The sequence below is a fragment of the Microtus oregoni genome, unplaced genomic scaffold (assembly GCF_018167655.1).
Source record: "Microtus oregoni isolate MIOR12 unplaced genomic scaffold, Mior012 000052F_ref0000163, whole genome shotgun sequence".
In the NCBI taxonomy this organism is placed as follows: Eukaryota; Metazoa; Chordata; class Mammalia; order Rodentia; family Cricetidae; genus Microtus; species Microtus oregoni.
The window spans coordinates 9,812,060-9,956,238 of record NW_024543828.1 but is presented as its reverse complement, the minus strand read 5'-3'; the positions used below and the strand labels follow the sequence as shown (position 1 = coordinate 9,956,238).

Genomic DNA, 144,179 nt, shown 5'->3' with positions numbered 1-144,179 from the left:
ATTCCCAGAAACCACCTGGTGGCTCACAACCATTTGTAATGGGTCTGGTGTCCTCTTCTGGCCTTCAGGCATGCACACAGACAGAATATTGTATACATAATAAATAAATAAATATTTTTAAAAAAGAGTTAGCTAGAAATACATTTAAGCTATTGGACAAACAGGATTGCAAGTGATATAGTTTTTGTGTGGTTATTTCAGGTCTGAGCAGCTGGGAACAAACAAGTGGCCTCCTACAACAGCCTGCTGCTGCTGCCCCTTGTTTTATCTAAACCATTACAGTTAGTCTTGCCCCAGGAGGGCTAGATCCACAAGAGGACATTGCAGGTCCTCCTACCTCATTCAGTTACATGATCCCCATGTAGTTTTGCTATCCATGGTTTAGGAATCTAGAGACAGCCAGGTATGGTGAAACACGTCTTTAAGTCCAGCATTCAGAAGGCAGAGATAGGTGGATCTCCATGAGTTTGAGGCCAGCCTGGTTTACAAACTAAGTTCCACGACAGCTAGGACTGCTACATAGAGAAACCCTGTTCTCAAAAAACCAAAACCAACCAACCAACCAAACAAACAAACAAACAAAAAGGATATGCGAATAGTGCCTTCCATGCAAACGTCTGGGTAGGAAGGGCAGTAAAACGGGAGAGCATGGTGGGAAAACACGTGTTCTGCATCTAGCCTAGTCTCCTAAAACGTGTCGACTATCAGCCTGTGATGTTGGGTTTTCTGTTTCAATTTTTTTTTTTTTTTGGTTTTTCGAGACAGGGTTTCTCCGTAGCTTTGGAGCCTGTCCTGGAACTAGCTCTGTAGACCAGGCTGGTCTCAAACTCACAGAGATCTGCCTGCCTCTGCCTCCCGAGTGCTGGGATTAAAGGCATGCGCCCCCATCGCCCGGCTCTGTTTCAATTTTTAATTTTTGTTTTGTTTTCTGCTTTCTAGGACAGGGTTTCTGTGTAGCTTTGGAGCCTGTCCTAGAACTAGCTCTTGTAGACCAGGCTAGCCTCAAACTCACAGAGATCCTCCTGCCTCTGCCTCCCGAGTGCTGGGATTAAAGGAAAGCATGCACCACCACCGCCCAGCTTATTTTTAATTTTTATTAAATTATGTAAATTATGTGTGCTTGTGTCTGTATGTGCATATGCACACAGTGCCTATAGAGATCAAAAGAGGAAGCCTGAGTCCTCGGCAATGGAGTTACGGTTGGTTGTGAGCCACCTCACCTGCATGCTGAAAACTGAACTCCAGTTCTCTCAAGAGCACTGAGTGCTCCTAACCCTGAGCTGTCTCTGTAGCCTTAATGTATCTTTTATTTATGTGTACCGGTATGAATTTATGTAGACCACATGCAGGTGCCTGTGGAGGTCAGGAAAGGGCATTGGATTCCAAGGAAGTGGAGTTCTAGGTGCTTGTGAGCACCACCTGACGGAGGTGCTGGGGGCAGGACCTCAGTGCTCGACAGGAGTGGCGAACACTAACCACTGAGCAGTACAGTCTCCAGCCCCTGGAGTCTTTGTTACCCTTCTCATCACATTTCCAGGGTGAAGTTGCAATTCTGTTTTCCCTTCTAGTCCTTTGGGAGAACAGATGCCTCTTGTAATCTAAGCTTCAGTTTCAAGGTTGATATATAAAGATTTGTGGTTCTTCTGATGCGTTCCCCCTCCTTTCTTCACTTTTGCTTTGTAGCTCAAATGGTTTTGTTGTTCAAGGTTGCTTGGAAGTTTTGTCCTGTTTGCTGGCTCCCATGGAACTAACTTCACGTTCTCTAGTGCCTACTCTCTGAGGGGGCCAAGGTAATGTGCAAAAAAGAATGCTGTTGTTGTTTTCGAGACAGGGCTTCTCTCTGTAGCCCTGGCTGTCCTGGAACTAGCTCTCCTTGAATTTAGAGATTTGCCTGCCTCTGCCTCCTGAGTGCTTCAATTAAAGACCTGTAGCACCACTACCTCAAAAAGAGACTTCTAAAAATCTGAATGAGAATGAAGTCTGCTCTAAGACCTGAAACAGATTGCTTTTAACGGTATGGTTTAGTCAAAACTGAACAGGTCATATTAGTTTGTTTCCTTCTGTCATAAATGAAGTTTGGATTCATCTCTATTTCAAGAAATTAACTTTTTTTTGCTATGTTGCTCTGTCTAGCTTTCATCATATTTTCTTATATGAAAAACAGGAAGAAGTTAAGAATATTTAATCCCAGCACTCAGGAGGCAGAGGCAGGCAGATCTCTGTGAGATCAAGGCCAGCCTGGTCTACAAGAGCTAGTTCCAGGACAGGCTCCAAAGCCACAGAGAAACCCTGTCTCGAAAAATAAAAAAAAAAAAAGGAAAAACTACAGAAGAATCATGGCAGGATTTGTGTCATGCTTGTGTGCAGTAAAATATACCAAACAGCAGCAATCCAACAAGGTAGGGGAGCTAGGTGTGGAAGAAGTGGATGGATCTCCGTGAGTTCAAGGCCAGAGCGAATTCCAAGACAGTCAGGACTACACAGTGACACCCTGTCTCAAAAAACAAAACAAAGGAGTAGAAGCTGCCGGAGTGCTGGAAGCTGAAGACCTTGTGAAATTACCTGGTGCGGGTGAGAAGGAGACACGGAACGCCAACAAACCCGCTTAGGAGTTTAGTAGAGGGGAGTGTGCACAGGCCTGGAGATGGAGGTGCAGAGAGAGCACGAAAGATGGGGTGTCCAGCTTTTAAAGGCTGCCCTGCACATGCACACAGGGGGTTGGCGTGACTACATCACACTGATGCAGATGGTGGATGACTCACGCATGTGTACAAGGGTTTGGCTGAGTCATATGTGCATATAACCATGCATGCGTGCATGTGGATCACGCAGGGCCTTTTGTGCCCGAGGGCCTGACCACACGTGCCTGCCTTTAGAACCCAGAAGTACAGTCTTATCTGTGGCTGAATAATTACATTCTACCCTTTTGTTTATAATAAAGATTTGGGAGATTTGGGGGTGGGTCTTAATGGATGGGAATGGGGCATTGTAAGGTCTCTCGTGACTGCTTCACGCTGACTTTCTGAGCATCAAGGAATTGAGATGCTTGACCATGTCCTGGGGTGGCTGATTGCGGTTGTATTTTCCGGGCTCTGAGGAACTGGCTGGCTGACAGCTTGGGCCTCGCAAGATGCTGGAAAGGCAGAAAATTATGTCTGAAAAAAACTTTAGATCCCAGTGATTAAGAGAGGAGAGTCCCAAGATGTAAGATAGAGGGGTGTTCTTTTTGTGGGGGTGGAGGAGGGAATTTCCCTGGGGTTCATGAGACCAAGAATGATAAGAGAAGAATTAAATGATACTTAATCTGAGTGAGTTTGGTCTGCTTAGGTAGGTCCAATTGACTCCCTGGAGCTTATGAAAAAATGTTTGAAAAGAAATAAATTTTAGACATATTGAAAGTTTATGATTACCATGATAGAATGGAAGATTGTGGGAGGGGTAAGAAGGAGGAAATTATTGAAAAGGATAATTATTAGACCCTTTAATGTTTTACCTGAAGTAAATCCTAAGGCACTGGTTTTTCTTTTGCATCATGGTATTACCTTAACCTCCAGGAAACACTGCTGCAGTCAGTGATAAACCTGTTACATTAAAGTCTGTCTTGTGAGTTTTTTGGAGTTTGGGGCTGCAAACTCATTATTGTTTCTTACCACCTGGGCTTTTGACAGTCCTTGTACCTCCGGCTCTATGTTTAATGATGGTTCCTGTTATAACAGCTGCGTGGTTAACTGGAAATTTAAGCATGACATTGGAGATGTGGAGAATTTGGTAAAGCAGATAGGAGAAAGAGGAAGAGGGAGAGTATTTGGAGTTTTGGCACAGGAGAGTTGAGTAAGGATGAGGCTTTTATTTTTCTGAAGCTGGAGAGAAAGTGGCTGATCTTGGTGTCCTCTGGAACTTAAGAAAACAGGGCCCTGTTTGAGTTATTGTATACAAGGATGTATCTTGAGCTGGAAGAGTAAAAGGTTTAAGATGGGACAGGTAAATCCAATGAAAATGTCCCTCGAGCTTGGCAGCTGTGGGAGTTACAAGAATTACTTTAAAGGGGCCCTGCCATTTAGGGGAAAAGGGGTGAGGGGCATTGGTCTGGAGGAGAGAATAGTACTTGATCCCCTATTTTAATCCGCTGTGGGCATGGATTGGCACATGGTTGTGGTAACGAGTAGTCAGTAAAATCGGGAGCGTAGATGGGATAACAGTGGAGTAAGCAGGTGATCAGGAAGGGGAGAGGTTTTAGGTGAGAGACTCAGGATTAAAACCAGCCTACCAGGACGGCCCTGTTTAGTTGCTGAGGAATCCCATCTAGACGGGTGAGTGTGTGCTATCCAGGGGCGGATTGTCCCGGAAGAGAGCACAAATCCCCCTCCCCCAGCTCCTTCTGCAGGGCTGTCTTTCTTTCGAACGACCCAGCCCCCCCCCAGCACCCCTCCCCAACCCTGCCCTGCTGTATGCTCGGACCAGTGCTCAAGAACAGTTTTAAGCTCCTACACTAAGGCTACCCACCTAGAGCGGTGAGTGCCTGCCTACCGGGCAGGCCTCAGGGTCCCCTGTAAGGGAGCCCGGGCACCTTCAGCTTGTGCGCCAGGCTCTCCTGTGCTCTTCTGCATACCGCCCCGCCCCCCCTTGCTCCGTTCATCCTTTTGTCCCTGGATCATTGGGCTACCGGAGGGCCCTGTTTAGTTGCTGAGGAATCCCATCTGGATGGGTGAGTGTGTCCCAGAAGAGAGCACAAACCCCCCTCCCCCGGCTCCTTCTGCAGGGCTGTCTTTCTTTTGCACGACCAGTGCTCAAGAACAGTTTTAAGCTCCTACACTAAGGCGACCCACCCAGAGCGGTGAGTGCCTGCATACGGGGCAGGCCTCAGGGTCCCCTGTAAGGGAGCCCGGGCACCTTCAGCTCGTGCATGCGCCAGGCTCTCCTGTGCTCTTCTGGATACTGCCACCCCCCCCCTTGCTCCATTCATCCTTTTGTCCCCAGATCATTGGGCTACAGGACAGCCCTGTTTAGTTGCTGAGGAATCCCATCTGGACGGGTGAGTGTGTGCTATCCAGGGGCGGACTGTCCCGGAAGAGAGCACAAACCCCCCCTCCCCCAGCTCCTTCTGCAGGGCTGTCTTTCTTACACACGACCCCCCCCCCCAAGTCTTCGTTTTCTGCAAGGTTCTGTGCTCAGGAACAGTTTTCTGCTCCTACACTAAGGCTACCCACCCAGAGCGGTGAGAGCCTACCTAAGTGGCAGGCCTCAAGGACCCCCAGTAAGGGAGCACATGCACCTTCAGCCTGTGCGGCAGGGTGTCCTGTGTTCTACTCGTCCCCACACTGCCCCCCAAGCTCCCCCTTTTGTCCTCGGGTCATTGGACTACCAGGCGTCCATGTTTTGGTGCTGAGGAGTTCACCAGGATGGGAACGGTTCCTGCTTCTTCACTGAAGAGTTACAACCAGAGAGTCAATCACAGCAAAGATTGGACCAAGACACCAGGCCTCTCCTGGCTCCATTTGAAGGAAGAGATGGGAAGGCGCCAATGCAAGAATTCCTCCAACAACCTGAAAGGCAACATGACACCACCAGAATCCAGGGATCCCGAAATAAGAAGAATTGTACACCCTACTCCAGAAGAATTAGAAGAAATCGACTCAAAGTGAACTATATGAAAATAATAGAGGACCTTAAACAGGAGGTGAAAAACTGCCATAAACAATTAGAGATTACAAACAAAAAGGTAGAGGAAATGAATAAATCGCTCAAAGACACGCAAGAAAACCAAGAGAAACAAGGAAAAGCAATCAAACAGGTTAGGGAAGCGGTTCAAGACTTGAAGAATGAAATGGAAGCAATGAAGAAAACACAAACCGAGGGAAGGATGGAGATGGAAAATCTGGGTAAACCAACAGGAACTACAGAGACAAGTACTAACAACAGATTACAAGAGATAGAAGAAAGAATGTCAGACACTGAAGATACCATAGAGAAAATAAACACACTGATCAAAGAAAACAGCAAAACCAACAAATTCTCATCACAAAACATTCAGGAAATCTGGGACACAATAAAAAGACCAAACCTAAGAATAATTGGGATAGAAGAAGGAGAAGAAGTACAGCTCAACGGTCCAGAAAAATATATTTAATAAAATTATAGAAGAAAACTTTCCCAGCTTAAAGAAAGATATTCCTTTGAAGGTTCAAGAAGCATACAGAACACTGAATAGACTGGACCAAAAAAAAAAAAACCATCTCCTCGCCATATAATAATCAAAACACAAAACATACAGAATAAAGAAAGAATATTAAGAGCTGCAAAGGAAAAGGGTCAAGTTACTTATAAGGGTAAACATATCAGACTTACACCTGACTTCTCTATGGAAACCATGAAAGCCAGAAGGTCCTGGATAGATGTACTTCAGAGACTAAGAGACCATGGATGCAAGCCCAGACTACTATACCCAGCCAAGCTTTCGTTCACTATAAATGGAGAAAACAAAATTTTCCAGGATAAAAACAAATTTAAACAATATGTAGCCACAAATCCAGCCTTACAGAAAGTAATAGAAGGAAAATCACAAACCAAGGGGCACTGATCTGAACAGAGAATTCTCAACAGAAGTTCAAATGGCCAAAAGACACTTAAGGTCATGCTCAGCCTCCTTAGCGATCAGGGAAATGCAAATCAAAACAACTTTGAGATATCATCTTACACCTGTCAGATTGGCTAAAATCAAAAACACCAACGATAGCCTCTGCTGGAGAGGTTGTGGAGGAAGGGGTTCCCTCATCCATTGCTGATGGGAATGCAAACTTGTGCAACCACTATGGAAAGCAGTGTTTCGGTTTCTCAGGAAATTCGGGATCAACCTACCCCTGGACCCAGCAATACCACTCTTGGGAATATACCCAAGTGATGCCCTATCATATGACAAGGGCATTTGTTCAACTATGTTCATAGCAGCATTATTTGTAATAGCCAGAACCTGGAAACAACCTAGATGTCCTTCAATGGAAGAATGGATGAAGAAAGTGTGGAATATATACACTTTAGCGTACTACTCAGCGGTAAAAAACAATGACTTCTCAAATTTTGCATGCAAATGGATGGAAATAGAAAATACTATCTTGAGTGAGGTAACCCAGACCCAAAAAGATGAACATGGGATGTACTCACTCATAATTGGTTTCTAGCCATAAATAAAGGTCAGTGAGTCTATAATTTGATACCTAAAGAAGCTAAATAAGAAGGTGAACCCAAAGAAAAACATATAGCTATCCTCCTGGGTAGGGGAAGTAGACAAGAGTGCCAGGCAAAAAATCGGGATCTTAAGGGTGGGTGGGAGGGGGGTAAGGGGAGATGGGGAGAGAAAACTGAGAAGGGTAGGATGGGGAGAACTTGGGACAACGGGATGATTGGGATAAAGGAAGGTTGGATAGGGGAGCAGGGAAGCACATATCTTAATTAAGGGAGCCATCTTAGGGTTGGGAAGAGACTTGGACCTAGAGGGGCTTCCAGGTGCCCAAGGCGAGGTCCCCAGTTAGTTCCTGGGGCAGCTGAAGATAGGGAACCTGAAATGATCCTATCCTATAGCCATACTAATGAATATTTTGCATATCACCATGGAACCTTCATCTGGCGATGGATGGAGATAGAGACAGAGACCCACACTGGAGCACTGGACTGAGCTCCTAAAGTCCCAATGAGGAACAGAAGAAGGGAGAAGATGAGCAAGGAAGTCAGGACCAAGAGGGGTGCACCCACCCACTGAGACAGTGAGGCTGATCTATTGGGAGCTCACCAAGGCCAGCTGGACTGTGACTGAAAAAGCAGGGGATAAATCCGGACTCTCTGAATATGGCGGACAATGAGGGCTGCTGAGAAGCCAAGGACAATGGCACTGGGTTTTGATCCTACTACATGTTCTGGCTTTGTGGGAGCCTAGCAAGTTTGGATGTTCACCTTCCTAGACCAGGACGGAGTGGGGAGGACTTTGGACTTTCCACAGGGCAGGGAACCCTGACTGCTCTTCAGACTTGAGAGGGAGGGGGAGAGGAGTGGGGGGAGGGGGAGAAGAGTGGGGGGAGGGGGGAGGAGTGAGAGGGGGGAGGAGTGGGAGGCTGGGAGGAGGCGGAATTTTTTTTTCTCAATAAAAAAAAAAGAAAAAATAAATAAAACCAGCTTCCCATACATGAGTTCAAAGGGTGAGATGAAAAGGGGCCCTTGGGGGAGAGCCCTAAGCCTAAGAAGGACCAGAGGCAAAAGTTTTACCCAGTCAAGATGAAGCTCCTATGACATCTTAACAAGAACATTTTTAAAGAGCATAATTCATTCTACCTTTCCTGAAGGCTGAGGGTGGTATGGGATGTGAAAATGGCAGGGGATGTTAAGAGCCTTGGACAAATTTTGAGAAATCTGGGAAGTGAATTTAGGGCCATTATCTGACAGAAGAGAGGTTGGGATTCCAAACCAGGGGATGATTTCTCGGAGAAGAACATCAGAGACTGTCTGGGCCCTCTTGTTAGTGGTGGGAAGCGCTTCAATCCACCCAGACATGGTGTCCACCAAGACCAGGAGATATTTAACTCTTCTGACCATGGACATATGAGTAAAATCCAGCTGCCAGTCAGTTCCTGGAAGGGAGCCCCTGGCCTGGTGGGTGGGGAAAGGGAAGCTACTGTATTTGCTCTTGGGATCTGACTTTTGGCAGATTTGACAAGAGGCAGTGATAGCTTTTAAGAACTCTAAGTCCTCAGGGGTGCATTGGAGGTGAGTCTTGACAAAATGAAACAGAGCTTTGCTATTAGGGTGAAAGAGCTGCTGTAGGTAGGACAGAATTTTCTGGGTGTCAGGGGGTGTTCGTGAGAATGTGGGTTGTACTGTATGAACCCCCTGAGGTGACTGAGGTAGGTTTGGGCTCTGGAATGCTGCTGTTCTAGCTGCTTGGTCAGCCCAATTATTTCCCTTGGAAATAATGGAGCTGTCGGTCTAATGAGACTGACAGTGAATAATTCCTATAGCTTTGGGGAGATGGGAGGCTTTTAACATGTCCATAATGTAACCTGAGTTAGTTATGGATCCTCCTTTTGTCATAAGAAGCCCATACTCTTTCCAGATAGCCACATGGGACAGGATATATATGAAAAGCATATTTGGAGTCCATGTAAACATTTAAGGATTGTCCCTTTGCCAACTGGAAGGCATGGGTTTGGGCTATTAATTCAACCTTCTGGTTAGTGGTAAGGGCAGGGAGTGCCTGTGCCTCCACCACCCCAGTATCCAATACTATGGCATAGCCTGCTCTATGGGTCCCATCATATAAAAAAAAGCTGCCATCTGTGTACCAGGTATAAGTGGCCTGGGACAGTTTGCCCTCCTGTATATGTGAGGAGTGGGGCAGTAGATCCTCTAAGATCTCTATGCAGGAGTGAGATGAGGAATCATTAACATTAGGTTAAGGTAGGAGATTTGAGATATTAAGGGGCGGGCAGCACTGAAAAGTGAGTGTGGCATCTTCTACCAGTGCCACCTGGAGGGAAGGAACTCGGGAAGGGGGTAGGGTTTGTAAGCCTTTGTAAGTTAAGAGATGGGACAGATTGTGGTGGGAGAAGACAGTGGTGGGTGCCCCAATGGTTAGTTTCTTTGACTCAAGAATAAGAAGCTCAGCAGCCACCAAGGAACATATGCAGGGTGCCCAGCCCCGAGTGGTGAGGTCCAGCTTCTTTGACAGGTATGCTACAGGTGCAAAAGAAGGTCCCAGTTGATGTCCTAGGACCCCAAGGGCATATCCCTCCTTTGTTACATAGAGGGAGAGAGGATGTATTAAATCTGGGAGATGAAGAGCTGGGGCCTGGATAAGGGCTTGCTGGAGTCTCTGGAAAGGTTTAGTAATGGGATGGAGAAGGGGCTCATGCAGAGAGCCAAGAGCTACCTCATATAAGGGGTGGGCGAGGAGGGAAAAAGAAGGAATCCAGGAATGCAAGAAGACAACTATTCCTAGGAATGATAAAAACTCTTCTTTTGTGGAAGGAACTGCAAGGGACTGAATTAGTTTCTTTTTGTCTAGGGTAATAGCCTTTTGAGTTGGGGTTATAGTTAATCTTAAATAAATGACCTGAGGAGTAGACAGTTGGGCCTTAGAAGGTGAGGCTCTATAGCCCCTTTTGGACAGGAAATTTAAAAGAGTGGAAGTATCAGTTTTGCTGATCTCCAATGATGGGCTGTAAAGTAAAATGTCATCTACATATCGTATGAATTTAGACTTAGGGAGAGACAGTGAGAGCAGGTCAGTGGAAGGGATGAGACCTAATGCGATTTGTTCTCTGAGTCTGAGTCTTAATTAGTGAGCCATCATTCAGCTGTACTGTGTCAGACTGAAGCAAAACAAACCATCTTTTCCACGATCAGATAAAGTTTGCTGGAACCAGCTAATCAGCGCAATAATGGCAAGGCAGAGTATACAAAAACAGAACTTTGCCCAGTGAGTTTTGGGCCTTGTGCTTTCAGAGCCTTCAGCGACCTTTGCTGCTTTGACACTAGGTGGTGCTATAGCTTTACAGCCATATAAAGTAGGATCCTGAAACGGTATGCAGTCATGAGGCAAAATGCAGCTGGCTGGCTGTTGGTATCTCAAAAACAAAACAATTCATTTTACTTGCAAACGTGAATCTACACACTCCATTTTGGGTGCTTTGTTGTGTGGCTCCAGTCTGGGGGCAAATAGAAGTCAATTATAAATCGGTCTTGTTTGGTTTGGGGTTTTTTGTTTGTTTGGTTGGGGGCGGGGTGAGACAGGACTCTTGTTCTTTGGCTGTCCTGGAACTCACAGAGATCTGCCTGCCTCTACCTCCCAAGTACTGGGTTTTAAGACATCCGCCTCTACCACCTGCCTGACCTGGAACTTATGATCCTCTGTCCCCATCAGCTGAGTGTGTGTGTGTGGGGGGGGGGGTTATAGAAATGATGAAGGATGGAAAGAGACCCACACTGAACACAGCGGGCAGCATTCCATAGCCCGAGATCCTGAACCTGATAAAAGGAAGGAATGCAGCAGAGAAAGCATTTATCCTTTCTTTCTTTCGAAATGTCAATGTGACCTGGGCCTCAGCCTCCACAGCTAGAGTGGCTCTTTTCAGTACACCAGCCCCACTGCAATGGAGTGTACCCTTCAACTGTGAGCCCAAAGAAATACATTGTTTCTCAGTTGCTTTTGCCAGGCATTTTGCCTCTGAGGGTCATTTGGCAGAACCTAACATGCTAAAGCTCTGGTCATATAACCTGGGATCGGCACTCTGGATTTCCCATTGACTACATATGCCCATTGAGTCAGTTCTTGACTTTCTGTTTATTTTGTTTGTTTGTTTTTTATTTTTGTCTGTATCTGAAAAATAATGTAGCCTGGACGATTTTCAGAGTCTTTTCCTACGTTCTTTGTAGGTCTTTGTTTGTGTGTTTGTTTGTTTTGAGACAGGTCTTCTCAGTGTAGGCTTGGCTGTCCTGGAACTCACTCTGTAGATCGATCACGCTGGCCTCAAACTCACATAGATCCACCTGTCTCTGCCTCCCAAGTGCTGGGATTAAAGGTGTGTGCCACCACCACCCGGGTGTTCCTATGTTCTTTATGTACTGTGAAAAAGGATACAGGCTTCTTGGCTAGGAGCCACCCTCATTTCCCATTTCCTTCTGTTGTTGTGTTGAGACAGGATCTCGCTATGTAGCCTTGGCTAGCCTGGAACTTGCTTTGCAGATCAGGCTAGCTCTGAAATCACAGAGATCCACCTGACTCTGCCTTACAAGTGCTGGGATTAAAGGCTTAGAACGTACATGTGAAAAGTCTCTCCAAATGTTTTTTCCTTCCATACTCGAGATGCAGTGCCTCAACCATTTCACCTACCTCTCTGATTAGTACTGAATCTCAGGAGAAAACTGGGTAGCAGCTCTTGGAAGTACAGGGAAGCCAGGCGATGGTGGTGCATGCCCTTAATCCCAGTAGTTGAAGGCAGAGGCAGGCAGATCTCTGTGAGTTCGAGGCCAGCCTGGTCTATAGAGCAAGTTCCAGGAAAGGCTCCAAAGCTATACAGAGAAACCCTCTCTCAGAAAAAAGAAAGAAAAATAAAAAGAAACAAAAACCTAGTACTGGAAAAAAAAAAGGAGGGGAAGAAATACAGTTCAAAAACCTTGGTATCAGCAAAATTGGGAAAGCAGAAAATTGGCTAACCGTGGAAAGGAACCCTGTATTTACTTTAAAGCCAGAGCTTTATCTTCTCCATGAATGTTTTTTAAAAGTTCTATTCCTGAGGAAAGGAACACTAGTTATCTTGTAGTTATAGTAATAATTAAGCTATTTAGAGCCTTTTAAAATGAACTTCTATCTTCATTAATGACTGGTTGGGAAATTGGTAGCTGAGGGGAGATGGCTCCTTATCAAAGACAGAACAGAAGCCTGAAACTGGCTTAGAGGCCAGGGTAGATTCAGCTAGGAAGGCCTAAAGAGCAGAGAAATTCTCGCTGTCTAGGTCAAGAAGGTACCATGTTACTTAGAAAAAGGTGTACCTAGTTACATTGGGTTAGGTGATATAACCCACACTGCACTTAACAGTTTGGATACAGTGTATCTGGGGGTCAGGAGATGGGATAAAGGAGACTAGAAGGTGACAGAAAAGGAAGGGAGAAGGAAAGAGAATACATTGTCAGGGGAGGACAGACATGGGACGTGGGAACTTGCTTTGTAGCTCAGGCTGGTCTAGAATTCACCAGATAGATCAAGCTGAACTCAGACTTGTGATCGTCCAGCCCCAGCCTCCTGAGTGCTGAGATTATAGGCATCTACCAGGTATATTTTGATGACAAACTAAAGCTAGCTACAGGACAACATCTTCACGTCTTCCCTATCTCTTGATTGTAAAGAGTGTGCGTTATCATTACAAGGATGAAGTGTGGAACAAGAAGCTCTTTCAGGGCCTGGAAAGATGGTCGACAGCGAAGAGCACTGGCTTCTCTTCCAGAGGACCCAGGGGCAACTCTCAGAACCCACTTGGAGGCTCACAACCCTCTGTCACTACAGTTCCAGGGGTTCCAACACCTTTTTCTGACCTCCACAGGAACTAGGCACCCAGGTAGTATTCATATTTATTTTTTCTATATGTGAATAATATTCAAATAATATACATGAGTGTAACACTAAATCTAATTGATATTAATAGTAAAATCCCAGATGCTGGGCAGTGGTGGCGCACACCTTTAATCGCAGCACTGGGAGACAGAGGCAGGTAAATCGCTGTGAGTTCGAGGCCAACCTGGTCTACAGAGCGAGTTCCAGGATAGGCTCCAAAGCTACAGAGAAACCCTGTCTCAAAAAACAAAGCAAAACAAAGAAAAGAAAAGAATCAGATATAGGGGTAAATGCTGAAGATTAGAGCGACCAGCCATTAGAAAGCTCTGTTGCCTCTACCCGTGCTAAGATTAAAGGGGTGATCCCGTCCTCAGACTGCATCTCCAGACTCTGTCTCCACCAAACCTCAGACTGCATCTGCTCTCCTGTCTCCTCCCTCCTTATATTCCTCTCTCCACCCAGCCATATCACTCCTGTCTCCACCTCCTTAGTGCTGGGATTAAAGGCATGGAATCCCAAGTGCCGGGATCACCTTTGTGTGAGCTCTTTTTCTCTTTTAGACAGATTCAATCTTGTGTGGCCCAAGGTGGCCTTGAACTCACAGAGCTGTGCCTGCCTCTGTCTCCCAAACCCTGGGATTAAAGGCATGAGCCACCACTGCCTGGCCTATATGGCTTAGCTCTGCATTCTGATCTTCAGGCAAGCTTCTTTTGTTAAAACACAAAATATCATTACATGTCTGAATATGTGTGTTTGCATGCGTATGCACGCAAAACACTCATAGACAGCAAAGAAAAAATTTGAAAAGAATCTTTTTTAAAAGAAAATCTTATCTCTGTGAATTCAAGGCCAGCCTGGTCTACAAGAACTAGTTTTTCCAGGACAGGCTCCAAAGCTACAGCAAACCCTGTATCAAAAAAATAAAGGAAAACAGATCAAAAAATCTTAGTGGAGGAGACAGCTTCTTCATATAAAGAACAGCTGTTTTACCCTAATCAACAATATTAACCTATGTAAAGTGCGTGTGTGTGAGTATATCTGTGTGACAGAGACTGATTTGTGTTTGTGCGTGTGCGGTACTCTCTAAGGGACAGAGGGTGATCGCATACTGAATTAATATACTGCTACATGTAGAACGAATGGAAGAAAATTAACAAGATACAGTCAGTGTTTATGATGGAATTGCAGGCAGTAGATTATTTTTATTTTTTACTGTATAATTCTCTATATGTTCCCAGATCGCTGTGCAGCCTATACAATTTCTATAATGTAAAAGAAAACATAATTTTAAGGTTTTGTTTTGTTTTTAGAGACAGGGTCTCTCTGTATAGCCTTGGATGTCCTGGAACTTGCTCTGTAGACCAGGCAGGCCTCTGCCTCCCCGAGTGCTAAGATTAAAGGCATGCCCCCCCCCACCGTCTGTCAATTTCAAGGCTTATTATGATAATAAAAAAGCGGTTGTGGTAAAGTTCCTCTGGATCCTTGAGACCCACCCTGCTGCCCTGGCCTCTGCTGATAGATGTCCAAGAGAAGGATGTAATTACAATGATATGTCAGGGAAGTACCTACTTCTTACTGGATTGCTACATACTCATGTATCCTAGCAACACAGCCTGCACAGCATTTGGAATGAAAGGACTCCTCCCCTTTTCCTTGAGGGCAGCTACAGAAGAAGCACGCCTAAACAGGCATTGAGATGAAGCATTTTCTATTAGTATTATTCGTACATACTCGGTTTCAGAAAGAATAAGGAACCCAGGGTCATCTTGTCCCACTAGCCTCAAAAGATGCAAGCTTCAAGGGAGAATGGAGACAGAGCTTCCATCATACTGAGCGGGAGGGCCTCAGCCCAGTTCCACTTCAAACCACTTTGCCGTTTCCATAGAGATCCATCCTCTTGCAGGGGAGAGGAAGGAGAGAAGCCTGGCTTTCCCTTAGGACAGGAACTCTCAAACTGATGCCAATCACACTATATACAGACTATGTATTCCCTACCCCTAAGCCCAAGGAAAATTTTCACAAAAAAAATATCTATTAATAGGGTCTGCTTCCTCATCACGTTACCAGTATAGAGCATGACTTGCTTGTGCGTGATTTAGTGCCTAGCTGCTCCCCCTTAGAATTTATCAGTAGCCGGGCAATGGTGCACACCTTTAATCCCAGCACTCTGTGAGGCAGAGGCAGGTGGATCTTTGTGAGATCGAGGCCAGCCTGGTCTACAAGAGCTAGTTCCAGGACAGCCAGGGCTACACAGAAAAGCCTTGTCTCAAAAAAAAAAAAGAACTTAGCAATAATTTCATTTTTGAGCTCACCTTTTAGAACTGGAGTCAAATGCAGCAACTTCTTTAAGCATGGAACAGAGGAGACAGAGCAGCTGGATCGCAGCAGCTGTTTAATTCCAACCTCATTTATATGCAGTGATTGTGATGCTCCAAGGGGACAGAATTCCAGTTGACCTACAACACTTGTGGGATCAGCATGGCTGAAAGTGAGTACCAGGTTGAGTCCTATCTACAGCTTAATGACATTCGACAGAGTGGAGTTGCAATGGTAACTCAATGAAAAGGTCACAGGTTCCTTTGGAACTAGAACATGTTCCCAAAGCAGTGAGCATGCAACAAGGTTCTGAGAGACATGAAAACTAAGAAAGCCTGTCCAGTTAGAGTAGTAGCCCCTTTGGTTACTAACATCTAAAAATAAGCAACTCGGCTGGGTGGTGGTGGTGCATGCCTTGAACCCCAGCACTTAGGAGGCAGAGGCAGGCAGAACTCTGTGAATTTCAGGACAGCCTGGCCCACAGAGCAAGTTCCAGGACAGCCAGAACTACACAGAGAAACCCTATCTTGAAAACGAAGAAGAGGAAGAAGAAGAAGAAGAAGAAGAAGAAGAAGAAGAAGAAGAAGAGGAAGAGGAGGAGGAAGAGGAAGAGGAGGAGGAAGAGGAGGAGGAGGAGGAAGAGGAAGAAGAGGAGGAGGAGGAGGAGGAGGAAGAAGAAGAAGAAGAAGAAGAAGAAGAAGAAGAAGAAGAATAAGAAGAATTAATAGTTCATAACTTTTCATCTGTGTGCGCCCGCCCCAGTCTTTCTGGAATATAAACCATTCCTTTTTCTAGTTACTTGATGATCAAATTGGCTCTCATGGAGCTACTGCGCTTATGTGAGAAAGGCCTCACTTTACTTCAGAGGAATGCAAAATATGACAGTGATGATCCTTACAACTTTCTTTCTTTCTTTTTTTCTTTTTCAAGATAGGGTTTCTCTGTAGCTTTGGAGCCTGTCCTGGTACTCGCTTCCAGTGTTCTTACTATAATGATAGAATTGCTGCACAGCTAATTTGATGTAGATTGATCTTCTGTCTATGTGTTACTTTCATTGGTTAATAAAGAAACTGCCTTGGCCTTTTGATAGACTAGCCCTTAGGTAGGTGGAGTAGACAGAACAGAATTCTGGGAGAAAGAAAGCAGAGTCAGGCAGACGCCATGATTCTCTGACCTGAGACTGATGTAGGTTAGGATCTTTCCCGGTAAGCCACCACCTCGTGGTGCTACACAGATTATTAGAAATGGGTTAATCAAGATGTGAGAATTAGCCAATAAGAGGCTGAAACTAATGGGCCAGGCAGTGTTTAAATGAATACAGTTTGTGTGTTGTTATTTCAGGTGTAAAGCTAGCCGTGTGGGAGCCAGGCGGGATGAAAAACAGGCCTGCTAGCTTCATCACTATACTAATTCTGTAGGTAGAGACTGCTCGCTTGTTTCCCAGCCACTCAGACCCAAATAATCACATGAAAGCTATATCAGTTACAACTCTGTTTAGCCAATGGATCAAGCATATTCCTAACTAACTCGTACATCTTAAATTATTTTCCTATCTGTGTATTGCCCCAAGGCTGTGGCCTACTGGTAAGGTTCCTAAGATTCTGGCATGTCCTTCTCCTTTGGCAGTTACATGGCGTCTCTCCACCCACTCTCTCTCTCTCTAATCTCTTCCAGCCTGGCTCTATTCTGCCCTGCTATATGCCAAAGCTATTAACCAATGGTAATGAAACATATTCATAGCATACAGAGGGGAATCCCAGCTGTGTAAGTCTGAGGGTCTAGATGTAAACTACATTCTCTTGCACTTGTAAACAAGCCTTTCAGAACATAAAGAAGAATGGTGGAAATCACCCAGTAGCTTTAAGTATTTTATTCAATGTGATAGGCAACAGCAGATGAAAAGTACCAGGGCAAACCCCAAATAAAGGCTCCGCAGAGAGAAACAGCCAAGAAAGGCAGTTGTTTTAGAGCCCCATACCCTTGAATGATTCCTTTAGCCTGCTTTTTGATCAGAGCACCTCCCAATTCCATTGTTCACTGGACCCTGTATGTTACGGTGGGTCATCCTCCTTAAACTGTGTATGATCTCCCTGATACTATTTTACTGTGCTCTCTGTTAATTAGATGTTGTTCGTGGAGCACCTCGATTTCATTAACCCTGATAGGTTATGACAGGTGACAGGCAAAGCCCAGCCCCACCCATTATAGTACACATTTAACATCCTCTGAAAGATTTTTCCCCCTCAAATAAACCAGAGACTTTGACAGGCCAGCATGAGAAGATTAATTGGAGCTGGTATGATTTTCCTTGAGAAAGTTTACCAGTGAGAGCAACAAAGTCCTTCCGAGGGCGGCCTGCCTAACGACTGCCACCCCCTCTGGACCCTCAAGGCCTTAGACAAACAGCTCTTTGATCTTGCTCCAGAAATCATTGTAATTCATCAAAGTAATACTTCAGTTAAATTTACCCCAAGGCTCTCCCAAGAACTTGGTGAAGAAGTCCTGTAAAATGAAGCCGAACTCAGTTATCCCAGAAGAATCCCAAGACAGGTTTATACAATAACGGTATTAGTTACGTTCCTCGTTGCTGTGGCAAAATATCAGAAAAGGGGAGGGTAAGGAAAGAAGGGTTTGTTTTGGCTCACAATTTGAGAGTACAGTCTGTTGTGGTAGGGAAATTATGGCAGCGGGAGTTTATGGGTAGCATATATCACAGTCAGGAGTGCGGGGAAAGGAAAGCTGATGGCCAACTTTCTTTCGCAAGTTTATCCAGTCCAGAACCCCAATGCTGGACTACTGGCGCTCCTAACGTTCAGTCAGATCATCCTGAAAATTCTCAAATAGACATATCCAGAGGTGTTTCCATGGTGATTCTAAATCCAGTCAAGTTTCCAAGATTAACCACCACGATGGGTGACATTCCATAGAGCAGTGATTCTCAACCTGTGGGTCACAAGCCCTTTGGATGGTGAATGATCCTTTCACAGGGGTCACATATCAGATAGCCCACATATCAGAAATTTACTTTACAGTTCATAGCAGTAGCAAAATTACAGTTATGAAGTAACAGCGGAAATAATTTTATGGTTGGGGTCACCATATCACTACAAACTGTGTATTAAAGGGTCGCAGGATTAGGAAAGTCGAAAACTGCTGCCACAGAGGAAGCATCGTGTTGAACACAATTAATACTGTGGTAGTTCAAGGCAGAAACTTGTGACTCAATTAGATTAGATATTAACCCTAGCTCTGCTCTTCTGTCGGGGCTGCAACTTAACCTTCCTGCATATAGATTGCCTTGGAGTGTTGCTCTGGGGATTGTTTGAAGAGAGTGAACAATGCTTTCTAAAAAGGAACTGATGGTGTTTTCATTTCCTTCAAAACTATTTAATATCTCAGATATCTTCTGTATGCAATTTTGTTTTTTACTATTTTGCTGTTCAGTGCAGCTGGAAGGACCTTTCTTATGTGCCTTGTTCAGGGATTTTTTTAAAGATTTATTTATTATGCATACAGTGCTCTGCCTGCGTGTATGGCTGCAGGCAAGGAGAGGGCACCAGATCTCATTAATAGACTGCTGTGAGCCACCATGCAGTTGCTGGGAATTGAACTCAGGACCTCTGGAAGAGCAGACAGTGCTATTAAACTCTGAGCCACCTCTCCAGTCTTTGTTCAGTGATTTTTAACTAAGAACACTTACTTGTTCCCTTGGCCATATCTCACAGATGGCTAATGCAGATGAGGCTAGCATATAGTAGGTCAGAGTGAAGCACCCTACAATACTCAGTACTCACACACGTTAAAGAATTCTGCAGTCCAAAGAAACTTAGACTAGCACCTACTCGGGAGTATCCTGCTGCTTTAATATTTCCAATATCGGAGTGCACTCACCCATGACTCCTGTCTTCCAGAATTTTCAGAGCTATCAAACCAGGGCAAATTTTTTTTAATATTTATTTATTATGTATACAATATTCTGTTTGTGTGTATGCCATTACAGATGGTTGTGAGCCACCATGTGGTTGCTGGGATTTGAACTCAGGACCTTTGGAAGAGCAGGCAATGCTCTTAACCTCTGAGCCATCTCTCCAGCCCCAAACCAGGGCAAGTTTTTATCCTCGTATCCCATAGAGTGCAAAGAAACCATAAAAGAATGAGATCAGACATTAGTAGAACAGCCAGCATATTGTTTGTTTTTTGAAACACACTTTCACCGTGTAGCCCTGACTATTCTGGAACTCGCTCTGTAGACGAGGCTGGCCTCAAACTCAGAGATCCGTCTGCCTCTGCCTCCCCAGTGCTGGATTAATAGGCATGCACCATCACATCAAGCAACATATTCTTTTTGAAAAAGACAAGGTCTTTACATAGTCGTGACTGTCCCGGAACTCACTTCGTAGACCAGGCTGGCCTTGAACACAAAGAGATCATTCTGCTTCTGCCTCCTTAGTGCTGGGATTAAAGGAACACACCATCATTCCCAGCCTCATTCAACATTCTTACGCCTTTTTTGATACAGGGCCTCACTCTACAGTCTTCGCTGGCATGGAACTCGATATACAGATCACACTGGCCTTGAGCTCACAGAGACCCTCCTGCCACAGCCTCCACAGTACTTGGACTAAAGGCATGCTCCACCATTCTCAACGGTATTCCTATGCATTAATTCAAGATCTCATTTAGTTTCTATAGCATTATGACCCACTTACCCCCTTCCCCATCTCCCAGATAAAGAAATTGAAGATCAGAGAGATAAGGCGAAAATGCAGTCACGGAGGTGATTTTCTTGCAACTTGAGAGATTTTGTTAGACAAAACATAACTGCTATGGTATGGTATAATTCAGTTTGACTGGCTGAGAATAATTTTAAAGTACTATATTTCTCTGGTTGTGAGTTACTTGCTTTAAGATCTTATTTTGGAATCAATTCAAAATAGATTTTAAGAAACCTTTAATGTCAAACCCGAAACCTATGTAGGAGAGCATACAGAAAACACTTCAGCTGCAGACAAAGGCTGGCATGTACTGCATAGGACCACAGTAGTACAGGAAACAATAGCAAGAATTGGCAAACAGGGGACTGGAGAGATGGCTCAGTGGTTAAGAACACTGCCTGCTCTTCCAAAGGTCCTGAGTTCAATTCCCAGCAACCACATGGTGGCTCACAACCATCTGTAATAAGATCTGGTGCCCTCTTCTGGGCTGCAGGAATACACACAGACAGAACATTGTATACGTAATAAATAAATAAATAAATAAATAAATAAATAAATATTCAAAAAAAGAATTGACAAACAGGATCAAACAGAAAATTTCATGCAGAGTAAAACAAAAGCAAAACAAAACAAAATTATCAGAGTGAACAAAAAACCCTAGTGAATTGTCTGAGTCTATGGGTGTGGATTCGGTCCACCTTGAATAAAGGTCAGAAAGTTCAGGCCTATTCCTGCTCCTTCAAGGTTATGACCGGAGGTTTGTCCCAGGGTGTGCCTATCAACAGGATGTTTTGACCTCAGGTGTAGTAACTTGATGCCTTGCCTCTTGGTAAAAAGGTCTTTGTCTTCCCCCTCCTCTTTGGATTGGGGTATAGAAAGCCTGTGAAAAATACACGTGGGGGATTCAGTATTCACTGGGTTGCCCTCCTGACTCTATTCTGTGTCTCTGTCTATTTCTTTTGCACTTCTGTTTTTCTGCCTAACATTTCTAATCCTCATGCCCCTACCCTGAAACATACAAACTCGTCAAGGCTGGACCCTGACATCAAAAGAAAAAAAAAGAGGAATTTTGCAAACTATATCACACAAGGTATTGATATCTAGAATATATCAAGAAGTCCAAAATTGCAATACCAAAGGAACACTTACTCCAATCAATAAACGGGGAAACAAATTGAACAAAGGATCTCAAAATAAATACACGAGGAAAGCATTCAATGTTTTTAGCAATCTGGAAAATGTAAAATAAAACTATATTGGGAGTCCATCTTAACCTAATCAGAATAGCTGACCAAGGCATAGGGCAATTGTTAATGAAATGTAGAGTCTTCCAAATAATAATTGTGGAAGTTCTTTAAAAGTCTAAAAGCAGAGTTAGCTGCAGAGTTACCCAGCTGCAGCACTCCTGGACCTGGACGAAATCAGCACACCTGAGCATCCATGTGTGCCTTCACACTAGTCACAGGAGTCATGGCATAGAGACAGCCTAAATGCTCATGAGCAAAGGAAAGAAGCGAGCAAATGTGCTGGACGTACACAAGGAAGTCTCATTTCAACACAAAGAAGCAGGAAATCGTGTTGTTTGTAGGAAAAGATGGAACTAGAGGTCATCAGGTTATGTAAAATGAGGTGGACCATGAAACACAAGCATCCTGTTTTCTCGCCTGCACTCAACCCAGAGTTTATAAAGAGGTGAAAATTGAAGAAAAGCTATTTTGGAAGAGAGAGTTGACAAAGGAAGGGGAAGGGGAGAGGGAAGCCTTGAGTGCCATTAACGAACATTACTGACATGCTCTGTGAAAACGTCTCAGTAAAATTCATTAGTTTGTACAATACCTAGCAGTAAAAAAGAGACAAGTATTGTACATAGAGAAAAACTTACTAAATCCCATTTTTGATACCTTGAAAGCTTTTTAAATTCATCTCTGTGTGTGTACATGCACCTGTGTGTGCATGTGTGTAAATGCAATGGTGTGTGGAGGGGAGAGGACATCTTGAAGAAGCTCGTTCTTTCCTTCCACCATGGAGTCCCAAGGACTGAACTTAGGTTGCACGGCTTGGCAGGAGACACAGTTACCTCCTGAGCCGCCTCACTCAGCCTAATCTTTATGCTTTTTTATACACTCATACATTCCCAGGAGTAAGGAGTGCATGAACCATTGAATATATTTGGGATATTAATCATTTGAATTAAACATTGAAATATTTATCCCTACAGAATAATGTACTAATTATCGGTGTGCTCTGTGGACCCCTGGTATTTCCTGATAGGCATATGGTGGGATACAAGGTCAAAACTAATATCATGGTAATAAAATATCCTTGCCTTTTTTACCATGTTGAAGTTTGCATTGGTGGCACCAAGGCAATAAGGAACATTACCAACCACCTACGGCCAAACACCCACATATAAAACCACTCCCCTATGTATTAGAAGCAAGAATCAAAAGAGAGGAGAAAATGCCTTCAGGGCTAGGATTGTTCCCTGGTACAGACAGAGATACACTTGCCCAGCCTAAATGTTGAGGCCTTGTTTCATTTCCCAGGACTATAACCTAAGAAAAAGCTGAAAAAGGGTTTGGTGGTCCTGAAGAAATAGCTTTTGGGGCCGAGTGGTGGTGGTGCATGTCTTTAATCCCAGCACTCGGGAGGTAAAGGCAGGCGGATCTTCGTGAGTTTGAAGTCAGCCTGGTGTACAAGAGCTAGTTCCAGGACTGTTAGGGCTGTTACAGAGAGAAACTCTGTGTGAAGAAAACAAACAAACAAAAAATATGGTTTTATTGGGTAAAGCGTTTGCTGTGCAAACATAAGGTCCTGAGTTCAGTACCCCGGCACTCATGTTAAGAAAAACTGAATAATATGCCAGGCAGTGGTGGCGCACGCCTTTAGTCCCAGCACTCGGGTGGCAGAGGCAGGCGGATCTCTGTGAGTTCAAGGCCAGCCTGGTCTGCAAAGTGACTTCCAGGATAGCCAAAGCTGTTACGCAGAGAAACCCTGCCTCAAGAAAACAAAACAAAAATACACAAAAAAAGAAAAAGAAAGAAAGAAGGAAGGAAAGAAATAAAGAAAGAAAGAAGAAAAGAAAACCATATAAGTGCATATCTCTGTGCCCAGCACTGAAAGGCAGAGAGTGGAAGCCTCTGGGCTTTGCTGGCCAGTTAGTCTAGCCCAAATAAGGAGATCCAGACTCGGGAAAGATCTTGTTCTAAAGACTGAGTTGGAGGACCAGGAAGATGGCTTAGTGGGCAAAGGTGTTTGCCCTGCCTGAGTTTAATCCCTGGATCCCAAGGTGGAAAATAAGAACTGATTCCTGAACATTATCTGATCTCTGCATTTACACACACGCTCACCCACTCACCATGCACACACACTCACAATCATAGCAACAAATAATAATAATAATAATAATAATAATAATAGTAAGGCTGGAGGGATGACTCAACAAGTAAGAGCACAGGCTATCATTCCAGAGGATGTGTAAGACTTTAAGACAATTCTGAATCTTCTCAGCCTCTGTGCCATAGTGCTTCACCCCCTCCTCTGGGAACCAAGGACCTAACAGCTACACATGCACGTATTCAGCTCCTGAACAATTACCCATAGACGTTTGTTTTGATTCGGTTGCCTGGGAAACGGGGTCAAAATGACCTCTTACCTCATCTGATCTGGAAACAGCTCTCCAGCCAATTATTGGTAATAGCCTTTTCGAATAAGCCAATCAGAATAGTCAAAGAACAACCCCCGTTGCTTCTGTGGCCCCTTTAAAAGTAGACTGTACCAGCTATTTGAGGTCTCTTGGCTTCCTGAATGCTGAGGGACCCTGTCATGACAGAATTAATAAAATCCTCATGCTTTTGCATCGGCTGTGGTGTGTGAGGTGGTCTCTGGGGGCGACTCCTCCTTGGTGTTTGGACGCTAGAATCCAACAGATGCAGGTTTGATTCTCAACACCTACATGAAAGCTAACAGCCTTCTGTATCTCCATTTCCAGGGGATTTGATGTCTTCTTCTGGCCCCTGAGAACACCAGGTACATACATGATGCATAGACATACATAGAGACCAAACACCCATACACATAAATAAATAAATCTCAAATAAAAATGCAGACTAGAGAGGTGGCTCAGTGGTTAGGAGAGTGACTGCTTTTGCAGAGGATATGAGTTCAATTCCCAGCATCCACATCAGGCAGTTCAAAATTATCTGTAACTGTAAAGAATTGAAGGCCTCTTGCCTGACACCAATATTCATATGCACACTCCCACACACATATACATACTAATGCACAACATTTAAAATAAAATAAATTGGGCTGGAGAGATAATTTAGCGGTTAAGCACTGACTGCTCTTCCAGAGGACCCAGGTTCAATTCCCAGCACCCACATGGCAGCTCACAGCTGTAATCCCAGTTCCAGGGGTCTGACAGCCATGGCAAAAACACAAATGCACATGAGATAAAAATAAATTAATTAAAAAAAATAAAAATAAAATAAGTTATCAGGCAGTGGTGGCACACATGTTTAGTCCCAGAACTCGGGAGGCAGCGGCAGGTGGATCTCAGTGAGTTCGGGGCCAGCCTGGTTTATAAAGTGAGTTCCAGGACAGGCTCTGCTGTCACACAGAGAAACACTGTCTTGAAAAACCATAAATAAATAATCTTTTAAGATGGATGCACAAAATAATAATAATAATAATAATAAAAATAGTGGTAATGATAAGGTGGAGAAGAGAAGAGAATTCACATCTGGATGTGAATTACAGGCTTCAACATGCCTGAGCAAGAGTTCCTGTGTGGGCAAGTACACTCCTATCCCCAGATGTATATAGTAAACACAAAACACATACACAATTATTTTCAACTTCAAAATGATTAAAGGACGCACAGAAATATGGGATGCAGGAAATCAATCTGAGTCACACACAGTGGACTCCTTTAATCCCAGCAGTTGGGAGGGAAAGGCAGGCAGTTCTCTGTAAGTTCAAGGCCAGCCTGGTCTGTAAAGTAAGTTCCGGATCAGCCAAATATACAGAGGGAGACCCTGTCCCAAAGAAAAAGAATTAATCTGAGAGGCAGTTTTCAATAAGGTTAAGAAGTGGGATGAAGCAAATGTAGGAATAGACCATGCTTGGAGACAGGGAGAGTCCAAAACTTTCCACTTGACAGGAATTCTCCCCAGAGGAATCTACACATCTGATATCTGATGCCATCTAATATCAGTACGTAGCTTTGGAGCCTGTCCTGGAACTAGCTCTTGCAGACCAGGCTGGTCTTGAACTCACGGAGATCCACCCGCCTCTGCCTCCCAAGCTCTGGGATTAAAAGGAGTCCACCCACACCGCCCAGCATCAAGCTTTTAATTTTTTCATTTTTATACTTTTTATTTATTATTGTAGTTGTTTTGTTTTGTTTCTCGAGACAGGGTTTCTCTGTAGCTGTAGCGTTGGAGTCTGTCCTGGAACTAGCTCTTGTTGACCAGGCTGGCCTTGAACTCATAGAGAACACCTGCCTCTGCTGGGTTTAAAGTGCTGGGATTAAAGGCATGCACCACCACCGCCCGGCCTTTTTATTTTTTGTTTGTTTTTATTTTTTTTGTTTTTTTTAAATTTTTATTTATTTATTTATTTATTTATTAAAGATTTCTGCCTCCTCCCCTCCACCGCCTCCCATATCCCTCCCCCTCCCCCAATCAAGTCCCCCTCCCTCATCAGCCCGAAGAGCAGTCCAGGTTCCCTGCCCTGTGGGGAGTCCAAGGTCTAGTAAGGTGAGCATCCAAACTGCCTAGGCTTCTACAAAGCCAGTACGTGCAGTAGGATCAAAACCCAGTGTCATTGATCTTGACTTCTCAGTAGTCCTCATTGTCCGCTATGTTCAGAGAGTCCGATTTTATCCCATGCTTTTTCAGACCCAGGCCAGCTGGCCTTGGTGAGTTCCCAATATACGAAAGAAGATTCTCATTGTGGGTCACTTATTCTGAGATAACAATCAGTCCACTTCCTGGTGTATCAGTTAGCTTTTCCGCATTGTGTCGAGGGAACAGAAACCAAGTTCTCTCTAAAGGAAATTGCAAGGGCCGGTTCCAGGCATCCGGATGAATGAGCACCCTTAACTACACAAAGGTGTTCATGCTCAGGAATGAAGAGGACATGATGGGACCCAAGACCTGCTTGGAAGGGCTCCTCCTCGACAGGACCCATTGGCTCTTGGAAGCCACATAGCCAAGCGCAGGACCATAATCGAGAATACAGTTACCCTCCAGCCTTCCAGAGCATCACAGCCCACTCACCCGAAAGAGTCCACTCAGGTATCACAAAGCTATTTTGAGTGTCTTGGATAGTAGTGGCAACAAGGTCCCAGAAAAATCCCAGGGAGGACAGGAAGAGGGCCGTCAGGAAACCAGTAGCCACTACAGGGCATGTGCACTAGGAGGCAGTACGAGCTCACCTGGAAACCTCCATTCTCAGCTCCCAGCAACGTCCCTGTGGCAGGCAAGCATGGTCAAGACTCCCAAGGAACTGTGATGCAAGGTGCACAGTCGAATGCCACCCAGCAGGCACCTGCAGACCCAGAGCAATACCTGTTTTTGGGTGGGGGTGATGTGAGGTCAGGGTGTGGAAGACACCGTTTTCCCTGAAAAAGCTGAAATTTCTGAGCACCGTGGTTGGCTTAGGGCATGCAAAGTCAGCAAGCACAGAGCTGAGAACTCGTCGGTGTCCAGTTAGGACCTAGAGCCCCCCTCAACTTAGTTAGACTGTTCCATTATTTATATGAAAATGCAAAACCCGAATTTGACAGTGAATCAGAGATGTAGGACGTTTGGTAAAGTCTGAAATATTTACTGCATATTGTCCAATGTGCTGGTGGGTGTCTTTCATCTCGGCACTCCAGTGTCTGAGGCAGAGGTACATGTGGGCTTTAAGGCCAACTTAGGCTAAACAGTGAGATCTTGTCTCTAAAAAAAAAAATTATTTCATGGGGGTTGGAGTAATAGTTCAGCAGTGAGGTATACTGCGTTATCAGAGGATCCAATTTCAGTTATCAATGCTCTCAGCTGCCTAACTCCAGTTCCAAGGGATCCTCTGTGGTCACCTTCACTCATATGCTCATATCCCGGAACACCCCACCACACACACACACATGAAAAAGAAAACTTAAAAATTATTTCTTAACAATTTATGATATATGACTCTGATCAGGACTGGTCAGCAGAGACTTATATGTGGACCGAGGCTCAGAATGGGCATTTATCAACCAAATATCTAAGGCCTAAACCAAACTGCTCCCCAATACTTTTACTCCTGCATTCCAAGTTCTATGAAGCCACAGGGGACACAGGGACCTGTGTGAGAGGGCCCTTGTATTAATCTGCGTTCTCTAGAGAACAGAGCTTGTAGAATGTATCTAGCATATATTTTCCAGAAAGCAGTCATGGTGAGATGCAGCAGAGAGTCCTGATAGAGGACTTAGCCATTGAGGACTTAACCGTTCCTCTTCTGAGGCGACACTATGTTATGGTAAAAATAAAATGCTGCAGGTTCCCCAAGGGGTGCAGCGGCAGAAAGACTGAAGGTCTCTAAAGGTGGGCAGGGAGCCATGTGGTGGGTGGGACAGCCAGTCCCACAAGGAGAGACATATGCCAGATACATTCTATCAGCTCTGTTCTCTAGAGAACGCAGATTAATACAAGGGCCCTCTCACACAGGTCCCCTTGTCCCCTGTGGCTTCATAGAACTTGGAATGCAGGAGTAAAAGTATTGGGGAGCAGTTTGGATTAGGCCTTAGATATTTGGTTGATAAATGCCCATTCTGAGCCTCGGGTGGGTGAGAGAGATATGAATAGGCACGCTATGCAGAGTGAGGTTGAATATTTATTTAGTGAGTTATGGAGAGGGAAGGGGAAAGGGGAGAAGGGAGAAAGAGCAGAGACAGGGAGAGAGAGAGAAACAGAGGAGGGGAGAAGAGGAGCCAAGGCAGCAGCTACCTCTTTGGGAGAGAGGTGAGTGATGGAAAAGGAAGGGGCTTAGGCTGCAGGCAGGAAGGAAGATCTGCCTGCCTCTGCTGGGGGGAGTTGTCTCTTAAAGGGACAGGACAAACCATTACACCCTATGTAACAGGTTCAGAGACATACAACTAAGGAGCTGTGACCAACAATTCCTTCACTTCAAATTTCCCTGAGTGGGAGATGTCTTGCTAGAACTTATTCTTACTGTTCATAGCTTAATCTTTTCTGACCACCACAGTTATCTTTTCTAGAAGCCCTATTTGGTCAAAACCAATATGTCTCTGAATAGAGAACATCTAAGTTGCAGCTTAATGTCTCCTGCTATTCCCAGAGAGAAGATGCCACCTCAGTATCTGTGGTAATAGAAGTATCTTGTTTTTATACCTGTATATTATGTACTCTTTAAATCAGGATAGCACTTATCTCCTCAAATATATCTTTTTTTATGGAGAAAATACTGAAAATTCTCTCTATTATTTTGCAACGGCCTACCAGGACTTCTTACTTCTGACCATAACAGGATCAGTATTTTATCAGTTTCCCCATCCTCTCTCCCCTGCCACAAATGATCTTGTTTTCTCTCTAAACTTTTTGGAGATCAACTCTTCTTTGGCATGTTTTGTGTGGTGCATGTACATGTTCATGTGGGTGTGTGCATAGCTGCATGCAGGTGAGCATGCAAGGGAACACACGTGCATGGGGAGACCAGAGGTCAATGTCACATGTCTTCATTGCTTGCTCCCCACTTTTTGGAGACAGGGTCTCTCATTGAACTTGGGGCTCATCCAGTTGGCTAAAATAGCTGCCCAACGAGCTCCACCACTCCCAGCTGTGGGGTTGCAGGCAGACATCACTGTGCCAAGCTTTCACAGTGCCACATGAGTCCTTTACATAAGGATCCAAACTAAGGAAGGCCTTCATGCTTGGTGGATACTTTGCCTACTGAGTCACCTCTCTAGTCCCTAAGATGAATGACACCATGCAATACTTGTCTTTCTTTCTTTCTTTCTTTCTTTCTTTCTTTCTTTTTTTTTTTTGAGAGACGGTTTCCTGAGTGCTGAGATTAAAGGTGCACGCCATCACTGCCCAGCCTCATTGATCTTTTGTATGCTTTTGTTTGGAGATATGCCTATTTTGATGTAGTGCCCATTTTTAATTAGGTTGTTGTTTTTCCCTATTTTTGAGGTTCCCGAGTTCCTAGTATAACATGGATATCACTTCCTTGTCAGAAGCATAGCTTCTCAATGTTTTCTCGCCGTCTGTGCTATTTCTTTGCTCATTTCTTTGACTGTTGAAAAGCTTTTTAGTTTGATTTTATCCCATCTGTCTATATTTACTTTCTTTTCCTGTACTTTTAGAGTCATGTAAATAAATGACTGCCTATTCCAAAGTTCCAAAGTGTTTCCCATATGTTTTCCATGAGTGGCATATCTTCCACTTAAATCCTGAATCCAGTTTCAGTTATCTTTGTGAATTACTATAGAGCTGTGAGTCCAGCTGCATTCTTCTTCTGGACATCTGTTTGCTCTGAACAGCACCACTTGGTGAGAAAGCGCCTGTTTTCCACTGTGTTCTGGGCATTTTTGTCATGGATTAGCTGGCTGTGGCTGCATGGAATGCTGTCTATGTGCTTCTATGCGAATTCTATGTTTTGATCACTATGGCTTAGTGGTATACATAGACTTTGGGTAGTGTGTGCTTACTACATTTCCCCCTTCTTTTTGCTCAAGACTGTTTTATCCACTAACTATTATATTCTTGAAAGTTCTTGGAGTCAAGCCCCAGGAATACTAAGGGACAAGTACAGTGCTTTAAAAAAAAATGTCCACTACTTCTTTGATAGCACCTCGCTTGAAGATACGTAGCTTACTTCTGTTGAGTACAAGTCAGTATTAACAATTTGATTGCATTGAATAGTATGTGGGAGGACTTCCGACATTAATTCCAAGATTAAATCTTAAAGAACATCACAACTTCCCTAGAATACTGTCTCTCAGCTTTCTCTGACTCCAAGGGAACCCACCACAGCAGGAGGGTGCTCAAACAGTCCTGTGGATTTATAAGACAGGGAACAAGTTTTCTTTAGTTCCATAGCCATGCTAGAGAGCCACCTGATACTCAAATCCTCTACTCTTAAGCCATAACTCGGTGAAGTTACAAAAAAAAAAGAAAAGAAAAGAAAAAGAAAAAACTCACTTGTTGAATTTTGGTATAGTATCAGAGAGGAATATCCACAGTTATCTACAAAAGTTAGTAAAATAATGTTTTTATTCCAACATAGATTTGTGTAGTCCTGGTCATCTTTCACACATTGCAACCAACCTTAAATTGACTGAGCACAAATGCACATGAGACTCCAATTGTCTTTATTATATCAGATAGTGAAGAAATTGAAAACACAGAATAATTTAATTTTTTAATGTTTTTCTATTCTGAAAATAGCAGGATTTAAAATAAAACTAATTTTACAGTTTTAAAAAATAAAACACTCACTATAAGATTAAAATTACAGATGGGCCACAGCCCTTTTCACCGATCTGTATTTTGGTTACACATATGAATCATCACTATTCTGAAAGGAAATATATTCTAAATAAGAATCTACTTGAGGGCTGGAGACATGGCTCAGAGGTTAAGATTGCACTTTCAGAAGTCCTGTGTTCACACCTCAGCAACCACATGGTGGTTTACAGCACCTGTAATGAGATCTGGTGCCCTTTTCTGTGGTACAGGCGTAAATGCAGGTAGAACACTGTGTGCATAATAGAGGAATCTTAAACCAACGAAAAACTCTACTTGATTTTATAGTCAGTTTTCTATGAGTAGACAGAACAACAGTTAGAAGATGAGGACTTATGGAAATATTCAACTAGAATTATCTGGATAAAAATAGAAGAGCATTCTATATAAAAAGTTTCATTTAAATATTTATTTTTATTTGATGTGTATCTGTTTTGTCTGTGTATGTGTACCACATGCATTCAGTACCCTCAGAGGCCAGAAGAGGGCGATGGGTACCCTAGAACTCAAGTTTAGATGGTTGTAAACCACCATATAAGTGCTGGGAACTAAAAGTGGTTCCTTTGCAAGAGCAGAAAATACTCTTAGACACTGAGCCAGCGTTCCATCCCCAAGAATAATTCTTAAAACATTTTATTCCCTGTGTATGGATCTTTTTTACCTGCATGTATGCCTGTGTATCTCATGTGTTCCAGGTGCCTGGGGAGGCCAGAAGAGGGTGTTGAATTCTCTGGACTTATAGATGGTTGTGAGCCACCACGTGGGTGCTAAAAATCAAACCTGGGTCCTCTGTAAGAGTAGCTATTGCTCTTAATTGCTGAACCATGTCTTCAGTCCCCCCAAATCAAAAAAAGCTAAAATGGAAATTAATGCATAGAGGATAGAGAAATAATAAATGTGTGGAAATTTGAAGATTAAAATGAATAAATAAAGAGAAATGAAAGGAAGCCACACCTCAGCATACTAATAATTACACTGAAAACTAACTAATGGGAAACTATTCAAATGCGCAGTAACAGAAGGCTGGCTAAACAAATTACAGCAGACACACACAATATGCATGATATTCAGCAACAGAAATGAACCAACTCCTGATGATACACAGCATTGCATGAATCTCAGCAACATTAAAAGTAACTTTTAAAAAAGCTAGCCACAAAGAATCCAAACAGCATGGTGCCACTGTCGACAGGGATATGGTTCGGTGGTAGACTTTTGACAATAATGTCCAAGGGCCTGTGTTTGATCCCCACACTGGCACTGTGTATGCACACAGGTGTGTCATACATGATTCCAATTAGATTCTACTTGTGTAAAGTTCACCGGTAGACAAACGGAGCTGCACAGTGCGTTTCAAAATGGAGATGAGAACGGTGGAGGAGAGAAGCGGGTTGCAGCAGGGAGACCTCCTAGGGTTATTTGATTGATGATGTGGATGCATTCATTTGTCGAAGATTATACAGCTATACATGTCGAACCTTTGCCTTGGGTGTAGGTCGGTGGTAGCAGAGAGCTATCCCCATATGTATAGTGTCCTGGATTCCACCCCACATAGCTTTGACCCCAGATACTTCATTTCCAAATGAGAAGTCTGAAGCAAGACTGTCACCATTTGTGGTGGGAAAAAAAGACGTCTTTCGTCAGCAAATCATCCAGGATCCATGCACTCTCAGCCTCCACCGTTCCATCTGACTGTTCCCACACAAAGTCCCCACCTGCCAGCCTGCCGTCCACAGTCCCTTCTCTGTAAATCCACTATGGCCATCCGACCACAGCATTCTCCTGCCTAAGCCTCTCCGTGCTTGCTTGGCACATTTAGAAAGAAAAGCATGTTCTTTCTTTTTGTCCTACAACGCTCTGCATGAACAGGTCCTGCCCTCCCCACTAGCCACCCTGTCCCTTTATCTTGTGATCTAGCCACCCTGGCCTTCTTTCAGCCCTGAAGCCCCAAGCGCTTCCTGATTCCAGACATTGATTGTACAGAAAGTTCTTCCCTGTTCTTCCTTCAGCTGACTAACTCTAACACTGTGTCAGAAAGGTCATCCAAGAGGCCCCCATCCGGTAGGTCCTCTTCTTTCTTCTTATAACACACTCACACCATGTTATATGCCTTTTTAAATGTATTGCTTTGGGAACTTCATGCATGAGCACTGTATTCACATCATTCCACCCCTCCATCTCTTCCCATGACCCCCCAACTCCCTCTCAAAGTTGTGACCTCGTGTTCTTTAATTACTGTTACATATGTGTGTATATATGTATCATATATATCATATACATACGTATCACATATACATATATGTATATGATATATACCATCCATACACGTATATGATACAGATGCATCACTTTTAATTGCCTGGCACTCTTCATCTAGGGGTGGGGCCTTGGGAACTGTACCCTGTCTGTGTTGGCAGATCAGCTGGTGTCTCGACAACTGGGATGGCTAATCTTGGCTGTCAGTTTGACAACATCTCTAAGTGAGACCCAAGTTGCTGAGCACCCCTGTGAAGGGATTTTCTTAATCAGATGATGTGAACTGGGAAGACCCACCCTAAATCTAGGCCCCACCCTCTGGTGTCAACCCAGGATACAGATATGAAGAAGGGAGCTTTGCTTTTGGCCTGCCTGCCCTCCCTTTCCACTGGCGGTTCCCTTGTTCTGTTGCTCCACCCAATCTTGAGCCCAGCTTTTTCAGGATTCCAATGTACAGGGAAGACCAGCACCTCTCCAGGAGTCCTCCAGCACCTCAGCCCCGCAGGGAGACTGTGGGCTGAACAACTAAGGGATTCTGGTCCCTTCCATCAGGAGAGAGCCATTGTGGAACTACCTAGACCACACCACACCACCGCATAAGTCAATCTAAAAAGCTCCTGTGTACACGCGCGTGTGTGTGTGTTTTCATTTTGACAGTCTATCCCATTAGAGAACCCTGACTAATAGCCATATTGTTGGATTTCATTGGTGCAGTTGGTGACTTGTTCAGAAGACATGATCTAGCAGGTGCTTTCTTAGTCTTCTGACCTTTTTTTTTTTGCAAATAAAATAGATCTTTTTTTAATTCTTTTTCATTTTACATACCAACCACAGTTCCCTTCCTCTCCTCCTTATGTTCACTCCCCCACCTTCTACCCACCCAACCCCTATTCACTCATCAGAGAGGGTTAGGCCTTCCATGGGGATCAACTAAGTCTGGTATTCCAAGTTGAGGCAGGACCAAGCACCCTGCCCCCCAGGATCTAGGCGGAACAAGGTACCTCTCCATAGGGCATGGGCTCCAAAAAGCCAGTTCATGTACTAGGGATAAATCCTGTGGACCTACAGACTGCCTAAGACACAGAACTGTCACCCACACTCTGAGGGCCTAGTTTGATCCTGTTCAGGTTCCCCCCACCTCCTGCTGTCAGTCTAGAGTCTATGAGTTCCCACTAGCTTGGGTCAGCTGTCTCTGTGGTCTTCCCATCATGGTCTTGACCCCCTTTGCTCATATAATCCCTCCTCCCTCTCTTTAAATGAATTCCAGGAGCTCAGTCCAGTGCTTGGCTTTAGATCTCTGCATCTGCTTCCATCAGTTTCTGAATGAAGATTCTATGATGACTAGTATGGTAGTCACTAATTTGATTACTGGGGAAGGCCAGTTCAGGCACCCTCTCCACTATTGCTAGGAGTCTTAGCTGGGATCACCCCTGTGGATTTCTGGGAGTTTCCCTAGCACCCGATTTCTCCCTAAACCCAAAATAGCTCCCTCTATCAAGATGTCTCTTTCCTGCTGGGGGTTGCTGGCGCACGCCTTTAATCCCAGCACTCAGAAGGCAAAAGGCAGGCATATCTTCATGAGTTCAAGGACAGTCTGGTCTCTAAGAGCTAGTTCCAGGACAGCCAGGGTTGTTACACAGAGAAACCTTGTCTTGAAAAACAAAACAAACAAACAAACAAAAAAGATGCTTGCTCTCTCTCCCTGTCCCTCCCCCAATTCAACCATTCCCATACCCTCATGTTCTCCTCCCCTACCTCTCCTTCACTCCCCCCTCCCTTCTCTCCCCCATGCTCCCAATTTACTCAGGAAATCTTATCTATTTCCCCTTCCCAGGGTCATCCATGCATGTCTCTCTTAGGGTTCTCCTTGTTACCTAGCTTCTCTGGGGTTGTGGATTGTAGCCTAGTTATTCTTTATTTACATCTAATATACATACTATGTTTGTCATTCTGGGTCTGGGTTACCTCACTCAGGATGTTTTTTTCTAGTTCCATCCATTTGCCTGCAAATTTCAAGATATCATTGTTTTTTCTTTCTGCTGAGTAATATTTCATTGTGTAAATGTGGCACATTTACTTTATCCATTTTTCAATTGAGGGGCATCTAGGTTGTTGCCAGGTTCTGGCTATTATGCATAATGCTGCTATGAACATAGTTGAACAAGTGTCCTTGTAGTATGATTGAGCATCCTTTGGGTATATGCCCAAGAGTGGTATTGCTAGGTCTTGAGGTAGGTTGATTCCCAATTTTCTGAGAAACCACCATACTGATTTTCCAGAGTGGCTGTCCAAGTTTGCACTCCTACCAGAAATGGAGGAGTGTTCCCCTTATTCCACATTCTCTCCAGCATAAGCTGTCATCAGTGTTTTTGATCTTAGCCATCCTGACAGGTATAAGATGGTATCTCAGAGTCATTTTGATTTGCATTTCCTTGATGGCTACAGGTATTGAGCAATTCCTTAAAAGTCTTTTGGACATTGAGTTTCTTCTGTCAAGAATTCTTTGTTTAGACCTGTGCTCCATTTTTAATTGAATTATTTGGCATTATGATGCCTAGTTTCTTGAGGTCTTTATATATTTTGGAGATCAGCCCTCTGTCAGCTGTGGGGTTGGTGAAGATCTTTTCCCATTCTGTAGGCTGCTGTTTTGTCTTGTTGACCATGTCCTTTGCCCTACAGAAGCTTCTCAGTTTCAGGAGGTTGTATCATTTATTAATTGTAGCTCTCATTGTCTGTGCTACTGGTGCTATATTTAGGAAGTGGTTCCTTGTGCCTATGTGTTCAAGGCTACATTCACCTTCTCTTCTATCAGGTTCAGTGTAATTGGATTTACACTGTGGTCTTTAATCTATTTGGACTTGAGTTTTGTGCATGGGGATAGATATGGATCTATTTGCATTCTTCTACATGTTCATAGCCAGTTATACCATCACCATATGTTGAAGATGCTTTCTTTTTTCCATTGTAAAATATTGACTTTTTTGTACTTTTTTGGGTGTGTGGGTTAATATCCAGGTATTTGATTCTGTTCCATTGTTCTTCCTGTCTGCTCTTATGCCAATACCAGGCTGTTTTCATTACTGTAGCTCTACAGTAGAGCTTGAAGTCAGGGATGGTGATGCCTCCAGAAGTTCCTTTATTGTACAGGATTGTTTTGGCTATCCTGGGTTTTTGGCTTTTCCATATGAAGTTGGAGGTCTGTGAAGAACTGTGAAGGGATTTTGATGGGGATTGCATTGAACATGTAGTTTGATTTTGGTAAGATTGACATTTTTACTATGTTAATTTTACCTAACCAAGAGCATGAGAGACCTTTCCATATTATGATGTCTTCTTCAAATTTTTTTCTTCAGCGACTTAAAGTTCTTGTCATACAGATCTTTCATTTGTTTGGTTAGAATTGCCCAAGATATTTTATATTACTTATGGCTATTGTAAAGGGTGATATTTCCCTCATTTCTTTTTCAGCCACTTTATCATCTGTATAAAGAAGGCTACTGATTAAGTTAATCTTGTATCCTGCCACGTTGCTGAAGGTGTTTATCAGCTGTAGGAGTTCCTGGGTAGAATTTTTGGGGTGGCTTATGTATACTATCATATCGTCTGCAAGTAGTGAAAGTTTCATGTCTTCCTTTCCAATTTGTATCCCCTTGATCTCTTTTTGTTGTCTTATTGTTCTAGATAAAACTTCAAGGATTATATTGAATAGATATGGAGAGAATGGTCAGCCTTGTGGCACACACCAGTAGGTTTTTTCTGGAGGTGGAGACAGGAGGATCACAAGGTGTTTTGATTCTTACAATCTTTCTTTCTTTGGTTTTGAAATCTGGTCTTCCTTTTTAGCCCTGGATGTCTTGGAGCTCACTATGTAGACCAGGCTGGCCTCAAATTCACAGAGATCCACTTGCTTCTGCCTCCTAAGTGCCTGGATTAAAGGTGTGTGCTACCACATCCTGCTTTTTTTAAGCTGTATATGCTCTTATTAAAATGCCTTTGTGTGCTTTGCCCATGTTTTAAACTGAATTTTTGCTTTAAATTTTTTGAAATTTAATATATATATATATACACTAGTCCTTTGTCCAATAAGAAACTTCCAAATATTTTCATCTAGTCTGTAGCTGTGTGTGTGTGTGTGTGTGTGTGTGTGTGTGTGTGTGTGTGTATACACGTGGTGCTTGGGTGCCTTTGCATGTGAGTGTGAGTAAATGCATGCACATATACTTGTGGTGGATAAAGGTCAACATCAGGCCTTCCTCAGTTGCTTTCTACATTAAACACTTATTTCAAAAGCACCAGTGTTCTGGAGCTTTTGTCCTTAAACCATCTTCTTCTGGTTTTGGTGTTATGCTACAATTGTACTTTTAAAAAATTGTGAAAGCCTTCCTTTTTCTTTTTGGAAAGATATATTGGCTAATTAGTGTGAGTTGTTTATTAAAACACTTGGCAAAATTCTCCAAAGGGACCATCTGGGCTAAGAGATGTCTTTTTAGGGAATTTGAAAATTACAAATGCAATTTCCTTCAGAGTTGCAGTGCTGGTTAAATTAGTTTACATTGACTGAGTTTGGCTAACTTGTGCTTTTCCCAGGAACTGATTGATCTTACTAAGTGCCCAAATACGTGTGTATGTGGAGTTGTTTGTAGTGTTTCTTTCTAGTCTTTAATGGCTACAGTCTGTTATGATACACCTTGCTTCATTCTTGGCATTAGCAACTCCTTCTCTAATGGCTCTCCAGCCTCGAGTTCGAATTCCAACAGTGCCACTTTTTAAAACGTACATTTTGATTTATTGATTTTGAAGAATATGTGTATGGATGCAGGTACAAGTGCCACGGCATGCACATGGAGGTCAAAGGACAGCTTGCAGGTGTCAGTTCTCTCCCTCCCACATATGCCCCAAGTACCTTTACCAGCTGAGCCATCTCTCTGGCTCTCAATTTGTTCTATTACTCTAGCTCTCATCCTTTCTCTTCTCTCTTCTTCTCTCTCATTTTGTTACCTTCATAAAGTTTAGTGTCATCGAGTTTTGGTTTTTGTCTGTCCAGTTATGATTTGGGCTTTTTTTCCCTTGTTTTTTTTTTCTGTGTAGCCCTAGCTGTCCTGGTACTCACTCTGTAGACCAGGTGGCCTCAAACTTACAGAGATCCCCCTGCCTCTGCCTCCAGAGTTCTGGGACTAAAGGTATGCACCACCACCGCTAACTGGGCTTTTCCTTTTATTGAGACAAGATCTGACACTGTAGCCAAGGCTGGCCTAGAATTCATGACGATCTTCTGCCTCAGCTTCCCCAATACTTAAATTGTAAATGTAAGCCACTAGACCCAGTTTTACTTCATTGATTTTAAGTATTGTGTGTGTATTTTTTTCAGTTTCATGACTTACTGATCATTATCGTTTATATTTCTTTCTTTGTTTCAGGATTTGTTTTTCTAGATCTTTTAAGATTGGGGTTCAGATTGTTGATTTGATACCTTATTTTTCTAGTGTAAGAATAATTTAGTAAGACATTTTCTCCTTAATTTATAAAACTGGATCTTACAAATTGTGATTTGCTAGACTTCATTTGAAGCCACTTCGGGATTAAAAAAAAAAATGTTTCCTTGAGGCTTTTCCTTTGATCTGCAGGTTACTTAGAAGCATGTTCTGTATTTTCCAAATGCTTAGCAATTTTCTTGTGTAGTTTCTCTTCTTCATTTCACTAGGGATTGCTACTTGGACTTTTGGTTAGGATCAACTGCAGATTTCATTATGGTTGATAGTAAAATGTAAATTCTTTCAATTCTTCTACAGATTTGACATTTGCTTTATGGTCCAGAGTCTTGTGTATCTTTGTGTGATGTTCCAAGGTGATATAGAAAGAATGTGCACCCTGCTGGTGTTGGACAGAATCTTCTATAGATTCTAAGATCCTTTGGGTTGATGAGGCTGTTGAGCTCCTCTCCACCTGCTAGTTTTCTGCTTGGCTGCTCTATCAGTTGTTGAGGGAGGCTTGTTGAAATTCCAGCCACAATGGTGGGTTTGTCTTTCTCCTTTCCACTGTGTTAGTGCTTGCTTTCCAGACACGTTTGCTCTGCAGTTCGGCATGTGTTCATTTAGGATGGAGCGGACTGATTCTTTTGCACATCCTCTGGCTCTGGTATTTTTCTTTTATTGCTCCTAACTTCCTATTGGTAATTTGAACATTTGGAGAGTTTAACTTTGGTTATCTGTAGAACATTGCAGCTTAGGTTTGTAGTTGCTTTAAGTATTCTACCATCCATACATAATGGATCCCTGCTGTCGTCATTGTACCAATTCAGGTGAACTGTTGCAGATCTAGCTTCCAGTGTCCCTTTGCATTCCCTGCTTTAGAATATAATTTTCTCTTTATGTGGTATTGACTCTAAACCAAGGGTTTTATGCTTGCTAGGCAACTGCACTACCAAAAAGCTATAATTTCAGCCCCTATAATTGCCTTAAATAGTTCCCTCCACATTTATTGATGACCAGCTCAAGGTAGCGCTAGAATTTTTGTTTCAACATGAAATATGATTTAGAACACTCAAGAGAGGACAAAACGTACATATCCTATTTTTATACATTCTATTCTTTCTTCTTGACAATGATACTTATTTTCGTATTTCCTGTCTATTTATAGAAGTTCCTGTGATCATTTTTTCCTGCCGGCTGCACAGGCTTTTAGTTTATCTTCAACTGAGAATGTCTTGATTTCACCTTGATTCCCAGAGAGAAATTTTGAATTGACAGTTATTCGTTTCAACCCTTAAAGCTGTTTCTTCCTGCTGAGAATAATGACATATACTTATAATCCCTGCACTTGGGAAGCTGGGACAGGAAGATTAAGTGTTTGAGCTCAAGACCATCCTGTACTACAGAGCAAGACCCTGTCGCCACACATCAAAAAGAAAAAAAAGTCACTTTTCCCCTTCAGGTTTCTGATGAGAAAATAGCCATTATGCAAATAATTTTCACCATCTATAGGGATGTCAGTTCTCCATGAATTCATGATTTTCTTTTTGTACTTAGTTCTCAGATATCTAAAAAAAATTGTTGTTTTTTATTTTTAAGTGTGTGTATCTATGTGGCATGCCTGTCAGAGTGCACATGTCAGAGGACAAATTTCCAGAGATGTCCTCTCCTACCATGTGTGCAATCAAAACAGAAACCCACCAGCTGATGAATGGAGAGTGAAAACGTGGTAGATATGCACATAGAAGTTATTCAGCTATCAAGGAAATGAAATCATGAAATTTGCAGGTAAATGGATGGAACTGGAAAATATTAAACTGAGTGCAGTCACCCAGGCTCTAAGAGACACAGACCGCATGTTCTCTCTTACATAATGATGCTGACTCCCTTGTGCATTTAGTATGGCTACATATGCTCTAGGAGGCCGGGCGGTGGTGGCGCACACCTTTAATCCCAGCACTTGGGAGGCAGAGCCAGGCGGATCTCTGTGAGTTTGAGGCCAGCCTGGTCTACAAGAGCTAGTTCCAGGACAGGCACCAAGAACTACAGAGAAGCCCTGTCTCGGAAAACAAAAACAAAAACAAAACAAAACAAAACAAACAAAAAAAACATATGCTCTAGGAAACTAGAATCGGGCCCTTAATGTTAGGGTTGGGGGTTCATTTAAGGAGGAAAAATTAGAATCAATTTAAAGTTAAAATAAAGGGGACAGTACTGGGGCAGAAGAGTTCAAATAGGTAGTGGGATATGGTGAGAGGGAAATAAGGACCCGGGAAGCTTAAAAACAATGAAATGTGCGTGAAGAAGCCACTTGGGAACCTATGATCTATTTTTCTGGGCTGGGTTTCAAGACAGGATTTCTCTGTGTAGCCTTGGCTGTACTGAAACTCACTCTGTAGACCAGTCTGGCCTCCAACTCAGAGATCTGCCTGCCTCTGCCTCTTGAGTGTTGGGATTAAAAGATTAAAAGTGTGTATCACCACTGCCTGGCTAGAACCTATGATCTTGCAATCCAAGTAAATAATACAATAAGAGGGAATAGTAAATACACACACTCACTCACACACACACACACACACACACACACACACACACACACGGAGTATATTGGGAGTTAAAGGTTTTAGCAGAGATGAGAACAATGGGTAGGTAAAGCAGAGATAGTGATGTGTAAACTAAACTAAGGACATATGAAGAAGCCTTACTAAACTTAACTAGTTTATAAGGTAATACAAATGTCTTTTTCTAAAGGAGTTTGAACAGAAATACCTACGTTAATGAACAATGCTGCTTCCAGAAGACATGGGTTCTTGTCATGAAAATCTCAGTTCTAGGTTTAGGTTACCTTCTTACAAATTGTTGATCAGAGAGGACACTGCTATTGCTTACCCACTTTAACTAGATAGTAAGACTCTATTGCTGAAGATGCCATATATTTTTGTTGCAGGACATGGAGAAATCAGTCTTGAACTAACTAGAAAACTCTCCTTTCTGGCTAATGCTGGAAGGTGCTTGAGGTATCTCAGTAAGAATAAGAAAAGACAGTTTTAGAGCTGGGCAGTGGTGGCACACGCCTTTAATCTCAACACTCAGGAGGCAGAGGCAGGAGAATCTCTGTGAGTTTGAGGCCAGCCTGGTCTACAAGAGCTAGTTCCAGGACAGGCTCCAAAGCAACAGAGAAACCCTGTCTCAAAAAATCAAAAAAAAAAGAAAGAAAGAAAAGACAGCTTTATTTTATTCTAAGATGGCTAGTTTGCATAGTGCTAGAAGGTGCTATTCAACCTACTGCAGAAAAAAAAACAAAGTTATTATCCAGGACTGAACCCTGTGTGCTACAATACTGACCTTCCAGACAATATGTACCCATTGGTGCAATAGTGGCAAGGGTGTTCATGGAGACAACCAAGAACTCTCTTTATTGTATTTGAAGCTTGCTCCACAGGAAGGAATTCATGCCTGGTACTGTAAACATGCTCAAAAACCATGGTTAAGGAAGGTTTATATCCACAGGTTCATCTTACTTCCAGTCTTGATTGGGGAAGCTTATTGCAATGGATAGTGGTTAACACAGTGACACATTGCTGTTCAAAACACTGAGAATAAGCAATTCTGAGTGCTTATTTGGGATATCTATATCAGCACACCTCACCCCACCCCACCCATGGCCACCAAGGCTCTGGAACATTATGGAAGAGGAGGCAGAAAGTATAAAAAATCCAGAGAATAAGGAGAAGTGCCATGGAATGTTGTCCTCTGAATGTGACATATTGTTGTACACATGAACTCACAGTTGCATGGGTTACATACGAAGACCTATGCAAGATTAAGCCAACTAAATATCCTATCATGGACTAGGAGGAGTTCCTGAAGCCCCACCTCTAGCTGAGGAGCTTTTGACCATTGGTAGGGAGAAGAGTCACTTGTCCTTAGGTGTGTGACCACTGGAAAGGTATCCATTCCCCAGTGAATGATCTCCCATTCAAGCACATAGAGATGCGCTAACCTTGCACTCAGAAGGTTACAAAGTAACCAAAATAAAAGAACAATATGAATTTGGGAGGAGATGTGATAAAGAGGTTATGGAAGAAGTTGGAGAGGGTGATAAAGGGTGGATATGATCAAAGTACATTGTATACATGTACGACATTTTCAAAGAATAAATTGAAATGAAATAAAATGGTAATGACAGCCTGCAAGATGGCTCAGCTAGTGATGGCGCCTGAATGAAGGTCTGCTGGTCTGAGTTTGGTCAGTGGATCCCACAAGGTGATGGAGAGAACTGCCCCCCACTTTTCTTTTCTTCTTCTTCTTCTTCTTCTTCTTCTTCTTCTTCTTCTTTTTTTTTTTGGTTTTTCAAGACAGGGTTTCTCTGTGGGACAGTCCTGACCATGCTGAATTACAATATTCTGACCAGAACGTTGTAAGAAGGTGCAAAAAGAGAACTGAGTCATATATTAGGGTTAAACAGGGCCAGAGAGAACCTTTTACTGACTTCTTACAAAAATTAACTAAGGCTGTGTTATTAGGAGTGACAGACCCTGAAGCTAGACATGTATTAATTGAATCCCTGGCTTTGAAAATGCCAACTTAGAATGTAAGAAGATCCTTGGCCCTTTAAAGGTTAGATCAGCCCCCATAGATGAATGCATTCAATGAATGTTGAAACATTTGACTGAAGCTTGGGTCGGAGAAGTGATTTCCAGTGGTATGAGAAGACACCACAATGCCAAGTGTTTTAATTGTAGTAGAACAGGAAATCTGAGAAGGGACTTTAGACAAGGAATTCCTAGGAATAATGTTTCTTCTAGGTATGGCAAGAAGAGGAAGACTCAGCCTTCTGGTATATGTAGGAGGTATGGCAAAAGCCAACATTGGAATAATGAATGTAGGTCAACAAGAGACAGACAAGGTAAACCCAATATCACCGGGAAACTCCTTGGGGGACCTCTTTCAGGCCCCGATGTCAAACAAGGCCCAGTCATTCCCAGTCACTGTGGAGAACATGTCTCATCAGAAAAATTAAACAATCCAGTGCCAACTGTAAAAAAAAACCATACTGTTCTGGATGATGGAATAGACCTGGAGGATGAGTCAAAAACTCCGGTAGGAAATAGGAAATGTATATTTTGGCAGATTTCTATAAATGATCAAAGACCAAAGCTAAAACATATAAATGACATTGTAATTGAGGGATTACTAGACACAGGTATGGACGTGACTATCATTACTCCAGAATCTTGGCATCCAGATTGGCCTCTTCAAAAGGCAGAGAGATCTCTATGAGTTCAAGGTGTGGTGGCACCCACCTTTAACCTCAACACTTGGTAAGCAGAGGCAGGTGGATTTCTGTGAGTTCAAGGATAATCTGTTCTATAGAGTGAGTTCCAGGACAACCAAAGATTCACAGAGAAACACTGTCTCAAAAAGCCAAAAATTAAAAATAAAAATAAAAGAAATGGAAGTTAAAATAAAGCCATGTAAAGATGAAAAATGCACAGAGAGTCTGGATACTGTATGTTATTGTGTTGTTTGTGAATTGTTTGAATGCTGAGGAAGGAGCAACAGTTGCTAAATGACATTTGATTATAAATGCTGCTGGATTAATCCATCATATATATTTTGAAAATGCCTTGACATCAAAATTTAAGTCGAAAGATGTTACTTTGGAGAAGAGGTTTTGCTTTTATTTCCACAGGAAATGAGGGACTGTGGATTTATTCTGCATTAAAAAAAACTCAGGTTTGATCAAGGAAGACCCCCTGAGAAATCTCCAATAGGAGGAATGACCCAGATGTCTGAGTTCTACATCCAGAACAGTTTAAAAACTGCTGACCAAGATGATCAAGCCTCACAGGATACTCCAGTCAGGACTTCATCATAATTCTAAATTTTCTTTAGGTACCCATAAGATTATCAGAGCCCCCAGTTAGCAGGAAGTAGCCTGGAAAACTATGCTCACATTCCCAAAAAAATGGATTATGGATACTGCCTTTGTTTAGAATGTTGGCTACAAGTTGTTATGGATAATGGTCAGTAGAAAAGCTAAACAAAGGAGATTCAATTCAGAGTTCTTGTTTGAAAAAGAGGGGGGGAAGTGCTGTGGGACATTGGTCTGTACCCCGTCACTTGTATTTTAAATAAACGTTGATTGGCCAGTATCTAGGCAAGGAGTATAAGCGGGGCAACCAGGCAGGAAATAGACGCAGGGCAATAAGAATTATGGGAAGAGGGAAGTTTCAGGCTGCAGTCGTGACCCAGACACAGAGGATGCAAGATGTGACTGCCCCACTGAGAAAGGTACCAAGCTATGTGGCTAACACAGACAAAAATTATAGTCTAATGTAAGTTATAAGAGTTACTAAGAAGCCTGAGATACTAGGCCAATCAGTTTATAACTAATGTAGACCTCTATGCGATTTCTTTGGGACTTAATGACTGCAGGAACCAGGCAGGACGAAACCTCAGTCAACAGTGCTGGAACTAGCTCTGTAGACCAGGCTAGCTTCAAACTCACAGAGATCCTTCTGCCTCTGCCTCTCAAGTGCTGGGATTAAAAACATGTGCCACCACTGCAGGGCAAGAACTTGTTCCCTTCGACCCCCACATATGTGGTTGTACTCTAATCTCCACACATGCAAGCTTGCGCATGCGCGCGCACACACACACACACACACACACACACACACACACACGTAAACAATAGTATTGAGATATATATTAGGTCTCAAACTTAAGTTGGCTGGAGGACTAACATAAATTTCTGGGTTCATTCTTAAGATGTTGTGATTGGGTAGGAATGGGAAGTGTTTGGAAAATCTGAATTTCTAACCATGTCTTAGCCAATGCTAATGGCTCACTATTACAATTTTAAGCCTTGAGATAGCTACCCAATTATTCTGAACTGACTGCCTGCTCTTTAGAATGACCAGCTGAGTCAGGCGGTGGAGGTGCTGCCTTTAATCCCAGCACTTGGAGAGGCAAAGACGGGTGGGTCTCTGAGTTCAAGGCCAGCCTGGTCTATAGAGTGAGTTCTAGGACAGCCAGGGCTGTTACATAGAGAAACCCTGTCTTGAAAAAAAAAACAAGCAAACAACAGTTGGTAAAGAATGAAACCAGTCACAAGAAGCTACATATTATGTAACTCTAATCAGAACTAGTACTTAGGGCTGATGAAGTTTGGGGAAATGGGGAGGTATAATAGCTAAAGAATTCCTTTGGGAGGAGTGAAATGTTCTGAAATTAGAGACTGTGATGGTTGGATAATATGTTATAAACATACTCTATACAACAGGATTGTAGCCTTTAAAATGGTTGACTTTCTGGGCTGGGGATTAACTCAGTTCTGCTATTTGCCTTGTGTGCCTAAGGCCCTGGATTCAATTCCTAGAACAGCAAAGCAATTTTAAAAAATTAAAAGGATGGATTTTTATGGTCTGTGCATTCTGTCAATAAAAACCCTCACCAGGTAATAGCCAACACAATCTAGTAACTGGCACTATAATTGTGTCTGCTGCGTTTTCTTGTAGCATTACCTGAAGTGACTATGATAGTCAAGAAATTTAGAAAACAGCCTCAGGTGATAAGGAACAACTAAAGTTTTCCTCGGTGTATTAAAAAATATGCCCCCCCCCCACTATGGAAGTTCCTCAATACATTAAAAATAGTACTGTCGTATGACTCAGCCGTCACTCCTGCGCATATAGTCAAAGGGCTCTGTTCTGTCACAGAAATGCTTGAGTACCCATGTTTATAACAACATGCGTTATTTGCAATGGCAAGGGAATAGGAATGGCCAAGTAACCCATCAACAGAAGAGAGGCTAATGAAAATGTGGCATATGTACACAATGAGATATTATTCAACCATAAAGAAAAAAATAAGCTTATGAAATTTGCGGGGAAATGAATGGATCTGAAAAGGGAGATGACCTAGACTCACAAAGACAAATTCCATATTCTCTCTCATAGGCAGACCTTAATTTTGTTTTATTTCTTGACTATTGCACACTCCTGAACAGCGCAATTTGATTATATTCACTCCATTACCCTCTGTTATGCCTCTTCTTTTCCCTATGAAACCCTTCTCACCTACCCTGACTCTTGGTGGTTACATTAGAAAGTGGCATCCTATCCTCCAGTAACCATTAACGGTTGCTAGCCCCTCACCACTGGATGGAGCTTCTTAGGCATCTTCTGTACTTTGATGGAAAAATGGGCAGACCCTAACCTTCAGAGTTTCTATCTACGTAAATAAGAGGTCGCAAGAGGGTATAGATTATTAAACTAGATGGAGGCCATGCAAGGGGAACAAGAAGTGATGAGGAGAGGGAGAAGGGCAAAAGGAACCTGAGACATGAAAGTGGAACTGTTATTGGGAGGGAGAAGGGTAGGGAGAAAGGGGGAAGGACACAGCTAAAATAAGTTTTGTTTGAAAAATACCATCATGAAACCTAATTCTCCGTACGCTAATAAAATAAAATAAAACAAACGCTATTTCCTGAAATGTTTGGGTGTCTTATTAGAACACATTTAATTTAATCAGAATCTTCATTTATTGTGTTTTTCAAGCAGCAATTAACTGTTCACATGTCTGATCTGCTTTAAACAGTAAGAAATGGTCTGCCTACTTGGTTTTTATGCTTTGTGTTGTGAGGATTTTATTTGTCTGTTTGTTTTGAGATAGGGTCTCACACTATAGCCCTCTCTGGCCTGGAACTTGCAATGCAAACCAGGGTAACCTGGAACTTTGTGGTGAGTAACCTGCTCTGTTTCCTCAGTGCTGGAATTAAAGGTCTGCAATCTCCATACTCAGCTAAGAGTTGTAAACTGCATTTGATGTTAGGTCTAGTTATGGATCCATAGTCCTTGTGGTTAGCGGATGGGAATTTATGTGCAATGCACATGTCTAAATGCTGTCTCATTGTTTGCCCCATTCTATTCCTTTTCCCTTAATACCCGTGGAGCACATTCCTGACATTTAAATCATTTTCTTGGCCTTATCCAATATCAACATCTGTTGACACTATGGAACGTGCATTTTCACACATTTTTTGATACAGATGCACAAAAATTGAACACCAAATGTCTCTTCTATCTCTTTCCACATAAAATGGTGAATATTTTTTATTTCAGTCCTACCTTATCCTAGCTAACAACTAAATGATACTTCTTTTTCATGTATAAAATATAATTTATAGCATGCCTTCTTTTGAAAAACTTAAGTTGTAATCCACCTTTCTCCCATTTTTTGCCTTTGGAATACAGATACAAACATTAAAAAACAAAACTATGAATGTACTAAGAGAAACTATTTAATGCATTTATGACACCAAATTAGGGAGAGCTTTTAACTTCTGACAAGAAATTCAGAAGCCATAATGAATATGAGAACCAAACTTAATGGGAGAAAAATTAAAAATTGTTGCTGGCATTATAAGCAAAGTTAAAACATGTATTAATAAATTGGATTAGATCGTTACAACATACAGGAACAATAGTGTTACTGTATAACAAGCTCATGGAAAATATTTTTAAAATTCAAACTTCAATGGGAAAATGAATAAAGGATATGGGTTACTTTACAGGAAATGAAATAGAAGTAGCCCATAAACTTATGCAAGCTGTTTGGCTACACTAATTAAATAAATACAAATTAAAATAACGATGTAGCAACTTGAACTTTGCATATTAGCTTTGAAAAAATTAAAAATAATTAATGGTACCTTGTTTGGGCTTAATTGTGGGAAGAGAGTTCAGACGCTGTCACTCCAATGAATTTGATACATCAAAAGGAGAATTTTGGAGCCAGGTGTGAATCTTGTAAGCTTCAAAACTTCCTGAGACTTATTACTTTATTTTCTGATCCTTCGTGAGCCTCCTTCCAAAAGGGAACGTTTCTATTTGTAGGATATAGCTATATAACGTTTCCAAGACTTTAGCCTAAATGAGTAAGTCAGTCAAGATATTGGAGGCTCCATTATTCAAGGGTGGGGAAGTTTTGTATTAACTTCTCTCAGGGAAAATGTAAACCAATGTCTATATACTCACCTCAGATAGAGAACAAACTAATAGCTCCATGTGGATCTATCTGGGTGAAACGCTGTTTACTGAATTTGCTACAGAGTGTGCATGATTTCCTAAACAGTCACATTGAGTCTCTCCCTACTATAGGTGACAATTTCCCCAATGGCCATGTAGATGGCGCCTTCCCTTCAGTTAACCTTGTACACTGTACACCCTAGCACCCCCTGAGACCTTAAGATCATGAGCAGCTTGGGCAGAATTATAGTCAACTGGGAGGGAGGTGTAGGAACACACGACTGGAATCTCCAATGGGTGTCTAATGACTCTCCTGTTCCTCTCTCAGGTCTGACTTAGTAGAATGTCAATAGGCCTGATCTCGAGGGTCGCTTGTGAGTAGAGCAGCTACTCTGATTAAGATGGCAGTGGCCCTTACAGTCCCTAGGATAATGTCCCAGAACAGGAGGCTGCATCAGCAATAGTGAGGGGTGTGGTTTCCAAATGCATGCTCTAGCTCTTAAAGACTCAGTTTGTTTTTTTTAAAAGGAAACTTTAAACAACTCAAATGGTTTAAGACCAGGCTGGCCTCAAACTCAGAGATTTGCCTGCCTCTGCCTCCTGAGTGCTGGGACTAAAGGCATGTGCCACCATTGCCCCACTAGGTTTATCTTTTTGTATGGGGACTAGAGTGAGTTGATACAGGGTCTCTCATGTAGCTCAGGCTGGCCTCACACTCACTATGTAGCTTAGACCGATCTTTCTGTATCTCCTGAATGCTGGGGTTCCAGGCACATATAATATATAGTATATATAATATATAATCACACACAGTTTAGTGCATAGTAGGCATGATCAGCTGAGCCAGGGTGCCTTTGCTTGCATGTTTCCTTAACTGAAAGTAGATTCTTCTCTCAGACAAACATCCCAACCACAGTTTTCTCTTCCTTTTGCTCCTCTCAGCCTTCCTGTATCTCTCCTTTCCCTCAGACCTACTTCCCGTTTCCCTTCAGAAAAGAGCAGGCCTCCAAGAGACAATAAGAAAACAAGATATAATGAGACAAGGCAAAAGCCCTCTTATTAAGGCTTGACAAAGCAACCCAATAGAAGGAAAACAGGCCAGAGAGAGTCAGAGACACACCTGTTCCTACTGTTAGGCGTCCCACAAGAAGACCAAGCTAACAGCCATAACGTACAGAGAAGACTGGTTCAGACCCATGCAGGCCCTGTGCCTGCTGCTTCAGTCTCTGTGAGCCCATGTGAGCCTTGCTTAGTTGATGTGGTAGGCCGTGTAGTCTTTGTGTCCTCCATCTCCTCTGACTCCTACAGTCTTTTCTCGCCCTCTTCCATGGGGTTCCCATATCTCTGAGGGGAGGGACCCAATGGAGACCTCCAGTTCACACTTTCTCCACATTATGTCTATGAGTCTCTGTACCTGCTCCCATCCACTGCTGGGGGAAGTCTCTCTGATGACAACTGGACAAGGCACTGATCTACGAGTGCAGCAGAATAGCATTAGGAATTATTTCCTTGACTACTTTGCCAGTCATGTTTGGTTTTACCCTAGCTCTGGGTCTCTGGGCTATCCAGTCTCCTGTACCCAGCCATCCAGGCCATATCCAGTATGGGCGCCCTCTCAAGGCATGGGCCTCAAGTTAAACCAAACATTGGCTGACCACTCCCACAAGTTCTCTGCCACCATCTCCCAGGTCGAGGGTTTTGTGTCTAGGACGCTATCCAGGTTTCTCTTTCCATAGCCTGCAGAGTATCTTCTTACATGAAAGAGACCAGAACATAGGGGTGAAGGCTCCATGCAGGTACCAGCTTGACCTCTGTACATTCAATGAGCTGTGAGGATGTTGTCCTTGTCATTTGGGCCCCACTGTTAGTTTTCAGAGAGCAACCCTATGTCCCAGCATCAGCCTGGGTTTAGTGATCTCCATGGGACCCCCTCAGCCAATAAAACAACCAAATGCAACCCAGTCTCTCCACTGGAAGCCGTGCGTGGCTACAAAATAGTGCTAGTTCAGATTCTGTATCCTCCATTCCTAGGAGTCCTCATTAGGGTCACCTTCATAGATTCCAGAAAGTTCCCACTGCACTAAGTTTCCACACTGCCCCCCCATGTCCCCCAATTTCAACTGTCTCTCCCTGCACTCTCTCCTCCAAGTCCCTCATCTGACCTCTCTTACTCCCATCCCCACCTGCCCACAGTCCAGCGACAAAATCTATACTATTTCCCCTCACCAGGGAGGGCCATGCATCTCCCTAGAGCCCTCTTACCTAACTTCCCCTAGTCTGTGGATTGTAGCTTGATTATTATTTGCTTAACCACTAATATCCACTTATGAGTGAGTACACACCATGTTTGTCTTTCTGGGTCTGGGTTACCTCACTCGGGATGATTTTTTTCTAGCTCCATCCATTTGCCTTCAGATTTCATGATGTCATTGTTTTTAACATCTGATTAGTACTCCATTGTGTAAATGTACCATATTTTCTTTAACCGTTCTTTGATTGAAGGACATCCAGGGTCAGGGCTTTTATACTCTGGCTTTTGCCTGATCCCTAGATTTAATCTCCCATCTAGTCTTTGACTCACCTCGATTTCAAGGTATGTTAAGTGCACAGACGTTTAGTAAACACACTAGCTTCTCTACAAGCAAAGCTCAAGTTAGGGATTTGGCTTTTAAAAATTTGCTACAGAAGAGCCTTCAGGAAGAATGGGGTAAAGGGAGAAGAATAGGGCAGGGGAGAGAGCTGAGCAAGAATGTAGGGCTCAGCTGAATGGCAAAAGCAGATTAATACCACAAAAGCAAAGGGGCCTTGCTAGGCTGTCATTGCCTTCAGGTTGGGTGGGAGGATGTGGCAGGCTGCTGATGTAATAATGCTTAATGATCTCCGTGCAAGGCAGTTACCAGTCCTCCGAGCAATTTTCCAGAGAAGGGGATTCAGGCCACCTTCCCAGCAGCTGTGGGAGGGCGGGTCCCCTGGTTAGGAAAGGAAAGGGCAATTTCATAGCCTAAGACCTTGACTCCTCCTACTATTTCTTTCTTCCTGGGAGATGTTTATCTCTTTGGTCTGTTCCAAATTCTCCTTTGTCTTAGGACAGGTTCAGGTACCACTTCTTTCAGAGGCTTTGCATGAAAATGGTCAACTAAGTCCTACCTTCATGTGCCTCGTTTGGTTGGAAGTGTCATCTCAGCCCCTAACATCCTTGTCAAAAAAAAAAAAAGTCTGGAGTGACACTTTCAACCAAACATCCCAGACTTTTTTTTTTTTTTTTTTTTTTAGGGGCTGAGATGACACTTCCAACCAAACGGGGCACATGAAGGTAGGACTTAGTTGACCTGTCTCGAAAAACCAAAAAAAAAAAAAAGTGTCACTCCAGCCCCTGACATCCATTTTGGAATGTTGGTTGGGAAGTTCCATTTCAAGCCCCCTCCCCTGGGATTTGCCACAGTCCAGACTCCACCTCCAAGAAAGCCTGCCAAATGGCGACCCCTCCGCAGAGAGGGTCAAGACCACTCCCACAGGCTATTTAAACTGTCCCCCAGAGTCCAAACATGTGGTCTCTCTCTGGTTCTCCTCCCCCCCTTCATGGTTTCCTGGTCTTCCTGGGGCGGAGGGGGGAGGGGGGCCTGAAGGTTTAATTTGGTCTGATTTGGATTATTGTGTGGGCAGAGAGGTTTGTTGGGCTGAAAAACTTATTACCCCTCAGTATGTATTTATGTACCCCTTCCAACATTTACCATTTGATCTGGAAAATGATCTGCCCAGCCTTCTCCCGTGGAGTAGGAGCTTCCCAAGACATGAATCATGTCTTGTTTGCCCCTTACCCTGAGCATGTAGCACATGCCAAGGAGAGCAGTCCTAAAGAAATATCTGATGAACCAAACACAAAGTAAGTAACTTCCTGGGTGGCCATGGAAAGACAAGCAACTCTATTGCCAAGTGCACTTCTGTCTCCAAGTGACAAGCGAGAAAACAGAAAGACTACATTTGAGACAAAGTAAGTGACTTGTGACAAACTGGCCAAGTCACAATTCTGTTCTTGTCCCATTTAAAGCACATACCATGCACTTTAACATAACAAGGAGTCAGAGCTGTTGATCTTTAGAGTAGCCACAAGGAAGAGAAAAGAATGATAAAAGAAGCAAAGTGAGCTGGGCGGTGGTGGTGCACGCCTTTAATCCCAGCACTTGTGAGGCAGAGCCAGGCGGATCTCTGTGAGTTTGAGGCCATCATGGTCTACAAGAGCTAGTTCCAGGACAGGCTCCAAAGCAACACAGAGAAACCCTGTCTCGAAAAGCAAAAAAAAAAAAAGAAAAGAAAAGAAAGAGAAAGAAAGGAAGGAAGAGGAGGAGGAGGAGGAGGGGGAGGAGGAGGAGGAGGAGGAGGAGGAGGAGGAGGAGGAGGAGGAGGAGGAAGAAGAGGAGAAAAGTGAGCCAGGTGGTGGGGCACACCTTTAATCCCAGCACTTGGGAGGCGGAGACAGGCCTGTGAGTTTGAGGCCAGCCTGGTCTACAGAGTGAGTTCCAGAACAGGCTCCAAAGCTATACAGAAACCCTGTCTCAAAAAAAACCCACAGTGATTAGTGGAAATACTTTGGTGTAAGAGTTGGTTAAGAACTTTTCACACCAGTGATTTTTTTTTCCCCCCAGAAGTTAAAGAGGAAAGCAACGCTGTGTCAACACCAGGAGCTCAAAAACAGCAATCAGAGGCAGGGCCTTTGGAAGGTGGTCACAGAATGAATGAATGAATTCATCTATGAATTCATAGCATACTTAGCCATAGGGGAAGGACTTGGTTATAACGCCCCCCCACAACACTTGTGCTTCCTGTCCACCACGTGACGAGGCTTTTCCTCGCTACATCCTCCACCATCATGTACTGCCTCCACAGGCTTAAACCCGAGTAGACCGAGGAGCCCCGGATGGACCAGGTGGGACAGAAACCTCAGTCAGCGCCCAGACTGACACCTGTGACCACTAACCAAATGAATGTTTCCTCCTTGTGAGTGCGTTTCTTCCACACATTTTGCCACAACAATGCAAATCTGTCCCAGCAGCTTTGTCTCTTATGAGGCGATGCGAACAAATGTGTATTCACCTCTGACAGCGTACCAGTGGCAGACCAAAGGTAGAACTCTATCCAGATCCGGCATAGTGAACCAGTGAAGCTATTAGGGCTCCTTAGAACAGTGTGGACACACACAAAGGCAGCTGCATCACCAGAGAAGCCCGCTCCAGTGTGAGTGACATTCTTCGAGCTCTCTGCATGACTTGCACGTAGCTCAACTGGTCAGAGATCAGCTGTTCAGAAACCAGAGGACAGAAGACGTTCCTCTGCCAGCAAGCATTGCTAGTTGTAAAACTTTGGGGCGGGGTGCTTTGTGAATCTCCAGAATCTGTGGTTCCCAAGCCTCATCAGCATCTTTTCAGTCTCCCAACTCTCCCTAGGAGGGAATGTTTCATGCCGAGTATATTGCTGCCCAGCACTCAACACTCCAAGGATGCAGCTTTCTCGGGTGGTTACCCATGCTGGGGTGGCCTATTGGTGTCTCGTGTTCCTTTAAGTAACTCCTCACTGAGACTTCTGTAAGGAACCTGATAAACTCGCTGGGTCACTAAGACTTGGGTGGGCTCATTTTTTTGGCCTGTTGCCAGAACCTTATCTGGGGTGAGTGGACTTTTGGTTCATATCTCTCCAGGAAATGTCATCCAGCAGAGGCTGACTAAAGCAGGGGGCGGGGGGAGGAGAGCGAGCGACAGAAAGGAGATGAAGTTGAAAAATATCTAAAAGGCAAACATCTGGCAGGATTTGATAGCCTTGTGCACCAGGGGCAAGAAAGAACCGAAAGAAAGTTCTGGGTTTCTGGAAGCAGGAAAGCCCAAGGCTGTCTGGGCCAGGCCTCCCCACCAGGACTTAGACTGCCAGGTGTATCCTGGTGCCATCACCCACAGAGTAGGATTCTTTTCCCTTCTGTGTTCCTGTCCCTACGGACCACAGGGGGCATGCTGCCACTGCCTCTGGGTATGAGCTAGAAAGAGAATGCCAGAGTAGGTAGGAAGAGGCAAGATGGAGATTTCAAGGGTTTTGCCCAGGGGCTCCTACACCGTACTTGTGACAGGAAGTTACCCAAGTGGCAGAACCCGCTGGGAAGCTTGTGTCGGGACTGCACTGGGCCAGCTTTCATCACCAGCTATTTTTATTTTTAGCCTATGCCACATCTTAGAGCAATCAGGTCTATAAATGTCCATACAGCTTGCCATGCCTGGGCCCCAGGCAGAAGGGAGTAGCTAAAAAGGGATTATGCTAGGCCTTGTCATGGGCTCTTAAATGCACTTGATCAGCAAATGCCTGGATCTTGCTTCAAATTTCCGGGCTTCCCGTCACCATCCCCAGCCAGCTTCCCATCGGGTTTCAGAAAAGAGGGTCCTAGGGGAAGGAGTAGATGGACAGGTATCTACAAGCAAGTGAAACCAAAGCCAGGTCCCAGTGGCCTACAGCTCCAGGGCCTGTTACTCTGACTTTCCTGGACTACTTCTCTTTGGAGCTTCTTGGGCTGCATTTTGACTCTTCCCGGCTATTTGTCCTATTGCTATTATTAAAGAGAAGGGACACTTGGGTTCTGAGAGAGACAGCTAGCTAATCAGCTTAGGGGCCTCAAGTCTCCTCACCTTTACCTAAGAGGAAGGACAGGCCTTATCCGACAGGACTATGGAACTGAGCTAAAATACACAGACACGGAGGGCAAGTGCCTTCACTTGCGTGTGCTTAAGAGATGGAGCACTTTCCACCAGTTTGATCCCGCCAGGCGCTTTATTCATTTTCTGAATCTTATCTTTACACTTTGCTATTCTAACTCGTTTCCCGGTTATTTCTACTTAATTGGCTAACAGAGAACTCAAACACACCTTGCCCACCTCACACAGACTAGCCCTCTCTACCTTACCCAGCTTTTCCTACAGTTTTTATCTCCAACTAATAAACGAGAGATCTCCTTGTTTTATACTATCTGGCCCCAAAGGCTTTGACCTGTTTTATCTGTCGATGAATGTCTATCTAAGTTGTAAAACAATTCAGGGAGGGGGCCCTGGAGAGATTGCTCGGTGGTTATGAACATTTGCTGCTCTTTCAGAGGACCTGCTTCCAATTTTCGGCACCCAAGTGGTGGCTCACAACTGTCTGTAACTCCAGTTCCTGGGGGATCCAATGCTCTCTTCTGGCCTCCTTGGGCACCAGGCACTCACATGATGCAAGCATACATGCAGGCAAAACACCCGCTCACATTAAATAAATAAACAAACAAATAAATAAACACCCCAATGCTGGGCACATAGATGTTGCTAAATGTTTGCTGAATAAATCCATTTATTGCCTTAGTCCCCACTTTAGCCCATTTGTTCCTATTGCCCAAGCCAAACTACTGTTTGTCCTTCATCCCAAGTTTTTTTTCACACCCACGTTCAATCCAGAGTTAAGACTTTATCATATTCTCCTGCTCCAGTGCACCCGGCACCCACTCGCTCCTCTCTAATCCTTAGTCATAAATCTATTGCACCTACATTACAGAAGTAATGCTTAAGTCTCCTGGATCCCGCTTCTGTTCCCATACAGCTCAGTCACCATACTGCAAATATAATGATATTACCAAACCGTAATCCGCGGATCACTCTTCAGTAGGCCCTTCACGCCTCTAGGACAGCAGTCAACTCCTAACCAGGCCAGCTAAGCCCTACCTCACCTAGGTCCTGCTTAGTTTTCCAAGTTCATTTCTACTTCCTTTCTCCCTGCTTCCTCAATCCAGGCTCCCCTACTCTGCAGCCACACAGAACTCTCGTGTTTTCTAGATGTCCATTTGAGTCTCTCGTACCATCTTACTCCTCTCCCCCTTTTCTACCTGGAATCCTATCCTTCCCTTCTCTGCCTCCAGTGGCCTTCCTTCATGGTCTATGTTCATGTCAGTGACAAAGTCAGATTCTTCAGGAAACCTCTGCTCCCCACTGCCACTTCTAGAGTATAGGCTCCTCCTCAGTGCTTCTAGAACATCTGTACTTCTTCTCATACAGCACTTGCTATAAAAGTGCATCTGTGCTTTTGCTTATTCCTCCACTAGAATGTAAGCTTTATAAAGACACGGACTATATCTATTCTTGCTTTTATTGAATCTGTACATAGTATAAACTTTTTATTATTTTTCCAGTACTGGCAACTGAACCCAGTGTCTACTGCATGGTAGTTCTCGATTACTGAACTATATTCCCAGCCCATTTTGTGTTTACATAATTTTGAAAAAGGCTCTCATTAAATTACACAGGCAAACTTAAAACTCTTTCTGTAGACCTACAAGGCCTTGTATGTGCGGTCATCTGCCTCAGACTCCCAAGTAGCTGGAATTACAGACCTGAACCATTAGATCCAGCTATAAAACCTTTTATAAATATTAATTCATAAATCTCATATGAGGTGCTATTATGATTAGCATTATATAGATGATGAAGCTGGAACAGACCAAAGCCACATATTCCAAAAAGTTGGAATAATAACTCAAAAATCCAAGCTCTTATAGCTACAGTTCTTCCATTGCCTTTCATATAGAAGGCCCATTCAAGAAATTTTAAGTAAAACAAAGAAATAATGACTACGTGAATAAAGATAACAGGAATAACACAGTTGTGTGGGGGGGGCAGTGGGAAGAAAAGATGTAGGACAGAATAAGGGAGACAGATTATGTTTATGTGTCAGCCATGGCAGAAAACCAAACAAACAACTTAGTCAATAGCACAGGATGACGGTAGAAGAAATGGAAGGTGATGGATCAGGAGATATCTCAATGGTATAGTACTGCCCCCGCATTTACTACTATGTCTACTCACTAGTTCAACCCCAAAGTACATTCACGAGCCAGGTGGGGAGGGGAGGGGAGCTCAGAAAGGCAACGGGAAAATAGTAATGTCACCAACGTAGGACAAACCACTGGACTTGTTCAGAAACAGGCCCCTGAGGACAGCTAAGCAGTTTCCCATGGAGTTCTAGAGAAAGGAAGCAGACACTATGGGCTTAAGGAATGTGAGGATATAGAGAAAGCATGTAGGGAGACTTTATTCCTCTCTGAGCCATGAAAAGCAGACTTTGGAGAGGTGAACTCAAATCTTCCCAAGATGTGATGACTAGGGCATGCTTAATGGCATGGAAAGTGAGAGGTGAAACAGGCTTATACTGGACCAAGCCAACACTTCTAGGGGGCAGCACACATACTGTGCCCAAGCTTGTAAAATGTAAGTGTGCCACAGGTCAGCTAGCTTTTCCGTAAAGGGAACAAGCAGTATTGAGTCAGGAATTCCTTCCTAGGACGCATCTGGTGGTACCAGACATGAGCCAGGAAGATCTAGAACGAGGACGTATGAGAGCCTATTAGCAACTAAAGAGCACACAATGAACGGAGATGTGAGGAAATAGGAAATGATTTTCAAGAGTGCACGAGTTCAAAGAGCACGAGAAGACTGAGAAGACTGGACGGGCAATACAGTTCTCAGAGACACAATGGAAAAGATCTGTTTAGTTTCCGGAAGGCCGGCAATTAAAACAAACCTGAAATTGGTAAAATAGTAAATATTTGACAGAGGAAGATAACCAGTGTGCTATTGACTCCTCAGAACGACTTTGTAAGAGACAGAAGGCCAGCTGCCAAGGTAACAATTGAAGGGTTTGGTCTGCAGACGCCTTACTGGGGCCCAAATGCACAAGGTTCTAGATCATAAGACACCCCCCTCAGGTGGAGGGTGGAGGGGAGAGGACAGTGATACAGGGCTGGATGGCCCTAGGAAAGGATATGGCAATAGTGCCCAAGCACTTGAGAAGACAAAGAAAGAATGAAAACTAAGAGGAATTTTATAATTTATTTTAAAACAAGCATTTATTGAGCAAGTACTTTGCACCAGGTGGCAGTCTTAGGCTTTGAGTGTTCTCAAAATGTTTATGCTCTGACAGGAGGGACAAGTCCATCCTAGGCACTTAAAGTGCAGCCTAGGAGTGGATGGCCTGTAGCAAGGAAAGATGCGGAAAGGACCTCTAGGGGCTTAGCACTGATGTGCCGCACAGAGGTCTGCACAGCAATAGGGTTCATACTGAGAAAGCCAATTGAGGTTTTGGCTTCTCAAATCTGAGTAAGTACATCAACCCACTAAGCTGCTACTGTTTGTGTGTTGCACTTCTGCATTTTAGAATGTGATGTGCATGGTTTTCAGAGTTTTAGGTTTGCATCACCGCAGTTAAAGTTGGGCTTATGCCAAAAAAGAATACATAACATGCCCTGTTTGAAGGGAAGCAAACACATTATAAGGAGTTTGCCTGTGAGGGAAGACTCTCTACCCTGCAGGACCTGCATGTCCTCAACTGCTGGGAAATTGTGTGACTGAAGCTGTTTGCGCTTTGCTAATGTTGGCAAGTCACTTTCGAAAGATCCCGCAGCATTCACATCCGAAGCCCTTTTTGTAAGACTAAATGTGTGATATTTTAAAGAGAGATCCTTTGTTGATTAGAAAAGTAAGGCATAAGCAAAGCTGGGAGAAATGCAGAAGAGATCTTTTAAGACTTATTTTTATTTTGAATTTCGTGTATGTGTGTGTTTCTGCATGTGGGTGTATGCATATGCGTACAGCCGCCAGATTCCCAGTAACTGGAGTTACAGGGGCTTATAGGCCTGGACTGAGTGCTAGAAACTGAACCCAGCTATTCTGCAAGAGCAATAGAAGCTCTTACCACTGAGTCATCTCTCCAGCCCTGAGGAGATTTTCTCAAAGTCATCTTTAAATGCCATATGTGCACTAGTACACATTATGCCTCAATAGTCCTATATAAAAATGAATAAATAATGTCACAGTAAAATGTAAACTCCTCATGAGTAGGACTGTAATTTATTCAATCAAAAGATGATAAATCAACCCAATACATTTATTCGGCTAGATGAGAGTGACTTATTAATTATTATTAATTATTATCATTATTTATAAATGACTTTAATGAAAATACTAAATCAGACAAAACTAGTTCCTAGGTCGTGTTCCGTCTTTGCCCAAAGTTGTGCAGAATTCTCAGATGAGCCCTAGGATCTGCACCCGTTCAGTATAAACTCTTTCCCTCGGACCCGTGCCTCGCTTCTAGTCAACAGAAATGATAATGAATGTCACTGTTATGATTATGTTACATTATATAAGGTTCTGTGTCAGCAGATTGGAGAGAGAGCTTTCTCTGCTGGCCCCGAAGAAGCAGCTGCGTTGTGAACAGGTGATGGAGAGGGCTGTGTGGCAGGGGACATTAGCAGCAGGCAGATCTGTGGGTGGCCCTCAGCCTATATGCGTACAGTCATAACGAGATGAATGCTGCCAACAGCCTTCCTGAGCTTTACCAAGCTGATTCTTTCCCAGTTGAGCTCCCAGATGAAATGTGGCCTGGCCAATACCCTGCCCACAGCTCTGAGACGGAGCAGGAAATCCAGCTAAATCAGACTATGAGATAACACTTTAAGTATGTGTTAAGCTGCTGAATTTGTGAAAATTTACTACACAGCAATACAAAAACTAGCACACAGGCATCCACTGGCCATAAACTTTTATGTGCACCCTAGCCCATGTAGACACTTTCTTCAGCAATACTTAATGATTTGTTTTTATTTTCAATTACATGCGCACATGTGCATGCCTGTGTGTGTATGTATGTCTGTATGTATGTGTGTGTGTGTGTGTGTGCGCGCGCACATGTGCATGCTCCCCATGAAGGCCAGAAAAAGATGTCGGATTCCCCAGACCTTGACTAGGTAGTTGTGAGTCACTCCACGTGTGTGCTGGGAACCAAACTGGGTCCTCTGCAAGAGCAGTAAGCATTCCTATCCAATGAACAATGTCCCCAGCCCCCTTTCCAATATTAATTAAAACAATGAAAATGGGGGCTATTCGTATCTTTCCACTCTTATTTCCCCAATAATTCTCTGTATTTCAACACATTGGCCTGAAATATGTCATGCATAGTATGGCCTCTGGTTCACTTTTGTCGACCCCATTCTGTCTAACCCAGAATCCCTCCTTTACACCTTGTTCTTTGTCCATGAAACCCGAACTTCTAGACCAAGGACAATTGTTTACACAGTGTTTTTACTTGCATTACTTTTTTTTGCAAGTGGATTATAAACTATCACGAAATCAGTTCTGAAATCCTCTTTCTCAGAAAACATGATATAAATATATGTATGTATATATATATATATATATATAGAGAGAGAGAGAGAGAGAGAGAGAACATATACATAGGATGGTTACAAGCAATATAGGAAACATTTGCAGATATGTGTGTGGCCTTCTCATTAAAATTGTACACTCAGCCGGGTGGTGGTGGCCCATGCCTTTAATCCCAGCACTAGGGAGGCAGAGGCAGGAGGGTCTCTGTGAGTTCAAGGCCAGCCTGGTCTATAGGAGCTAATTCCAGGACAGGCTCTAAAACTACAGCGAAACCCTGTCTCGAAAAACCAAAAAAAAAAAAAATTGTGCACTCATTGAATCCCAAGATTCCAACGTTTACAGCACATCGCTAGACATCCTTTGCATCATCATCACCATTATTATCATCATCGGTGCTGGGGAATCAAACCCGGGCCTCACATGTTCTACTGTGATTCAGCCCTACCCAAAAATAGTCATAGTAAAAATAATGTCACAGAAGTGGTTGAAGTATCACAGGCTGGCCAATGTTTCAAAGCCTGAGAAAGCCCGTCTTTACAAAAAGACAGCTTAGTGGAACCGTTCCAGCGGTAGTATCCTTTTTAAGTAGCTACATGCCGAATACAGCTGAGAAAGCGACACATAAACACTGATCAGGAATAGGACTAAGCTAAAGGAATTCGAGCAAGTCTGGCCAGGAACGAAGTTTGCTGCTACTGAAATGTTTTGGTCTTAGCCACTGGCAGGATTGATTGATTGTAGTTAGCACAACGTTTCTGTGCAGCCTGCCTAAACATCTGTTTCTGTACAATTGTTGCTCAATTCTCTCTTCCTTTCGAATCACCATCTTTGAAGCACAAAAGAAAATCCATCCAAACGACCAAACAAATTACCCTTAACGGCTTCCCAATCCTTTAAAGGAGAATCTGTGCTTAAAGAGGGTCATTTACTCCCCGCCCCTTACCTCCAGCAAGGGTTCAAACTTCAGCTCAGAGGCTTGACCCAAGTCCCTCCCCTTACCCTGTCATCTAATGAATATGCAAATTAAACATAATTGGCAGCCAATGGCGTGGGTCCTGGTCACATGGTACTGATGGTAGGTGAGCAGACAGAAGTTGTGTCAGTGCACAGAGAGGGCTCTCAGTCTGGGGCGAGCGCTCTAGTGAGCGTGGACGGATGCTTTGGCAGTAGTCCTGGCAGCGGCAGCGGCAGGCAGTGGTGGTGGCAGAAGAGGGGAAGAGGGACGGCCCCGAGACCTACACACACTCACACTTTCAAGTTCCCTTGGAGGGAGAGGAGTTGGGGCTGCAGAAAGAGGAGGCCAGGAGCGGTCCCATCTATCCCATTCCATCCCCCCCTTCCTCTTGCTCCCTGGCTCTGCGAGAGTTCAGGATTTGGGTAGCCATACGTGGCAGCGAGGGCAAAGGGACCGGGAGAGTGGGGACCAGAACCAAAGGTGTAGTGGAAGATGCCCATCCTGCTGTTCCTCATAGATACGTCCGCCTCCATGAACCAGCGCACTGACCTGGGCACCTCCTACTTGGACATTGCCAAAGGCGCTGTGGAGTTATTCTTGAAGGTAAAAGGAGGGGAGAGGAGAGATGGGGGTCGCTCCTGCGGGATGGGGGGGTTGGACTGAGGTGCTTCTGTAACGTTTGTATCGCTTCCCCTCGTTTCCTACGCGATCCCTCCGTCATCCCTCGCCCCGCAGCTGCGAGCCCGGGACCCAGCCAGCCGCGGAGATAGGTACATGCTGGTCACCTATGATGAGCCTCCGTACTGCATCAAGGTAAACAGGCCAGCGGGGGAGCGGCGGGCGGGAAGAGCGTGCGCGTCCGCCAGCCTGAGCTGCTGATCCCCTTTTGCCTCCGCCCGTGGCGATTCTGCGTCGCCCTGCGGGACAGGCTTGGGTGCCGGGCGCCAAAGGCCAGGGGGCACAGGGGCGGTCAGAGGCGGCCAGGGGGTCGCAGAGAGGGGCTCGAGAATGGGCAGCCCGTGCAGAGAAGGCACAGGAGGGCCGAGCTCCTAGAGCGACGGCCGCGGAAGATGGCGGACATTTTGCTTTTGTATGAGGCAGCCGGAGGCAGGGTGAGGGCGCTGCTGAGATGGAAAGGAGGGAGGGGAGGAGGCCAAGGAAGGAGGGCTCAAGGCCCTTGGTAAGGCTGTGGCCCCTTCGCCTGGGACTCCGCCCCAACGTGCTCCTAGCCCAGCGCGGGCTTTCCTGCTGCCCGGGCTCCTCCTCTGGACCCTCCTTCCATCCCTCGGCCCGCCCTGCCTGGGCTTCCTCTCCCTCCTCCCGCTCTCGTCCGCTTCTCCTCCACCCCATCTTCCCCTCCTCTTCCTGCCCAGCGCAGGGTGGCACTAGAGCGGGCCTCTGGGAGCTGCTCCTTTGCATTCGAGCCCGTGGACCCCGCCCCCGCCCCTTCTACCCCTCCCGCTCCCCGGCCCCTCCCGCTCCTCCTGCGCCCCCACCCGTTTGGAAATGGTAAGCCTATGCTGCTCCCAGCTCCCAGACCCTGCCTGCTCCTTTCTGCTCTCAGCTCAGTCAGGTTTAGTCCGGCTCTCAGTTACCTTAGCGACCGTTGCTGTTTCATTGGAAATTCCTGCAAAGAAACCACCAAATGTGTGTGTGTGGGGGGGGGGTGTCTGCGCAGAACCTTCTTAGGGAACTGGTTTAACAGGGGCCAGAGGTTCAGGGAGCTGGCCTACCTATTTGCATCCGAAATTAGGTTTGCTCTTAGCTGCATAGGGATTTGCCAAGGGCACGATTGGACTCAGAGCAGATGCACTAGTCAAATTCGATGATTTGATTCGCAGGGGCTGACCCTTAGCCTCCGTCGGGTAGTTTTTTGTGTTCCCATAATGAAGAGATAAAGAACGGGTTTGCCTGTAGTGGCTTGATAAGAGGGACTCAAACTGTTAAATCATCCTGCATGAGGATTGAGCTCGCATGTTGAAATTTTAGAAGGTTGTTACCATTATCCCTGATGTCTTTTGCCAGTGCGTGTGTCCTCTCTCTCCATCCCAAATCATCTCAGTAAATTAAGAGGATGTTCAGTCTGGATGTGTTGTAAGCCTTGGTCTAGTGGGTTGTTCTAATGAAAAATACCTCTCAAGGTGAGTAAGTTAGTCAAAGAATATTCTTTCAGACATAATGAAAGCCAAGAGACTTATTTGGTAAGTCTCAGCTTTGATTAAAAGTTTAATTTGTAGGCTCCTCCTAACCCTATTCTGGCTTTATTGCTTTGTTTTCAATTTTTGTTTAGCTACCCCCCCCCCCAAATCGAGCTACTAGACATCTTGCAAAATGCCATATGTCTTTAGAAAATGGCAGCTTTCCAGGCCAGTCTGGGCTAACATAATTGCAAGCATAGGGTTGGAGACCTAAGTTTCAGTGACGGAGGGAGCACTTACAAATAGGAAGCTTTGCAAACATTCTGTCGTCACCAGAGAAAAATAAAATCTGATCAGAGTCCGAATGTTTCCATCTTTTGACAACAGTAAGAGCCTATGCCATTTGTAGTGTGCCTATTTGAAGATATACTCAGTAATTTGAAGCAGTGGAGGGGCTAAGCTACAAAACTGTGGACCTATCTTTTTCTTTTTGTTTTATTTGTCAAGACAGGGTTTCTCTAGCTTTGGAGCCTGTCCTGGAACTAGCTCTTGTAGACCAGGCTGGTCTAGAACTCCCTATCTTTTTCTTTAAAGGTACAACTTACTGAGCATTTTGTGAGGCCTCATAACAGTTCCTAAAACAGTTTTGGAGTTATAGGAATGACATGACTGCCTGTCATGGTATTGCATGCCTTTAATCACAGCACTCAGAAGGCAGAGGAAGACAGATCTTTATGAGTTTGAGGCCAGTGTAGTCAGTGTAGTCCACACAGGAAGTTCTAGGTCAGCCATGGTTATATAGTGAGACACTTCGAGAGAGAGAGAGAGAGAGAGAGAGAGAGAGAGAGAGAGAGAAAAGAATTACATCACAGTTTACAGTCTTTCCTTCCCTTGAAAGGAATAGACTGTTTTGCTCCACTTTGACAGCCATTCTTGTATCTTGTTAAGTCTAGCAGTGGAATCCCGTGGTCCTACTAGTTTCTTCAGTGTGAGGGACACAACTCAGGCCCTTCTGAGTGCTAGGCAAGTGTTCTGCCCTGAGCTACATTCCCAGCCAGTGTGCTTAGTTATACTCTGCTTTCCCTACTTCTTTTATGTAGTGAATTATACTGAGTTGCCACATACTTTGTTTGTTTTTTGGTTTTTCGAGACAGGGTTTCTCTGTGACTTTGGAGCCTGTCCTGGAACTAGCTCTTGTAGACCAGGCTGGTCTCGAACTCACGGAGATCCACCTGCCTCTGCCTCCCGAGCGCTGGGATTAAAGGCGTACACCACCACCGCCTGGTTTACGATGTACTTTTCAATAGCTGTGTATCTTAGGCACTTGTTTATCAGTATTTGTATATGGAACAGAAGAAATTGTTCAATATTATTTTAGTGAAAATTTCTCTTTAGCTCTTTTTATCCTACCACTTTTCATTTTCATTTTTTGCCTTAAACAAGAAGCATTCTCTGTAGACCAGGCTGGCCTCAAACTCACAGAGATCCCCCCGCCTCTGGCTCCCTAGTGCTGGGATTAAAGGCATGAGCCACCATTGCCCAGCTCTCCTTTGATATCTTTTCCCTGTAGGTCAAATGTGAGAAGATACTTAGTATACTATGTTTAATTATTAATCACTTCATCTTAGTCTTTATGCCTTCCCGAGCCTTTTCAGGGTCTTCATTTTATCCGGGTGAAAGGAAAGGTTAAGAATCTAATAATATTCTTGTCCTTCACCAACATTACTATTGATAAATCATATCTGGGTAAGAGTTTTCTGAATTTCTCTTTTGGACACTACCTCCTGCCTAGCCCACCTCTCTCCTCTGCCTGTAAGAACTTAGCTCTTTTGCTTTTTAGGGTTGTAGCTGGCTTAGAAATTCATAAACCTCAGAGCTTCTGGTGATATTTTCTTTGCAAAGTTCAGTATAGATTTTCACTTGCTAGTGCCTGAGAACCCTGTAGGTCTGTTTTCTCTCACACCTGCTAACAAACAGGTCCTTCTCTGATTGTCAGCAGGCATTTTAGTTCCTCCTTGAAACTTCACTGTTTGCTAGGGGCCGGAGGCCCGTGCAGCAAAGTGATGGTTTGCTAGTGTTTTATTGGTAGCAAATTGTTCTGCAGAATAGATGGAGTGAGTCTTATTTTCACGGTCTCCGAGGCTGCAGAAACAGTGTAACAGTTTACTTCTCAGATCTGGATTATATCCAGCTTTGAATGCCTCCAAATGACTTTTATTCTGCTAGCAGGCCCTCTTCTGTTGCAGCTGTAATAGGCATGAATGGTGCATTTGCTTGGGAGATTTCTTTTTAACAGGCATGCAACTCTTCCCAGTATATCCACTTACAAGCTTTGAGACCAAATCTGTGGGAGAAATTATTGCAAGAGTAGTTTTTCACTAACGTGTGCTGTTGGGTATGTAATATATAGCATTTCACCAAAGACGTAGTAACTTTGCATTGCATACCTCTTGGCACATAGCTGTCGGCTCTTTTAATATTGCTCATACCTGTTCCTTTTGCAGCACTCTGTCTGTGGGTGGAATTAAGCTTGGTTTAGGGACCACATAGAATTGAAAATATCGTGTGTTAAATCTGTGTTAGTGTTGCTTTGTAGACATGTTTCATACATTGTGTTACAAGTATTAACACTATATATATATATATATATATATGTGCAGTATATTTTCAGTGTACATCGCTAGGATACCACTGTTTAGTATTTCGTAATTTCCAGTGTGTCCTTAGAAGAAGAATATAGTACAGGGCTGTAAAAATGTTGTGTGAGGGGTTTTGTGGCATAGTTCTTAATGGTCTTGGCTGAGATTCTGCTGTCTTGTATGTTTTGTTTTGTTATGAATCATAATTTCTGTTTATTCTGTGACCGAGAGAGGCGGGCTTGTCAGAGGCAAGCAAGCCATTAGCCTGAGCTCTCTCCTACTAAAAGTATTCAAAGTGGTTTCATATTGGAAGCTACTTTATTAAAATTATTTTTATTTATAGGAAATTATTTTTAACATAACCCAGAATCGCTTTTCCCGAAATAGTTGAAATACATGTATAAATAGTGGTCAGAAGTATGTTATAAATAAGAGGAGGTAATGTTTCAAAGAAGCCCTCTAAAGCAGTAATTAGAAAACATACCCCATTGAAAAACGTGAGCGACTGTCTTGGGTGTCGCTCTCTAATGCATTGGGTAGCTACTTTTGCGTATTGGTGTCTGCATGCCTTTGTCAATAGGAACTGGAAAGCAGAAGAATTCTGGCCTATAGACTAAGGAAGTAAACTAAAGTTTTTAAGAAATGATACCTGTAACAGACATTTCTTAGGATTTTAAGTAGGTGATTACAGGATCAACTCTTTTTTTTTTTTTGCGGGGGGAGTCAATATGGAGTTTCTTTGTATAACAGTCCTGGCTGTCCTGGAACTCGCTTTGGAGACCAGGCTGGCCTTAGAATTCAAGAGATCCATTTGCTTCTGACTCTCAAGTGCTGGGATTAAAGACGTGCAGCACCGTGGCCTGCCTAAAGGGGCATCTTTTAAGGGAGTCCTCTATTATGATGACTAAGACTCTGTAGAAATGTTTTTGGGGGTGAAATAGCAGCAACCTAACCTGTGAGAGCCATCTTAGGTAATAATGCAAGACACTTTTCAAACTCAAAATCCCCAAATGCTCAAAAGCAGCACACACTCACTTTGGTGATGAATTGTTGGCCCCATGATTTTGTTTGCCCCTCCCCTTTGGAATAACATCTTTCTCTATGTTGCCCTGGCTACCTGGAAACTCTTTATGCAAGACCAGGCTAGTTTGGAACTCACAGAGATTAGCCTGCCTTTGCCTCCCAGGTGCTGGGATGAACTGTATGTACCACCATGCCTAGCTTGATTTTGGCTTTCTGTCTCACTTTCCTTCCTCACTAGCCATGTGAAACATTTGACAGTAGTTATTGTGAAACAAGAAAAAGAGAGAAAAAGACTTAACTGTAGAAGACTACATCTCTGGCAAAGGTGTAATTTTTAAAACACAGCGTTCAGATTATGGATCAGCTGGAAGATTCTAGGAGAAAATGGTGACATTGTACTAATTCATCTGCATTGTATCCCAAGCCTTTCTTGTGTCCATTCATTGCCAGCACTTGTCACCTGGGTCACTGTGGTAGCTAGTCGTTCTTCCCCTTTATTGCTAAGTTTGTTGGTCTTTAAAGAAAATGAGCTAGTCATTCTCCTATGAGAAATCCGACAGACATTGGACATGGTGGCTCATGCTTGTAATCACAGCCTGACCTACGTATTGATACCTTTTCTCCAAACCCAAACCAAACCCAGCATGGTGGCATACTCCTGTGAATCCAGCATTTGGAAGGCTGAGGCAGAAGGATTTACATGAGCTCTCAGCTGTCTTGGATTGCATAGTGAATTCCAAGATAGCCTGGGCTACAAAGTGAGATACTGTTTCCAAAAACTTGAATAAAATAAGAGAAAAAAAGTGTTTTCAAATCCTTCAGGATTCTATATTAGATGTCAGAATAAAGCACATGAACCTTGAGCTAGATACTAGCAATGGCCTTGATCTGGACCTGTGTTGCTTTTCCAACAGTGTCTCTCCGTTTTCTTCTTTTCAAACCAACCCAGGCTCCAGTCACCAGGAGAAAGGAAGCTCTCGTCCCCAAGCTCACTTAGCTCTCACTTCCATGTCATTGCCCATGTCATTCTCTGTAACTTGGACATATTTCAACTTCATTTAGTTCTGTTTGATCCAGGGTATCGCTAGGTAGCCCAGACTGACTTTGAATTTTGAACAGTCCTCCTGCCTCAGCTTCCTGAGTGCTGAGATTACAGGCTTGAGGCACCTTATTGGGCTCTGTTTTTCTCTCTCTTCTGTCTGCCTCAGCCTCCTGAGTGCTAGAATTAAAGGCATGTCTGCTGCCTGCCACTCCCAGTCAATGTCCACCCTTCAATGTACATTCTCCAAAGTGATCTGGCTCCTCTTTCCCACTCCCTCTCCAGGCACTCTAGCAACTCCCCTTGTGATTCCCTAACTCTGCTCTCTTAATACTTTCTCCTTAGCTGCCTTCTGCATTTAGCACTGTATTACTATATGTGTGTATGTGTGTGTATGTGTGTGGTGTGTGTGTGTGTGTGTGTGTGTGTGGTACGTGGTGCTGTGTTGGTTTTGGAGGTAGAATCCAAGGCTTCATGCATGCTAGGCAAACGTTTTGCTGCCAAGATACATCCACATCTCCTAGCATGTTAACTGTGTTAGTGTTCATCTTGAGCTCCCTAATACGAGCATTTTAAAGGCGTGTATTCGAACACAGGGATATTTGTACCTCTAGTACTAGAGAGGCCCTAGGTCTTAGTAGGTACTCAAACAGGAAAGAATATTTCTGGCAATGTGTATACACAAAAGCCTCCTCCTCCCCTCACCCCCATCTTTGAGACTTCTCTCTAGATAGTAATCACCATTAACAATGCTAATTTCCCCTCACTGCCCACAGTCCCTCTTTCTTCAGGGAAATGCAACTTTTATCACTGCTGTGATACCATCAAAATGGTGCTTCCCAAGGATGGTCTGACAGTGCCTCCCCACTTCTGCAGTCTCTGCGTGCATTTAGAGTTATTGAACAACCTCTGTGCACCGGGCTTTGTTGTACAGACCTAGGGTAATACCAAGAAACAGCCAGCTCAAGGGGAGAGCGGGAGTCCTAGAGTGCTGGACTCAACCAAAGGGCTGGAGGTGAAGGAGTGAGGGTGTGTAATTCTCTGAGAACTCAGGTGGTCTCATCCGAATTCTGACTCGTGCAGACGGAAGGCATGCGAATTTTAAAAACTGACAAGCGACTGTTTGTATATTTCTCCTGAGAAGAAGGTGTCTGGGGGGGATTTGGAGAAAAGACGGGCAGCTGTGTTGTCTGCCTCTGTTTGCTTAGTATTTCACAGCACTTGTCGAAGCAGGGCCAGCGTGGAGAGGAAGTGGCAAGGTGCTGTCATGCAGGAGGTTTAGTTGAAGTTGCCTGCTTTTCAGTTAGTGCTGGCTACTGGAAAGTATTTGATCTCGGCACTGGGATCGGGGATGCAGGGGCCAGGTGCAGGTAAGAAGGCAAATATTTTCCTTTTCAGTTTGTCTTCGCTTCTGGAAGAGAATCCGAACTGCCGAGAACACAGGGTTCTTAGTTCCATAGTAGCCAAACAAGGCATCTGTTCTATGTCGTGGGGGAGAAATGTGCTTTCTAGGGAAGGGCCAGATTGAAGGGGCCTCTGTGGGGGTGGGGGTGGGATCGGAATAAAGAAAACATAACTCCTTTCATTTAGATCTTTAAACGGGAGTCTCCTGTTCCCTTAGAGATCTAGTCCAAGCCCACGGGTAGTTGTTGGAAGCCTGGTATACTTATCTCTTGACTACAGGGTTGCCTGTGATGGTTGACTTCCCAGAGCTTCCTCCCCAGGAAAGCCTTTTAACCCATAGAGGTCTCTCGGCCATAGAACTATTGTATTTATTCTTCTTTCTTTTGGTAAATGAGTTTGGGTTTCCAGCTTGATTTGTTAAAAACACATCCATTGCTCCACTCCCCCTTTCTTCCTCAGAGCTTTCTGTCAGGGCTTGGCTCTTCCAGTGCTGGGTGAGGATTTGGAAAAGGCTCCAATAGAGACAGCAAGGGGCTGAGATGGCAGAGGCGTCGGCATGTCTTTTTCAAATATGCCAGCTAGTCCTACTTTTTACAGTGGCTTATGTGTTTTTCTGTTGGCCTTGTTCTCATTGGCATAGGCCACCCTGGTGCATGTGTGGAGGTCAGAAGGTGTTGGGTCTCCCCTTCCACTGTGTGGAGGCAGGGGTAGGACTGTGGTCGGCAGGCTGGGAATAAGTATTGACCCATGTCAGTGGCCCAAGATTTTATATTTTTCTGTTGTTCAGCATAGCGTCCACAAGCCATGTGATTGCTGAGCCCTTCAAAAGGGATGGTTTATAAGTGTGCTGGACAATGCAAATATATTTTTCTTCTATTTTTTGTTAAATAAATTCCATAATAATCCAGTTATTTTTTTCTTTTTTGGTGTGTGTCTCAGTGTGTGTATGTATGTGTGTGTGTTCTTACCATGTTGCTTAGGCTGGCCTCGAACCCCTGGGATCAAGTGATTTTTCCTGCTGCTAACTACCTGTTTAGAGGCCTTTAGAGACTGATGTATAGGCACATATCACCATCCTTAGCTTTCACTTTTTTTAAAAAAAAAAAGTGGCTGCCTGGAAATATAAAGTGACGTACATGACTTACACTGCATTTCCGTGAGCAGGGCCGCTCTGTCCTTTTTCTGAATGTAGTTTCTGGTGTTCAGGCCCTGGAAATTGTTCTGAAGGGGAGGATCCTTTCTCTCAGAGTCCTGTTTAAAATGAACACCATCATAAAGGCCTCATTTATACATGAAAGGTTGTCTTACAGTTCAGAGTTGACGGCTCGATAACCCTCAGCCCTGGGGCAAAATATGAAAGCATCCTATTCTTGGCTGTACCAAAAGCTAGTTTGGTTGCTTAGGTTTTTGGATGCAGTTGCTGACCCAACTGGTTGGGTTAGAATTTTTTTCCTGGGCTAAGTATAATGTAGTACACATGTGAACGAATCTAACTGTGATAATTCAGGATTCCATTTGCAACATGTTTTCATTGGTGTCACTAAACGTTTCAGGCTTTCAGTGCTGTTAAAGTATTTATTAAGGTCTTTACTGTGCCCCTTATTAGAGTTCCCTAGCTACTTGGCTTCAGATTCCCCGGGAAAAGTATGATAAAGAATCCACTTTTCAGCTCAGCATAGTGCAAACCTAAAAAACCAAAGGGAGCTTGAATTGTTTTCTCACGGAGGTTTTAATGCTCCTTGCACAGCCCTGTCTTCTCATGGGAAGTCATCAGAGGTCTGAAAGGGGAGTGATTCCTAGTGGTGGGGTGGTCCACCTGGCAAGAAAGTACCTAGGAGTTTTGCCTCCTGGGGATTCGACTTCCTAATGGGGTTTCCAGGGCCATCTGATTGCATTGTTTCTATAAAGGCTCCAATTTGAAGGATAAATGTGTAATTATGAGCCCGCAAGTACAGATAAGCCTGCTAATAACATGCAAAAGATGTGGGAGGGGCTAGAGTGGGGCTCAGTGCTGCATTAATTGAGTGTGTGAGGCCCGGCACTAGAAGGAAGAGTTTAGAGCCAAGGTTTAGGTCCTCCTAAATCCTATCTTATGGTCAAATGTGTTGTTTAGACCGTATGGCATGCCATATAGTTTAGATATGAATTGACTTGTATCTGCTTCCTTGGAAAAGTGAGCACTCAAACTCTTGCTTTCTAATAATAGCAGCTGATGCCTACTGAGCAAGGCTTATATACAGGGCAGTTTGCCAGTGAATATAAGGTGTTTATTTAGTTTATCTCCCCTGTCAGCCTGTGTCAAAGGTATTATTATCAGCACTTAGTTGATAAGTCAGAGACGTTTATCTGGGGCCCAGAGAGGCTAGGCAACACAGCTGATAGCCGCGTGCCTCCAGTCCAGAGACTCTTCTAAGATGATAGAGCGTAGGAACCACCCAGCCAGGGGAAATGACTGCGGCAAATGTTATTTTTATTGGCTGGCTGGTTGGCTACTTCTAGGTGACTATTAGTGTACATATTCTGCCTTTGCTATCTCCCAGCTGGACCCCTCTTTAGCACAGATGTGGAGTCATTCGGATGCAGAGCGGATGGAGCTTGAGATAGGGTACATTATGTCTATTCTGGCAAGTGGGGAAGCTGAGGAGGCCTGGTAAGAACAGCAGCAGGTTGGCAAACTGGCTTACTCAGAGATGGCTAGAAATGACTGTTTCTTTGCTTTACCAGTAATGATAAACATTACTGTTGTGAGGGAAGAAAAGCATTTAGTGCCCTCCACAGAAGACGCTTGGTAGACGTCTTCTAATCTGTAACCTGTAGTTGAAGCAGGATTTTTGTTGTTGTTTTGCTTTTAAAATTTATTTAGTTATTATGGATACAGCTTCTGCCTGCATGTATGCCTGCACACTAGAAGAGGGCACCAGATCTCATTACAGATGGTTGTGAGCCACCATGTGGGTGCTGGGAATTGATCTCAGGACTTCTGGGAAAAGCAGCCAGTGCTCTTAGCCTCTGAACCATCTCTCTCCAACCCCAGACACTTGTCACTCTGCCTCCCCTGCTGGTCCTCCTTTCATCCAGATCTCCCATGCTCCTCAAAGCGTGCACCAGACACAGCTCTCTCTTACTTATTTAGATGACCTGCAATGGAGAGGAGGGTTTCAAAGAAGAACCAACGTGGCAGAATGACCACTGAGGTCTTGACTGGGAAAACACTACATGCAGACTTTTGTGGTAGTGTGCCACAGGCTCACAGAAAAAGCAGAGCTTTGTATAAATTCTCCTGATTCTACAATTCGTTACTACTTGCCATGTTTTAATTCAGCGGTTCTCAACCTGTGGGTCTCAGCCCCTTGGGCAGAGAGGGGGCGAGGGGGGCAGCAGTGAGTTCACTGGGCTCGTTTATCAGATATCCTGCATATCAGATATTTATATTGATTCATAATAGTAGCAAAATTACGGTTATGAAGTAGCAATGAAAATAATGTTAGGGTTGGAGGTCAGCACAGCATGAGGAACTGTATTAAAGGGTCACAGCATCGGGAACCACTGTTCTAATTACTCACATCCTGCCCCTTGGCTTGAATAACCAGGTAAACTTAGTACCCACAGCCAAACTCTGGGATGTGAATGCTCTTGAACAAAAGACTCAGCAGTTTTATTTGTGCAGCCAAGAAATACTACTGTTGAGAAAATATGGTTTATTAAAGCCTTAGGGTTTCTTTCCTTTAGAACTACTTGGGCAGGGCTGATGAGATTTTATTGGGCAAAACCACTGACGTCACAGGCCTGGCAACCTGAGTGTGAGCCTCAGAAGCCACTGAAGGTGGAGGGAAAGAACTGACTTCACAAAGTTGTCCTCTGACCTCTGCATTTGTACCGGGTCACATGGTCTCACACACATGCACAGTAATAAGAAATACAAATTAAAAAAGAATGCCTTGGGGGCTGGAGAGATGGCTCAGTGGTTAGAGCACTGCCTGCTCTTCCAAAGGTCCTGAGTTCAATTCCCAGCAACCACATGGTGGCTCACAGCCATCTGTAATGGGGTCTGTTGCCCTCTTCATACTCACAGACAGAATATTGTATACATAATAAATAAATAAACAAATAAATAAATAAATAAATAAATATTACAAAAAAAGAATGCCTTGGGCTTTTGCATTACTTCCCAAGGAGTTTACTAATGTTTCTTCCCCTTGCCCTTAGCTAAATTTAAAAGTAGCTGCCTCTTCTTTCCAGAAACTTGTCACTTCCTCTAGTCTGCTTCTCTGCTTTTCTATCTTAGCTCCTAAGTTTTTTCTTTGTGGAATGAATGCATCCTGCTCTTTCTTTCTTTCCTTCCTTCCTTCCTTCCTTTCTTTCTTTCTGTTTTTTTTTTTTTGTAGACCTGGCTGACTTTGAACTCACAGAGGTCCTCCCGCCTCTGCCTCCTGAGTGCTGGAATTAAAGGCACGCGCCACCACCGCCTGGCGAACATCCTGCACTTTTCATAGTTTCAGCCATTCTGTCTGTACGGATGCTTCCCACTTTCTGTTTTTCACCCAGGTCTCTCAGCTGACTCTGATATGTCTTCCGTCACGGGTAGAGCATCCACAGATCTAAACCTTCTGTACTCCCACTTTTTAATCACTTAGGATTGACAGCAAACCGTGATGCAGCTTTGATTCTTTCTTTCCATCTTTTTTCCTGTGACCTAGCTGGCATCCCTTTGAAATACCTCCTACACGCCTGTCTTAAACTAGGTTTTGCTGTCATTACTTCAGTCCAAGCGCTCAATGTTTGAATGCTTTGAACATTATACCAACCGTCGGATTGGTCCACCAGGGGCCTCCCATGGTCCTTCTCTCCACTCACACCGAATGTTAGCTTTCTTTTAGATTTCATTTCATCACATCACCCTCCCCAAGAACCTTCAAAGACTCTCCATGCCTACAGGGTCACGTCTAGCTTGCTTGGTTTTTTAGAACTCCCTGGTAACTGCTCCGTGTGTCTGTCTATAAATTTATACGTCACCATTTTGGGTCTAACACGCAGCCAGAACATCTCTTAGACCTGCTGAGTGTGATTTGCCCCTCTGCTCGCAACTCTTAGCTTCTCACTTAACAAAGGAGCTAGAGATTCACAGCCAGGCAACTGGAGGCCTGGGGTGGGGAAGGGAGAGGGAAGGAAGTGAACTGAAAGTATCCCATTAAGGGTGTGACTTGGGGGGGGGATGATGTGACAAAAGGTGCTTTTAAACTGCTCTTCTAATGATGGGGGAGAGAGGCTGCTGAGGGAATGGGGGAGGGAGTGGAGTATGACCTGTAATGGTTTGTTAGCCTGAACCAGACCAAGATGGTTTGCTTTATATTGGCCCCCGAAGTTGCCTAGAAGCACATTTGTTTAGTGAGAAGCCCCAGTCTCTGCATTTCTGTCTCCATGGAAGAGAGCCTGCATAACTAGGCAATAGACTGTGGGATTCTTGGGACAGTATCAAACATTTAATTCAGCCATGGCATTGGACTACCGGTAAGGAATCCCTTCTGCCTATTTCTCAAACAGGGATGCCAGTGATGCACAAAGCAGATCTTTCATTCCCATGAGAACTTTTCCACAGGTATATTAACGCTGTAAATTTCATTTTTTTTGAGATAGCCTCTCTCTATAGTCCTGACTGTCCTGGAACTTGCTACCCAGACAAGGCTGGCCTTGAACACAGAGATACTAACCTACCCCTCCCTTCCAGGTGCTAGACTTAAGTGTGCCACCATGCCCTGCGTAAACTGCATTTCAATGTGATGCTTTTACATTATATGTTAAAAGTAGATTCAGTACCTAGGTATCTTTATATAAAGCAAATTTCAAAACCTGGCCATAGTACATCCGGCCTGGAAAGCAACGTTTTCCACTGCCACGATTTCCTGCAGTTCGTGCCATTTTAGTCGTGTGAACATTGCTGGGCGGGAAGGCATGAGACCTAGGTTTTTAACTTGAGTCTGCTACTAATTACACCCATGATCCCTGGGCAAGTCACTTAACCTTTTATGGTGTCAGTTTTTTCATCTGTTAAATGAAAGGATCTGACTGGATTATTTCCATGGTTCCTTCCTGAGAAGGCCTGGAGAAAACTGTAGGACTGGATGGCAGGAAATGGAGTAATTGAGGAATTCCAGGTGATTTAGAAATTACTTGAAGTTTTGGAAAGTAGCTCCTTGGGGTGCTTAATGTGTTCCACTGCACACTTGTTTAAGTTGGCAAGTGGCACCCCAATTTATACTGTTTCTGTTTGCTGCTACAAAGTTTGGTTTTCACACGACTCCTATCAACGATTACTTCAGAATCCAGGTGGTGAAGGTCGATTGAACAGACTCGTTTTCTTTTTATGTGTGGATTTTCAACAATGAAGACATGTTGCTTTTATTTTGTGCAAATCAGTTTATAACTTTTTTGTTATATATTTAAAAACAAGTAGTCCATTGGGAAGAGATGATGTGTAATATTATAAAGTCATAAATGACCATTCTGTTCTGGGCAGCTGTTTTGTTATGTTTGCTCAGTCTCATTCCTGACCATGTGTGTTTTCCCCTAGGCCATTGTGCATTTTTATTATGTATATGTGTTCCATAAAAATGTCACTGTAGCTAGGCTGGATGTCACATAATTGGCTTTCTAGTAGTCAGAAGGCTAAGGCATATGGATTGTGAGTTTGAAACTAGCCTGAGCTATATAGTGAGACTCCTTGGAAAACAAGTCTAATATTGAAAGCAATATTGAAACAAAAGTACATGCAATTTGCACAGTAGTTTTTAAAAATGTTTACTGATTTGTTTCTTTGTGTGTGTGTGTGTGTGTGTGTGTTTGTGTATCTAAGTGCAACTGCCCACAGAGGTCAAAAGAGGGTGCTCGATCTCCTCAGCTGGAGTTGCAAGGGGTTGTGAGCTACCTGATGTGAGTTCTGGGAACCAAATTCACATCCTCTTCCCAAGACAGGGTTTCTCTGTGTAACAGCCCTGGCTGTCCTGGAACTCGCTTTGTAGATAAGGCTGGCCTCGAATTCACAGAGATCCTCTGCCTCCTGAGTGCTGGGATTAAAGGTGAGTGCCGCCGCCATCTGTTTTTTTTTTTTTTTTGTCTTGTCTGAAGCACGTGGATGGACATCAGTAGTCGTACCCATGAAATGATAGCATTCTGTGTTCTCAAGCAGAGAAGTCATTTAGTGAATTAGAATGAACTTTTCACATTTTAGCAAGTTCGAAGACACAGAGGCCGTCAAGAAGTAATTCAAACAAAAAGGAATCCAAGAGAATTGCACAGTCCGTCCTTAAACAAGTATGTTGTAAGAAAGAGCTATACTAATCAAAGAGTAACCAAATGCACTCTTTGAGCCTCCTAAAAGTATCAGTACCTTGAGTCAAATGCAAGAGCCAAAGACTGCTTCTCTGTGACTTTGAGGCTAGCTTCTTCTACATAGCAGGTTCCAGGCTAAAATCGAATAAGAAAAAAAAATGAAAATCTTCACAAAGAAAACCAAGTTAAATAGCTCAGTGTTGAAGGAAATAATGTGTCACAGAGGGTGGCAGAATGTCACGTGAAATGAGACTTTTAGGAGGAGGTAGGTTCACAAAGTGACAATTCCGTTCTCGTGATGATCTTGTGTCTTCCCAATATGGGCTTCCTAAGTTTAACACCTCCCTTCATGGGTAGCTTAGATGAAAACAATTCAAGTGGCTATTTTAGTGATTTCAGCTGCCATGGTGTTCAGTTATCGATACATCTCCTATATAGAGACTGGAGTCCAAAAACAGTTCTGGGTCTGTCTAGAAACTTCATGCGCTTCAGAAGCTGAGGCTGGAGGACTGCCATGAGTTTAAGACCAGCCCACTCTATATATTGAGTTCCAGAGCAGTTTGGGCTATAGAATGAGACCCTGCCTCATAAAAAAAAGCTAAAAGTGGAGCTGGAGAAATGACTCAGCAATTTAAGAGTACTTGTTGCTGTTACAGAGGACCAGAGTTCAGTTCCCAGCACTCACAGGGCAGCTCCCAACCATCTGTGTAACTCCAGTTCTAAGGGATCTGAAGCCCTCTTCTGGCCTCCCTGGACACCACATGTGCATATGGTACCCTACACACCAGCACGCAAAACATGAATAAGATGAAACAAATCATTTTCCTTTTGGGTTTATCGAGACAGCGTTTCTTTGTGTAGCTTCTGGAACTTGTTCTGTAGATCAGGCTGGCCTCGAATTAACAGAGATCTGCCTGCCTCTGCCTCCCGAATGAGCGCTGGGATTAATGGCACATGCTGCCATCACCAAGTGCAAATCAATATTTTTACAAAAAGGACTTTGAACGCCCCCGAAAACAAACCAAAACAAGCCCCCAAAGTGGGGGTGTGTGAGTGGAGAATTGAAGTGTTAGAATCTATTTTAATGATGAGGAGAAAATTCTTGACACTGAAAGTTGAAGTATTTGGCATAAAGCTAAGGGCAGGGACCAAGAGAGAATCCATTTGTCTTCTGGAGAGAGAAGGTTGCTTGGAGAAGCTGGGCAGATCATTTTTTACATCAATCCATCCTTCTCATCAGTTCACTGACACCGAAACTGTTCGTGATGACAAAGATGATATAATATCAAATTGAAGAAGAAAGTGAATTGGTTAAAAAATACTGTTGCAATTGATTTACTCCAATTGTCTGGGTTGCTGCAGAGCAGCTTTCCCTAAACTTATGGAGAGCAGATGGAAAAAAGGAAAACTGTTTATCTTTCAACAAGAGAATTGATGGCCCTGCTATATTTAGACTCTGTGGCTTTAACTTGGGACATCTGGGAAAATACTCAAATCCGTTAATCATCTAGTTTGTAACCATCTACAAAGACGCACAAAGTCTAGAATAGCTCTTTAGCATACCCTTGTGAAGAACAAATACTAGCAGGCTGATTTCATTTCCTTTCATGCAAAACAAAATGTGCGCCTAGGAGGGAAAGCACCGTGTATTGTCTCCCTGGTGTCAACAGCAGCTCTTGTTGTTCGGTCTCTATGAAGGGCTCCCCTCAGCTGGGGAGTCTTGGACCGGACCAGCAGGAGAATGTCAAGATAGGTTGAGGAACGAATGTGCCCCCACATGAGTCAGTGCCGTGGCCCAGCATTAAGCTGGGGGTCATTGGAAGCTGTGCTATTCTAGAGAGATCACTGCCTGCTGTGTGACAGAACTGTAACACGTAAGGGTTTTTTCTTCTCTCTGAAAAGTTTCACTGCGGGTACCTTTCAATAGCTAACCATACTAGAGAATCTCAATAATCTATTTTTATCTTTATAGCTGCTCAGTTTACGCACAGTCTGTAAGGGACACTTCCTACATGGACATTTAAGTGTAGCTGGCTTAACAATCTTTATACATTACTTTGGATGGGAATGTTAACAGTGTTGATTAAACTTATGAATTATGCAAAGTCAAGCAAGGTCACCGATATTTTGGAAAAGGCTTACAAATGACCTTTAGAAATGGAACAGACGCTTTGAGACAGGGCTCTAATGCCACTCCCTCATCCCTCCCCTTCAAGCACAGTTGATCTTCTAACTCCTTCACTTGGTTATACTTGCTGGCATGGTTTAACAGAGGGCAGAGTTCCTCTATTACAAACAACGCTACCTGAGAGAAATGGACTCTGAGAAGTGGGATGCAGTTCTGGATGGGGAGATTTGAGGGTGGGAGGTGAAGGCTGGTAAATGTTTCTTTTTCCTCCTCCATTCGAAGCCAGTAGAGAAGTAGACACAAGAACCAGTGAGAGTCCCTTGGTTGTTTGTTTTTGAGACAGGGTCTGGCTAGCCTCCAGCTAAGTGTCCTCTTGCCTCAGCCTTCCCAAGTGCGGGGATTACAGACATCAGCCATGACAGTCAGCTCTGAGTTCTAAGTAACACCTTTATTCCTGATTCAAATATTACATAATGATACCCCCTCCCCTGTTGTTCTGTTTAGGACTCCCTCATAAGTATATCATATCAGAGAACAAAGAAGGCAATTAAAAGAGGCTTTAGCATATCTGGGAAAGACAGTACTGGTTGCTGGGTGGTAAACCCAGCAGTTAGGTTAGAAGGCAGAGAAGATGTCGGTGAGAAACCTCTTAGGCTTTCCAACTCTAAGGAGATTCTCTCTGCTGTGTACTGGTGTAACTGGGAATAGGTGGCTAGTGACCAGTCAGGCAGAGCTGAGAACAGAACCGAGGTCACTGATATGCAGAAATTTTCTATTGATATAAAAAGATATTTTGAGTTGGCTATGCAAATTTAAATTAAATGTCTAAATTAGCATACTTTATAAGACAGCAGGTATTTTCCTTCTATTGGTCAGTTTTACTTAAATGATTATTATAAGACATAGAACTATAGGGTTAATAAATGTTTATAAGGATTGTTATGGGGCGTGATATTATTGGATATGAAAATCAGAAGGGATGTTAGTTTTTTTGTTTTGTTTTTTGTTTTTTATTTAAGACAGGGTCTCACTGTGTAGCCCTGGCTGGCCGGGAATTCTCTGTGTAGACCAGACTGACTTCAGACTCACTGCCTAGATGTCTCTTCCTCTCGAGTGCTGGGGTTAAAGGCGTGTATTATCATGCCTGGCTTAGCAGTGGTTTTATAGCCCTTTCATTTCTTGGATGAAGAAACAGTGCCCCAGACACTTATTCTGGACCATGCCAGGTTAGTCAATGACAGGCTAGACCAAGGTCATATACTTTTGAATTTACTGCCCCCACCTCAAGTGTTATGTACTTAGCCATTAGGGAAAATGAAATTTGAAAACTCTACTAACCCTGAACTTAGAAGTTCATCTAGCAGAGCCTGTCTATGGGGTCGCATATAGAATATGTGAAAGAGTATGTAGTGGCTTCTATGGAGGGAGATGCTCTAAGGTTAGGCTGTCTTGCTTCAAATCCTGGCTTAGCCTGGATGAACCTCAGTGTCTTCATCTAGAAAATGGACATAATGATACCACTCACTGGCCGGGCGGTGGTGGCGCACGCCTTTAATTCCAGCACTCGAAAGGCAGAGGCAGGTGGATCTCTGTGAGTTGGAGGCCAGCCTGGTCTACAAGAGCTAGTTCCAGGACAGGCTCCAAAGCTACAGAGAAACCCTGTCTCGAAAAAAAAATAATAATACCACTTGCCTTGTGTGTGCTTCTGAGGCTAAGCTAAGAATGATATGTATATATGTATCATATTCTACACTTTGCATTTGTGTGTTTCTAGAGAATAAATACTGGTAAATATTATCTGCCATTATCCACTGTAATTATCTCTGAGACAACTTTAAAACTTGATCTGTGAAGACTAGGAATTCTTAATTTTGGATTTCATCATCCCAGGTTACTTCTTTACCCGAAGCCTCCGTTCTCTAGGTCTCCCAGGATAGGAACGCTGTGGTCCTCTTCCTTCCCCTTTTAGGCCTGGCCTCCATTACTGAGTCATGGCTTGTGCATTTGGTATGGTTTTTCAATTTACTCTGCCTCTATCCTGTTCTGCTTCTGTCCCTGATTGTGCCAGGCCTGGATTGCTATATAGTTTCTTTTTCTGACTTCCATTTTCCTTTCCTTTGGTCTGTTTTGGTTGTTGCTACCAGACTGGTCTTTCAGAGGCATTGTTTTATCTGGTTTCTCCTGGCCCTGCAATCTGTAATGACTCCATTGTTTGTTCTCTCAAAGGCCAGTCCTTATGTCTGACCTCCAAGTCCCTGGCAGATCGTCGGTGACCAAAAGTAATAATACATTGCCTGCCGTATAAAATTTAAAATAGTCAAGTAGCAGCATTTAAAAAAAATCCCTTTGTGGTGGCATGTACATTTAGTTCTAACACTTGGGAGGCTAAGACAGAAAGAACAGGAGCTTACCTGGATTATATTAGACTATGTCCTATTAGCTTTGCTAGTACATTTGAAAATATTTTATTCTTCAATTACATAAACGTGTGTCTATATGTGGATATGTGCCTATGAGCCCATATGCCCTCAGAAGCCAGAGGGGGACGAGCCTGCGGAGCTGGAGTTACAGGTGGTTGTGCACATGGCTGTTGGAATCCAGCTTGTATCCTCTACAAAAGCAGTATGCGCTCCTAACCACTGAGTCATTTCTCCAACCCTTTATTAGTTTATTTTAACCGAATGTGTCTCAGAGGGTATCATTTTAATACAATCAGCATAAAATGAATACTGAGATTTTGCATTATTTGCTGGCGGAGGCGCTGTTCTCAAAACCGCGTGTGTAGAGCTGGGGAAGTAAGTCTGTGGTAGATTCCTTGCCTGGCATGGGAAGATCCCTGGGTTCTGACCGCGACACCACGCAAAGCTCCTATATGGATTCCGTTCTTATGCCACATCTTGATTTTGACTCTGCGCATTTCAAGTGCTCCATAGAGTAGCCACATGAGGCTCTACTTGTCATCATTGCTCCTTCCACAAAAAAGAACCAAATCTCACCTCTTCCTTGCTTGTTTGAACAAAATAGAATGATAATGTACCTATTTGGGTGGATTGTTCTGAGCCATTATGAAGCATGAATGTACTTTGTAAGCATAGTTCTGCAAGAATATGGAAGTGCTGGGCAGTGGTGGAGCACACCTTTAATCCCAGCACTCGGGAAACAGGCAGGTGGATCTCTGTGAGTTTGAGGCCAGCCTGGTCTGCAGAGTGAGTTTCAGGACAGCAAGCTCCAAAGCTATAGAGAAACCCAGTCTTGAAAAACCATATATATAATTTCACACAAGAGTAGAATGTCTTAGAAGTAGAGTCATTTGAAAGAAATGCCTGGTTGGGGATACAGCTTGGTGGTATACTGCTTGTCTAGCATGCATGATGCCATAGGTTCAGTTCCCAGTCCAGATAAAAGAAACATTAGGGGTTGTGGCTCAGTGGTAGAGTGTGGACTTAGTATTCAAGAGACCCGAGTTTGAATATCTGTACTTTGAAAAGAAAAAGACACATTAGCTGTCCTGGATTGAACTGTAAAAGCTATAACCTCGAGCAATGAATGGAGAATATTAACATGTACTTTCTCCTGCTGTTTCTTTATAATGGCTTTTTAGAAAGGAATTAGTTATATTGTTAGTGTTTTCTAAATTTTAAAATTCTTATCTTCTAGCCCTTCTTCTTTATGGAAAACAGATATAGGGCCATTTACTTTTTTTTTTCTTGAAGTAGGATCCAGGCAGCTATCAAGAAACCCCTTGCTTTCAACACATTGTAGCACTCAAGTATGAAATGACATTAAAATTTTTTCATATTGTTCAATTCAATATAAAGGCTAAAAATTGACCTAAAACAGATGTTAGATATTTAGACATTGAAACCATTTGTACAATGCTTTCAAGCTGTGCTATGGAAGGAAATGTTAAGGAGTAAGTATCCCGACAAATAGGTGTGTGAGTGGTAAAAGCAGGAGGCGTGCAATTTTTTAAGTGCCAGAGAGTTGGTCCCCTCTGTCAACTCCTTTCTTAACCCGCTGCTGGTGATCAAACCCAGTGCCTCGTGCAAGCTAGGCGAACAGTACCATGGCCCTACATCCCTGTTGGTTTGTCTCCCTATTTTGTTTCTTGTTTGACTGTTTTTGAGACAAGCCCTCAGTTTGTAGATTAAGCTGGCTTCAAGCTTTCAGCCCTGCCTCAGTCTCCTGAGTGCTGAATTACAACGGTGCACTAGTAAGCCCAGCTGCCCATTGAAATTGGTAATAGCTATTGGTTTATTTATGTATTTAGCCGTGTACCTGCGGGGCGGGATGTGAGCATGCCACAGAGTACGTGTAGAGGTCAAAGGGCAGCTTTTAGGAGGTGTTTCTCACCCCACCATGTGGGTCTTAAAGATTAGACTCAGGTCATCGGGCTTGGCAGAAGGTGCCTTTAGCAGCAGAGCCTTCCCCCTCCCATATTTTGTTTATTTATTCATTTGTGTGTGTGTGTGTGTGTGTGTGTGTGTGTGTGTGTGTGTGTCATGGCACGCATACGCAGGTAATAGGACAACGTCGGTCGTGGGACTTGAGCTCAAGCCGCGAGGCTTGATGGCAAACACTTTTCCTCTCAGAGCCATCTTGCTCCCTCCTTTTGAGCTAAGTCCAGCTTGGCCTTTGGTTTCATTTGTAGTCTGGCTGCACTGTCTCCTCCATATGAGTGCTGGGCTTCTAAAGCATGTCCTACCACATTGGACAATATTGGTGAGTTTTGAAATGATTTCCAAATTAGGACAGTCATTTCTCTTTAGTCACGCCTGTCCTCTGGCCTTTTCCGAGTTCAACACTCAATATAGGTAGAAAGGTAAATTTGTAGTGTTACTAAGACTACTGACTGAAATAAAGATTCCATTGTTCGTGTTTTCCCAAGCTGGAAACCCAAACCTAACGCATGACATCTTTGCTCTCATCCATCCCAGTAAATTCAGCACTGAATCCATCCAACTCCACCACCTCTTGAAGTCCTTCACTAGTCTGCGATCCCCTCTCCTCCTCGCCGCCCTAGCCCAGGCTGCCGCCCTGGCTCAGGCTTTCCTCACTTCTGCTCTTAGCTGCTGCAACAGCCTCCAAACCAGTTTTCCTGCCTCAAGTTCCAGTCTTCCCTCCACCCCTCAATTTAGTCTCCAGCTCCTAGCAGACCGATCTTGCTAAAATGCAGATCTGATCAAACCACTCCCCTAATTAAAAAGAACACTGAGTTCCTCTTCCCAGGGCTGCAGATGCAATCCAAAGTCCTGAGTGTGCTGTGCAAAGCATTTAATAATCAGAGCCCAAATTATCCCATTAGCCTTGACTTCAGCCGTATAGCCTCTCCAGAGCACTAATAATGTTATTAGTGCTTCTCCAGCAAGATCATCCTTTTAAGAACTGTTCTCTTCTTTTGATGGTCCTTTCGACTTCTCACATCAATGAGACATGTCATCTTCAGGCTTGTCCTAATGTCCTTTTTTCCCTTCACACTGTGCTCATTTGTTCTTTTAGCTTCTGTGTCTTATTGTGCTTTCAGAGACGATGAGACTAGAACAGTGTTTGCTGTAGTTGTATTGATAATGGGCATTATGACTTTAGCTAAATAGTAAATATAAATTACCGGGTTCATCCCTGTATTGCTTCCTCTTTGTGACTAACTGTGACTGCCCTGGTTAGTGTAACTTCAGGGTTCAGCTTATCATCCTTGTCCTCGGTATCCTCCAGACACAAGTGACTGACATTTGCTCTTCCATGTGGCCAGGCTGCGCCATCTGCATTCACCTTCGCTGACACACTCCTCTGTGACTTACTAAAAGCTGCCACCGCCGTCTTTTGACTTCTCTTCTTGGACTTCACTGTTGCTTTGTTTTATAGTCACTGCTGACCGGGCAGTACAATCCTTTCCTTCCTCCAATTCTGCCGACTAATTAATCACAGCAACAGTTGACTGTTGACCTTGAGGTTTTGGCTCTCTGCTGCTATTTATAGCTTTTGGGGGTGTCTAGAAGCCGTTACTTCATTGCAAAACCTTTTCTTTTCCTTCTTATTCTAGATTCGGGACTTTCTGAATCTTTAATTGTGCCAACGGGATTGTCTCCCAATAAATATGGCTGTTTTATTTATTTGCCGATCGATTGGTTTTTAACTATGTGTGTTTATGTGTGCTTGCTTGTCTGTACATGTGCCACACATGTGTGCAGGTGCCCCCAGAAACCAGAAGAGGATGTTGGTCTCTAGGAACTGGAGTTACAGTGAGCTGATAGCCCCCCAGTATATGTGCTGGGAACCAAACCTGAGTTTTCTGCAGGAGCAGCAGGTGCTCTTAATCACTGAGCCATCTCTCAAGCCACTCTATGTGTATAGTTCTGTACTGTCATTTAAAAGGGAAGCTTGCTCAAGAAGAGTATTAGTTATCACAATTCCGGTAGCTCAGACCCTCAATGACCTCCCCCTCCATCAAAGACAGTGCATTTACTAAATAATTGGTGCTTACTCTGCCCTTACCCCAGGCTTGAGATGAGGGGGTTGATGTGTGTCAGTAGGTTTGGCTGAGCCTCAATATAGATTACCTTCTTGAAACAAAGCCCTCCTGCTTGCTATCATGAATGAATGTATTGTTTGCTTGACTTCTTGCTTTTGATCATTAAAGTTAGTAGAACTATTGCAAAGTGACTGCTTACTTTGCTTCCACTTGAATAGTTGAGATATAGAATGGAATTAGTTTAAAGAGGGATTAATTTGTCAGAGGCTTGATACTGTGTTATTTAGTCCTTATTTGCGTTCTATCTTAATGGTTGCATAATTGAGGATTTCTTTGTCAATGTTTGCTTTTCAGGCTGGTTGGAAGGAAAATCACGCCACATTCATGAACGAACTGAAAAATCTTCAGGCTTCTGGACTGACCACTCTTGGTCAGGCTCTAAGATCCTCATTCGATTTGCTAAATCTCAATAGATTAATATCTGGAATAGACAATTATGGACAGGTAACAATTTTTGAGTGAGTACAGCTAATTTATTTTGATGACTTAGGGTACGAGTGCAAAATTTAGGCAAGACTTGTGCTATCTGTAGTGTCAACCAAAAAGAGGTTCATGCGCCTTTTAGATGTACATTTCATAAGAATCACAAAGCAAATGCAACTTTTTTGGTTCCTTTTTTTTCTTCATTTTTCTTTTGCCCTGGCTGTCCTGAAACTTGCTGGGTAGACCAGGTTGGTCTCGCACTCACAGAAAACCACCGCCTCTGCCTCCTGAGTGCTGGGCTTAAAGGTGTGCGCCACCACAGCCCAGCCCCGGTCAACTTTTTTTGGTTCTTAAACATCAACTCATCAATAGATTTTATAATAAATACAATTTCTTGTCATTTGATCATCAGAAATCTGAGACTATGCTCAGGTGCTGCAAAATGCTGGAAGGTGTCAGATGGAGACAGACTCTTCTGTCTCTACTTCTCCCTTCCTCCCTGCACACCCCAGACCTAATATAAGACTTTTAAAGCTCTAGATAAAAGAAGAGGTCAGCGAAGCACTTGCTGCTGCCACCTTTGTTCTTTTCTATCCTAAACGCTCTGCTCAGTATATCCCCAGACATGAAGTCCAGGCTGCAGAGCCTATACCACAGGTGTCCCCTAATCTGTGCCAAGATTTGAACTCAGGTGAATGGGTTGACGGGTATGGGTGAGGCTTTTATTTCTTATTTATCAAGGAAAACGTTGTAATGTTTGAGGGATCATTGGCCAGGCAACTGTCTTAGTACAGTTGTATGGCATTACCCGGCTCTAACGCTTTCTAAATGTGTTTTAGGGGAGAAATCCGTTTTTCTTGGAGCCGTCTATTTTAATTACCATCACAGATGGAAACAAGCTAACAAGTACTTCTAGCGTTCAAGAAGAGGTGAGATATAATTTTTTTTAATTTTATCTAAATAGCACAGAACATAGAGCTATTTCTGTGGGAGGCATGTATTTCCAGTTAAGAATAAAGTTTGCCCAAATCTATCTTGGTACTCCTTGAGAGATGGCTTAATTCTATAGCATTCCATGAAAGCAAAGTGAACCCTTTAACTCTTAACTCTTTCTTCTTCTTTTTTTTTTTTGTACGGGTTGTTATGATGAACCTTTCCAAATTTTGCCTTATCAGCTTCATCTTCCTTTGAATTCTCCTCTGCCTGGAAGTGAACTAACCAAAGAACCTTTTCGTTGGGATCAAAGGTTATTTGCCCTGGTGTTGCGCTTGCCTGGAGTGGCTTCCACCGAACCAGAGCAACTAGGGAGTGTACCAACTGATGAATCGGCCATCACACAGATGTGTGAAGTCACAGGAGGTAACGGCTGTTGTTTCAGGTTTCCAAAGGAAGAATTTGGGGTAGGAGAGTATAGCCCTTATTAAATGCCATAGCTAGTCTTGGGTTGTTTGCCTTTACAGTCTGTGAACCCTGCTGCTTAGGGTCATTGTTCATACCACATTCCTGCTAATGTAGTTACGATTGTTCTAAATCCTATTTTAGGCTTTCAAATACTTGTATTATGGACCACTGTTTGATTTGATGAAACTTGTGCTCTTTATTTTTCTCTCTGGCATAGGTCGCTCCTACTGTGTAAGAACACAAAGAATGTTGAATCAGTGTTTAGAATCACTAGTTCAAAAAGTGCAGAGTGGTGTAGTTATTAATTTTGAAAAAACAGGGCCAGATCCGCTTCCTGTTGGAGAAGGTACAGTAATCATTTTTCAGCAACTATACTTTTTTACCATAATATATTGTGTGGAAGAATAAAGATATTAAACACGTGGCAGTGGAATCTTCAGTACCCTTGTGCATCCCAGTCCTTATGAGCATACATCTAAACAACCAATGTTTGATCTTCACCCATGCATGTGTTAGGTGGGCAAATTCTCGCAACGTCCACCTCATGGCAAACATTGTCCTAAGAAAATTAGTACTTTTTCTAGCCCTAGTTTTTAGTTAAAACTGATTCATTTGTCAATCTCCTCCCAGAATATTTGGATATCTAGTATGGTATGTCACTTGAGTAGTGATCTGATTTGGCTCTTGTGATCACTAAATATGTTAAAGTATCTTCATGAAATCTCTGTTAAGCCAGGTTGTGATGGCACACACCTTTAATCCCATCTATGGGAGGCAGAGGCAGGCGGATCTTTGTGAGTTCGAAGCCAATCTGGTCTAGAGTGAGCTCCAGGACAGGCTCTGAAGCTACACAGAGAAAAACAAACTGTCTTGAAAAAAACAAAACAAAACAAAAAAAGAAACGTAGAAATCTTTGTTAATTACCATTCCACAGCAAAAGAGTGTGAATGTGTATTCAGGAACTTACAGTATTCTGTAAGGTTGTATATTGGTATTTTCTTGACCATTCTTTAATTGCAGAATGTTTTGTTTTCTCTTCAAATGAGATCTTACAGAAAATATGGCATCTAAAAGTGCAGAATCATTGGCTAATTTTGCATAAGGAAGTTAAACCATAGTGAAGCTCCAGATGGTTTGTCAAATGGATGTTTCTGAATGGGTTTCAGAAGGATCAGGGGGTTACTAAATGACATTATGGTGATACCGTCCAGGACTTCCTTAAAGCGCTCTTCTTTGTTATTGCTTCTCCATTGTCTTAGCATGGGTGTGTGCACACACACAGTACACCATACCACACCACACACATAGCACGCCATACCATACGACACACACACAGCACACCATGTTATAACACACATATATACAAACACACACACACACACCATACTGTACCACATCACACACATATACACAAACACATACACCACATCACACACACAAGCTCACAGCACACCATACACACACACACACCACACTGTACCACAACACAGACAAACACACATATACACACCAGACTGTACCACACCACACATACACACAAACACACAGATAGCACACCATACCACACCACACGCATGCACACAAACATACGCAGCACACCATATCACCTTGCACAGATACATACAAACATACACTCCACACACAAACACACATATACACACCACACTGTAACACACCACACACAAACACACAGATAGCACACCATACCACACCACACGCATGCACACAAACATATGCAGCACACCATATCACCTTGCACAGCTACATACAAACATAGACTCCCCACAAAAACACACATATACACACTACACTGTAACACCACACACACAAACACTATACCACACACACACACACACACAAACACTATACCACATACACACACACAAACACATATCCACACAGAGCACACCATACCACACCACACATACACACACAGACCAAGAGACTGAGAGAGAGACCTAGAGACCAAAAAACTAAGATTTCATTATTACCATGCATGGTGTTTTGTTGCCCTGATTGCCTTTGGTAAGACCAAAGGGATTCACTATCCATGGCAAAAAGGGATACAGTTTTCTTTACTTGTTTTACTCTTTAGGCTTTGTATCCCTTTGAAAAACTGTTGGAAAAATCTAGATTCCTTTCCCTGGAGAAAAGGGCTTAAGTCACACACATAATGTTTTATGCCTAATTTCAGGAGTTTCCTGGATTCTTAAGATAAGACTATCTTAATAGCCAGGCAGTGGTGGCACACGCCTTTAATCCCAGCAGTCGGGAGGTAGAGTGGATCTCTGAGTTTGGGGCCAGCCTGGTCTACAGAGCTAGTTTCAGGACAGGCTACAAAGCAACACAGAGAAAACCCTGTCTTGAAAATACCAAAAAAAAAAAAAGGACTATCTGCCAAAGGAGACTGGGGCCTCACAGCGTATATTGAACCAACCATACAGGGAAGGGTGTGCTGTAGCGCTGGCAACCGACTGCCCACCCATCATTTTCTGTTTACTGCCTTAACATGAACAGGAACGGAAATACTAGCTGCATTTGCTGTCACATAAGTAGCTCAGATTTTCTTTCTGTTGCCAGTTTTTCCTTTGTCCAAAGTTCTGTAGACTCAAAGAATCCGATAAAAGGAAGTAATACTTACTCAGAAAGATGGACATCCCTAGCCTTGTGTGCCCAACTTCAGAGGGATTCTCAAATGTATTTCTATGTTTTTGCTAGAGCCTGGTGAATCCCTGAAAAATCTCCTGATCTGAAGTAATTACTTTTTTAAAATAGTGCAAAAATAAGTAAATCAGATCTTCTGGTATTTAAGAAAATTGGCACCCAAGTAACTAAAATGTCCTCCTAATTGTAATTTAGACTAGCAAATCATGGCATAAGGGTTTTTTTTTTCCAAAAAAGCAAGCAAATTTAAATAATTAAATAATTAAAATGCATTAACGGTGTATTCCTCTGCATTATATGTGGTCAGATTACATAGAATTTTGATGGTGCATGGAAAAAATGGGGTGAATTTTTTCATAACAACCTTGATCCGTTTGTTTTATATTCCCCACTTCCATGTACACACAGATTATACCACCAACATAGTCTCGAGTTTCGAGGACATTTAGAAAGCGTATGTTTTGTTTTGGGGGTCATTGAGTGTAGAGCAAAAATGGAATTCATGATCTATTTTGCGGGATCCCAAAGATGTGAAGACTACCCCAGAGAACAAATGATTTCAGTTGCCTAACTTGGTAAATAAGTTCTTGAAAAATGACCGTTGTATTGTGATGTGCTTAGTTTTTGTGCCCAGGTCTCAAAAAAATATAAAACTAGTTTTGCACTTGTTTTCCACACGACTTCATATTTTCATAGCACATTAAGAATAGTGAGAGGCATGGAGTTCAAGGGCAAATTAGATTAACATTCTCTCTCTCTCTCTCTCTCTCTCTCTGTCTCTGCCTTTTCCTTCTTTCATTTTTCCTAAGCCATATTTTTTATTTCAGTTTGTCCTTTGCCTGAAACTGAAAGTTGTGCACAAGAAGATGAGAAACTGTAAAAACAGTCATGCCTTCTGTCCCGTGTTTCTCTTGCAGACGGACTGATGGATCTGTGTAGGCCAAGCAACTTATTTGCTGCCCAGCCATGGCATAGCTGCCATAAACTCATCTATGTGCGACCTAATTCGAAAACTGGTGTTCCTGTTGGACACTGGCCAATTCCAGAATCTTTTTGGCCAGAACAGAATTTACCTTCACTAGTAAGTATTATAAACAAAAAGGGTAAGCACCGATCTGGCTTTTTAATTTTAGTACAATGAAGCTTTTGAAACAGCTCGAGGCTTTTACGCTGTGCCACAGACCAGTAGACTGCAGTCTTTTGGTTCCCATCTTTTATTGAACAGCTAGTTCTATGCCTTAAAGCAAAGGAGGAAGATCTCCTTTATTTTGTCATACTTTTTAGTCTTTTGTACTGCTACCTTTGCCATGTGGATATTAAAGCATTGCTTTTATTTATATTTTTGTACATTTACTTGGTGTGTGTGTAATCAAAGTTTGAAATATTTTTATTTATTTTTATAGTTTATATAAGAAGCTATTTTTGGATATGGCTATTTTGATGCATTTGAAAGCAAATTAGGAGAGCATGATTTTAATGTCTTCTTCCTCCTAAAAGATACATTTTTCCAAGTAACATTCACACTGTTTTTTTTGTTTGTTTGTTTGGTTGGTTTTTTTTTTTTTTGAGACAGGTTTCTCTGTGGTTCACACTATTTATTTATTTGTTATTTGCTTTGCTTGTTTTGTTTTTTCATGGCAATGTTGGGAGCTGAACCTAGGGCTTCACACATTCTAAGAGGCTATAGCCCTATACTGAATACGTCATCGTGTTTACTGTGGACAGTATGATGAAAAATAATGGAAGACTGGTTTGTGCAGTTAATGTTGCTTCAAAGCATGAAAATGTAAAAATGGGCAGTTGGCAGCTGCTCTCAATGATGAGAGCAAGAGAAAAATGTGAACAAACAGCTGTCTTCTGTCCTTGAATGGAAGTGCAGATAAAAATATGTGGGCTTCCATTTAGATGCACTTTCATTTCTTCCTCGCTGGTTCCTTTCGGTTACCTTAGAGTATTATTCATTTTTCAAAATTCGCTTGCAAAGTAACAGGCTTCCTTATGCTGTTTTCACACACGCTTCATTTTGGTTGAGGGTCCTGTGTTCCTCTTTAACAGCCCTTTGCCCTGTCCCCATGTTAGCCTTTTGCTCCCAGAGTTCCCCCTTCTATTTTAATAGCTCGTGTATTCTGTTGCCTTCGCCACCTTGCTTCTTTAAGGCCTCTTCTTTCCCCATCTGATGGGCTTCCTAGTTTCCTGGCCCTTACCTACCTAGCTCTCCTATCTAGACATGCATATTTAACCATTAAAAACTGGGATTCACTGTGAGAGAGAGCATATGTCTTTCTGAGCCTGCGTTACCTTGCTTAATAAAGTGTTTTCCAGTTGCACCCATTATCCTACAAATTGGACAGATTCATTTTTGAGGGGTGTTTTGAGACAGGGTTTCTATGTATAGCCCCAGCTGTCCTGGAGCACACTCTGTAGACCAGGCTGGGCTCAAATTCACAGAGAGCCACCTGCTTCTGCCTTCTAAGTTCTGGGATTAAAGGCGTATGCTAGCACACCTAGCGACAGTTTCATTTTTATGGCTGAAATTCCATTATGTATCATTTATCCATCTATTGATAGACAACTCTATTGATTCCATGTTATTAATCGAAGCACTTTGCTTTCATATGAATTCACATTTGTTTTTTTAACTTAAGAAGGGCTCTCACATTGTAGTCCAGGCTGACTTTGAACTCACAGCTGCTCTTACTCAGTTTCCCAAGTACCCTGGTGAGCCATTTACTTTTCAATGATTAGTAATTATGTAATGCTTAGAAAATTATCTATAAGCAAAGGTTTGTCTTCTTGTAACTGCATTTGGTAGAAGAGAATTGAATGTCATAGTTATTCTTAGTACCAGTTGAATTGACTATTTTTCAGGGATAGTGTTTAGGAAAACACTCTGCTCCATGTCCTCAAGGAAAGAAGGCCTGAGCAGTTCCTGTGTGGTCCCTGGCTAAGGATGGGGAATACAACCCTAGCATTGCTCCTCTAGTGCGCGACTTGCCTGATTCAGGTTAATTTGCATTTTAGGTTCTAACAATTTCCACAGTGACTTGTATTTTCTCCCAGGCTACTGGTTTGGGCTTTTAGATTTTCAGAAGTCATACAAGGCTTGAGGAACAGACAGCTTTTAATCGACTTGTATGGGTGAGGGAAACTATTCCTCTTCTCTCCCCCAGGGCTCTGAGGTGGTAAACCTGTCAGCCCATCGCCCTTTCAAACCCCTTTAGTGGCAGATTTGTTTCATTGTTGCTAGCAAGGGAATTTCATCCAGGTGTTTGTCTATTTTTTTTAAAGATATTCAGATCTAAGAAATCAGAGACAGTTCACAAGACTGACTAAAACTGAAAGAAGGGAAAGCTAAAATCATAGAAATTTCCAGTAACTTATACACAGTTTGTGTTACCATACCCCTGCATGTAGTTCACTCAAGAGCCGTTTTTGTCAACTCTCAAGCATTTATAAGTTTATAAATGATAAAGCCAAATGCATTCGTTTCCCCTTTGCATAAAGGAAGGCAAGCCACTTTCATCATGCTTGTACTGGCCTCCCACCTTTCTGAGCCCTTGCCCCCCCTTTCTCTACTTAGACAAACCTGGTGATAAATTCACTTCTCCCTTAGTCTACTGTGGTGCCCCAAACACACAGACCTTTGAAGTTTCACCCAAAGCACCCTCAGTTTCAGCTATTCAAAACAAACCTGTGGGTATGAGCAGTGCTACAAAATCCCTTTGAGGCCCTGAAGTTGTGACCAGGGCATCTGAGTATTATCATTGTGTATGTTGTCCTTCCGTACCTTTGCTGTTTTTCCATTTGCTTCTTAGTAGCCTAAACTCATTAGAAAAGTCCAGAGGTTCTCCTTGTCCAGTGGTATCTCAATTATCTAACCTCCTGATATCGAAGACCGACACTCATGAATGCTTAAAGCTCACAAAATGGGTTTGAACGTGAGAGTCCATCATATGGACCATAAGGGTTACTTTAACACAATCAATGCAGTTATTACGTCACTGCAATTCTAGCTCTGCTTTAGCTCATCTTCCCTCTTCCAATCCCAAGTAGGAGTCAGAGGGGAAGAAAGTTGTAGAAACTCTTAAAATACTAATCTGTATCTTAGTGATGGTTTGCCAAAAATGTAACCGGGCTTTCAGAATGGTTACAATTGTGCATTTGCTTGATATCTGATCGTATTTCCTCCTTTTTTTTTAGCCTCCACGAACATCTCATCCTGTTGTGAGGTTTTCTTGTGTCGATTGTGAACCAATGGTTATAGATAAACTGCCCTTTGACAAATATGAACTTGAACCTTCTCCCTTAACTCAGTACATTCTGGAAAGAAAATCTCCTCATACTTGCTGGCAGGTAGCTATCCTTACCTACTATCCAAATGTCTATACTCATTCTGGAAATTGGTTATAAATTGTGTGTGTGTGGGGGGGGCGTCTAGAGAGATAACGCAGTAGTTAAGAATGCATACTGGCCAGGCGTGGTAGCCCAAGCCTTTAGTCTTAGCACTTGGAAGTCAGAGGCAGGCAGATCCCTGAGTTCAAGGCCAGCCTGGTTTACAGAGTAAATTCCAGGACAGCCAGGACTAATAAGGGTCTGGTGAGATGGCCCAGTGGTTAACAACACTTAATGCTCTTGCAGAGGATCCAGGTTCAGGACTCAGCACCCACGTGGCGTGGCGTGGCATGTGGTAGCTCACAGCCATCTCTAACTCCAGTTCCTGGGATCTGATGTTCTCTTCTTGCCTCCATGAGCACCAGGCATGCATGTGGTATACATACATACATACATACATACATACATACATGCAAAATACACATACACATAAAAATAAATAAAATCTTTAAAAAATAAGAACTGTAAAATCTTTACAAAAATTATTTTAAAATGTTTTAAATTTGGTAATAATTACATTGTATTTTTTAAAGGCTATCAAACAACATAGCCAAGAGAATAATTTTAGAAAGGTATGAACCATTAACATACTGTACATTGCCATTTATGGAAGTAGAATCTGACGAACCCATGCATTCAAGGAGCTGGGGTTGGGTAGACCCATTCTTATCTGTTCCCCAGGTTACGAATCATTAAGCTATGGGGTGTGATTCGATTAAGGTATGAGCAAGACTCTCTGGCTCTTATTTTGAACTTGAGAAATGAGAAGTCCTGTATATTTGGGGCCAAGAACCAGAAACTCGACATTCCTTTATGCATGAGTATAATGCAGTGAGACAGTAGTGTGGTTAGTAGAAGCCTCACTGATGGGTTGGTCAACTGGGATTTTCTGAGATGAGCAAGTGCAGGGTACCATACGCTCGCTCTTCTAAGTGCTGTGTTGCAGTCAGAAGGATCTGCTCATGGTTTCGTAGATTTGTCCATGGGTTTGACTTGTAAAATTCTAGACTTTTGAAATCGTGGCTTTTTTATTTAGATACAAAAAAGCTCCACATTACAAGGATGTTCATTCTATGACTGAGCTACAGGACCAGTCAGTTATTTTTAGGTTCTCTTGACACAGGGAACACTTTCAGAAACTTACCTGTTTTGTTCTAAAATGTGAGACCACTGATGCACTGTATCTATAAGCTACTTTAATTCTCTTAAGATACTAAGGCTAGTTCAAAAGAAAAGGAACAAGTTTGAGTCAAGGATGTGAAGGGGTAAGAAACAAAATTTCAAAACTACAGGGTGGTGGTGGCATGTGCCTTTAATCCCAGCACTCGAGAGACTGAGGCAGGCAAGTTTCATGGACAGCCGGGATTGTTACACAGAGAAAATCTGGTTCAAAAAGAAAAAGAAATTTAAAAAGTTTCAGAACTACAATACTGAACAGAAGCCAAACAAAAAAGATTACCCATTGTATACTTGTACTTTTCTCTATTCAGACAGCTGAAATGAACTTCTCTGTCAGAAGGCAGAGTAGTGTTTCCTCCTGAGGGTTGCAGGGTAGTGGCCAGAAAGGGAAGGAAGGAGTTGCCAGTCTTGCTGGGTTTCTTGACGTAGGTCGTTTTTCTGGAATATTCACCAAGCCATGTACTTGCTTACCCCTAAAATTCTAGAAATGTAGACAATAGAAGACTAACTTCTTCTTTTCAATACTTTGGTTTGAATTTCTACAACAGAATTAAATAAAATTACAAATCACATCTTTTCTCTCAAATAAACTTTCATTCTATATAGCATACTCCTTCTAAATCTTCTTCAAAGAAACCCGAGAGGGGCTTGAGAGATTGTTCAGTGGTTAAGAGCACTGACTGCTCTTCCAGAGGACCTGGGTTCAATTCCCAGCACCAACATGGCAACTCACACTTGTCTGTGACTCCAGTTCCTGGGCTTCTGATACCCTCATATAGATAGATATACATGTAGGCAATGAACACAAAATAAAAAATAAATTATAAAAAAAAATTAAAAAAAGAAACCTGAGAAATCTGTCCTGACTCCTCCACAGCCTCTCAAATGTCATAGTCTTTGTCCTGATCTTGTAGTAATCTGATCTGATTGATCAGTGGGACTGAATAAGAACAAACCAGGAGCGAGGACGTTTCCTAAGACCTTAGTAGAGAAGGTATTCTCTAGAGCTGGGAGAAGGCTCGCTCAGGGGCTTGCCCACATCTGCTAGGACTGCAGTTCAATCCCCAGCACTCATTTAAATGCTCATCAAGAACATGTAGCTGTCATTCCAGCCTAGAGAGCTAGAGACAGGGCACTTGGAGTTCTCTGGCCAGCCTGGCCAGCTGAATTGTTGAGCTTCAGGTTCACCGAGAGATCGTGTCTCAGAACATAAGGCAGAGAGCAATTGAAGACAACGCACAGCGTAACTTCTAGGCCTCTACACACGTCCATACATGTGCACTTATAAATACATATGCACCTGCACTTACACACACACACATTTGGTTTTTTCTTTACTTTGCATGATGCATCATTTCTCCTTCTTAGGAAACAAAAGACACTCTATTTTATTATAGTTGTCTGTTTAAAGTTTGAATTGCAACAAAAATCTAGGAATCACATTTAGCACTAATGTTTTATAGAGTCATCAATTACATAAGAGGGGTTTTTTTGTTTTGTTTTGTTTTTTGCTTTTTTGTTTTGTTTTTCATTCAGCGTTTCTCTGTAGCTTTGGAGCCTGTCCTGGAACTAGCTCTTGTAGACCAGGCTGGTCTCGAACTCACAGAGATCCACCGCCCAGCTGAGATTTTTTTTTCTTTTTCTTTCTCTTATTTTTGTTTTGTTTTTTTGTTTGTTTGGTTGTTTTTTTTGGGGGGGGGTTTGGTTAGTTCTTTGTTTTTTAAGACAGGATCTCACTATGTAGCCCAGGTTGTCCTGAAACTCACTCTGTTGACCAGACTATTCTCGAACTTGCAGAGATCTGCTTGCCTCTGCCTCCCAAGTGCTGGAATTAAAGATATGTGCCACAATACCTGGCACATTTTCATAATAACTAGCTTTAAGAAGAATTTCCTGAGCGGTAGGTTATATAGCCATTACAAAAAAACTAGCATGGCAAATTGCTGTCATTAAGGAATCCTACCAAAGGTCTTTGGGAAGCATAGACCCGGGCCTCTAAAAGCTTATACTGGGTGTCCTCATTTGAGTCAGGGTCTACACAGGGAACACAGAGAAAGCATGGTGACTGGAGGACTCTGGCACAGCTTATCAAGTGTATGGAAGCTTACAAATAGTACATACCAACTCAGGAGTACCAGTAAATAAATCAAAAAATGGTTATGTGAGTATAATCCATGTTCCAGTCTTTTAAGTTGATGTAGCCAAGAAAATGCATTTGGGATTGAAGCGAAGCATCTCCTTTCTGCCTCAGAAAGATTGCAATAGTTTCTGTCTTGTAATAGGTTATAATTACTTATTGAGTGAAAAATGACTAAATAAGGAAACAGCAAGATTTAATAAGCAGTACACATGAGGACTCTTTATGCAGTCTTTTAAATGGTCTTTCTTTTTGGAATGTATGCTTTAGGCATGGAACCATAGTCCCTTTGTTCTAGGTCTCCTGTAATCATGCCTCGTTCTTTCGGGAAGCTGGCATTCTTAATACTATTTCAGCATCATTTTTCATTACACTACCAAGCGAATTTCTGGGTATTGTTGATGTGTCCTGTGGCTATTGTATCACCTGCTTTAATTTGTAATATAATTGAATGGCTGTATTTTGAATATGCCCATTTAACATGTTATTTTTACATAACCCTATGCAAAAATACCTAGTCTATTTTCTGAATTGCTGGGCCACAGATGTTGCTGTGGAGTGTTGCCGTAAGTTTGGCTTTACAGAAAATAATGACTGTATAACTGTACATTGCTCCCTGTTCTTCTTAGGTGATTGTCACCAGCAGTGGAAAATACAATGAGCTTGGATATCCATTTGGTTATTTAAAAGCTAGTACGACTTTAACTTGTGTAAACCTCTTTGTGATGCCTTACAACTACCCAGTTTTACTTCCTCTTTTAGGTGAGTAAAATATGTGCTACTTAGTCACTTTTAAAATATGGCAAAAAAAATACCTGGTAGATAAGAAATTAACGAGCAGTTAAAATTCCATCGCAGAATAACCAATACTAGCATAATAAATGTGTGAAAACTAATTTGGAAAGCTAGAACTTCGTTTTCTTTGACTTTCTTCTTGTTTTGCTTATAACTGAAATAGATGAGATACCTGACCTTAACTGCTCCTCACGTTTGCAAACTCCATTAATCACCCTCTTTTCTCCAGTTTTGAGAATCTTGGCTTTTCTGTAGATGAGTTCGAATGCCCCCAGAAAACTAGATGGGGTGTGTGTGTGCATGCACGCGTGTGCACACTTAATGTAAGTGTGTGTGAAGGCCATAGGTCGATGTCAGATGGGTTTGTGAATCGCCTTCCACTTTGGTTTTTGAAACCCAGTGTCTTGGTCTATCTGGAACTTGCTGAATGACTATCTGGAACTGTAAACACAGCACTTTCCCAAATGTCTCTCTAGCTCTAAAACTAGGGCTTTTGTTGGAGAGGAATTGGATGGCTTTCGTTAGAAGCCAGGGCTTCTGTGAGGCTACTGACTGTACTACACTCCTTTCTCCACAGAATATTACATACTTTAAAAACAGAGTGAAGAAGAAAGAGAGGCACAAGAGTCAATTCAACTAAGCAGGTTTAGAAGTTATGGATTGATTTCATGACAAAATTCTAAAGGAACAACTTAAGTAGCCATTACTCGATGCTGTTAAAAATGTGTACTCTTTATTTGGAGAGCGGTATCTTTTTAGAGTAATATACTTCATTACACCCTCCTAGTTGTAAAGTTTTGAGGATCTTTTGGGGGGATGTGAGGGTTTCTAAGTTTCTGCTTAAAAGATGAAACCTTTAAAAAATTTGATCACAGTACTATTAATGTACGATGAATTTAAAAGGCAGTATTTAAGTTCCTATTTAAGAAATTTGAAAGTAGCAATCAGCATGATTGCTTTGTATATTTAAGTTATTTTCTTTCTTAGTCCAGCCTGAACATACGTTCTTTCTAAGAGTATAGGCTGTATGTTAGAGGACGGTAAGATTACAATAAAGGGGCAGGGGAGGTGGCCCAGCCTTTAAGAGCCCTTGCTGCTCTTCCAGAAGACACAGGTTCACCAATTTACAACTACCTTGACCTCCAGTTCCAAGGAATCTGACATCCTCTACTGGCCTCTGAGAGCACTGCATGAACGAGATGCACAGACATACATGTTGGCAAAACAGCCAGATGCCTAAAATAGAAATAAATAAGTCCTTCTTAAATTACTAATATATCTCTATTTTATGTATTAATCTATCCTTTTTTTCAAATATGTCCTCAATTTCCACGAATACATAGTAAAGACAATAGAGTAATCTTCATTTAGACTGTTGTTATTTTTCTATTTTTCAGTGTCCTTTTGATCCACTTTATTGCACTGGGATTGGCATACAAAAAGCTACACATATTTAATCTCCAGTATTTGTGAGTGTACAGCAATGAAACATCACTCCAATTTTTGCCCTAAACACGCCCTATTCATGTCTTTCAAAAAGCTTCCCTTTTGTTGTTATTTTTATAATGAAAGTATATGCCGTAAGATCTATTCCCCGAGTAAAATATTTATGTACAAACCACTCTTGCTAACTATTGGCACTGTGCTGGAGAATGTCATGCTAGGAAACCAAGGAGACTCAGAAAGACAAATAATACATGATAGTGTTTACATCTCTAGCTTCTTCTCTGTCTTATGGTACTGCTTATTGCCAGCGGGCCTCAAGCTCTCTATGCGGACAAGGATGGAAATAGTAGAGACTTTTAGATGTAAACAGATCAGATAAACAGAATAAGTAATACCTTTAGTTTTTATTTTCTTTTTAAGAATTTATTATTTGCAGCTGGAGGGGCGGTACTGGAGAGATGGCTCAGAGGTTAAGAGCGCTGACTGCTCTTCCAGAGGTCCTGAGTTCAATTCCTAGCAACTACATGATAGTTCACAACCATCTGTAATGAGATGAGATCTGGTGCCCTCTTCTGCTCTGCAGGCATATATGCAGACAGAACACTGCATCCTAAATAAATAAATAAACAAACAAATGAGAATTTCTTACTTTATGTATAGAGGTGTTTTGTCTGAATGTCTGGTGCCCTCTTCTGTCTTGCAGGCATACATGCAAACAGAACACTGCATACATAATAAATAAATAAATTAGAAAAAGAGAATTTATTTTCTGTATAAGAGGTGTTTTGCCTGCATGTTTGTCTATGTACCACATGCATGCGTAATATCTACAGAAGCCAAAAAGAGAACTTCAGATTCCCCTAGAACAGCAGGTATAGAAAGTTGTGTGCTCTTCTGAGCTGAGACTCAAACCCGGATCCTTTGGAAGAGGAGCGAGTTAGTGTTCTTTATCACTGAGCAATGGCAAATGCTTTGCCTCGAAGCTGATGTAGTCTATGTCTTGTCTCATTTTTTTTCCAGTGCTGGGGATCAAAAACAAGCCATTTCATAGACTAGACAGGTGGTATACCCCTGAGCTACAGCCCAGCTCTTGTAGACTTTTCAAACCTCCACAGAATTCCCAAAAGACTTAAGAACCAGCACAGGATAGCAGGGACTTTCTGTAGCTTTCTGTCAAGACAAGAGTTGTGTGTCAAAAGCCTGAGGGCTTCCATCAAGGACACCTTCTGATTTCTTTTGCTTTCTACTGCCAAAAAATAAAAAGAACAAAATACCTACTTTTTATGACTGTAAATTTATTAAAATTTGTTTCACAGGGAGTAAATAATTTATTAGGGTAATAAAAAGAAGAAAATATCCGGTTGCTTTTCTTAACCAAAGTACTTTTTAAAGAATAGACCTATTTGGAGAGAACATATGCATTTTTTCCCTCTGTAAGTAAAATATTTGCCTAATGGAGCTTAGAGGAACAATACAGGATGACCTGATACTATCTGCTGTCTTTACAGTACGGATGGATGGCAGGTAGATTTGATAGCTGGGGATACCAGTTTGAATTAGTAAGGTAGAAATCTTTTTCTCACACTTGGAAGGAAATAAAGAGGGTGTTTGTAAGTTTTCATGCCATATGTATAATATGTATTTTTAGAGTACTAAAATAATTATATTTATATTTTAAGAGATAGGCAATGTCTGCATATTTAAGGGAAATATCTAGAGTTATATTGGTGCCCATGGTGTTCAAGAGTCATATTAAGCCAGCTGTGGTGGTGCCCCATGATCTTTTTTTTTCAAACATTTTATTTTTTGCTTTATAAGTAATACCATTCAAAATTTCCACCTCCTCCATTTCCCTCCCACTCCCCCACTCACCCTCCCCCTTCCCCCTCCAGTCCTAAGAGAGGGCAGGGTACCCCACGATCTTTAAGTTTAAAAGAGTCTTCAATTGAACTATTGTAACTTGAAGACCATCTATCTATATGGAACTTTGGTAGCTACAACGACCAGGAAAGACAGCCAGATAAATTGCGATGAATGTTCATCTGGCCTGAATCAGCTCCTATTTCTACATGTTAGTTGCTTGATTTTAGATCTTGTAAGCTGGCTCTGGACTAACATGATCCCTTGGTTTTGTGTTACAGATGAATTGTTTAAAATTCACAAGCTTAAGCCAAATGTGAAGTGGCGACAGGCTTTTGACGGCTACTTAAAAACCCTGCCTCCGTACTACTTAATAGTATGTATTTGTGTGTGTACATATATATTAACTGGCCCTGATGATTCTTGTCGTAAGAAATAAGGAGTCCAAAGTTTTACCCCTGCAAGAAGATTAACTCTTCTTACTTTACGAATATTTGTGTTGCCACTGTCTTCTCGAGCCATATGAAAGAGTTTGGAGATGAAGTGGCCGCACAAAAAAGCATTCATTGTGCTTCTGTTTCCTTTAGTTTTAACTGCCATGGTCATTGTTATGAGCACATCTATGTTTCTCTTATTAAAAACTAACCTTATAAAACTGTAGTTCTGGAATGTAACAGCAAATATGTCTCAATTCATGTTACATCACCTTCCCTTTTGAGCTCTAGAAACTCAATGTGGCTTTTCAGTACATAAACAAAACTTGGAAGAAATTAAATTACATCCTGACACCACATGATGGGGGGGGCATTGGCGATAGAGAAGAAAGCATGACGTGGCCTCATTCTGGCTTTTATACTTTGAGAAAATGATCTGAACTCGTCATGTAATCCTAATGGAGACGATCGAGGCCGTTTCAGGGGTTGCTGTCCTAACTTAATGCCAAGTTTCTAGAGGTGAAAAGGCAGAGTCTTCGAGGGGACCATTGGTGTTGCTGGGAGGGGAAAGTGGGCTGTGTTGCTTTTTATCATGGCAAGTGTGGGCTCTGCAATCATATGCTATGGGAAGTGAGTCGATGTTGGGGGTTAAGACCGAAAGCAATGTACTTGTTTGAATTGGCTGCTAGTTGCTCTTCTTATCCATTTTCTTCTGATTTTTTTTCTGCTCCTTACTTCTCTGCTATTTTCATTGCCACTTTTTAATGTTCCATGTTTGGTTTTATGTGCAGCACCTTGACTTCTAAGAAATGAATCATGTCCCCTTGCCCCTTATAACTGAACTTTTGAGTATTTAAGATTTATTCTATTCTTACTGTTGTGTATTTTGTTTCCTTATAGCCATTAAAGAAAGCACTAAGGATGATGGGAGCTCCAAATCTGATATCAGATAATTTAGATTGTGGACTTAGTTACAGTGTTATCTCTTACCTTAAAAAACTCAGCCAACAGGTAGTATTGGTAAAAACGAACAAACCAAACTCCTTTGCCCTCAGAAGTGCATTTCCTTATTCTTTAGTGTAATTGTAACTTTTCAACTTAAATGTGTATATATCTCTACACTTTATGGATTAGTAATAATGTGATTCTCTATGGCTTCTAGCTTCACCATTAAATGCAGTTAAGGGTCTGTCAGTATCATTTGATGCTGTGCCATTTCTCCTTCTGCCTGCCAGTTTCATATGCTGGCTGATACTTTGTGGCCGAAGAGGGGCAGAGGCTTCATAGGGTTCTCTTGTGGGTCATATTTTGTCTGTTCTCCAACTAGTTTCTCCTCAATTCACTTGCCTAGAGCCTCCCCCTTTTGTGAGTCAGCACACCAAGGTCTGGTGTGGTTCAATATGCCTTGCCTGAAATCGCTTTCAGGCAGCATGTTAAGTTCTTAAACTCACATGCTAGCCCTTAAATAAACAACTGCCTGCTTTTCCCTGGAGAAGCGGCAGGGCGGACATGAGACCAGTGTTCTTCAACCTGGAGGGTGATAGGCCCCGAGGGGAGCAGAAGAGTGGAGTTCTTCCTCCTCTCTTGCCCTTGTCTATTCCTTTAGACCCCACCCCATTCACCATTATTCACCTTGTCCCTTGCCTGACCCTCTCTATTAGTACCTCATCTTCCACTCAGCCCTCCTTATCATATTTCTCACTTGTACCTAGACCATTCTTGTAGGATGGAGATAATTGGAAACTACCGAGTTAGAGCGCTGCTGCATACAGTTGTGTTCTGCGATAAATTAATGCAGCAGTGTAACGCTCTTATTCACACATACATTTTTTTTTAAGTAGGAAGTAGCATTTGCAGCAACTACAGCATTTCCAGCTGAGTCTGTTTGCAAGTTTGGCCTTTAGAAAACTGAATATTACACAAAGTATCTCAAATTTTTCTAAGGGACCTATAGGCCTACATAGTTGGGATGCTGACAGGCCTTGCTAGGAATGACCAAAACCTTAAAGCACCTTCTAAAGCTTACAGAAGCATACTAGTCCAGCGTGCTCATAAGTGCAAAAGAAAATAAAGACAAGCCCAGATTTTTGACCTAACAAGTCCCCCTAACCCGCATTCCTCTCTGCTAATAGATTTTTGTTGTTGTTGTTGTTGTAAAGACCTTGGTTATTTATCTTTCTATTGATCTATTGATTTTTTTTAATTTGATGTTTATGTTTGGCCTTTAAGGCTTTGTCAGGGTATGGCCACAAAGGAATAAAAGTGGACAGAGTTGAAATTAATCCAAGTGCTGGGACCTTCTGGGACAACTGTATTCTTTTATTGAATGAGCTTTCAAAGTCATTCAAGGAAACAGACCCTGTATCTACTATTGTCTCATATTTCATGACTTAAGAATTTGCTGAAGCATATATATTCCAAATAATGACTTAGGAAAATAAATATCTCTGGCCAATACATAAGAAATAAAAAATTATTAAGCTTATTGAACATTGATGGAATTTTGTCTTTTAGAAAAAGAAAAGATTATTGCTAATTTCTGTTTCTCTTATTGCTAATTTAATATCTATATCACTGGTGTTCCTTGAACCATCTCAGATGTATCTAAAACACAAAATATACCAAATGCTCTGCTTTAACTTATTCAAGGAAAATTAATTGATACAATGTCTATTAAGGGGATTTCCCAGTGTTTGTGAATGATAAACTTGCTGAGTAGACATTAAAAATATTTGCTTAGTAACATTTGTTAAATTAAGCTTTATTTTTATAAGATTTATTGGATAATATAATTTGTTTAAAAAACATTTTTAATGTTTTCAAATACAATGCCAGTCTATATGATCTGAATTTAAGCAATAAGTTACATGTATGAATATAGAGTTTTAAACCTTTGTGTCTGGATGCAAACCAAATGTGTTGAATTAGATTAGATTTTGCAGTAACAATATGTGCTTTTTCATGTCTATGAATGAAATTCTTGCCCATGGTTTCTATTTACTCCATGATTCGTTCATAGTTTTGACACTAGCAAAGACAATTTGCATGAAGTCATTTGTCTTTCCAGTCCCCTCTGTGTTTGCCGTGGTAGAACAGAGAAGCATAGGGAACTGTGATTCGCACATGAAAAGTGTTCAGGGTGGTTCTTAAAGTATTTTTCTTAAATAATAAAATGGTGATGATGTGGTAGATATTTAGATAACATGTTCTGTCCTTTCATTTTAGACCAAAATAGAGTCCGAGCGAATACTAGCATCAGTGGGGAAGAAACCCCCCCAGGAGATTGGTATCAAAGTGAAAAATTATTCTGCAAGTGGCCTGGCCTTGGCTCACAATAAAAACTTTAGAAAACTGTTGAAAGAAATCATAGGGGAAAATGCACCGAGACTGATGGAACTGACTACCAAAGAATTTGCTGGCTTCCAAATAGGGCTCTTCAACAAGGTAACTTGTGCCACTAAAAGGCATCCTTAATCTGACTTTGCCTGGTTTGTGTTGCTTTAGTTTGAAATAATGGCCTATTTCGGAGTTGTTATCATCATCATTAGTAGTAGTGGTTGTTTTGTTAGTTGTATTTTGCTTTATTGAGACAGGGTTTCTCTGTGTGTCCTGGGACTAGCTTTGTAGACCAGGCTGACCTTAAGCTCAGAGATCCGCCTGCCTCTGCCTCCGAGTTCTAGGATTAAAGGTGTGTGCTACCATGCACAACTTGGAATTAATGATTATTAGTGAAACTATCTTGAGATTATTCTGCCAGCAGATACCAAAATGAAATTAAACGTACTAGATATATTGGTTGGTAGGAATGGGAAGTAAGCAGCTATAAAAAGTAAACTAGAAAGGAAACTGCAATAGGCAGGCCGCCATGTAGATCTAGCACCTACGACAGACAGACTAGTAGCAAGTAGGTTCCGTGCAGCTTAGAGAATGCCTCAGCCAGACCGCAGGAAAACTCTGGCCCCGTGCATTCTCGCGGAGGAAGCATGCATGCATTCTTGCGGAGGAAGCGTGCATTCTCGCGGAGGAAGCGTGCATGCATTCTTGCGGAGGAAGCGTGCATTCTCGCGGAGGAAGCATGCATACATTCTTGCGGAGGAAGCGTGCATTCTCGCGGAGAAAGCGAGTGGGATCGGAGCTGGCCCTCCCTGCTGTACTTGTCAGGCCCTGGCCATCAGCACCCTGGCTCATGCTCAGGGATGCAGCAGACTCCAAAGGCACTGCAGCTGGGCCTGCAGCCAATGTCACTGGCTGTGCAGTCTGCAGTTGTCATCCTGCAGTGAGACTCTTGCAGCCTACCTCCCTGACTGCAGGGGGAATCAATCCAGGTGACAAGCAGCAGTCCTGCCAGACAGCTACAGACAGGCATATATAAACCTTGGGATTTGGAGTTTTAAATGATAGGCTTGAAAATTATTTCCCCAGTGATTTTAATGACTTCTGGATATGTTAGCATTCAGAACAAGAAACAGAAGGTTTTCTACTTGGAAAAATTAGCAATAATCGGCTGTATTAAATATCGTTCTCTTCAATAAGATTTTAAGAGGCTTAGGTATTACATTTTGTTATTTAAAAGCCTTAGGAGTAACTGAGATTGTTTCATTTAACATAGGATGTGAAACCTCAGACATATAGAAATGCTTATGATATTCCACGTAGAGGACTTTTAGACCAGTTGACCAGAATGAGATCCAATCTACTGAGAACACGGAAGTTCATTGTTGGACAAGATGAAGGTAACCTAACAGTGGAATGCTCTTAGGCTAATAGCAGACATGACTTGCATGACAGCGTTTATTGCAGAATTATTTTGTTAATGCTCATAGTATTCCCATTCACTCAAGCCCCCCCCCCCATCTCCCTGGTTCTCTTCCCCTCAGGTGTGTATTAATCAGCATGCCATACCGCCATCGCCATTGTTCTGCGTGCTCGCTCTTGCAAGTCTCAAACTCTCAGCTAGACACTGACTTTATGCCCAGCTGATAGGCACTGAAATGAAGAGCAAGAACTGTAGTAGCTTGCTCAGGCAGGGTTAGCCCATTGCAAAGTGGTGGAACCTAGGTCTGTCAGATTTCCAAACCTGTACACTCAGACATTGATCATGCCCAGCTGCCTCTGGAAAAAGTCAGCTGTGAATACCTACTTCCCTCAAAAGTCATGAACTCCAGATAAACAGGAATATTGTGATGGTTTGCAATTTTTCTTCATTTTATTTTGTTAATTTTGAATGGGTTTACTTATCCACAAAAAAAAATGAGTTAACCCCCTAGCCAAGTCTCTGATATTATACTTTGTGTGTGTGTGTGTGTGTGTGTGTGTGTGTGTGTGTGAACAGAGGCTTCCTAGGAAGACAACTTTTATATTTAATCAAATCCTCAGAGGGTAATATTTTCTTTGTGACAAGAGAATACCATGAGGAGCTGGGCATGGTTGCTCAGTACTCAAGAGCCTGAGGCAGGAGGAGTCTATGGATTTGAGTCCAGCCTGGGCTAAAGAATGCAAACCTGCTCCAGAATACAGAGAGAGGGGCTGTAGCAGTGGCCCACTGTTGAAGAGCCCTGGTTACTCTTACAAGAGACCCCGTTTCAGTTCCCAGCACCTACATGTTGGGTAGCTTTCAACTGTCCATGACTTCAGTTCCAGGGGATCTGGCACCTTCTTCTGGACTCTGCAGACACCAGGCCTGTGTGCAGTGCACATATGTACCTGAAAGCAAAACAGACACATAAAATGAACATGAATCTTTTTATAGAAAAAGAGAACACTAGAACACCATGGAGCCTCAGTGCTTCAGAGTGCAGAATGTCAACAGGGTTTTGAACTCAGATGATGGCATGCATGAGGCCAGCCCATTTTTATGCGGTGTTGGAAGGTAAAGGAGTTTCTAGTCCTTGTGAAGTGAGCCCGTAGGCAGTATAGTGACTGTAGACCACTGACTGGTATAAATGATGATGATGCTAGATCCTACAGGTGGTGGTAGATCCCGGGATACTGGATTGGAGATTTCAGACGATAATGCTAAACTACACATTGCTGAACCAGCTATGACAATGTCCTTTCAAAAGGACCATATACTTCAGCTCTAAGTATTCGTTTCTCTGCTGCTGATTTTGCAGATTCACTTCATAGTGTCCCAGTTGCACAAATGGACAACTATCAGGAGTATCTAAAGATGCTGGCTTCACCACTCCGAGAGATTGATCCGGATCAACCAAAAAGACTGCATACTTTCGGCAATCCATTTAAGCAAGATAAAAAGGTAGTATACCCATTTCTGTGTCTGTGATACTTTCACTGTAACGCTATCCTTGTTAGCCAGATGTATACAAATCCGAGCTAAAAATGCCATCAGGACCTATGTGTAGATGGATCTCGCTTGTTTCCCATAATGATACTGTTGACTGTTCTGGAACATAGTCAGTAGAAGAGGCAAATGAGGCATTGGTGGGAAGCCCCCTGACTTATGCTGAGGCAGACTCTTTGAAGGTGGCATCCCAGGCCTACATGGCTCTTTCCATGAGTTGTTCGACTGTACCCAGTTGTGTTAGTTGAATACAATAATAACTGTCATTTGTTGAGTACATAGTAGACCTTGGTGTTTTGAATGAAATATGTTCATTGATTTTTTTTAAGGGAATGATGATTGATGAAGCAGATGAGTTTGTGGTAGGGCCACAAAACAAAGTGAAGCGTCCTGGAGAGCCCAACAGTCCTATGTCATCTAAGAGAAGGCGGAGCATGCCCCTGCTGTTGAAGAAACCACAAACACCTCCTCTTGTCATCAACCATCTGGGTGGAAAGGGACTACTCTCAGCCTCATGGTTCCCATCTTGTCCAACCTTCCTCAAACCCACCCTTGTACATCCAGGTACAGAGTAGTGGTTGTTTTTACTTTGTCTGTCTTCCTGGGTTCCTTTTTTGTTGTTGATTAAGTAAACCATAATTAGAGCATCTGTGGTAGGCACAACAGGCCTTCCAGGACACAGAGACCCTGACTCAGTGGTCTTAGCCATATGAATGGAGGAAGAAGATGAATAATTGTAGTAATTAACAAGTGGTATTAATGTCATAATTGGTGATTAATACATGTTGGTACAAAAATGTGGAGTTCTAAGCATGCCTGCTGTAACCATTTGGATCAACTTCAAAAGACAGGAAGATAAACTAAGTGTCTAAGTAGGTTCACTATTAAGAGCTCTCTGTGATGTTGCCCCCTGTTCGTGACTGAACTGGTAATTCTGGGGTCTCTCTCCTTGACCCCACTGAAACAATTCTCAAGATCACTCGTGTTTTCCGTTCATTGCCTTTCCCTCTCGGTTGTTTTGGGCTCAGTTGCTCATGCCCTCCTCTATTTCTATTTGAACAACTCCTAATATTCACACCTCTAGACTACAGTTCAGTTTGTTCCTCTGCTCTCAAGCCTGTATTTAACCACAGTGTCTAACAGACAGTACTGTTTGATGTCGTACAAGTAAACGCCTGCTTTGCATCTCTCTAGAGGAGCTCTGCTGGCATCCTTCTGCATGGCAGTTAGTGAAGTTATCCCTCGCTCTACTGGAAAAGCTATGTCATTTTTAATGATTCGTAGGGTTGAAAAACCATATATTAGAATGTAGTGTTGCTCATACTGTTTTGTCAGTGCTGAGTGACTTAAAGTCACTGAGCCAGAGTCAGGAAGATCTGAGTATCACGTACTCTCATGCTGGCACCTGGACATACGACCATTAACAGGGTGAGGTAATCTGACATTCAATTCAATTCCTGCTTCTTACTATTTTTCTCCATTCCTTCACTCCATGCTTCCATGAAGTTTTACCAAGTTTTTCTTCTTAGATAGCCTCTCTGCATCTAATTCTTATTTAGTTCCTACCCATCTTCTCTCCCGATTTGAAATCCGAGTGAAGATGTCAACAGATAAATACAAGCATGCCACATCCATACAGAAAATGCATCCTTCGTATTTCTGAACCTTCAGGATACAGCCTGACTCTTCACCCTGGTCCACACAGCTCCACATAGCCTGACACCACCGTCCTCTCTTACCTCTAGTTCCAGAGCTTCACTCTGCTGCCCCTGGCTTACTCCTGCCCTCGCTACAACTTGGCATCCTTTCAGAAGATCCTGCCATCACCTGGCAGCCCTCTCTCGTGCCCTATTTCTGTCTTTCCTCAAATGAAAGCAGTTTTGAGGGTGCCGTGGCTCATTCTTAGTTCCTCTCCAATGGCCCCGTGACACTGTAGGTTCTGTAAAGGCAGGCAGGGTCAGTTCCTTTGTTTCTTGTTCACTGCAGATTCTCAGCTGCTGCCCTGGTGCCTGGCACAGTGGAAGATAAGCAAATGGCATAGAGGAATTGGCCTGAGAACGAACGGAAAAATAATTACTCTGCCGTCGAAAGGGAAACGGGCAGAATCATCTACAGATAGGCAGTTGCTTAGCAGATTGTAGTGTGGCTCCTGCACGGCTAGCTTTACCCGAAATAACAACATACAAATTGTATTCTTTTAAACACTGCTTGGCCCATTAGCTCTAGCCTCTTACTGGCTAACTCTCACATCTTGATTAACCCATATTTAATAATTTGTGTAGCACCACGAGATGGTGGCTTACCGGAAGATCTTAACCTGCGTCCATCTTGGAGAGGAGAGCTATGACGACTCCTTGATTCAGCTTTCTTTCTCCCAGCATTCTGTTCTGTCTACTCTGCCTACCTAATTTTCTGTCCTATTAAAGGCCAAGCAGTTTCTTTATTAATTAACCAATGAAAGCAACAGACAGATACAAGACCCACCTCCATCAGCAGATGAGGGCAGAGAATTTGTTCCGCCTTAGTAGGCATTTCCGTTTTCTCAGAATATTTGCTTTACCCAGGAAGCGCATGGTATGCACAATTCATAGGGGTTCAAACTCAGGGAAGGGTAGCAGTTTATATGTGACTTTGAATTCTCAGGTTGACATTAAGCCCTGAGCGCCGGGGACCTGTGAGTGCTTAGTTAGTGTCTTGATTTCTGTATGCATACATAGTGGGAAGAGTCTCAGAGCGCCGTCTGCTCTGTCCTCCTCATCATTTTCTTGAAGCTGAGGATCATGGAGGTGTACCTGTGGGACTGATATGATGTGCTCACTTCACAGCTCAACTTCTTAATTTGCTTTCCAGATGCCGCTGTCATTCATGATCTCCATGAAGAGAAGATGGAAAATGGGCAAAGCGCAGCCCATGGCTTCTTATTAAAATCTGCTCCGGCAGAGTTTATGAATGTGGCAGAAGATGGCCTTATATCCAACCAATTGGATTCACTGTCCGATGACTTTACTGGTCTCAGGAAAGACGGACTCATTCACAAACCTAGTAACAGTTTACTCCTAGGAGGAGACAAAAGCTGCGGTCTTTCTGTAGATGACAGAAAAATCGCCATGGCGTCTGCTTTGGAAACTGTGCCAAATTCAATGCAAATCACTCCTGCGATGGCACAAGGCATCAATGCCGACATCAAGCACCAGCTGATGAAGGAAGTTCGAAAGTTCGGACGGAGTAAGTGGCGATGGAATATCTCTAAGAAATGCAATGGGAGAATCCCTCTTGTATCATTCTCGAGAGATTTCTACTGTTGGTTTTGAGACAGGCTCTCATACAGCTCAGGCTGGCCTCGAACTCTCTACGTGGTCCAGACCGCTGATATTGCCTGATCTTCCTGTGTCTAACTCACTCTATAGTGCTCACACTACAGGGATATGCTGCCACAGTCAATTAAGGCGGCGCTAAGGATTGGACCCAGAGTCTCATCCTTGTTAGGCAGGCGGTCTACCAACTGAGCTCTACCCTAAGTTCCAGAGTAGAGTCTGGCCATACAATTTTTGGTCAGTCTTGGGCTTTCACATGACTTAAAGTGATTCTTCTGGCCTTAACTTATAGTGGTTTCATTTTGCTGCTTTAACAAGTTACCAGATGCCCATCGCTTTGGACAGTACAAGCTGATTACTTCACAGCTCTGCATTTCAGACTATTTTTCCCTGGACTAAAGTGAAGGCAAGCTGGCAGGCCAGTGCTGCTTCTCAGGGATAAAGGCAGAGTCTGTTTCCTTGCCTTTTCTGGCTTCTGCCGGCTGGCTGCATTTGCTGGGCCCGTGGTCCCTTCCTGCATCAACTCAGCAGCAGAATACTTTTTTCCTTTGGCTTCCACTTCTGTTCTTAATGTCTTTTCTCTCTGACCTTTAAGATTCCATTTGTTAGCCAGGTGGTGGTGGCATACACCTTTAATCCTAGCACTGGGAAGATAGAGGCAGATAGATCTCTGAGTTCGAGGCCGGAGAGAATTCCAGTACAGCCAGGACTACACAAAGAAACCCTATCTTTAAAAAAAAAGGAAGGAAAAAATTATAATCTTAGATTAATCTTTGAGATCTGTATACAATAGATTTTGATCATATTCATCCCCAACTCCTCTCTTCTAGATCCACCCCACCTCCCACTTTCTCAACTTCCTCTCCTCTATTTTTAGTAACTAGTTGAATCTACCATGCACTCCTGGGTGCAAGGTCGTCCACTACCATGGGCAATACTCTCAAACAAATTGATTCTCCCTCTTCCAGAAGCAATCAAATGTCTATACTATTCCATCTTAAAAGGATATTATGGCTACTTTAAACCCTGTGCGTAAACCGGGACAAACGCAATATCCATAATCTAATTCCATCAGCATATAAAGCATATATGGAAATAAATTCACAGGCTTCATGGGTTAGGGCAGTTTGGGGCAACCAGTGTTCAGTGTACCTCATTTGAGTACTGTTTATAAGAATTTCTCTCATGAATGTATGTAGACATTTTTATTTTAGTGTTTAACATACCAGCTGTGCTTATGACTTTCTACCTATGAGGAATGATTTCTGAGGACGCATGATTGAATTTTATTTCTCATTCATATTTTTATAATACTGAATTTTGTACTATCACCAGAGTATGAAAGGATTTTCATTTTGCTTGAAGAAGTGCAGGGACCTCTGGAGACGAAGAAACAGTTTGTTGAGTTCACCATCAAGGAAGCTGCAAGGTGGGTGTAAACGAAACTTCTAAAGGTTTTCTCATTGTTTTGGGTATTGTTTTTCTTTTCTTTTGTTTACTTTAGTTGTAGGATCCAAGGAAAGACAAAGAGGGGAATAGGCTCTGCCTTAATCTGTGAAAGAAAACACTTGTCCCCACTCAGAGTTAAAGCTGCTTCCTACCGTGTTCAGATGGAAAGACCAGAGTCCTGATTCATGGCTCCTAGCTTGTGTGTGTGTGTGTGTGTGTGTGTGTGTGTGTGTGTGTGTGTGTGTTAGAATGGCCCTCACATTTGCTAAGCCATACCTTTGCATGAGAGTGACTTACACTTCCTTTGGGTTGCACACTACACAGCACTCTGCACGCTGTCAAGTCTTCTATGATGGTCAATAATATTTCTTTTTATTTTCAGGTTTAAAAGAAGAGTCTTAATTCAGTACCTTGAGAAGGTACTAGAAAAAATAGATTCCCATCCCCTTCTTAACAATGTGAATCACATCAACAGCAGATCATCATGTTAATACCAAGACAAGTGAGGAAAAAGAAACGCCTTTTCTGTGCTGTAGGCTGGAATGGGACCTTCCTGAAGCCCTCTAGAATGTTTGAGTGAAGGGAATGAATGACCTAACTCAGGCTAAGAAAAGCGCTTGACTAGAGCTTTTAATGATTATCTGGAAGTAAAGCTGGGCTTCTGCCTTAAGAGTTATAATGGAAAGTATTTTTTTATTTCATTGTTTATTTTTCCAGTTAGGAAAAGCGATGTGAAATCACACAGCATTGCTGCTCCTGTTACAGCTAATAGAGTTCTCTCATTGGAGCGTTACCATTCCAGACGTTTTCTGAGTGGGCAGGGGCCACCCGCAAGGAGAGCACTGCCTAGTGTCCTCGTTGTGTCCAGTAGAACAAGTAGGTGTGTAGAATCAAAGTGGTCATCATGTGCTCAACAGAATTTTCCACAATTTCTAGCTGTGCCTTTTAAACCATGTAATATTCAGGATAGTTGGAATCAAAGAGTAAAAAGCTGCTATTTAGGTAACTTATTTGTCTCTGGGAAGGGGCAGGGAGAGTAACCAAGCAATCTACCTCCAGTGCTCTTCCATTGTGTCTAGAAAGATTGCAGAGTGCACCTGAGGCTTCACTGACCTCTGACACTTGTTCTTGCATGTGACAACAGAAAGTCTTCAGGTAGACTTGGACATTTTGTGCTTTGGAAGCACTAAAAGGAAAAATAATATGTATATTTTCTTTGATGTTTATATAAAAATTTATATGGAGCAGTATTGTTGTTTATTTGTAAAAATGTAAGTGATCAAAGAGATTTTCACTTTGCATATATGAAATAAAATCCTTTTATTGATTTTCAAAAGTTTATTGGTAATACATTTCTAGTATGTCTCTTGTCATGGCATTCCTTTTAGAAAAACAATTGTACATTATTGTAGTTAGAATTGTCTCTGGTACGCCAACCAGCTCCCAAATAAAGAGACTTATTAATTATGAATGCTCAGCTTTAGCTTAGGCTTATCCCACTCGCTCTTTTAACTTAGTTTAATCTGTTTCTATTAATCTACATTTTGCTTTGGGCCTTTTTACCGTTCTTTCATTATGTATGACTCGATTTTCTGCTTCCTCCAAGTCTAGCTGGTTGGTTCCTAGCCTTTTCCTGGTGTCTCTTTTTCTTTCTTCCTTTATGCCCTAAATTCCTCCTCCTACTTACTTTCCCTGCCCAGAAGTCCCACTTATACCTTCTCCCTCGCTATTGCCTAGTCAGCTTTTTATTAGATCAATCAGGTGTCTTAGGCAATTAAGGTAAAACAGCAACACATTTTTTTTACATAGTTAAACAAATGCAACATATCTTTGCATACTTAAACAAATATTCCACAACACACTATCAAACAAATTAACATGTTAACAAGAGGGCCCATAAGATGGCTTAGCAGTAAAGGCTCTTGCCACCAAGCTTGGTCACTCAAATTTGATCCCTGGGACTCACATGGTAAAATGAGAGAGCCAATTCCCAAAAGTTGTCCACTGACTTTTTTAATGCACATTTTGGTACAAGCACATGTGTGTATTTACATAAATGAACGAATATTTGTTTTAAATGTTAAAGGAGTTGATCTTGGAAGCGTAACTCACAGGATTGAATGGTGATATCAGAAGGGTCTGGGGAGGCCAGGCCCTCCCAATTGCAAGTATCTGGGGAGAGAAAACTGCCAAAATCAAATTCATTGGAACTCTGAAATAAAGCCAAAGGGTTTTTCTCTTTTTTCCTTTGAAAATTTCATAAAATATAGTTTGAACATACTCACCCCTGCCAAGCCCTCCCATTCCTACCCTCTCCACCCCACATCTCTTCCCACCCAACTTTGAGATTTAGTTTTTTAATTCTTTACCCATCAAGTCCAGTATGTGTGGCCCAGATGGTCATGGGCGTGCAGCCTGACCTGGTGTGTGGTCAACTTACCCAGGAGTCCCATCCTTAAAGAAAACTGACTCTTCCTCTGCCAGCAACTATCAGATGCCCAGTAGCTCCTCAGCTAGTGGTAGAATTTCGTGTCTACCTTTCCCCCTCCGTGCTGGGATTTTGTCTGGTTGGAGCTTGCACAGGTCTTTTGTATGCTATTGCAATTGCTGTTAACTCATTTGTGTATCTGCCCTTTATGTCTGGATGACAGTTTCCTTGGTGTTATTCTCTGGCTTTCATGGTCTTTCTTTCCCCAAAGATCCCTGAGCATTGTGGGGAGGGATATATATATATATATATATATATATAATTTATCATTTAGGACTGAGTACTCCAGTCTCTTATTTTTTGCATGTTGAGCAGTGGAGTAGCTCTGTTAAGTACCATCTGCTGCAATAAACTTCTCTGATGAGAGGTGAGAGGGTGCACTGATCTACGGTATAGCATGGCATTAGGAGGAAATTTTGTACTATGTCCATTGAGAAGAATAATAGTATTAGCTTCTTCCCTAGGACCTCTGACCTATCCAGTCATAGATCCTTGGCTACTTGCACAGTACTGGGCATGGGTTACTTCTCATGGAGTGGCCTTGGGTCCAGTCAGAAAGTGATTGACTACTCCCACAGTGTGCCACCATTACATAAGTGGGCACATCTTGTCACACCCATTGTTGTAGTTTGCAGGGTTCACATCTAAGTGAGATTTGAGGATTACTTTCTGGCAACGTGCATAGCATCTTCTAGCCCCATGGATGCTAGCTAATAGGGGTGAAGCTCCCAAGTAAGTACCAGGTTGATTTTTCCATGTTCTGTGACTTACTTTAAGAATGGAATCTCATTTTCAAGTTCTGGAGGATGGCCAAGTAGTAACACTAGTCTATAATGCTTGGAAGTCTATGTCACCCCATTGAGAAACAACAAAAATGGTATCTGCTGTTGAGTAGGTTCCTTCCAGATTGAAAAAATTCCATCATTCAGGAAAGCTCCTTAAAAGAAGGTAAACAAAGAAAATAGCTTCAAGCAGTCCCTGAAACTGACCAGACTGACTAGGCCTCTCCTCATCAGAGTAAATAAGAGTCACTCTCTGGAAAGACAAGCTACAAAGAAGACCCTTGGACCAGATCGGCTGCCTGGAAGAGACAGACCAGCGAAGCTACCTGATAGAGGTTTACATAGACTGAAGCACTTGCAATGGACACTTTTCAACCTGTTGAGATGCCTGCAGGCTGTGTGGTGTGCTCCAGGTTCCCAACTTTGTGAGCTGTCACCCATGCTGGGGTGGGCTTTGGCAATGCCACAGTCTTTGAGTCATTTCTGCTCCTGTAAGTAACCCCTCGTCATATTTCTGTAAGTAATCTCAATAAAACTCAAAGGTTCATCATGTTGGACTTTGGTGGTATTTGTACTTTGGCCTGGGGTGAGTAGAGATGTGTATAGACTTCCTAGGAAAAGTCTTGTCATACAGCAGCAACACATTATTTGCTAGCATGGGGTGTTTAGTTGGAGTATTGTTCTGGGTTTGTAATAACCAAAACGAAAGTGGAATAACGTAAAAAGCTATGGAAACATAGTAGGAGAGCTTGGTGGTGCTTCAGTGTACACTTGTGCAACCCTTTTCAAGATATAGCCATGATTTTTAAGATGGCATAGTAACTGGATTTAATATAGAGACACTTTAAGTTAGCTATCTTAGACAGCAAAGAGCTAAAGGAAACACGGATAAAAAAGCTGCATAAAAGCAGGAAGATTATGTGTAAATAAAGATAATGCCAGCACTTGGAAGGCAGAGGCAGGCGGATCTCTATGAGTTCAAGGCCAGCCTGGTCTACAAGAGCAAGTTCCAGGACAGGAACCAAAAGCTATGGAGAAACCCTGTCTCAAAAATTCAAAAAAAAAGATAATGAATAGGTAAACAAAAAGAGAAAAAGCAAATAGAGGGTATGGACCTGAAAAGTATAAAGCCTGACATGGAAAATTCCCTAAGAGAGTTCAACAGCAGACCTTAGAAGACAGAAGAAACTTGTTAGAAATCATCCAGTGTGAGGTGTATAAAGAAACTGGGGTTAAGAAAAATGAAAAGAGCAGAGGATATAACTGTCCAAAGACCTGGGTTCCTAGCCTCACTACTAAAACAAAACAAAACGAAAGCAGTAAGTAGAGTTTGACAGACTCATTGTAGCCTATGGGCCTCAATCAAGCATGACAATGTATGTTTTAGTTGCTTTTCTTTTCTGTGACAAAACCCTACGACCAAGGCAACTTATAGAAGAAAGCGTTTATTGGGACTTACCATTTCAGAGGGTGATCCCATAGCCATCATGGTAGGCGCATGGCAGCAGGCAGCCAGGCATGGCACTGGAGCAATGCTTGAGAGCTTACATCCTTATCTGCCCTAAGAGGCACAGAGAACTAATCCGGAATGGTGTGGTCTTTGCAAACCTCAAAGCCCACCCCTAGTAACACAGCCCCAACAAGGTCACACCTTCTAGTCCTTCCCAAACAATTCCTCCAGCTGGGGACCAATATTTACCTATATGAGCCTATGAAGCCATTCTAATTCAAACCACCATAGTGTACGTTAATAGGATTAATGGAATAAAAGATGAGAAAGCAGTGTGAAGAATATGTAAAGAAAATATTTAAAGATCCAGTAGTCCCAAACTGGAGTAAGGGGAGCGGGCCACATCCTGCCACCCGGCTAGCTTAGCCCCCGAAATAATCACATAGAAATTTTATTAATTAAATTACTGCCTGGCCCATTATATCTAGCCTCTTCTTGACCAACTCTCACATCTTGATCTAACCCATTTTCATTAATGTGTATCGCCACTTGACTGTGGCTTATGAGTCTAACCAGCGTCCGTCTCAGGCAAGAGAATCATGGTGTCTGCCACTCTGCCCTTTGTCCCAGCACTCTGTTCTGTTTACTCCACCTACCTAAATGCCGCCCTATCAAAAGGCCAAGGCAGTTTCTTTATTCAACCAATAAAAGTAACACATAGAAAGAATACCCTCCTACACCATTTCCCCTTTTTCTGTTTAAACAAAAAGGAAGGCTTTAACTTTAACATAGTAAAATTACATATAACAAAACAGTTATCAAGCAAGAATTACAGTTACAATATTTATATCTATTTTATCTTTTATCGTAACAAAGGAAAACTATAACTCTTCTTCAACTCTATCACAGACTCCAGAAGGATATAATATTACCTAAGTAAACAAGAAGTAAGCAACTTCTAAAACTCTAGAAATGACAGAGACATCTCGCTGCCTGGACAGTCACCCAAAGTTCTTCTGTACCATTGGGGAATCCATCTTCAGCCTATAGGCCCATAGTATCCAGCAGACATTTTCATGAAGCAGGAAATTTTACAGACAGTTCAGTCACTTTCTTTTGTGTCCTGCAGAATGTCTTGCAGATTCTTTCATGAAACAGGAATCCTGAAGGACCATCTCACCCTTAGGCCAATTCAGCAGTCCTCTCCCTGTGGGTTCTTTGTGTCCAGTTTATGTAACAGTGCAGGCAAGAGCAGTTTCTTGCCCAAATGGCTAACCAACTCCATAAGGAGCCTCTTCGATGCCCATCTTCCTCTTGAAGTAGATTGGTGCTGCCAGGAGCAGATGTGTCTCATTGTCATGAAAAACCCTAAGTTATTAAAACATTTTAAATGCCATTTTCTGTAGCCTTTGAAAGATATGAAGAATGCCGATCTAACTGAAATATATCTTCGTATATCTAGAAAATCTAACGTGACTACAAGCTTGACTATTATAGATGATTATCTATTAACCTATATTTTTAAATTATATGTTACATTTTTAAATGAACTGCACAATCACAAGACCTTAATCAAGATAAGAAGTATGCATGACCTTAAATTAGTATTAGTAACCCAAGATTTATATCAATGTAAATTATTCATATCTATATCATATCCCATTTAAATGTAAAAAAACATTTATAAACAATTTAATAATAAATGTTTATCTGTATATTCATCCAACCCAGGGAAGTGCAAAGCAGAGGAAGAGAGCCACTGACATAATCAAACCATTAAGAGATAGAAGATTCTGAAGACCGCCAGAGTATTTTGTTCCAGACAAGAGACCCACCCTAATTTAAAGTTTGCTTTCTTATCAGAAGCATGGAAAGACAAAAAGCAATAAAATAACACTGAAAACGCTAAAAGAGAAAGGAGTTGTGGATGTAGCTCTGGGAGAGTACTATCTAGTCTGCACAACTACCTGGGTCTTGTTCCCAGCACTGCACAGAAATGGGAGAGGGGGGTGGATTAGAGCAGTGGAAGGGAAGTGCTATCCATCAAGAATGTTATCTCTGGCCAAACAAACCTTCAACTAATGAAGTCTCAGGTAGACAAAAACATACGGGACTGCCTGCAGTACCACCATTCTCCAAGCTGAAAGGAATACACGTACACAACGCAGCAACTGGTAGACATAAAGAAATCCTCAGAAGGTAACTCCAGTGAAGGTCCCTGCACAAGTTCCCTTTAGCTTTTAGGTTAAGGCTTGGGAGGTGAGGATAATATAGAGGTAGTAAAGAGTCCAGAGTATCTCTTGGTGTGCCAAACACAATTGGAAAGAGCCATAATGCGCACAATAGTGCGCATGCAAAGTCACTGAATTGCACACTGAAAATGGGTGAAAATAGCAAATATATGTTATACATATTTAAGCATGATTTTGAAAATGTCAGCTACCAAAAGCCATTGAAGTGTGACTTAAAGTGGATGGAGAGCATAGTGAGAGTTATGTGTCAAGAAGTTGGTTGAATGTTGGGGGGTGGTTTTTGAAAGAACATTATGTAACCATATGCTGTGTGCAAGGGGCACATTTGAGATTCAAAGTCACAGGCAGACTGGAAATGAGAAGGTAAAAACAGTTACTTTGCTGCATATGATCATCAACAATGAGGTTGGTGACAATACAAGACAAAATAGGTATGAAGCTGGAAATGGTTACCTGAAACAAATAATGACCTGCTATATTAATAAACGGGACAATTCACCAAGATGGGAAAATTACAAACACAGGCAGTAAATGAGAAAAAGGAAATGAAACAAAAATTGAGAGAATGAAGAGATAAAGAACTCCACAATGATAGTTGGAGACCATTAGGAAGAACTATTCAGAAGACTATCAAAGAAACAGGACTTCTTGAACAGTGCTAAACCAAACCAAACCAAACCACAGTTATATTCGACGTACCTACAGAACACCACCCATTAAGTTTATTGCATTCTGTGCATCCATCAGGATGACAGCTAATTTTGCTCACCAGCTCCAAAACCACCCTTTTGTCCTGCACAGTGGAAAAGATTCTGGTTCCTTTAAAGATATTTGTTGTGGCAATTGCCACTGAAGTCTGTCTACAGAACACTCCTGGACACAAAAAAGCCCTGCTTCCTAGTTTTCTTGGCTGGTAGTAGCCAGTTTTTCTGATCTCCAGGCTTATGTGTAGCAAGTTTTAATCAGTACCCCACGGCTTCTCCACGGCCCAACCGGGGCAGAGCCCAAGTAGCCCTGCAGCAGTAGCTGGCCAGTTAACTTTCTTTCTGGTCTTCTGGGCCACTAATAAATCAGAGTCCTTTGACAAGACTAGTGCTGCTCATTTCATTCTGTTCCAGGCGCACCAGGGGAGCATTCTCCAGTGACCAGTGCGTAGAGTATGGGTTTCTACAAAGTTCCAGGTAACCACACTGCACACAACTGTACAATCCCTAGGCCTGCTCCACCGTATCAGGATTTCAATGCCAAGGTGCATGCACTGTTCCCTGGGTGAGTGTTGTTATTTAGCGTGGAACGCAACTCCAAGATGGGCATTCTCAGTCTATCATGGGGTCCTGTGCCATAGGATATTTACGATGGCTCTCTGAGGACACCTCTGAGAGCTAGAGAATGGCTTTCCTGCAAGCTCTCAACTCTTTTGTAGGCCTGGGTGGGCTTCCCTCTGGTGGGGTTCTCCTTCCTATCTCTGAAGGACTTCTGCCCAATCAGTAACCACTCTGCTCATGGCACGCTTCCGTCTCTGCGCATGAACACAGAATCCCGAGGAGGATAGAATTCTCTGATGCGGGAGGAGAGTCGGAGAGGCCCAACGGATCTTGTTCCTTTCAGCCTCTCTTCAGCTACCTTCTCAGTGATTCTTCTGCTACTTTTAAAAGTGGAAAGGATTTCATCTAGTGTAAGTCTCCGCTAGGAAGAAGGGTTCTTAACTATGAGAAGGGCCTAGTCTATTGAGAAGGGGTGGGGCTTTTTTCTGAATCAGCCATGTCGGGCTGGGTGTCATCAACCCAGGGGTGGGAGTTTTCCTTATGTCCTCAAAGTCAGCCAAGCTAGGACCTGGACTCGGCTACAGAGGGGGTGACAGTTTTGCTTGTGTCTTGGAATTGAGCCGTGTTGGGCCCTAGAGGTGTCGTTTTTTTTTTGGGGGGTCCTTAATGCCAGCTATATTGGACCCAACTCTACTCAGGGGTGGAAGTTTTCCTTGGATCTTTGAACTCAGCCAGGCTGGGACCCTGACTTAACTACCCAGGGCTAGTGATTTTTCTTGGGGACTCAAATTTGTAATATTAGGGGGGGATGTCTCAGCTACCCGTAGGTGTTGATATTGTTTAAATTCTTGACCTCAGTCATGCAAGAGACTCAGCTTCAGAACTGTGGCTATGCCCTAGGGGTTTAGGTGAACACTTTCCTGAACCTCGGTTGTGTGTAGAGAGAGAGACCAGGATGCTCAGCTTAAGCCATGGAGTGGGAGATTCCACCTGGATCCTTTTGGTCCAGAGGGAATGTTTCCCTAAGAGCTCTTCAGCTGTTGTCTTGGGCACCTGAATCCAGTAATTTGGGAAACTTCCAATGGTGCCACCTATTTCTTCCAGTGTGTTGAATTTTTTTGTCACTCTGTTTTCCAGTTTTGCCACTCAGGTGGCAGGGTGTAGATCACTCTTGGTGTTGGGACTTGCAATTCTCTGATGATGAGGGAGACTGAGAACCATTGTGTTTTTGACTTCCTGCACGAATTTTGTTGGGATGTTTGTCTTTAAAAATGTAGTTTGTGGTTCTGCATATATCCTGAAATCTGCTCATTTGCTGCTGCTGCTGCTGCTGTTATTGTTGTAGTTCTTTTGATTCAGGCTCTCATATCCCTCAGGCTGGCCTCAGATTTGCTTTAGAGCTGAGCTATCAACTCCACTCTTGCCCAAGCCTTTTTAGGGCTGAAGTTACAGATGTATATTACCACATCTGTACAGTTCCACTCCTTTTTCTAGACATATGTGCATTGATATATATGCACACATCCAAGGAGAGAATTTTAAATTTCTTCTTTGTCTCCTTTCTGCTTTTAAATTTCTGTTTTCAGTTGGGGTCTTGCTGTGTAGACCAAATTGGCCTCAAACTGCATTCTCCTGCCATAGGCTCTCCAGTGCTAGGATTGCAAGAATGTGTCAACATGCCCAGTAATAACACTGTGGAACTAATGTCTTCTAGTTGAATAGAAATTAAAATTCAATCTTTGTGGCCAGTGGTCTTCTTCTTCAAAAGAAAAGCTTTAGTTAGGATTACCTGTTGGTACAAGACTATACTCCGAGCTACCTGAGAGGTTGAGGCAGGAGGAATATTGCAAGCTGAAGGACTGTCTGGACTACCTAGCAATCTTGTGTCAGCCTGGGCAATAAATAAATAAATAAATAAATAATAAATGGATAGACTAAAGAAGGAATTGATGTTAATGAGTTTTAAAGACCAACTTCTACTCCATGTAAAGATAATTCTTTTCAATTTGCTGAAATATTCACTTTCTGTAAATGATGCTTCATACTTTCTATGTAATGCATTAGCATGTCTGTCAGTATATTACTAGGTGGTAAAGGTTTGGGACATGCTTTCATTGATACTTGGATATGTATTTACTAACTGTTCGTGTTTACTCTACAGAAATATAGGTGGCTTGTGATTCTTGTCCTTAGGTCTAGAAACTTGGCTAAATCACTTAGTAACTGCAATGGTTTTGTGTCTTTTTAAAAGGTCTGTCCAATTATAAATGTCCCTTGGGTAATGATATTTGCATTAATTCTTTTCTGACCTTTATGTTTTCATATTGCTCTGACTCTGCCATATTATTAGGATATTTAACATATTGTTGGATAGAGAGTATGCATCCTTGTATTGTGTGCACTTTGGGGGAGAAATTGCCTGAGATTTTAAAATGGAATTTGATGTTGTCACAGATTAGTTTTTTGTTTCTGTTGTGGACACACTTTATTAATTGTGACAATGGCTTGTGCTACAATAATGGGTGTTATCAAGATGGCATCCCTCATGCATCGTTGCACATTACTCTTGTTCTCCATACAGTCCTTTCCCCTCTCCCTCTTGCCCCCCTACTACTGCACTTCTTCCACCCAAATGAGCCTGCTGCTGCTTCCTGTTGTGTACACAAACTGCTAAGTCTAGACTGTCATATGAGAGAAAGCAGGCTATTTTGTCTTCTGTCGAAAGACTTCAATGGGTTACAGAAGTTGTTCTGTATTCTCGGTTGCTTTCAAGTCATGAAGAGTATTTGAAGGTTAAGGCATCTTTTAAATGAGCAGCTACTTCCCTAACCCTTTCCTGCGCTTGAAGTTGATTGAGGTTAAAGCAGCCTTGCCCCTGTGCACGGAACTGTACTGTGACATGCTGTGTGATTTCCACCCACGCTTGGATTTTGCTTGCTAATCGCTTCTTTAAGATGCTTGTCTCTATTTTCAGGAGAGATTATACCCCATAGTTTTGTTTCCTTCTAATGTATTTTGTGTTGATTGGCATTAGCTTTCTATTGACTTCACAAAATACTTTAAAATTGACTCATTTTTTTTCTGTTTGTGATAGAATTTGCCTATAATATTATACCCCCTTTGGATTTTTTACCTAAAATATTATACCCCCTTAAGAGGACTCCTTAACAAAAGCCTTGTGGATATGAAAGTTTTCAATTTTGCTTTAAGAAATTTTACCAAATAAAAGACATTTTGATTTTGTGTCCCAGAAGGGACAGATTTTATTAGGTAGTTTTTTTTTCTATATTGTATTGATTTTTATTTCACTTCAAACACCAGAAGTAAAATGTCTGCTATTTCACCCCTGCCTTCTCGTTTTCTGGTTATGTAGTCTTTTCATTCTTTTTTTTTTTATTGCGAAAAGAAGAAAAAAAAAACATAAACAAAAAACAAGTTTCCACCTCCTCCCAGCCTCCCATTTCCCTTCCCCTCCTCCCACCCTTCTCCCCCTCCTCCCACCCTTCTCCCCCTCCTCCCACCCTTCTCCCCCTCCCCCCACTCCTCTCCCCCTCCCTCTCCAGTCCACAGAGCAGTCCGGGTTCCCTGCCCTGTGTTAAGTCCTAGGTCCTCCCCCCTCCGTCCATATCTAGGAAGGTGAACATCCAAACTGGATAGGCTTCCACAAAGCCAGCACATTAAGTAGTATCAAAACCCCCTGCCATTGTCCTTGGTGTCTCATCAGCCCTCATTGTTCGCCATGTTCAGAGAGTCCGGTTTTATCCCATGCTTTTTCGGTCACAGTCCAGCTGGCCTTGGTGAGCTCCCCGTAGATCAGCTCCACTGTCTCAGTGGGTGGATGCACGCCTCGTGGTCCCGAATTCTTTGCTCATGTTCTCCCTCCTTCTGCTCCTCCTTGGGACCTTGGGAGCTCAGTCCAGTGCTCCTGTGTGGGTCTCTGTCTCTATCTCTATCCATCACCAGATGAAGATTCTATGATGATATGCAAGATATTCGTCAGTATTGCTCTAGGATAGGGTCATTTCAGGTTCCCAATCCTCAGCTGCCCAAGGAACTAACTGGGAACCTCATCTTGGGCACTAGGGAGCCCCTCTAGGGTCAAGTCGCTTGCCCACCCTAAAGTGGCTCCCTTAACTAAGAATTGTGGTTCCGTGCTCCCCTATCCACCTTTCCTTTATCCCAATTCTCCTGTTTCCCAGGTCCCCCCTCCTTCCCTTCTACCTTTTCTCTCCCCATCTCCCCTTACCCCCATCCCCCCCCAAGATCCCATTTTCTCCCCGGAAATTTGGTCTACTTCCCTTAGCCAAGAGGACAACTATATGTTTTTCCTTGGGTTCACCTTCTTCCTTAGCTTCTTTAGGTTCACCTATTGTAGACTCCGTGGTCCTTATTTATGGCTAGAAACCAATTATGAGTGAGTACAACCCATATTGATCTTTTTGGGTCTAGGTTACCTCACTCAGGATAGTGTTTTCTATTTCCATCCATTTGCATGCAAAATTCGAGAAGTCATTGTTTTTTACCGCAGCGTAGAACTCTAGCGTGTATATATTCCATACTTTCTTCATCCATTCTTCCATTGAAGGGCATCTAGGTTGTTTCCAGGTTCTGGCTATTACAAATAATACTGCTATGAACATAGTTGAACAAATGCTTTTGTCATTTGATAGAGCATCTCTTGGGTATATTCCCAAGAGTGGTATTGCTGGGTCCAGGGGTAAGTTGATCCCAAATTTCCTGAGAAACCGAAACACTGACTTCCACAGTGGTTGCACAAGATTGCATTCCCACCAGCAATGGATGAGGGTACCCGTTCTTCCACAGCCTCTCCAGCAAAGGGTATCCTTGGTGTTTTTGAGTTTAGCCATTCTGACAGGTGTAAGATGATATCTCAAAGTTGTTTTGATTTGCATTTCCCTGATTGCTAAGGAAGTTGAGCACGACCTTAAGTGTCTTTTGGCCATTTGAACTTCTTCTGTTGAGAATTCTCTGTTCAGTTCAGTGCCCCATTTTTTAATTGGGTTAATTAGCATTTTAAAGTCTAGTTTCTTGAGTTCTCTATATATTTTGGAGATCAGACCTTTGTCTGTTGCGGGGTTGGTGAAGATCTTCTCCCAGTCAGTAGGTTGCCTTTGTGTCTTAGTGACAGTGTCCTTTGCTTTACAGAAGCTTCTCAGTTTAAGTAGGTCCCATTTATTCAATGTTGCCCTTAATGTCTGTGCTTCTGGGGTTATACATAGGAAGCGATCTCCTGTGCCCATCTGTTGTAGGGTATTTCCCACTTTCTCTTCTATCCTTTTCAATGTGTTCGGACTGATATTGAGGTCTTTAATCCATTTGGACTTGAGTTTTGTGCACGGTGAGAGATATGGGTCTATTTTCATTCTTCTACGGGTTGACATCCAGTTGTGCCAGCACCATTTGTTGAAGATGCTTTCTTTCTTCCATTGTATACTTTTAGCTCCTTTATCGAAAATGAGGTGTTCATAGGTTTGTGGGATAAAATCCGGGTCTTCTATACGATTCCATTGGTCGACTTCTCTGTTTTTATGCCAGTACCACACTGTTTTCATTACTGTAGCTCACAATGATGTTTCACTCGGTGCCCAGATCGAAACTCTGCGCTGCTTGGTTAGCTCGCGAACAAAGGGCCCACCCCGCTCGCTGCGGGCAGGCTATGGGAACAAAGGAGCTACCGGCCACCCCTTTGTCCTCCCGGTTCAGATTCGGTCCCAGCGCCCTAGCAGGCTGGGGAGGGAGGCGCTATGCCCCAAAGGAGGGAGGGAGACAGGGGGTGTGGGGATCTGGATGTAAGCTGAGTGGGATAGGAAGAGAGAGGGCTAGTCTTTTCATTCTTTGGTCTGCTCATGCTTTGCTTCTGAGCCATGGTCTCATCAGTAGAGGAGACTGACCTTGAATTTTCCGTAGCAATCCTACTGTCTGGGTTCCGTCTGCTGCTCTAAGAAGCATGAACCCTGGGGCCAGTTTGGCTGCTCCCTCTTGGGTAACTGTTTCTTCTGCTTTGCCTTTTAATTTCCCACCACCACTCTCTGATAAAACATAAGACTTGTATCTATTAAGACTCACTCTATGGCAGAAAATGTAATCTGTTTGTAGAATGTTCCATGGGCTGTTGAAAATAATAATGTGTTTCCTAGCTATTAGATGACATATTCTGTACATGTCTGTAAAGCCGACTTGAGCCGTGGTGCAGCTAAACACTGAAGTTTCTTCATTGGTTTTCTTGTCTCACGGATCTTTGTATCGGGACCTACCTGCAGTAGGTAGTTTTGAGTCTATGAAATCAGGTGATCAACATTTGCTGCGTGTGTTTAGAGTTGTTACATGGTTCTTGATAGATTGTTCTCTTTCTTTTTTTTAAATTTTTTATGCTTCATTTAACTTTATTTTTATGTGCATTGGTGTGAAGTGTCAGATCCCCTGCAACTGGATCTTCAGACAGTTGTGAGCTGCCATGTGGGTGCTGGGAATTGAACCCGGGTCCTCTGGAAGAGCAGTCAGTGCTCTTAACCACTGAGCCATATCTCCAGCCCCAGATTGTTCTCTTTCTTAAGATGCAGTGATCTTCTTTATCTCTTTTGATAGCCTTCACCTTGAGGTCAGTGTTTCAGATATGAGTACAGCCGCCTTTGCTCTTGCATAGATTCTCTTTGCCTGGGAATGCGGTATTCCATACGTTCACGTTCACTATCTCTGTTTATCCTTGACAGTGAAGTTCCTTGAGACAGGAAATAGTTGGATCTTATTTTTAATCCCTTCATCCAATCTACATATTGTAGTTGGAGAGTTCAGATAATTTCTATTTATAAGGTATGTATTAAATTTCTCCCATATTCATCTCAAAGCTTTGTGGGTTTACTGAGATAAAAAATATTTGCCCCTTTCAAAATTCCCACTTAGCTTTCTATTCTGTTTTTCACTCCGCAGGCTTTTATATTGATGCATATCTTATCTTCTCTGTATAATATTCTATTAACTCTCTTCAGTGGTGATATCTTAGTGATGATGAATTGCTTTAGTTCATCTTTATTATGGAAGGGCTTTATTTCTCTTCTGATTTTAAGGATAGAAAATGAGAGAGTAATAATCTTGGTTGGAAGTTCTCTCTCTCTCTCTCTCTCTCTCTTTCTCTCTCTCTCTCTCTTTCTCTCTCTCTCTCTCTTTCAAGACAGGGTTTACAGCTCTGGCTGTCCTGAACCAGGTTGGACTTGAACTCACTGAGATCCTCCTGCCTCTGTCCCCACAAGTATTGGAATTAAAAGCAAGCGCTGCCACCACCACCATGCAGCTTTTTGTTTATTTTTTTGAGACAGGGTCCCTTTATATAGCCTTGGCTTCCTGGAACTCACTATGTAGACCAGGCTGGCCTCAAACTCACTCTACTTTCATCTTCTGCATAGGGGGGGTTAAAGGCATGAACCATGGAGCCCAGCTAGTTACTAACTTTCAAGCGTTGAAATATTGGCTAGAGAGATATGCCAGTAGGCAGAGATGCTTGCTTGCTTCCAAGCCTGATGACCTGAGTTTGATTCCTGAGACTCATGTGGTGGAAGAAAAGAACCAACAGGGCTATAAGTTTATCAGTATTTGATCTGGTTCTAGCGTTTTTTCACAGAGGTCTGCTTCTGATGGGTTTACCTTTGTACCTGACTTGGAGCTTCTGCCATACAGCTTTCAGTATTTTTTTTCTTTGTTTGGCTCCATCCTCATTAAAACCATAAACTGACATGGAGAGGTGGTTTTCTGGACATGTCTTGTAAGGGTTGCACATTCTTCCACATCTCTCCCAAGGTTTGGAAATTTTTCTGCTGGACTTTCGTGGAATAGAGTTTATGTGTTTAGACTATAACTTGGCTTATTTTTAAAGGTCAAAGTTCATAGGAATGATTGTCTTTTAAAAATATTTATTTTGTGTGTGGATGTTTTACCTGCATGTATGTATGTGCATCAGGTGTGGACCTGCACAAGCTCCGAAAAGGCATTGGCTCTCCCCCCGAACTGGAGCTATAGACATCTGTAACTACCATTTGCAGCTGACCATCAAGCCAGAGTCCGCTGAAAGAGCAGAAAGTGCTCTTGATAGCTGAACCATATCTCCAGCCAGGATTGATCTCTTGATCGTGTCCCAGTGTTCCCTGAACGCTGTGGTCATGATGACTCTGCTCTTTTAATTTGATTTTTGCTATTTGAGTGCAACAATTCTTCTATCTTGTATTTAATCCCTGGAATTCTTTGTTATGCTTGGTATAGATGCTCTCTGTGAAATGTTTGTTTGGTTTATTAACTGTTGCATTTCCATGGTACCTGTTTGGCTCCCCGACCACACCCCCAGAGGGATCTCTATCTCATTGCCAAAGTTTTCACCTGCTTCAGGAATTCACTTCTTTCCTTTATTCTTGCATTTCTTGTGACCCCTTTGAGCTCAGAGGCCATCTAACACTGAATTTCTGAAAATTTTCTGCATTGAAAATGGTTAAATATTTTCAGTTTTTTTTAATCAAGGAGTCATAAGCTTTTAGATGAACCACATAGCCTTGCTTTATTTTTTTCCCATTTTGGAGTTCCTGTGTTTTCCTGACTCTTCTCACTGTGGAATCAATCACACAAAGGAAACTTCTAAGCTACAGTGTTACCCCAGAACTTTTGCTTTAGTTTATTGTATTTTAGTTTAGTTTAGTTTGTATGTGTGTGAGTATTTTGCTTGTATATATGTTTGTACTCCATTTGTATGCCTGTTGCTGGCAGAAGCCAGATGAGGGCATCAGATCCTCTGGAACTGGAGGTCCAGACAGTTGGGAGCCACCATATGAATGCTGGGAATGAAACTCACATCCTCTGGAAGGGGAACCACATAACTCTCTCTCCAGCCCACAAGCTTTGCTTTTCTCTTTTCCTTGTTGTGTGGTTGGATTTTGTCACTGATGGAATAAAGCTGTTGATTATGTTTTCTATACAAAGATGATGGCTGAAAAAGACAAGGTTCTTGCTATATGCTCTGAAGAAGAAGAGGACCGTGCTGGGGAAGCCATGGATCTTCCATTAATCAAAATGCGGTGCCTTGTGACCCTAAAGCCAGTAGAGGAAAAATAGGGAGAACCCCAACTTAAGGACTCAGTCATTGCAAATGGAGAAGGTAATCGGGTCCCCTGTGGCTAGACAGATTCCAGTGTGTTTGCAAGTGGAAGGGGACATATGTGAAAAGATGAACACGATGTCGTGCCCTACACAAAACAGATCATCTAAAGCAGCTTCCTGCCCGTGGATGGGATAAACTCTAGCAGAGTGTGGAAGGGCTGTGTCTCGTGGCCTGCGTGCAGCACCTAGTCATGTGTCTTCTTTCCTGTCCTTACCTCTCCTTCACACTGTACTTTGGATGGTCTCCTGACTCGGCGTCTTTTACAGCAGAGACTCTTGTGCGCGGCATCAAGTGCTCTGAGAAGACATTACTGTTCATACGGAGCATGTTTTCACGTAGCTGTTCACATCTTCCTTTATGGCCATTTACCAGGGTTTCCATGGTCTACTTTGCATTTCTGTTCCTTACTGGTGACTCTTTGCCACTATTTTTCTCCCTTTTTTTTTTAATTTACGTGCTTGAGTGTGCAATGCTTTCTGAACCAGACCATTTGTATACTGCTTTGTAGTCTGCTCGGGCCAGATTGACCACCACAAAGGACCAAAAATGCCTTCTCTGCCCTTTCTCTTTCTCGGTGTTGTCTACTTCTTTTAATTTTTTTAAGTTTACGTGTGTCCTATGTTGTGGCAGTGTGTGTGGAGGCAAGAAGAGGAGATTAGATCTCCTGAAGCTGGAGTTACAGGCAGTTGTGAACTTCCCAACTGAGCTGAGGTCGTCTGGGAGAGTGGCAAGCAGTCTTAACTTTTGAACCATCTCTCCAGTCCCAATGATTAAGTTTGAGCGCAGTTGCTCCCTGATGTCCTCATGGCACTCCAAGTTCTGCTAGGGCAAGGGGGGATCTTGTTTGTCTATGTCATTGCTATCACCACATCCTGCCTGATGGCTGGCCCACAGGAGTTGAGCAAACATCAAGCTAGGAGGGGAAGATTCACATAGAAGAGAAGGAAGAGAAAAATCATTCACAGATTAGGATTTGGGGTGAAGGGGTGGCAATATCTTTTGTTGTTGTTGTTGTTGTTCTTGCTTGCTTGTTTTTAAAATTCTTTTCATTTTCTTTTTTGACTTTTCGTGGAAGAGTATCTCTGTGTAACAATCCAGGCTGTCCTGGAACTCATTCTGTAGACCAGGGTGGCTTCAAACTCAGAGATTCCCCTTCCTCTGCCTTCCAAGTGCTAGGATTAAAGGTGTGTGCTGCCGCCACCCAGCAATATCTCTTTTAGATTTATTTTTTATTTTGGTGTGTGTGTGTGTGTGTGTGTGTGTGTGTGTGTGTGTGTGTGTGTGAATGCAGGTGATCTCAGAAACCAGAGGACTCATATCCTCTGGAGCTTGAGTTACAGGTGATGGTGAGTGGCTCAGTGTGGGTGCTGGAACTGAACTTGTGACTTCTGCAAAGGAAATAAACACTCTTAACTGCTGAGCCATCTCTCTAGCCCCTAGAAATACCTTACATGTTCACACCACATGATATTTTCACCCTCTAAAGTACATCAAGGTGAGACTAAACCATGCACACCAGAGATCTGTACATTTTGTTTCTTCATTGTCCTGTCTAGCTACGTGTGTGTGTGTGTGTGTGTGTGTGTTTGTGTGTGTATGTGTGTGTGTGTTCAGGAATCCTGGGATCAGTCTGCTATGGGTGAGGTTTCTCTCTGGTATGCTTTCCTCCTCTGAAATAAGTTTAGACCCCAGGGAGCACAGGGATGCTTGTGTTGGGGGACAGAGCCCACCCACTTCACAGGTCAGCTTTTCCCTTTGCTTTCCAGGTGCTACTGTCAGCCTGAAGACCCAGGACAGTTTGATGGAAGGAGATTCAACAGCAATCAAAGGCTCCCAAAAGTGGGTTCCTTCTGACAAATCCACTTACCTTAGCCGTGCCAGGCTCCTTCCTGAAGGTGGCGATGCCACGTTTACAGGATTAATGGTTAGCAGTGAGATCCCTGCAGGCGCTCCCAGTGTGGCCGCCCTGCCTGGGGGTGAAGGTGTGCCCACTGGGAACCTGGTAAGCCGTGAGAAATTTAACGCTGAAATAAAACGTCAGCTAATGAAGGAAATTCGGCGATTTGGAAGGAGTAAGTACTGGGACCATGACTACACACAGAGAAGGGAAGTATCCCTGTTTCTGTTACATTTTTCCATCTCTCTGTCTCTCAAACAATAAACAAAGAAATCAAACAAAAAATAAGAACAAAACAATAAGACAGGGAATAACAAAACAAAAAGCAGTTGTACACACACAACCCACATCAAAACCAACCAAACAAACAAAATATGGAATCTGTTTTGTGTCAGGAGCCTTCCCTGGAATGTGGTTGATATACTCTGTGACACTCCACTGAAGACAACTGAGTTTCTTCTTATTAGAAGGAATTAGTTACACATAGCTTCTTTGCTAAGGGCAGAACTTTGTAATTACTTACCCCTCTCCAGACAGGAATGTCGTCTGCTTAGGGCCTGTGCAGGTCTTATGCATAAGTTCAAATGTGCAGCAGTCCTGGTGGGTCTGGAAAATTCTGTTTCCTTGGAGTCATCCACTGCCTCTGTCTCTTTCACTCTTTTTGTCTCCTCTTCTGCAGAGAGCACTGTGCCTTGTCGGGAGGGTTTGGACAAATATATCAACTTCAGAACTGAGGGTGCTAAAGTCTCTCACTCTCTGCCCACTGTCCAGTGGTGGGTCTCCGCATCGGTTCCCATCTACTGCCACGGGGGAGGGGCTTCTCTGAAGCTTCTCCAGTTGTATGATTAGAATAACCTGAAACTGCCCCATGAGAGAGAGCCTTGGCCACAACCGAGGTGTTCTACATAATTGAGTACAGTCACTCTTTACTTCGACTAAAATAGCTCAGTAGATCCATCTTGCATTTGCAATGTTGCTTGGTTAGTGCTCGTAACAACTGCATCTGTATCTGTGCACAGGCATTTAGAACACACACACACCACTGAACATCTGTGACCATGAAGCTTATTACTGAGGTACACACAGATCCACTAACACCCATTGTCTTCATTTCTGTGAAATACTGAAGTCTTCTTGTATTCTCCCCAGAATATGGAAGGCTTTTTGAGCTGCTTGAAGAAGTGCAGGGACCCCTGGAAGTCCAGATACAGTTTGTTGAGTTCGCCATCAAGGAAGCAGCAAGGTGGGTGCCCAGAGGGACCACACGTCTTCAAGCTGTTGACTCACTGCAGTGGTTGGCTGAGGGGTGGAGAACAGCGCCTACTGGGAGTTGCTCAGTCCCTGCCCCCCACTTTATAGTTCAGGCTCATGACATAGATATTTAGGTTGATGTCACGGGTGTTTGGCACATCCTTTCGGGCCTACTCAACCTTCCTTTGTCACAGTTGTCTTGATCTGGGCACTAATCCTCAGTAGACACCTTTCCTATTGGCTAGAGCACATGGTACCCGGGATGTACTGACTATACCCACAGATGGTGAGCCCCTGCTTTGGATCACACAGCACTTCCTACTGTGCAGGTTCTTTGGGTATCTCTTTTTACATGATATGTTGTTTATTTTCAGGTTTAAAAGGCTCCACTTAATTCAATTCCTTGAGAGGAAACGTGAAGAGATGTTGTTTCAGCTTTTTCTGCAACAATGATCCACCACTTGAGATGGAATCCAGTTACTACTGCGGTCTGCAAGATAGAACAAATAGTTTAGTATGTTCCAGAATAGAGTAGGAGGACGCTGAAGTCTCCTAACACGTGTTTGCTAAGATAACCATAGTTAAGAAAACTACACTTATTGAAAATAAGCTTTTGTCCTTTGTGTTTTGTTTAAAAGCATAACCTCTGGTTTGTTGACTTTTTTTTTCTCTTCCCTCTGCTGATTGATGTTTTTGTCTCATCGTGGAAATATCACGACAAGTCTCTAGTTTGCAGCAGGTCACCAGTGTCATTTCTGATATTTAGAACTATCTTTTTTCCCCAGCCATTTCATATTCCCATTGCCCAGAGATATCCACTCAATAGGTCATGGTGCTTGCCTTTATGGGCTGTCGCCAGCCCTCTTTACTGAACATCCGGGCCAGTGAGTGTCCTGTGTGAATCTGACTGCTGCAAATGTCCATCATCTCTAGTCACAAAGTCTAAGAGTACTAAGAAGGACTCCACACCTTGCACACAGGCCTCCCTAGCTCCCTGTATAGTAGCATCGGTCTCATATGAAAAAATATTCTCACTCTATGACTTACAATAACACATTTATGACTGTGATAAAGATAGATTAGGTCTTCCAAAAATGTTCAGATGAGCACTTCTATGAAGATTGTTTCTCCTCCTCCTGCTCCTCGTCCTCCTCCTCCTCCTCCTCTTCTTCTTCTTCTTCTTGAGTTAGCATTAGTATGTAACCTAGGCTGGCCTTAAAATTTTCACATCACTCAGGCTGGCTTCAATTTAATAATTCTCCTGTGTCAGTCCTCCAAAGTGATGATAGAATTATAGTCAAATCCTACCATGCACGAAATCCAGTGAATTTTTTTATTTCCTTGGTGAAAATATTTATTGAAGTAATGACCTATACAAAACCAAAACTAAGTAAAATTTACAACCGATTCATATTTAAGCCAGGTATGATGTCACATGTTTGTAATCTTGGAACTTGGGAGAATGAGGCAGGGGGATTTTCTTGAATTTAAGATCATTCTGTACATAAAGTAAGCAGCAGGCCATCCTGGTCTCCACAGAGAGAACCTGTCTGAAAAAAACAGCAGGTAAAAGGATTAACACTGACAGAAACACCACACTGTTTGCTGAGGACATGAACTAGATTATTGAAGAAACCATTAGATATCCTGGATGTTAGAAGGAAACTTCCATCCACCTTCCAGGTTCTTTCAACCTGGCCTCCCAAGGCAGAACTATAAATGACGTATCTGAAGGTAACTAACTCCATGGCACAGTGAGCTGCCAAGCTCAGGAGTATGGTAACAAGACCAGTGACAGCTGGCAACATGCTCATTGCTGGGCTTCCTTTCTTGTGAGTTACATGTCTAAAAGTGATATAATTAAGGATATCTTGATGGTCAATATCACCTTTCTAAGACCACAAGTGGTTTTCTCATAATACAGTGGATGGGAATTAAAATTCATATTGAGAACTGGAGAGCTGGACTAAAGCACTTGCTGCTCTTCCGCAAGGACCCGAGTTTGGGTCCCAACACCAAGGGCAGCTCACAGCCATCTGAAATTCCAGCTCCACAGAACCCTACTCCCTTCCCTTCTTCTGGCCTCCATGAGCACCGACACACCTCTCTCTCTCTCTCTCTCTCTCTCTCTCTCTCTCTCTCTCTCTCACTTCCTCTCCCCCCCCCATACACACACATTTTAAAAAATATAAATACTGTAAAAAAGAAAGTTCATATCAAGAGTAAGTGTCAATTTAAGTGTAAATAGCTACCTTTCCTTTGATGGAAGCAGGCCAAAATAATCAACCTGCTACTCAGAAGCTGATTAATCAGTCTGGGACACGGTGCCATATGTAAGGTTCACAGTTTGGCTCTACCACTGTCATACTGAACATTTGGCAGTGACTATGCCATCAATCCTAGTGAATAAAAGTCATTTTCTACGTGCCTATGCATAAATAACCTCCATCTCTCACCATGTGACCAAGATGCCGCATTGCATCTTAGAAAAGGATGGGGTGCTGGTCTTGGTCCTAGATGCTCAATGTTGCCTTAAGGTGAAAAGGCAAAGAAATGAGCCCCACAAGCTGTAAGAAATGAGACCTGTCTAATGACCCAAGTGAAGGTAAAAGCAGCTCGCCTCATGTCTCAGCCATTTCTTCAGAAATAGAATAAAAAGGATATACAGAGAGATGTGTAACAGGAGATTTAGTAGAGCGGTTGACTCACTTGATCATGGAAACTGAAAAGTCCCACAACAAGGTGGAGATCACGGTATCTAGCGAGAATCACAGAAGCTGATTCGATACCTCTTAGTCCAGTATCAAGAGCCACAGAGTCTGATCGGAAGAGTGGAAGAGAGAGCCTGGACTGCAGTGCTCAGAAAATGTGACTAATACTTCACCTTTCTCCTTTCCCCCTTTTTATTACAGTGTGTGTGTGTGTGTGTGTGTGTGTGTGAGAGAGAGAGAGAGAGAGGAGAGTCAGTCTTCCTTCACTATTCAGGTTCTGAAGATCAAATTCACTCGGGTCATCAGGTTTGATGGCATCTTTACCCACTGAACCATATCCCTTTTGTTAGTCAATCCATGTCTCTAACTAAATTGCGTGGTACTCAACCACCCTAAGGGTTAATCCTCTTCCCTGTATTCACAGACAGACAGGGCAGTCTGCCCCAGAAACACCCCCATAGAAAGACACACCTGGAGCATCTTGAATATTTAAATCCAATATCAACAACCCTTGGGACACATAGAGAAGTGGATATTTGTCACTTGGAGGCTGGTCTTGTCTACATATGTAGTCCCAGGCCAGCCAGGACCATATGGTGAGACCTTGTCTCACGACAAAACCCCAATGGAATGCCAAACCACCTGGATTTTCCTTACAGCAAGGAAGAGCTGAGTTTAGTGCTTTAGTTAATGCCTGGCTATTCTGAGTGTTCTTTAAGCCGGTCAAGTTGACACCCCAAATCAACTGAATATGCAGTTCATCAGCATCATGGTTACAGCTTGGCACTGACTTTATGAGATTTTAGGCAGAAGAAATAATTGCTGTGATATTTGACCTACAGAACCGCTCAGCAACACGTTCATGCTCTTGTAAGATGCTGAATGCTGAACTTTTGATCCTTTGTTTCGTAGCAATAGAAACCGAATAGAAGTTGTGTGGCCAGGCCTGATGGCTGAGACCTATAATTCCAACTACTTGGAAGGAGTGAGGCAAGAGGATTGAAAATTCATGGTCTTCCTGGGCAATTCAATGAGACTCTGTCTCAAAATAGAGAATAGAATGTTCATGCTGTGAGCAATCTCTAGTAGGCCAACTTCTTGTGGGCCCCTCCCACCTATTGTTAGCAGGTCTTACTGGGCTGTAATAATTGAGCCTCACAAGGATGATCTGAGCACACCTCAGAACACTTGACCATCACATTTTCACTTGCTTCTAAGATCCCGATTTTGTATAGGATCGATTTCTCGCATTCTTGTCTTGCAAGTGTGTTGCTAGTGTGCCTGGGTTACTTTCTCCATCTTTCTCATTTAGAATCATGATGTTGGCACAACAGATGGCATCCTGTGTGCTATAAGGCAAAGGTGATCAGGACTCTAAAGACTCATTTTTAAGACACAAGTCTGGAGAGTTGAGATGACCATAAAACAGCAAGTGATGGTGTACTGTTGCCCTTCTCAGGTGGAACCAAAGCATTCCTTGTGGCAAGTGTTACTGAGAGAAACAAGCGTTCATCCCATGGGTGCTCTGTGCTAGACACCAGGCTTGTGCTGATCATGAAAGCACCAAAACCACAAGCAGAAATGCAGGTATCACTGGGGCAGAAATCAGATTGGGTTTATGATAATCCCCTTACTTGTCTCTAGGATCAGTTGTTTCTGCACAGGACCAAAGTAAGGTAAAATGGATGATACGATAATTACCTTCATCCTTCAAGTCCTTGGTGGTGCCACAAATCAGAACAGATTTGGGTGAACCTGACTCATTCTTTTTTTTAAGAGGATAAAGGGTATGACTTACTGTATCACCAATAAGAACTCCTAGGGGCAAAGAAAATTTAATCAAGGGCCAAAGGGGAAGAAAAAGTGGATGAGTCAAAAGATAGAAGACTGTGAATTGGTCACCTACATTTTCAAGAGTGGGGAACTTTCTAGAGCTCAGCCAAGGGAAGTGGCAAAGCAATGAAAACTACAGGGTAGAACACATAGTCACCTTTATAATGGCGCTCTCACTTCGGTACAGTTCCCCAAGTGTGTTCCACGATGCTGCCAACTTTGCAGAGCAGTGCTTTGTGCTGCTCCTGACTTCCATGGGGTTAGGGAGCCTTGTTTTTTTTTATCCCCTTCAAAAATCCAAAGCTGATGTCGTGTGTGTGTGTGTTTGTGTGTGTGTGTGTAGCCTAACAGCTCAATGGTGAAGGTATAAAAACATTTGGGACTCCAGTTTACCACAAATTATATTTGATAGTATAAATAATGAATGGTGTTCAAAAATTTCCCACCAGACACTAGTAACATTTATACCCAAATCTGCATATACATATACAGTAAATGAAAATACATATACATATGAAAATTACAAAGTCACTGAAATATGCACAAGGATGCCATATCTATTCAAAGTTTGGGCTATAAATATCTCCCTTCTATTGTGCTACACCAGCAATTCTCAAACTTATTTTTCCCAGAATCCTCTTTACATTATCAAACTGGAATAAAGCCCTTGGAAGTTTTGATCTGTGCTGTACTTATTTTTTTTCCATATTAGAAATTAATAGAGCTGCAAACATATTTGATTCATTGAAAAAGAACAATGCATTGCAGAATAGCAATTTCATATGACTTATGAAAATAACATTTATACATGTATATATTATTTTAATTAATTTTTATATGTTTGGGTATTTTTGCCTGAATTTTGTCTGTGCACCATGTGTATGCAGTACCCTCAGAGGACAGAAGAGGGCATTGGATTTCTGGGATTGGAGTTACAGAAGGTTGTGACCCACCATGTGGATGTGGGAACAGAACCTGGGCCGCCTGCAAGAGTAGCCAGTACTCTTAACCACTGAACCATTGTTCCAGTCCCCCAAGCCATATTTTTAAAAACAAAATTACTAACAGGAATTTTAACTACACTGGGCAGGAGAGGGGATAATTTTAAAGAACGCTTTGTGGCCCTTTCTTCAACTATTCTACCGTTGAAACAATGAACTCCAAAGAAGTAAAGTTTTCCAGGAAGTTCACTCTAGTGGAATGAAAAGCCTTGACATCAGCCATGACTTTGCTTGCCAGTGGGAGTTCCCAGTTGTAAGACACAGTCATATATGTATGTTAGCCTCTAGTCTATCTTTTCTATAGAATTATAGCGTTACCAAAGAAGAGGCAGAGAGGAACTAGGAGACTTTCTGTCTCTGGTTTAGCTAAACAGTAAATAAATAAAATTTTTTCACCAGTTTGCTTCCGAATTTCTTTTAAGATTTGGCAGGTTTAAGAATCTAAGTACTGCTGTAACAACCTTGGTCAAGGCAGAGAGGAAGTAAACCTATGACTGGTTAACCTCAGGTACTGGAGAATTCCAAGCTGCAGGACAATAGTCCTGGTTCTCTGGTCCTCGGGTATCAATTGCCTATGAATACATGCTGATGATAAATGAAAGGGACTTTGGGGATGCTGATATGGTCTTGTTTGGGAAGAGCACTCTAGGTGTGCAGCTTTATAATTTGGACAGTTAAATTTCCGCAGTACAAGGTTTTCTTTGTGCTTTGGACCCCAATTTGTAAATGTATGTATAATATGCCTATATTATTTAAAGATGTGTTACATTTTTTATGCTGTGGGACATTTGGTTAATAATGCAAAGATTGTGCTGCATTCTCTTTTTTATTTGATTTTTAGACAGGGTTTCTCTGTAGCTGTCCTGGAACTCACTCTGTAGATCAGGCTGGCCTCGAACTCACAGAGATCTGCCTGCCTCTGCCTCCTGACCACCACCGCCGGGCTGTGTGTTGCATTCTTTTATGTTGCTTTTGTTTAATTCTGTGTAGCTGTGTTTCTTTGTCTGTCTAAAACTCTTTTTTTAATTAATTTATTTATTTAAGGATTTCTGCCTCCTCCCCACCACCGCCTCCCATTTTCCTCCCCCTCCCCCGATCAAGTCCCCCTCCCTCATCAGCTCGAAGAGCAATCAGAGTTCCCTGACCTGTGGGAAGCCCAAGGACCGCCCACCTCTATCCAGGTCTAGTAAGGTGAGCATCCAAACTGCCTAGGCTCCCCCAAAGCCAGTACGTGCAGTAGGATCAAAAACCCACTGCCATTGTTCTTGAGTTCTCAGTAGTCCTCGTTCCTAGAGAAGCTAAATAAGAAGGTGAATCCAAAGACAAACATATAGTCATCCTCCTGAATATTAACCTTCATCAGGCGATGAAAGGAGACAGAGACAGAGACCCACATTGGAGCACCGGACAGAAATCTCAAGGTCCAAATCAGGAGCAGAAGGAGAGGGAGCACGAGCAAGGAACTCAGGACCGCGAGGGGTACACCCACACACTGAGACAATGGGGATGTTCTATCGGGAACTCACCAAGGCCAGCTGGCCTGGGTCTGAAAAAGCCTGGGATAAAACCGGACTCTCTGAACATAGCGGACAATGAGGACTACTGTCTAAAACTTTGATTGGTCTAATAAAGAGCTGAACATCCAATAGCAAGACAGGAGAAAGGACAGGTGGTGCTGCCAGGCAAAGAGAATGAATAGGAGAAAAAGAGAAGATCAAGGGGAAAGGGAGAAGGAGAGGAGTATGCCAGGCCCAGACAGCCAGCCCCACAGCCAGTCACAAATTAGGAAGGAAATAAAAGATACACAGAAATAGAGAAATGTAAAAGCCCAGAGGCAAAAAGTAGACAGGGTAATTGAAGTTAGAAAAGCTGGCTAGAAACAAGCCAAGCTACGACTAGGCATTCATAAGGAAAAATAAATCTCCATGTATTTATTTGGAAGTTGGGTGACAGAACCTCCCAGAGAGCCAAGAGAGTAAAAAAGAAACAAACAACAACAGACGCCTGCTGTTTTCCAGCCTCCATTGATCCATTCGCTGAATGTCTAGCTACATGGCAAGAAAGTCCAGATTTTGTTTTTCTTTTTTCCTTTTACAACTGTTAGAACTTAAAAATTTGTTGAAAAGGTTTATTTATTTTTATTTTATATGTATGGATATTGTGTCTGCATATATGTGACCACATGCATGCAGTCAGTGCCTGAGAAGGCCAGAAGAGGATGTGGGATCCCCTAGAACTAGAATTACAGATGGTTGTGAGTCATCATGTAGATGCTAGGACTCCAGCCCCGGTCCTCTGCAAGACTAGTCAGTGCTCTTAACCACTCAGCCATCTCTCCAGCCCCCATGCTTTCATTTGTCAGTCACAATTCATTTGGTATAAACTATTTCGGTCACACTTGTTTTGAGAATTACATAGATTTTGTTCTACTATATGTCTATGAGATTTAAAATTATTTTTATTTTTTTAAGATTTAAAATAGTTTCTGACCATATGCTACTTGTATACAATGAATGGTGGTGACATTTATCCTCCCCTCCCATCCTCTTTCCATTCCTGCTGACTCCCTTCTTCCCTTTTACTCTCAAGTCTGTCGTTTTCCTGTCATCATGTCTATCATTCTCCTCTTTCACTCTTTTCTTTTAAACTGTTAGGCCCTGTGCAGGCAGCCACTGCTGCCTCGTGCGGTCATGATCGCAAGGGCCGTGCCATTTCCAGAAGACAGTACCCTACTGCGTTACTCCCCAGCCTTTGTTTCCTGCTGTCTTTCCACATGCCCCATTCCTCAGTGTCCCCTGGGCCATGGCGGGCATGACAGAGACGTCTCATTGGAGCCAAGTACTCAGTAGTCACTTATCTCTACTTTGACCAGTTATGGATCCCTATTTGACAGTTATCTGCTGCCAAGAGAGACTTCTCTAACCAAGACTGAGAGTTCCATTAGTCTATTGCAGTGATAGTTCATTTGTATTTTAATAACTATAGCTTGCCTGAAGATCAGAGAGTAAAACATCTGCCCTGGTCAGCCTTACAGACTAGGCAGTGGTAACACACAACTTTACTCCCAGTAGTCACACTAGTTTCCATAGAAACCAGGCAGTGCATGCCTTTATTTATTTAGTGCACGCCTTTAATCCCAGCCCTAGAGAGGAATATAAGATGGAGGAGACAGCTCTCAGACACCGTCTCATTCTGAGATTCCTGGAGGCAGTATTGCCATTTTGGCCTTAGGTTGAGGTAAGAGTCAGTGGTTGGCTGCTTTGCTTTTCTGACCTTCAGGTTGAACCCCAATATCTGTCTCTGGGTTTTTATTAACCATGCTACAGTCTATGGATATTGAACAATTTGATAACATGTCCATTTAACAAAACATCAGTAGTAAATTCCCTCATAGGGCCCGTGACCTCCCTAACCATAGGATTTTGGTCAGTTCAACGGTGCCAGGCATGTATTCCTGCCCACGCAGCAGGCCTCAGCTCCAATCAGGAAACAGTCGGTCACTCTCAGGATCTTTATGCCGTTATTGCGTCAGTATGCATATCTTGCCAGGGAATTTAACACTGAAGCTTGTAGAGCCTGCAGTTGGTGCGGTGATGACTTTTATCTCCCAAAATCCCAGACAGGTTTTACTTTAATATTTATTTCCATGTTTGGGAAGTGAAAGTCATTTTTTAAAAAAATGATTTGGAGGCTGTTGAGATGGATTGGGGGGAAAGGCACTTGCCATCAAGCTGGGTAACCTGAGTTCAATCCCTGAGTCCTACCTAGGAGAAAGAGAAAACCAAACATTGTCCTCTGATCTTCATGTGTGTGCATGGTTCCGGCACACACACACACACACACACACACACCCCATAAACACTAGATAAGCATAATAATGTGTTTAAGAAGCATTTATTTGGGAGACAGTGCAGGGGAGTGTCGCACAGTGCAGGTGTGGAAGCCAGGGGACACCTTGTAGGAGTCAGCTTTCCCCTCCCATCACGTGGGTTCTGTTGTAACTGGACGGTTCTTGTTCTGCCTGATCAGGCAGCTGCTTTTTAAAATAACCACTCAGAGGCTTAATAGTAATTACATACTGCTTGGCCTATTAGCTCAGGCTTATCATTAACTTGCTCTTGCAACTTAAATGAACCCATTTCTGTTAGTTTATATTTTACCACGAAGTTCGTGGCTTGTTACCTCAAGATACATCTTTTTTCTTTGACAGCTGCTAATGTCTTCCAGACTCCGCCTTCTTTCTCCCTCTCTCCTTCCGCTTGGATTTCCCAGCTATATTCTACACTGTCACATGCCAAAGCGGCTTCTTTATTAACCAATGATAATAAAACATATGCACAGCATACAGAAGGGTAACCCACATCGTTCTGTAGTTACGCTCAAGTTGCGTCAGGCTTGGCGACAATCATACTTATTTCCTCACTGAGCTATCTCTCTGGCCCCGGAGTAACTTTGTAGAAGCAGTTGATATGACATAAATTATCTGTGCTATC

At 42.8% G+C, this 144,179-nt stretch overlaps 1 protein-coding gene across 2 annotated transcripts; it reads left to right on the top strand.

The window, feature by feature from the left end:
* Positions 1-61,961: 61,961 nt before the first annotated feature.
* LOC121437516 (integrator complex subunit 6-like) lies at positions 61,962-114,928 on the top strand. Of its 2 annotated transcripts, XM_041637383.1 has the most exons (18): positions 61,962-62,181; positions 62,314-62,391; positions 86,099-86,248; positions 87,067-87,156; positions 87,403-87,586; positions 87,846-87,974; positions 91,210-91,373; positions 94,493-94,645; positions 98,630-98,762; positions 102,383-102,477; positions 103,436-103,546; positions 105,761-105,979; positions 107,145-107,268; positions 108,649-108,791; positions 109,166-109,400; positions 111,687-112,061; positions 113,486-113,579; positions 113,982-114,928. In XM_041637383.1, the coding sequence occupies exons 1-18, from the start codon at positions 62,071-62,073 to the stop codon at positions 114,088-114,090; spliced, it is 2,697 nt and encodes an 898-aa protein (XP_041493317.1). In that variant the 5' UTR covers positions 61,962-62,070; the 3' UTR covers positions 114,091-114,928. The 2 variants fall into 2 exon arrangements, with proteins under 2 accessions (XP_041493317.1, XP_041493318.1); XM_041637384.1 differs by lacking the exon at positions 103,436-103,546.
* The last annotated feature ends 29,251 nt before the right edge of the window (positions 114,929-144,179 follow it).

Bases quoted from the DNA above. Each gene is read 5' to 3' on its own strand.
- LOC121437516 (XM_041637383.1), top strand. From the start codon at position 62,071: ATGCCCATCCTGCTGTTCCTCATAGATACGTCCGCCTCCATGAACCAG. The intron at 87,587-87,845 runs GTAACGGCTGTT...TCTCTGGCATAG, and splicing joins GATGTGTGAAGTCACAGGAG to GTCGCTCCTACTGTGTAAGA. The intron at 102,478-103,435 runs GTATGTATTTGT...GTTTCCTTATAG, and splicing joins TGCCTCCGTACTACTTAATA to CCATTAAAGAAAGCACTAAG.